The 144179-nt window shown below is 42.9% G+C and overlaps 1 protein-coding gene and 1 non-coding gene across 4 annotated transcripts; both read left to right on the forward strand.

Moving 5' to 3' along the window:
* The first annotated feature begins 28427 nt into the window (after positions 1-28427).
* SMAD4 (SMAD family member 4) lies at positions 28428-80358 on the forward strand. Of its 3 annotated transcripts, XR_003508488.1 has the most exons (13): positions 28428-28514; positions 48111-48489; positions 49368-49542; positions 49973-50002; positions 54782-54994; positions 58222-58341; positions 58438-58554; positions 59987-60040; positions 66262-66445; positions 67639-67807; positions 77171-77309; positions 77852-77964; positions 78820-80358. XR_003508488.1 is itself a non-coding variant. In XM_027526131.1 (12 exons), exons 2-12 carry the CDS (start codon positions 48241-48243, stop codon positions 79029-79031), a joined length of 1662 nt encoding a protein of 553 aa, XP_027381932.1. In that variant the 5' UTR covers positions 28428-28514; positions 48111-48240; the 3' UTR covers positions 79032-80358. The 3 variants fall into 3 exon arrangements, 2 of the variants coding, with proteins under 2 accessions (XP_027381932.1, XP_027381933.1); XM_027526131.1 differs by lacking the exon at positions 77852-77964; XM_027526132.1 differs by lacking the exons at positions 28428-28514; positions 77852-77964 and adding an exon at positions 28639-28815.
* LOC113883048 lies at positions 66488-66651 on the forward strand. Its single transcript, XR_003508538.1, has one exon. It is a non-coding gene; the product is annotated as a U1 spliceosomal RNA (small nuclear RNA).
* Positions 80359-144179: the final 63821 nt, after the last annotated feature.

Below are 144179 nucleotides of genomic sequence, written 5' to 3' on the forward strand. Positions count from 1 at the left end.
CTTTCTGTCTCTATGAAAAAAGAGAAAGTGCAATTGTTAGTTGCTCAGTCATGTCCGAATCTTTGTGATCCCATGGACGATAGCCTGCCAGGCTCCTCTGCCCATGGAGCTCTCCAGGCAAGAACACTGGAGTGGATAGTCATCCCCTTCTCCAGGGAATCTTCCTGACCCAGGGACTGAACCGGGGTCTCCCACATCACAGGTAGATTCTTTACTGTCTGAGCCACCAGGGAATTTGTCTCTTCTGTACTTTTCATACAAATTGAATCATATGGTATGTGGTCCTTTGTGACTGGCTTTTTTCACTTAATGTTCTCAAGATGTTTCCATGGTGTAACTTAGATCACTAGTCCATCCTTTTTATGGCCAAATAATATGTTATTGTATGGACACACCAAAGTTTATTTATCCATCAGTCAATCCATTAATAGATTATAAAAGTATTTGTTTACAATATGCCTATAAAAGAATGCAAAAGGAGACATTACTACAGATCTTTTAACAAGTCAAAAGAAGATAATATAAATAACTTCAATTTTAAATAAAATTACTAAAAACTTCCTTAAAAACACAACTTTCTATGACTGACTGACACAAGAAAAAAGTATAGGACTATTCATATTTTCTATTTATTAAGGAAATTGAATTTGTAATTAAACCCTCCTTACAAAAACAACAAACAAAACTCCAGGCCCAGATGGTTTCAATCGTGAATCAGTCTAAACAATTAAAGAAGAAATATACCTTTCTTTCCACAGACACGGCCAGAAAATAGAAACAGAGGGAACACTTCCCAACTCATTTTATAGGATCAGCATAACCTTGATGCCAAAACTTAAGGACAGGAAAATCACAGGCTAATTTCCCTCACAAAAACCCCAAAGAAAATAGCTAGTTGAATCCAGTGACATAGAAAAAGAATAAAACATTTTGACAAAGGGAGTTTTGTTTAACACTTGAAAATCAATGTTATTCACTATGTTAACAAAATAAATGGGGGAAGGTGGTAAAATAATCTACATAGGTGCAAAATTTTCTTTGGTAAAATTGATTACTCGTGTGTTAATATAATAAGGACACTTAGTATATTAAGAACAGAAGGGGACTTCTCTGGTGGTCCAGAGCTTAAAAATCTACATGCCAATGCAAGTTTGATTCCTGCTCTGGGAAGATTCCATCTGCCTCAGGGCGACTAAGCCAGTGTGCTACATTTACTGAGCCCACGAGCTGCAACTCCTGAGCCAGAGAGCCTCGGGGCCTGTGCTCTGCAACGAGAGAAGCCACCAGAAAGACGCCCGGGCCCTGCCCCTGGAGAGGAGCCTCCTCTCCCCAAAACTAGAGAAAGCCTGAGTGCAGCGGTGCTAGCTCCCATGCAACCAAAAATAAACACATACTTTTAAAAAAAGAAAATCAATTTTATTTCTATGTTTCAGCAATAAACAGATTGACATTTTTTTAACGTAACACCATTTGCAGGAACATTGAAACCATCAAAAAGCTAGGAATAAATCTAATGAGAGGTATATGAAACTCCTCCATTGAAAACTACAAAACATTGATATTTATTAAAGAAGACTCAAATACACAGAATGGCATACTATCTTAATGAATTTGGAAGATTCAGTATTGGAAAGATATCATTTATTCCTAAATTGAACTGTAATAATTCCAGTCAAAAGCTCCACAGCATTTTATGTGGATATATATATATATATATGATGGAATTGATAAGTTATTTCTGAAGTCTATATGGACATGCAGAGGACCAAAAATAGCCAGAAAAATCTTGAAAGAAGAAAGAAAATTTAAGAGTTAACACTAGCAGATATCAAGATTTATTGTAAAATTGCAATCATTAAGACAATGTGATATTGCTTTAAGGAGGACAAATCAACAAAGGAGTATTAATAGTATAAAGCCCAGCAAAAAAAAAAACTCCTCACATATACGGTCATTTTACTCATGACAAATATGGAATTCCTGTGCAATGGGGAGAGGATTATCTTCTCAATAAATGGAGAGTCAATCAGATATCTGTAATGAAAAATAGTTACCTTTGATGCCTACATTAAACCACTCTATACGAAAATCAATTACAGATGGATTTTCTGTATAAATGTGAAGATAGCATAGAATAGCTCCTTGACCTGGGAAAAGCAAAGATTTCTTAAACAGAATACAAGCACTAACAATAAAGGAAAAGATTGTTAAACTGGACCTTAAAATTAGGAACTTGTAATTATAAACAATATTATCAAAAAAGTGAAAAGGCAAGCCACGGAATGATAGAATATATTTACTGATACCAGCCATGAAATTAAAAGACGCTTACTCCTTGGAAGGAAAGTTATGACCAACCTAGATAGCATATTCAAAAGCAGAGACATTACTTTGCCAACAAAGGTTCGTCTAGTCAAGGCTATGGTTTTTCCTGTGGTCATGTATGGATGTGAGAGTTGGACTGTGAAGAAGGCTGAGCGCCGAAGAATTGATGCTTTTGAACTGTGGTGTTGGAGAAGATTCTTGAGAGTCCCTTGGACTGCAAGGAGATCCAACCAGTCCATTCTGAAGGAGATCAGCCCTGGCATTTCTTTGGAAGGAATGATGCTAAAGCTGAAACTCCAATACTTTGGCCACCTCATGCAAAGAGTTGACTCTTTGGAAAAGACTCTGATGCTGGGAGGGATTGGGGGCAAGAGGAGAAGGGGACGACCGAGGATGAGATGGCTGGATGGCATCACCAACTTGATGGACGTGAGTCTGAGTGAACTCCAGGAGTTGGTGATGGACAGGGAGGCCTGGTGTGCTGAGATTCATGGGGTCGCAAAGAGTCGGACACGACTGAGTGACTGATCTGACCTGATCTGATCTGATAGCTGATAAGGACTTCTTGGTGGCTCAGATGGCAAAGCGTCTGTCTACAATGCGGGAGACCCAGGTTCCATCCCTGGGTTGGGAAGATTCCCTGGAGAAGGAAATGGCACCTCACTCCAGTACTCCTGCCTAGAAAATCCCATGGACGGAGGAGCCTGGTGCAAGCTACTGTCCATGGGGTTGCAAAGAGTCAGACAAGACTGAGCGACTTCACTTTCACATTCATAGCTGATAAAGGGTTTGGATCTAGGATTTAATAGAGGTTATATGTTGCTACATAACCAATTACCCCTAAACATTGTTATTTAGTATCTCACAGTTTGGTAGGTCAGGAATCTGAGCACAGCTCAGCTACGTACTCCTGATTCTAGATCTCTCGTGGGGTTGTAGTCAAGCTGCCAGTTAGAGCTGCGGGTTCATCTAAAGACAGCTGACGGGGTCCATAGTTCCTATACAAGGAAGCTTGTCAGCAGACCTTGGTCCCCTGCCTTGTGGGCCTCCCCACAGGCTGCCTCATGACAGAGCAGCTGGTTCCCCACAGGGCAAGCAACCTAAGAGAAAGCAAGCACTCAACACAGAAGCATGGTCTTTTTTACAATTCAGCCTTGAAGATGATATCCTATCACTTCTTCCATATTCTATTCAGTAGAAGTAAATCAGTCAAGTCCACACTCAAGGGAAAGGCATTATGCAGGGCAAAAATACCAGGAGGCAGGGGTCATTGTAGGGGGCCATCTTAGAGGCTGCCTATGACAACAATACATTATGAAACTCTTTAAAGTCTTGTCTTAGACGGAGGTTATATGGATATGTTTCTGGAGTGTCAGACTTTATTTTTCTGGGCTCCAAAATCACTACAGATGGTGACTGCAGCCATGAAATTAAAAGACGCTTACTCCTTGGAAGGAAAGTTATGACCAACCTAGATAGCATATTCAAAAGCAGAGACATTACTTTGCCAACAAAGGTTCGTCTAGTCAAGGCTATGGTTTTTCCTGTGGTCATGTATGGATGTGAGAGTTGGACTGTGATGAAGGCTGAGCACCGAAGAATTGATGCTTTTGAACTGTGGTGTTGGAGAAGACTCTTGAGAGTCCCTTGGACTGCAAGGAGATCCAACCAGTCCATTCTGAAGGAGATCAGCCCTGGCATTTCTTTGGAAGGAATGATGCTAAAGCTGAAACTCCAGTACTTTGGCCACCTCATGCGAAGAGTTGACTCATTGGAAAAGACTCTGATGCTGGGAGGGATTGGGGGCAAGAGGAGAAGGGGACGACCGAGGATGAGATGGCTGGATGGCATCACTGACTCGATGGACATGAGTCTGGGTGAACTCCAGGAGTTGGTGATGGACAGGGAGGCCTGGTGTGCTGTGATTCATGGGGTTGCAAAGAGTTGGACACGACTAAGCGACTGATCTGATCTGATCTGGAGTGAAAATAATCGAGCTATTCAGTTGTGACTTGGGCATTTTTCTGTATGTAGGTTATACATTAATGAACATTTGAATTATAAGAACATTTTTGAATTATATGTCAACTATATCCAACAAAGGTGGTAAAAAAAGAAAACATTTTTGTTGAAAAACTCAGGCAGAATTCTAAAGACTCTTATTCTCTGGCTATGCAGTCTAGCACCGAACTTAGGCTAAAATGGATTTTGCAAATAGAATTAAAGTCCCAAGTAAGTGGATTGTAAAGTACATATAAAAACTTTTTGTTACAGAAAAATATGATACAGTGATCAATAAAAGTATGAGAAAAGGAAAGAATACTATCAATAAAGGGAAGTAGAATGGAAAACAAGTGAGGGAGAAAAGGAAGAGTGGCGCATTTCACAGGGAGGACCAGTACTGGTGTAGTAGACTGGAACACAAACTCTGAAATCAGACTGTCGTGTGGGCTTGGATAAATTATTGCATCTCTCTTTGGCCCTAGTTTCTTCATCCACGAATCTGAAATAGTAATAGGATTACCATGAATAAACTGTTATTAAGATGAAATGATTTACCATAGATAAACAATTAGAACTCAAAGTGTTATATGTAAGTTATCATTGTGAAACCTCCAATCTGAGCCTGGGGTGTTCCCTTATCATTCACTTCAGTCTTAATTTCCAGCCCAGAGGGTGGCAAGGAAGTGCCGACAACCCCCTAGTTTGGGAAGGTTGGGGCCAGGGCACGCTACTTTGGACCTGTTTAGGCCACGAGCCGTATGTGCTAGTGAGTACCTGAGATGTAACTAGTCCATTTTGTCTGAAAATATTCCCTGGATTTCAGACAAAATGAGAAAAAGGATGTAAAATATTTCAATCATTTTGATTATGTGTTGAAATGATATTTTGGACATATTAAGTTAAATATAAATAAAGTACATTATTAAAGTTAATTTCACCTGTCTCTTTCGACTGTTTTATATGTGTAGGGGCTTCCCTCGTAGCTCAGTCAGTAAAGAATCTGCCTGCAAAGCAGGAGACCACCTGCAGCACAGGAGATCTGGGTCAGGAAGTTCCCCTGGAGAAGGAAATGGCAACCCACTCCAGTATTCTTGCCTGGGAAATCCCACAGACAGAGGAGCTTCGTGGGCCAAAGTCCATGGGGTTACAAAGAGTCGGACACAACTTAGCAACTAAGCCACAGCCACAATAAGCAATTTCAAATAACATATGTGGTGCTCATTGAATTTCAACTGGATAGTGCTTCTTCACACAGTCCGCCTCAAGGTCAGCAATCAGAGTGATCCTTTAGAAAGATAATTCAGGTCACATTACTACTCTGCTTAAAAATTCCCATAATACTGCATCTCACTTAAGAGTAAATGTCAAAATCTCAGCCAAGGTCGACTAGGTCCTCAGTGACCAGTTTTACCCATTGCCACCTCCAATCCCTCCAGTCTCGGCTGGGACCCAGGTTGTGCCCAATTTGAAGCTTCCACAGTAGGTGAACAGGAGGGAAAGTCAAGAGGGACTCGGGTCTTCAATAAGGAAAAGAATACAAACTACAAATATAAAACTAAGTACAGAATTGAGAGCTAATTTACAGTGAGAGAATAAATCTCAACAGTAAGTCCCTCTCCTTTGATATTCCTTTAGACGATTTATCAGACACATGTACATGGAAATGCTTCCAGATTGCAGCCTGGCTCACCACCCCACCTAAAACTCCCCGCAACTCCAAAATCCCCCACAGGAGCAGAGGTCCAGGCAAGTGTTATTGGCCTCACGGTAAAGGCCACTCTGCTCCAATCTCATCTCCTCATATCCGCCACACTCTCTGCCTCCTTGCTGTCCCTCACCCCAAGCGTGTGTCCACCTTAGGACTCCTCCACTTGCTGTTTCCTGAGCCTGAAACATTCCATCACCAGCTGCCCTCGGAGCTTGCCCTCTCATATCCGTCAGGTCTCTGCTCAGACGTCATCTCATCCGAGCAGCCTGGCCCCACGCTGCTCTCCTCACTTCCTCTTCTCTTCACCCTGCTTTGTCTCCAAAATATTATCACCAACTGACATAACATGTATTTACATGTTTATTTGTTATCAGTCTCCCTCCTTTAGAAAGGAAAATCCAAGAGAACAGGAACTTGGTTTCTGATGGGTATACCGAGCACCGAGAAGAGTACCTGGTCTTTGATAGACACTCAAAAAACTTTGTTGAATTGAATGAACTTATATAAATCGAGTGACAGGGAAGACCTATCATTTTTCAATATGAAATCATTTCTTCAAGGAAATAATTGACTCTGCACTCCTAACTCATATCCTCAATCATCACTGGTGGTGGTGGTGGTTTAGTCACTAAGTCATGTCTGCTCTTGTGAACCCATGGATTGTACCCTGCCAAGCTCCTCTGTCCATGGGATTTCCCAAGCAAGAATACTGGAGTGGTTTGCCATTTCCTTCTCCAGGGGATCTTCCCGACCCAGGAATGGAACCCAGGTCTCCTGCATTGCAGGCAGATTCTTTATCGTCTGAGCCTCCAGGAAAGCCCCTCAATCATCATTACTTAGGACCTACTAGGTATATGGTAGCTTTTGTTTTTTTGTTTACCTGGCATGCTTCCTACTCACACCATCCTACTCCAAGTGCTACATTCAGCATCTACTTGGTAGCCTACTCCCTAGCATCCAAGGACAAGCACACGTCCTAGGTCTGGCCAATGGGAGTGCTCCAGAATGATTGGTCAGGGATGAGTTTGTGACCTGAGCTCAGCCAATCGGAGTCTTCTTCAAGATTGGTCTTACTGGAGCTGAGGGAGAGGAAGTAAAGAAGCCCAGACTGTTGTGTCTTTTAGTTCTGCTAGAAGGCTGTGAAGTAAGGCCCCTGGATGCTGTATTCTCTCCCCAGGCAGAGAAGAGATGAATTGAAAGGAAGTGAGCTCCGGCAGCATGGAGTCCTGGGTGATCTTCTACTTCCTGCAGCTCTTGCTTTCCTCTGTCTTCAACCCACAAGCTCCCCCAGCATCCTTCCAACACATTTCTTTCTTCTTTAACAAATGCCAGTTGGGCTCTGTCACTCACAATTAAACCTCCTCAATAACACAGTGCATCAGGCGCTGGGCTGCTGGCTGAGGATGCAACCACGATTTGGACACTATACTTGTCCTCGAGAGGCTTATAGCCTCCAGAGAGAGACAAGGAGGGAAAACAACTTGCAAAGAAGTACAAATATCATGGGATTGGAACTCACCAGAATTCAAGGTTTGGACACATCTTTCATGACATTGGTCAGATCCTTAAGTTCTTAGGATGATTTTATGTTCAAAGCAATCTAGGTATCTAAGATAATAAAGCCCATGATCAAATCAATAAATACCACCCGAGCCCCTACCATATGCAAGCTCAGCGTGAAGTGCTGCAATACAGGCTTAGAAAGCACTCTAAGAGGGTTAGGAAGGTGCACTTGCAAAAACAATAAAGCATATATAGTAGAGGAGGTTCAGGAAGAAGGGGATATATGTATACTTATGGCTGATTCATGTTGATGTATGGCAGAAACCAGCACAATATTGTAAAGTAATTATCCTTCAATTAAAAATAAATTAGTTAAAAAAAAGAATATATAGTAAATACGAAGTGAAGTCATAGGATGTTTTATTCCTTCCTATCTGTGTGTTTGTAAAAGACCAGTTTAGCATGGTTGCTAAGAGTATAATCTTTAGAATCTTCGCTCTGTCTCTAGCATGCAACCCTGGGCAAAGACACTGTTTCTCTGAGATTCAGTGTCCTCCTCTGTAAACTGGATAATATAACAGTATCTATCTCATAGGTTGATGGGAAGATTAAATGGGTTAACATGAGTAAAACACTAAGAATAGTACCTGTTACATACTAAGTCCTCAAAAAATGTTCGCAAACAATAATATATGTAAACGATATAAACTCCTGGAAAGCAGAAGCCCTGGCATTCTTTGTGCTCAACTAACATGTAGAGCCCACTCAAGATTCTTCCACTGCTTTGGCTCAGCAACATTAATTTATTAGCAGATGCAGGCATTGTCTTGCTTTCTGGTTTCTCCATCTGCTCGAAGTTTATTACTAAATAAAAACAGTTGTGGGGTGGAGAAGGTTTTAGACATCTTTGGTCCAAATCCATTGGGCTTTTGTTTTGTTCGAAAGCTGTAATCTAGAGAGAATTTAGAAGCATCTGCTGAAGACTGTTTTTAGGCATATTTTGCAGAAATTTGTAGCATCTACTTATATTGTTATGTGCATCCATACTTGGAATCTTCAACCATTTACATGTGGTAATATCCTAACTGATGTTCCAAATTTGATGCTACTCTATGTATGAGCCTGCATATAGTTCCTAACTCTTTATAAGCTATGGATGTTAAATCAAGTTGATTTATGAGAAGCTGTACACTTTTTCACTCTTAGAATAGTCACAATTCTGCAATCCCAGGTTTGAATACAGATGTCCAGGAGTAGGGCCCCGAGATTAAACTTTACATTTGTTTGGTGCATAACAATATCTTATGTCCATATTATACCTTATTTAATGGTTACAGTCAGTCAGTGAGGTAGGCAAGAGGGGAGTATCATTTCATAGATGAAGAAATTCGAACCAAGAGGTGTTAACAGACCTGCCTAAGTTTGTTACTAAGCAATTCACTTTTTCACTCTTAGAAGTACAATAGTCACAATTCTACAATCCCAGGTTTACTAAGTGGTAACAAGTGGCAGAGCCAAGACTGTGCTATTTTCTAACCACCAGCCAGCGCCCTTTTCTACTCTGCTGGCAGAGGGAAAAGTTAAGAACTCTTCCACCAAGTTTTACAGCCAACTGTACAAAGGACCTGGCAGTACTTGCCAAGAGTGGCCTGTGTGTGAGCCTTAGTAAATCCTGGGCTTCCTCTGGTTAGCCCCAGTAGGTCCCAGCCCCTTGACAACAAGGATTTATCTGAGGCAAATGTTGCAGATAACTGTGTTTGTTTGTTTGTTTTGTTTTGAAAGATTTATTTTTTAATGTGGACCATTTTTAAAGTCTTTACTGAATTTGTTACAATAATGCTTCTATTTCACGTTTTGTTTTTTTTAGCCATGAAGCACATGGGATCCTAGCTCCCTGAAAGTGAAAGTGAAACTCGCTCAGTTGTGTCTGACTCTCTGTTACCCCATGGACTATACAGTCCATGGAATTCTCCAGACCAGAATGCTGGAGAGGGTAGCTATTCCCTTCTTCAGGGGATCTTCCCAATCCAGGGATCAAATCCAGGTCTCCACACTGCAGGTGGATTGTTTACCAGCTGAGCCATCAGGGAAGCCCCCTAGCTCCCTGACCAGGGATCAAACCCACACCTCCTGCACTGAAAGCAAAGTCTTAACCATTGGACCACCAGGGAAGTCCCAACAGTATTTAACTGCATCTGCTAGAACTGAGGAACTCTGGAATTGAAAGATCAAAAACAATCATTGAAGAAATAACTTGAATCATGGCGGAGAATCTTCTAGTCAAGTACTCAACCTTTCTGCTCCTCACTTTAAGCTAAAGCAGCCCACAAAACCCCACATAGTGTAGCAGCAGAAGGTATTTTTGGAAACAGAACTTTTGAACAAAAGCAATAATAGTTTTGTAGAGTCTGTTTTCATTAAAAGAGAGAGCCACCACAGTAGAATTTTTTTTGTCACTAAATAGATGGGTCACAATAAACTGTGGAAAATTATGAAAGAGATGGGAATACCAGACCCCCTGACCTGCCTCTTGAGAAACCTGTATGCAGGTCAGGAAGCAACAGTTAGAACTGGACATGGAACAACAGACTGGTTCCAAATAGGAAAAGGAGTACGTCAAGGCTGTATATTATCACCCTGCTTATTTAACTTATATGCAGAGTACATCATGAGAAACGCTGGGCTGGAAGAAGCACAAGCTGGAATCAAGATTGCCGGGAGAAATATCAATAACCTCAGATATGCAGATGACACCACCCTTATGGCAGAAAGTGAAGAGGAACTCAAAAGCCTCTTGATGAAAGTGAAAGTGGAGAGTGAAAAAGTTGGCTTAAAGCTCAACATTCAGAAAACGAAGATCATGGCATCTGGTCCCATCACTTCATGGGAAATAGATGGGGAAACAGTGGAAACAGTGTCAGACTTTATTTTTCTGGGCTCCAAAATCACTACAGATGGTGACTGCAGCCATGAAATTAAAAGATGCTTACTCCTTGGAAGGAAAGTTATGACCAACCTAGACAGCATATTCAAAAGCAGAGACATTACTTTGCCAACAAAGGTCTGTCTAGTCAAGGCTATGGTTTTTCCTGTGGTCATGTATGGATGTGAGAGTTGGACTGTGAAGAAGGCTGAGCGCCGAAGAATTGATGCTTTTGAACTGTGGTGTTGGAGAAGACTCTTGAGAGTCCCTTGGACTGCAAGGAGATCCAACCAGTCCATTCTGAAGGAGATCAGCCCTGGCATTTCTTTGGAAGGAATGATGCTGAAGCTGAAACTCCAGTACTTTGGCCACCTCATGCGAAGAGTTGACTCATTGGAAAAGACTCTGATGCTGGGAGGGATTGGGGGCAGGAGGAGAAGGGGATGACAGAGGATGAGATGGCTGGATGGCATCACTGACTCGATGGAGGTGAGTCTGGGTGAACTCCGGGAGTTGGTGATGGACAGGGAGGCCTGGCGTGCTGCGATTCATGGGGTCGCAAAGAGTCAGACACGACTGAGCAACGGAAATGAACTGAACTGAAATAGATGGGAGGCAGCACGGTTAGAAGTAGAAAGAGGGACTTCCCTGGTGGTCCAGTGGTTAAGAATCTGCCTTGCAATGCAGTGGATGCGGGTTTTATCCCTGGTTGGGGAACTAAGATTCCATATGCCTAGGAGTAACTAAGCCCATGAGTCACAACCAGAGAGTCTGTGCACCGCAACGAAAGATCTCATGATGCAGTGAAGATCAAACTGGCGTAGACCGGTGCAGAGCATTTGAAGTGAGACGTGGAAATGGATGAAGAGAAAGCCAGACAACGTAAAGGATCCATTACATACAATAACCCCCTTTTTAGAGAAAATGTTCCTACTCCAAAATTTCCAGTAATATTCTTCTACATTTCCTTCTCCTGGTGTTATTGCTTTTCAAAGTTAGGACTTTAATCTCCTTGAGGTTTTTTTTTATACCTATGTTGTGAGATTGAACTTGATTTTTCTCCTTAAAGTGAGGCAACTCTCCCAACTGTGCACCGAATAATTCACTGATTTCCCGCTGAGGAGTGATGTCTCAGTCCCCTTTTTTACCAAGGTTTTGCTTCTGACCTCCTTTGGTTCACTGCTCTACTTGCTGTTCTTGCATCAGTACTGTCCTGATGATTCTAGCTTTGCAGTATATCCCTTTATTTGGAAGGGCACATACCCCTTCTGCCCTTCTTTTGAGAAGTGTCTTAACTATCGATAGATGTGCTTTTCCCACATATAGTTTAGAATCAGATTCTCTTCAACTAGGATTTTGATGCAATTACATTTAATTTGTAGATTAATTATTGTGAGAATTACTATTTTTATGATGTTAAGCCCTTCTACCAACGAACATAAAATGCGCTCTCGATTATTCAGGTTTTCTTTTATGCATTTTAATAGGCTTTTACATTTTTAATCCAGATATAGTCATCCTTCAGTATTCATGGGAGACTGATTTCAGAAGCCCCTCAGATAGCAAAACTGCAGCTGCTCAAGTGTCTTATATCAAATGGCATAGTATTTGCATATAACTTATGTGCATCCTCCTGTATACTTTTAATTCTTTCTAAATTACTTACAATACCTAATACCATGTCAAAGTTATGTAAATAGTTGCCAGCATGTGGCAAATTCAAGTTTCGTATTTTGGATCTTTCTGGACTTCTTTCCCCAAGTATTTTTGATCCAGAGTTGGTTGAATCAGAGGATGTGGAACCCATATTTCATGGGCATTCAACATTTTTTTTTTTTAGTTCTACTAGTTTATTGCTACCAACCCATCTCCCTCCACCCTCTTGCATGCAGGGTCAGTCGTGTAACCCCATGGACTGCAGCCCGCCAGGCTCCTCTGTCCATGGACTTTTTCAGGCAAGGATATTGGAGTGGGTTGCCATTTCCTTCTCCAGGTCAAAGTATGTTTAATTTCAACATATGCTATAGTTTCATGGCTATTAAATGTAGCATCTTATTTACTGGGTTTTGAAGGTATATGGGAATACTACTGATTTTTGTATATTACCTTGCTATCTAGCAACCTTCCTAAACTTTGGTGGTGGTTTAGTTACTGAGTTGTGTCTGACTCTTGCGATCCCATGGACTGTAGTTGACCAAGTTCCACTGTCCATAGGATTTTCCAGGCAAGAATACTGGAGTGAGTTCCCATATCCTTCTCCAGGGGATCTTCCTGACCCAGAGATTGAACCAGGGTCTCCTGCACTTCAGGCATATTCTTTACTGATTTGAGCTATGAGTGAAAGTGAACTTTATTTAGACCTAATAATTTGTTAATTCTCTTGGTTTTCCAGATAAATGGAAATGACATTTAAATGTCAAAAACAACTTCTCCCTTTTCCTCCAGTTCTTAGTCTCTCTTTCGCATGGCAATATATTGGTAGTCCTCTATTATAAACCAGAGAAGGCAATGGCACCCCACTCCAGTACTCTTGCCTGGAAAATCCCATGGATGGAGGAGTCTGGTGGGCTGCAGTCCATGAGGTTGCTAGGAGTTGGACATGACTGAGCGACTTCACTTTCACTTTTCACTTTCATGCATTGGAGAAGGAAATGGCAACCCACTCCAGTGTTCTTGCCTGGAGAATCCCAGGGACAGGGGAGCCTGGAGGGCTGCCATCTATGGGGTCGCACAGAGTCGGACACGACTGAAGCGACTTAGCAGCAGCAGCTATGATAAACAGCAGTGGTGGTAGCGGATTCCTCTGTTTTCTTTCTGAATTAAAAGAGATCAATCTAAGGGCTCACTGTGTATAGTCTCTGACTTCTAGATCCTCTTTTAAAGAGCTGCTTGATTAGGTCAGACTCACATAGGATAATCACTCTTGATTTATTTAAAGTCAACTGATTAGGAACTTTAATTATATCTGTCAAATCCTTTCCTATCCTATCCCTTAGCTATAATAAAACCTAGTCACAAGAATTGCATCTCGTCAAGTCACAGGTCCTGCCCACGCTTAAGAGAAAGCAATTATACAAAGGCTTGTCCCAATGGGAATCATCTTAGAATTCTGCCTACCACATACTTTCAGTTCAAATTCGGGACTACCTAACTTCTTCCATCTTCCACCATTATCTCTTTTCTGCATGTCAAAATCTCAGTTCTCAGTAACACCAATACACTTATTTCCTTTATCTTGCAATACACACTAACAGTCTCAGAATGATAATAAAACCAAAACTCCACCACCAATGTGATTCCAAAAAAAATTTTAAGGACTTACTTGGTGGTCCAATGGTTAAAGCTGTGCTTCCAATGAAGGGGGAGTGTGTTCCATCCCTGGTCGAGGAACTAAGATGCCACATGCCCTGTGGTATGGTCAATAAGTTAATAAGATAAAATAAGTAAATTTTCTTGGAAATGTTTGACCTTATGTGTGTATGTGTTTGTGTGTGTGTGTGTGTGTGCGCGCGCACGTGTTACCATTCTTTCATCCTTTGGGTATATCCCACCAGGCATGTAGAGTCCAATTATTTGTTTTAAAGTCACTTGGAATAGCAGCTCCCTGTGAGTAATCAACTTGATGCACAGTTAGGTTTTATTTGTTTCAATTTGTTTTCATTTTTTAGGGATTCCCTTTTAATATAAATTGAATTTTATTATGTTAAATGTTTACATAGTTCTACAATAAAATCTGCAGAACAGATATATTTAGAGAATCCTAGCTTCTCTATTATTGGCTCTTCCTCACAGGCAGCTTTTTTATGATTTAGTCTCCCATTATTTTTAAATATAAGCAAATATGTATATATGTTTGTATCTGATGGAGGGAATCACATTATGATTTCACAATTTTTAATGATTATTTTTCTATTCAAACTTGTTTCTCCTTGTGTCATTAAGTATTTTATGTTTTTCCAGCTTTGAATTCCTTTCATCTAGATTTTCCAATTTATTAGCATGCAGTAGTTCATAATCTTTCTAAAACTATTTTGACTGTAAATTATTTCATTATTTTTTGCATTGTTTACATGTATATCTTTCTACTTTTTCTTGGTCTTACTACAGAATCATCTAGTCTTTTCAACAAATTGTTTTTCATTGTTATTCATATTTATTGCTTTTCTTCCTTCTCGCCCACCATCATCAAATATCATTGATTTTTTCTCTTATCTTTTGCATTGAACACTTAGCTCTTTGGTTTCAATATATCTTGTTTGTCAAATAAATGTGTGTGGTGCTATAAATTCCTTTTAAGTACTATCTTACACACACTTTGACACTTGGTGTTCTCATTGTATTTTGCAGTTTCCTTTATTACAATTTCTCTATTCTAGTATGTAATAGTATTTTTCACATTTTCAGATTTTTAGGAATTTTAAGCTACTCTTTTATTATTGATTTCTAAATTTATTGCATTATGGTCAGAGAGCATGGCCTACATGATGTTAATTCTCTGGAATTTATTGAAGGGCATGGCCAGTACATGACTGATCTTTGTGACTATTCCTTATATTCCTTGGAAAGAATATGTATCCTTTATTGGTTGAGTATAAAGCTCTCTATTAGAGTGAACTGACTAACTGAGTTATTAAAATATATTTTATCTTCACTTTTTAAATATAAACTATTCAGTCTATCAGCTTCTAAGTCCATATACACAGTTCCCGACTTATGATGGTTCAACTTGAGATTACTCAGCTATATGGTGATGGGAAAGTGATACACTTTCAGTAGAAACTGTACCTTGAATTTTGATCTTTGATCTTTTCCTGGGCTATCAGTATTCAGTACAGTATTCTCTCCTGATGCTGGGCCGTGCAGTGAGCCACAGTTCCTAGTCAGTCACAAGATCACCAGGGTGCACAACTGATGCATTTACGACCATGCTGTACCCAAACAACTGCTTTGCTTTTCACTTTCAGTACAGTATTCAAGGTTTCCAAGATGGCGCTAGTGGTAAAGAACCCGGCTGCCAACGCAGGAGACATAAGAGATGTGGGTTCAATCCCTGGGTTGGGAAGATCCCCTGGAGGAGGGCATGGCAACCCACTCCAGTATTCTTGCCTGGAGAACCCCATGGACAGAGGAGCCTGGTGGGCTACAGTCCACAGGGTTGCAAAGAGTCGGACACAACTGAAGCAACTGAAGCAACTTAGCATACAGCACACAGTATTTAATAAATTACGTGAAATAGTCAACACTTTATTATAAAAGAGGCTTTGAGTTAGATAATCTTACCCAACTGTTGGCTAATGTAAGTATTCTGAGCATATTTAAGGTAGGCTAGGCTAAGCCATGATTAGTAGATTAAGTGTATTAAATGTTTTCAGTGTTTTAACGTTTCAATGTTTTCAAGTGTTTGCAAGATAAAACTCCTTCGTAAGTCAAAGAAGATCTCTATATTAAGTGTCCAATTCTGCTTGTTGATTCTTCTATCAGTCGTTGCTTTCTATTTTTTGAGGGGATATTGTTGGGTGCATATAGTTTGTTATCTTTATAGCTTCTCAGTCTTGTACTGCCTATGAAGTCCTCTTTGTCCCTTATGAAGGTTTCTACTTTAATGCCTATTTTGAGTGATATTAAATGGTTTCTTTTGATTCATATTTATCCTGTATCTCTTTTTCCATCTCTTAATATTCGAATAATGATTCACTGGGCACTCTCTTTGGCAGTGTCATACAATAAATATCAGGATGCCCCCGAGTCCAAGTTCAGCTCCTCAAGTTGCAACAGGTCGCCTCAGCTGTCTCTCATCCTGCACTGTACCCTGCTCATTTTCTCATCATTTTTCTCTCCCACAACAGTCTTGTTCATTATTATATTCCTATGTTGTAGCACTGTACCTGACAGTTAGTAGGCACTCAGTAAATATTTGTTCAGTATGAATGCCCTCAAAGAACATACAGCCTTGTTAGGGAAATAAGATCCCTTTAAGAATAATTGATGGAACACTTACTATCCGTGAAATCTTTCCCACACATATCCCCTCTCTGATCTCATCTCCAACCTTCCCCTTCCCTCTGACTCTGTTCTCTCTGCACTGATCCTACTGTTGTTGCGTTTACCAAGCTCATTTCTGCTTCAGGATCTTTATACCTGCTCTCCCCCGACTTTTCATAGCTCACTCCTTTACACTTCAGGTCTGCTTGGATGGCATATCTTCAGACAACCTTCCCTAATCATCCTATTTAAAACACTACCCTCTCTCCCAATCTAGTCATTCTCTGTGGTAATTTTTTTTTTAAGTAACAGTTATTACTGTATAATATTACATTATTTGTTTGGCTACATGCTTATTGTCTCTAGAATGTAAGTTCTGACTTCACTTTATTTTTTCACTTTCATGCATTGGAGAAGGAAATGGCAACCCACTCCAGTGTTCTTGCCTGGAGAATCCCAGGGATGGGGGAGCCTGGTGGGCTGCCGTCTATGGGGTCGCACAGAGTCGGACACGACTGAAGCAACTTAGCAGCAGCAGCAGCAGGGCAGTGCCTGGCAAAGAGTAGACACTCACTAAATTTTTGTTGAGAGAATTTTCAGTCAATTCTCAAGGAAAAAGCTTTAAAGAAGTGTGAGGGTACCTATTTTTTTGGATGAAGTAAATAAAGCTGCTGCTGCTGCTAAGTCGCTTTAGTCGTGTCCGACTCTTTGTGACCCCATGGACTGCAGCCCACCAGACTCCTCCATCCATGGGATTTTCCAGGCAAGAGTACTGGAGTGGGTTGCCATTGCCTTCTCCAAAAATAAAGCTGAGAAGTTTCAGTAACTTGCAGGAACACAGCGATGGAGCCGGATGTGAACGTAGGTCCCTTTGACTCCACAGCCCATCCATAATCCCCACCACCGTGTTACTGTCTCCTAATGAGGGAGATGCAAACACACAAGACTGCAGGGAATCAAGTGCGAGCTGGGGGCTTGTGGTTTTTCCGATGAGATCAGCTGGGATGAAGTCATTGCTCAGCAGAGGGCTGGGCGCTTTGGATGACTGAGAGTTGGAAAGGTAGGGACGGGAGTGAGGGCAAATCCCTGGCTTGGTCCATGATTGCTCACCGTAGCCTTGTCCTTGGCTGAAGAATCGGTTCTGATTTGCTCCCTGGGGGAGCAGGGAGGGTAGAGGGTAGGCTGTAGGGGAGAAGGGCATGAGCCTGCCCTCCAGGGCCTTTGGGTCAAACACTTCAACAAAGAACCCTTACCAAGGAGCCTTGTGGACTGTGGTTAGGAGGGAGGAACAGATGCGAATTCTAACAAGTGCAGCCTCGGGTTAAGTTCAGACCAAGTCTAAACTCCCCTTTGAAGCCGATTATCTGTGTTGGGGAGAGCAGCTGAGGGGCGGGGGGCGGACATCCAGGCTGGAGGGGGCTTCTGAGCCAGAGCTTTTATTTATTCATTTATTATTTTGGGCTGTGCTGGGTCCTTGTTGCTCCATGCGAGCTTTCTCTAGTGGCAGTGAGCGGGGCTACTCTCTGGTTGCGGGGCATGGACTTCTCATTGCAGCAGCTTCTCTTGTGGAGCACAGGCTCCAGCTGTAAGGGCTTCGGCAGCTATGGCGCACCAGCTCAGTAGTTGTGGCCCATGGGCTTAGTTGTCCTGCAGCATATGGAATATTTCCAGCTCAGGGATCCAACCTGTGTCCCCTGCGTTGGCATGCAGATTCTTAACCATGGGGCCACCAGGCAAGTCCCAGGGTGTCTTATTTAGAGAAGATAGGGGTTACTGTTGAACCGGGTAGGAGCTGACCTGATAATCAGCCTCCCCCAGAAAGGATGAGGGTGAGGAAACAGCTTTGACCACAAGTGGCGTCCAGGGCCTTCTCATTTCCAGCGATGGAGGAGGCTCGCTTGGCCTGGGAGAGGGCTGTGGCCCCCGGACGTCTTAGGAGTAGACCGTGGCTCCTGCCAGGCTTCCTCACAGGGGTCACCTTGTGGGCCAGGCTCCAGCCAGTTCTGGATAACCAAGGCAAGGAGAGAGCAGAGGGCAGGAAGTGTGTAGGGACAGTTCAAAGGCAGCAGCTGGGGGCAGCTTATCAGCTGTGCCTGGGAAGTGAAAGTCAGCCAGGCAAAGGAAAAGGGAAGAAGCAAAAGCAGAGAGGCATCAGCCACCACCGGGAAAAAGGGAAAGAAAACTCTCAGTGGGCTCAAAGTGTTCTGGGAGCCTCAGAGAGTGAGGGTCCTGCTGGCCACTTCTTTTTTTTAATTTTAATTGTAATTATCTATTGGCTACCCTGGGTCTTCGTTGCTGGGTGCGGGCTTTTCTCTAGTTGCAGAGCATGAGCCATGCTTCAGTTGCAGTCCGCAGGCTCCTCATTGCGGCGGCTTCTCTTGCTGCACAGCACGGGTTCTGGGGTGCAGCGGGCTTTAGAGCAGTTGTGTGCATGGGCTCAGTTGCCCCACAGCAAGCAGAATCTTCCTGCACCAGGGATCGAACCTGTATCCCCTGCACTGTCAGGCACATTCCCAAACACTGGACCGCCAGGGAGGTCCCTGGCCAAAGGTTTTCCTGGAAGAAGGGGACTGAAAGGCTGAGTCTTGGAACCAGGTATCCTTATCCTTTTCAGGGCTCCTTCCTGAGAGGTAGATGTGAGGTGTATGCTGCTCAAAGGCTCACAGCATCCTTCTTCTTCAAACTGTTGTTTAGTCGCTAAGTTGAGTCCGCCACTTTGTGACCCCATGGACTGTAGCCCGCCAGACTCCTCTGTCCATGGGATTTCCCAGGCAAGAGTACTGGAGTTGCCATTTCCTCCTCCAGAGGATCTTCGCGACCCAGGGATCAAGCCCGCATTATGGCTCCTAAATTGGCAGATGGATTCTTTACCACTGAGCCACTAGGGAAGATCCTTCTTCAAATGCCTCTTCCCTAAAAGATGGCACTTGATTATCCTCAAACCTCTGAAAAGGTAGTAACTGTAATTTTGGTCCTAGGTAAGGTCAATTGTTTCCTTCAAGGTTGTCTCCCAATAAAAATGCTTTAAAAATAATAAAAGATGTTGGTGATGTTAAGGTAAGATATCTTCCCCCTCAGGGCTGAAAGCTAAAAGTCCTTTGTACAAACACTCATTATAAAATTATTATGTCACTAAAATGATGCCACAGCACAAATGCCAACTGTTTTTTAAATGTTTTGTTTCTGCTTTTGACGAAATCATCATTTACAGGGCTCCCTGCCTGCAAAGTTCTCTCTTGTGCCTGTGAGGCGAAGTGAGACTGTTGGATGACAAGTTCACTTGTTGGGCTAAAATCTGTCTAGATTTAAGGCTGATTTGGAGTCTCCTAGGACAAGGAAAGACTGGATAAATTATAACTCTTTCAGTTAATGTTAATCATCATTCAGTTCCTTACTCTAAAGTATGGCACCCCATTAGGCTCACTCTGTGTCTTTATTGAATGACAGAATGTTTGAAAAATGAAAGCTTTTGGTTGAAGAGCATTTAAAGTACATAGAATCACAACCGTGGACCATCTCCTAAACATTCCTTTCTATTCCTCCCCTCCCCCATAAATTTTGCATTTTAGGCCCTAGAGTTCTGGACCTTGCCTTTGGAACTCTGATCCAGGGACCAGCAGTATCTGCCTCTTCTGGAAACTTGTTAGAAACACAGACACTCCATCTCCACCTTGGATCCACTGAAGGAGATTCTGCATTGTAACAAGACCTCCGAGTGATTTGTGTGCATGTTCAAAGTTGGAGAAACACTGCTCCAAGGCACCTGGGCCCCCTCTTTCCTGGGGCATCAGGTCAGGAGGCCCTGTTGGGGCCTGGCTTCAGCAAACAGCTATTAGGGTCACTGGGCAGCTCCACAAAGCAGTGTGTGGAAGGCTGGAGGCTACAGAGGGTTCAAATTCCAGTGGTACTGCTGAAGGAACTTTATCACGTGGGCAAGTGGCTTAAAAAATTTTAATCTTACAGAAAACTTGCAAGAATAGTACAAAGAACTTCCATATGGCCTTTATCCTATTCACTGATCATTAACATTTTGAAGAATCTGCTTGCCAATTTAGGAGATGTGAGCTCAATCCTGGGTTGGGAAGATCCCCTGGAGAAGGCAATGGCAACCCACTCCAGTATTCTTGCCTGGAGAATCCCATGGACAAAGGAGCCTGGTGAGCTATAGTACATGGGGTTGCAAAAGAGTAGGACACAACTTAGCAACGAAACAACGACAGCATAATATACTACTACTCAACAATAAAAAGGAACTAGGTACTGATACATACAACAGTATTTTGGATCTCAAAAACAACATGCTGAGTGAAAGAACCCAGTTACAAAAAACCACATACTATAAGATTTTATTTATGTGAAATTCTAGAAAAACCAAAACCTTAGCAACAGGAGGCATGTCAGTGGTTACCTGTGGTCTGGAGTATGGAGGTGAGGACTGACTGCAGAGGGGTAGAAGGGAACATTCTGGAGTGATGGGAGTGTTCTAAAACTGGGTCATCGTAGTAATTGCACGATGTATACATTTACCTAAATTCACTCTCTACTTAAAAAAAGTTAATGTAGATTATAGTCTAATGCAGATTATACCTCAATAAAACTGTAAACAAAACCCAAATGTATCTGTCTTCCGCTGGAGTTCAACTCATGAGCATGTCTTCCTTCACAGCCTGGCTCCAAACCTATCTTCCCGTCTTAGCTCCCACCTCTCCCCTCCACGCATTCACTCAACAAACATTCAAACATTCCATGAATGGCCCAGTGTTAGACATTCTGCAGAGGGCCAGAAAAGAGAACCTCTGTCCTCAGGGAACTCACAGTCCAGTCTAGGAGCAGAAAGAAAGGGTGCCCAACCCAGAAAAACACCAGGGATCCTAGAGGATCACTGAGTCTTAAAGGAGACAAAGAAGAAGATACATTCTAGTCACTCTGAATTTCAAGTTTCAATTAAATCTTTTGAACAGAGACTATGGATTCACGCTCCATTCACATTCCCTTCCCCACCCCATCCCCATGCTCCACTCTGGGATTCAGTCAGCTTCTGTTCACAGTTGCTCTTGTGGCCCTTGATGGATCTGGCTCTTACAGGCATTTACTAAGGAAAGAAAAAAGAGAGAGAGGGACAGAGGAAGGAAGGGAATGGAGCCTTGGCTCCATCTGTCTACTCTCTTCCTCATTGAGCCTGGCTTTGGCCACCTAGAAAGCTAAGAGGGCTTCCCTGGTGGCTCAGTGTAAAGAATTTGCCTGCAATGCAGGAGACACAGGTTCGATCCCTGGGCTGGGAAGAGACCCCAAAGAAGGAAATGGCAACCCGCTCCAATATTCTTACCTGGAAAATCTCCAAGGACAGAGGAGCCTGGTGGGCTGCAGCCCAGGGGTCACAAAAGAGTCAGACTTGACTTAGTGACTAAACAAAACAAAGCTAAAAGAACAAATCACTTGAAAAGTAAAATGCACGTCAGTCATACTTTAAGTCAAAGGAGATGACAGGGTTTACTATAGTGCTTTTAGGAATGTGGGAATCACTTGTAGTATTCAGGTTAATCAAAGTCAAGTGATTTTGCAAAAGCAACTTGGATAACTGTAAATATAAAACAAAATGCTGGGTTAACTCTAAAATCTCTATGTACTAACTCTTGCCTGGAACTGTGAGCTGTTAACTGCTAGGCCATTTCCAGAGGAATACTGTATTATCCTATTCCTTCCTAGGTGGGCAGTGCAAGAGGTGAGAGCTCTCTGTCTCTACTTCTGGGATGAAAAGGTTAAAGCTCTGGATTCTCCTTACCCTTTCGTTGTTCAGATGTTAAATTGTGTCTGACTCTTTGGTACCGCGTGGACTGCAGTATGCCAGGGTTCCCTGTCCTTCACCATCTCCCGGAGTTTGCTCAAACTCCTGTCCGTTGAGTCAGTGATGCCAACCGACCATCTTGTCCTCTGTCGCCCCCTTCTCCTCCTACCTTCAATCTTTCCCACCATCAGGGTCTTTGGGGAAGTTCCATTTCACAGGAGGTGGAGCCATCAAAAAAGACAAAAGAGGAAGAAAGCTTTCAAGCCTTTGCCTGCCCAGGACAGGATGGATCTGGGAAATGAGACGTTTCATTCAGGGAGGTTTTAGGAAAGGTGGCAGCTTAGCTCCTCTGCGGCTGTGGTCTTCAAAATTTCTTACTTACCTCCTAAAAGAAATTTGACAAATTATGTTTCTTCTTGTATTTTTAAAGGTCATATGTAAAATGTTTCATCTTAAGTTTAAATAATTTCTGGCATATTACAGGTATTGCCATTAAAAATAAGATTGTTACATCATTCTTTAAATGTATCCAAGGGACTCTAAATACCATGATGCATCTAGCGTCCATTTAAAAAAACATGAACAAGCAATTCTTTAAGAGAAATTTAACACAATTCTTTTTCTCCTTATCTTGTATTTCTATTCCACTTGCCCCTGAACGTTTTAATGTGATATTTTAGGCTGCACAGTCTTTTATTGATCAGCCTATTGTGTTTCCTTATAAAAAATTGAAAAAAGCTCTCAGTCCCTAAGTTTAAAACATTTATCTTGATCGTATTACCAATACAATTTTGTTATTTTTGATTCAATTTTGAATATCTAATTTACCTAAATTATATATCATGAATTTTGATCAACTGTTAAAATCACAGCAGAAAGGAACCCAACTTTGTAAAGCAATTATCCTCCAATTAAAAAAAAAAAACAACTGTTAAAGTGTAAAATATTTTTGCTGGAATAAAATAGGGTTCAGAGTCAACTCTATTTCTAGTTCACACTTGTAAGGATAGAAGCATGAAACATTTTGTTCATTCATTCAACAAATTTTTACTGAGCGCCTCCTACATGGCAATAGGAATTCTAGGCACTTGGGATAAACTAGTAAACACTACAGACAAATCTCTGCTCTTGTGGAGCCTACATTCCAGGGGAAATGACAATAAGCAGTACATGGAACACATAAGTAGACAGTACAGTCTGTGAGAAGATAAGAGCTATGGGGGGACAGAGCAGGGGAAGGGGGACGTGGGGTTTAGGATGAGGGTTCAGAATAGATTGTGATTTTAAAAAGGTCAGGGTGGGCCTCAGGGAGAAGATGGCATTTGACTAAAGTAGGTGAGAGAGTTAGCAGTGCAGATATCTGGGGAAGTGGGTGGCAAGAAGAGGGGACAGTTAATGCAGAGGTCCTATCTTAAGAGCTTGGCTGGTGTCTTCTGAGGTCAGGTAGGAGGTCAGTAAGTCCACAGCAGAGTCATCCAGGAGAGGAGGAACAGAAGATGAGATCAGAGAGGTAAGGATCAGAAGCGTGGCCGTGGTACAGGATATAGACTTTTAGGCTGAACAAAATGAGGAGCCACAGAAGGGATTTAAGCAGACGTATATTTTAGGAGGATCACTCTGGCTGTTATGCTGAGAATAGACTCTAAGGGGCAAGCATGAGAGCAGGGAGAACTTTGAGAAGACTAACTGTAGCATCAGGTGATGGTGGAACAGACCAGGGGCCAATGGAGGTGGTAAGGGATACTTTGGCTCTGGACTGGACATGGGATGGATAAGAAAGAGGGACGTCTAGCATGACTCCAGGGCTTTTGGTCTAAGCAACTTCAAGGATGGACGTGTCATCAGCAGAGATAGGGAAGTTGTTGGGCTGAAGAGATCTGAGGGAGAAGACCTGTAGCAGGCTGCTGGTATCATCATCTGGAGTTCAGATGAGGAGTTGGAGATAAAGGTATAAATTTGGGAGTTGTCATCCTATATGATGATACCATATATCTTACAGGGTACTGCAAGTCAGGAGACCCGATTAGATCACCAGTGAAATGTGAGTAGATAAAACAAAAGAAATCCAAAGAATGAGCCCTGGGCCATTATGAGGTCTGGGAGAAGAGACAGAATCAACAAAAAAGAAAGAAGTCAGGGAATGAAGGATCTGATGAAGTGATGAGGAGAAGCAAGAAGGGGCAGGTTTTGTTTTTTTTTTTTTAAAGGTGAATCAAGTGGTTAGGTGTGTCAGCTGTTACAGACAGGTCAATTTAAGATGATAGTTGAGAACAGGTCATTGGACTTAGGCAATGTGAAGTTCACTGTTGACCTCAATAAGAACAGTTTTGATACGGTGATAAGGATGAAAGCATGAATGGAGGGGGTTTAAGAGCGTGTGGGAGACCCTCTTGGCTCAAAACATAAAATACACACATACGTAATCTCATGTGTGTTGATGTGAATCTATTACACATGTGTACAGTCGTAACATACACATTATATTTGGCATGCTTTTGATCTTTATATTAATTGTACCATATGGTATATGTTATATTGCTCTAGAGTGGGAGAAGAACAAGAGAAAGCACAGGAAACTCTTAGGAGTTTTGTTGTAAAGGAAGCAGAAAAATGGGAAGGTTATTGCTAGTGGAAGTGAATCAAATAGAAGATTTTGTAGGACTGGAGAAATAAGAGCTGTTTATAAGCTTATGGGAATCAGCCAGTAGAGAGGGAAACACTGATAAAAGAGGAGGGGGGACAATGGTGGAGTCATGGTGATAATCTTGATCAAACAAGACAAATATTGAGGTCTCCTGCCTTTAGCGAGGGCACTAGCTTTAGTTCGGAGCATGGAAAATTCACCTGTATAATGGAAGGGAGGGTGGAGAAGAGGTTACAGAGGCTAGCATGAGGTTTATGGGTAGATGAGACAGCGAGATTCTGTGGAAGTTTTTGTGTCATTGGTTCAACGTTCTCAGTGGAATAGGAAGCAAGGTCGTGAATCAGTGAGGATGGGAGGGAAGAGGGTACAGGTTGGAGGACAGAGAAGGTCTGACATCTAGAAGAACGGAGGAGGGAAGGAGGATTCCTGGGCAGCAAGCACTAAAGGCCCATGTGCAGTTCACGGTGATGAAATCAAAGTGAAGCCGGTTAGTGACTGTGTTCTTTAGCCACAGTCAGATGCACAGGGCCGACATGAAACAGATGGAGAGCGGGCTTGATTCAGGGCTGTGGTTTTGCCCAGTAAGCACGATGAGGTGGGAAGAGGGGAGAGGGTTGAGAGTGTGTGCAAGAGAGCGACTGTGGGATGACTGGCCAGGATTTAAGTTGGTCAAGGACGGGACTGGCTCAGCTGGTAAAGAGTCTGCCTGCAATGCGGGAGACCTGGGTTCAATCCCTGGGTTGGGAAGACCCCCTGAAGAAGGGAATGGCTACCCACTCCACTATTCTGGCCTGGAGAATTCCATGGACTGTATAGTCCATGGGGTCTCAAAGAGTGAGCGAGTGACTGAGCGACTCACTTTTAAGGATGGGAAAGAGTGGTAAGTGGGTTGCAGAACTGTTGGGGTTAGAGTACTACAGGGAAATATGGAAACGGGAGGTAGTGTTCAGAGAGAGGTGTTTGAAATTGTGATGATGAAGAAAGTTGCCAAGTTTGATGAGGCTCCCGTGATTATGCCAAGGGAACGAGAGGCACAGTGAGGGTAGGACTAGATCCTCGGAGGAGAGGTCAAGGAACTGAGAGGTTAGGGAAGGTGGATGATCGTCGGAGTATACATGCTATAGGATAACTGCCTGGGATTAGGACTGAAATGGTGTTGGAGGGCCTGATGAGAGCAAATGATGAAAAAAATGAGGGGGAATGTGAGCAAGGATGAGGGACACTGGATGACAAGACTTAAAGCTGCAGGTGAATCGGGAAGAGAGAGGATGGTCTCGAAACACGGTGCCAGTGCAAGCAGGATGCTTACCTCACCTCCAAGGCCAGTCTAGGAGGCTCACGGGTGAAAAAACAGGACCTACTATTGAGGGGGGAAGGGGAAATGGTGCCCCAGGGAAGTCAGGTTTTCCTTAAACCAGGACCTGAAAGGAATCCGAAGAAATTATGGGGAGGTTGAGCTTATAGGAACTGTCCCTTGCATGAGTGAACAGACAGACTCTAATGTGGCCCCACAGGATCTGGCCTCCAGGAATACATGCCCGGTGTGGTCTCTTTCCCTTGGATGGGGGTGGGACTGGTGATTTGCTTCCAATAGAGTACGGCAAAGGTGACAAGATGCGTGTGTACAGATAACTACTAGAGATAGGAATGGAAGAAGTTTAGATTTAGCAATATTACTCGTTCTCTAAGTTCTTCCAAGTATACTGCCCAAGAGTCACACGGTGATCTGTTATCAAGTCACGTAAACTTTCCTTCAATGCTGTTGATAGCAAAGAACTGGAAGCCACCTGACTTGTACAACTTATAACCCATTTGTTCTGAGTCACTTTTCAGCAGGACACAAATTTTTCTGAACGTTCCTCTGAATTGTCCTAGAGGTTTTCTACATCTTGCATCTATGCGTCTGAGTAATGGGTGAGTTTTTACTTGGGTTTGTATGGTGGGAGTTGAACAGTTTTGAAAGGGGATGCTGTGTCTTCAGGTGCTTTCTTAAGCTGAACAATTAATAATAAAAAAAAATCTGGTCGCATGCAGGATCTTAGTTCCCTCATCAGGAATTGAACCTGTGTCCTGGAGGCTTAACCACTGGATGGCCAGGAAAGTCCCAAACTGAGCGGTTTTAGACCATAGAACACACGCTAGTGAGGCATCTGGAAATGAACACCTTAAAACTAGTCTTGGAAAGTCTTCATAAAGCCCAGGGAACACCAGTTTGAAGACGACAGTTTTAGAGGCTGTTGGGCAGAAAAGGAAAGAGCACAGGATGGGGTTAGGGGCCTGGGAGTAAAACTTGGTTGGGGGAGAAGACAGATTCTGAGCGACAAGACTTCCCTTCCGATAGTAATCTTGGTGGGACCCTCAACAGAAATATTTCCTGGTTGGTGAGAAAAAAATATATATGTAAATAGTATGTGTTTTCTGAAACTTTAAAAACATCGAGTAAATGCATTCATCTTGTAAACTTTTCAAAAAGCACAAGTATAAGGTCAAAAGTGGAGTTTACATCTTTCCTTTACCCAGCAGGTAACCTACTTAACAGGTGTGCTGTAGGACCCGAAAGTCCCATCCAACTCCGAGGTTTCGCCTATACCTCTTCCAACAGGAACCATTCAGGAATTTCAATACCTGTTCAGGCTCTCAAATCTGTGGTTCCATGATCTGTCCTGCTCAACCGAAGAAGGCATCTCGTGAGTTTAAACACCTCTGGATCCAGGGACCCAGGAATGGCGGAGAGGGAAGGTACGGTCACTCCAGTTTCTTTCCCAAATAACCCGCTACAGCTACGTTCTCCCCAAAGCAAAGCTGTTAAAAAGTCTCATTTTTTTGCGGCCACGCAGGTCCTCAAAAAAAACAAAAACAAAACAAAAAAACGAGGCCCTCCTGATCGTTGTTTATAAACTTACTAGAAACCCACTAACACGCCGAGCTCTCCCGCGCTGTTTGGGTACTTTGTGGCAAAGGGACGCCCAGGGCGCAGCCGCTCCCGCGATCTTTGCGGGCAGCGCACCCCGCCGGGGCCCGGGACCAGGCCGGGATTCGGAGCTCCCCGCCGCCGGCACTGGCCAGCGGGCGCCTGCGCAGAGCGACCCTCCCGACACTCCGGCGGGGGGTGCGGGGCGGGGGCAGCGAAGAGAAAGGAAAGCAGCGCGGGGAGGCGGGGAGCGGGGGGAGAAGAGGGCCAAACCCTGAAATTACCCGGATGTGGTCTCCGCGCGCGCATGCTCAGTGTCCTCCCGACAAGTTGGCAGCAACAACACGGCCCTGGTCGTCGTCGCCGCCGCCACCGCCGCGGTAACGGAGCGGCTCGAGTGGCGGAGCCCGCGTTCGTAGGCGCCCGCTGTCCTCCGGAGGCTCCCTTCCCGCCCTCCCCTCGGCTCCGCGGCCGCCCAAAGGGGCGGGAGCGGGTGAGGGGAGCCGGGCGCCCCGAGAGAGGGGCAATCCCCCTGCCCCGGCCCTGCCGCGGGGCGGCCCGGGAGCTCGGAGGCGGCCCGGCCCGCGCGGGCAGGGGCGCGGCGCCGAGGAGCGGGCGGCCTGGCCCGGACGCCTCGGGGCGCGGGGCGAGGAGCGCGCCGGAGCCCGCCGGGCGGAGGGACGAGCCGCGGCGGGAGAGCGGAAGCCCCTCGCCGTCGCCCGGGCCCAGGTAACGCGCCATGTCCCCCTCCCCTTCTCCCGGGCTGGGCCCGCGCGCCCCCGCCCGCGGCTTCCCCGCCCCGGGGCGGGCTCCCGGCGGCGGCGGGGAGCGCGCGCGGGAAGCCGGCGGGCCCGGCCCGGAGAGCCGGCGCGGCCGCCTGACGGGCCGAGCCGGGCCGCGGCGCCTCGCATCTCTCGGGCTCCGGAGTCGGTCCTGCGGCCCCGAGCTGCCCGCGGGGTCCGCGGCGGAACCGAGTGGAGCCCGCGCTGGGCGTGCTGCCGCGGCCGTCGCCGCTCTTTGTTGTTCTGAGGTAGTTCCCCCGTCCCTCACGGCGGAGCGTGTCGGCCCGGGCGGGAGCGGGCTGCCTTCGGTCTGAATGAAAGTTGTGAATGGTCTCTCTTCATTTCTTTTCTCGAGCAGTTGTTTTTTTTTCTTTGTCCCTTATTTTCTCTTCCTGGTTGTGTCACTCCAGTTCGTGTTTCTGGCTTTGGTTTGTTGACTTTACTTTTTTGAGTACCGTGGGTGATGGCGGCGTGCAGGAAACATTATTAGCACCTAACTGACCAGCCCGCTTCCACCCCCCCGCCCCGCACTCGTAATGAAAAATAAGAGCCAACTTATTTTATTGCTCCGACTGCAAGTACCGAGCGTGAAATCGGTGTAGGCTGTGTAGGGCGGTGGCTCCATCTCAAGCCCCAAACTGCTCTTGTGATTTCTCAAGCTGAGTTTGAGATTTTCGAAGAAGTGGGTGTGTTTCGTTAACTTGAAAGATTTTTTTTCGGGGGGGGGGGGTGTGCAATATAGAGAGGTTTAAAAAAATAAAACTCTACTGAAAATTGATGATTATTAATATTTCCCCCTAGAAAACCGTAGTAAAATTTTTGAAAATAAGTATATGTGCCTGTTTCCAAATAGTTTATTTTGAATTTAGTTTCTTGATGCCTTTAGTTTTTAGGCTGTAGTTTAAAGGTGAAACTGCTAGTTTATTTAGGAATAGTAAATATAATGGGGAGTCATTTTAATTAGTCTGAATTGACTTTCTAAAAGCACGTTGTCTTGGCTGATTTTAACAACCTTTGACTTTTGCAAGACTTAGCATCCTTTCAGTTTCAGAGTGCTTAAAAAGAAGGTTCAGTACTTTTTTTCTGGTAGAAACTATTTAGTCCTAATAGAAAATACAGAAATAAATACCTTTACGAACTTTACTAGATTTAGTCAACTGCATTTCAGTAATTTTTATTGCAGTTTTCACACGTTGTCTTTGCTGTGTTGTGCTTAGACCAAATTTATTTCAGTTGGGGAGTGCTAGTGTGCAGCTTTTCTTTTTCTGCTAAAGGATTTATTTTCTCTTTTGGAAAGTTCGGATTTGAGTAGTATTTGACATTTCAAGTTGTAAATGATTAATACCATTATCATCTTAAAGTATGATTTTTTAAATTAATGTTTCTTCCTTAAATGTTACGGTTTTACTTTGGGTTTGTTACAGTACAAATATAATAAAGGTAGGCCAGGTGTTTAAAATTTGGAGTCTGTTTAGGTCTAAGGGTGGTGATGAATTGTGTAGGTTTAAGTTGTTGGAGTTAAAACTAAAACCCTTTATAGAGAAAATTGATATAACATTTTGTGAATCTGTTAATAGAAGTGGCTTTTTCTTTGCTTTCCAGGTTTGGGGGGAACTTGCTTTAAAGAGATATTGCATCTTAATTTTTTAATTAAATGCCTGTGTAGAAACTTCTTTGTTTAGTTAAGTTCCTTGGTTGTGTATCTTAAGCTTAGAAAAAACTGCAAGGCGGTTTCAGATTTAATGAAAACCTGTGCTGAGAAAGTCACTGTGAAGTTTTTTGAAATAAGTTTTATGTGCATCATTGACCTTTTTCGATGGCTTTGCTGTTCGAAGCAATTCTGCTTATACTGGGAAGCAGCAAGTCTTATTTGCTTATAAAAAACCTGTGCTTCACTTTCTTAAGCTACATTTTAGTTGAGCTGTTTCACTATTTGTGTGTTAATTTATTTTTCTGCATTCCCCTTCAGATCCTCCCCTCCACCCCCCACCCCTTGCCCAAGTGTTAAACTAATTTATGCTGTCCAGTCACACTCCAGCTCTCTGGCTTGGAAGTTGTTTTTTTTCTGATTGAGCTGGTGTTATAGTAACATCATTAGACACTGTTCTAATTGAGCCGTGAATTGCTGAAGCCTCTACTAGGGCAGTTAACCCTACAGGATCTGCCTCATTATATGTAAAACGCATATTTAGTCTCATCTAAAATTTTGTCCATTTTGGTGAGAACATACATTATTTTTCTTATGTGTAAACTTAGTTCTATTGTGTCCCCCTCTAGCTTATGCTTCTTTCTTTTTTTTCCCCCCAGTTTTTTTCATTCAGTGAACATGTTAGTCATTTCAGTGCTCTTTGTACATGTTTGGATTTCCTTTATTTTTGTACCCTACAAGATTGTGTAGTTAGGCAGAAATTTTTGTTTTGCTTTAGTGATGATTAAAAGTGACTATTATGTGTAAAACTAATCTGATGGAAATGGTTTCAATTGATTTCATTGTTTTCTACACCAAAGTTAAAGGAGTTAGATAAACCTAAACCAGAATTTAATACCATTTTGTTAAATTATTAAATTTTGGATTTTTTGCTCCACAGTTGATGAAGATTTAATTGTTTTAAAAAGAGAAATTAAAAAAACATCAAAAAAGAAAAGAGAAATTCAAGCAGTTGACAAATATGTCTAGATACTATTCATTTGAGCAACTTTCAGTACTGTTAGCACAGATAATATGCCAAAACATATGCTTAGTAATGAGTCATATTTAGAGTTTTTGGATTTTTTTCCCCCTCATCCTAAAATGTGTAATTTTGGTGATAGGAAATGTGGCTAAATTCCAGCTTCTCAGGAACAAAGTATTTTAGGTTGTGTCACCTTGACACTATTACATGGTGTACTTGGCATCCAGGAAAATTTGTTTTAACCGTGAGAGTGGATAAAAACTAGGGTAGCACTTACCTATGTAGAACTGAGATGGTAGCTCATTAGAATCTTAAAACTTAAGTTTTGATTATTTACTATTGTGAATTATATCATAGGTCAGATGGCTACTACATACTGTAAAGAGTCTGTTTTTACATCTTAATTTAAAGTTGGTGATAATTCTAAATACCTTTAAATTTAAAGTCTATACTTCATTGTTTACATTTTAAATGAGAATTGTTTGCATTTTGGAAAACTTGTTACTGTGTGGCGTTCATCTTTTTGTTGTTGTTGTTGTTTTTTACTCTTAAGGTTTAAGGCAGTGATTCTCAACCTTGGTTGTGTTTTGATGTCTCTTGGGGAGTTTTGCAAAATACTGATGGCTGGATCGCACTTCCAGAAATTGTGACTCAGTTGGCTTGGGTTGCAGCCAGATCAGAGTTCCAAAATGGTTGAGCTACAGGGTCCTCTGACTTCTTTTTTAAATTTTTTAACTGTTTCACTGTGTCAGCTTTACATTCTTTAATACAGGGATATACACATTCACATGGTTCCTTGAAGGTATTGCCATATTTCTTTTGCTTCCAAGTCTGTCCCTCTGTCTCCTGTTTGAACCTTTCTTCATTTTTCAATTCATTTGATTTGTCTGGTAGCAAGTTTTAGGAAGCTGTATTTCCCCTGCTGAGAAGTTGGTTTATCATTGCTATCCTAAATAGGAAGTTGATATTTTAACATATTCTAAAATGCTTACTTGGGCTCCTTTTAAAGACTAATGACTTGGGTTAGGTGCTGAACTTTGCATCTAAACTCCCAGTGGGAATTTGGTCTTCATAGGGGGTTGATCTGCTTGGAAACCATTGTATTTTGTAGGCAACAATTAACTGGTCACTTCATTGGTTCCTGAGAAGGGAGTTGCATTGATTTAGATTTTACTGTCAGAGGTTAACTTACACACTATGAGACGGTTGTTCAACAAGCCCAACTAGTGAGTTCTTCTTTTAAAAAAATGAATTATTTAGTTTTGGCTGCGCTGGGTCTTTGTTGCGGGGCCCAGGCCTTCTCTGGTTGTAGTGCAAGGGCTTCTCGTGGCCGGGGCTCCTCTTGTGGCTGAGCTCAGGCTCTAGGCCTGGGCTTCAGTAGCAGCGGCACATGGGCTTAGTTGCCCTGCAGCTTGTGGGATCTTCCTGGATCAGGGGTCAAACCAGTGTTCCCTGCATTGCAAGGCGGATTCTTATTTAACTACTGGGCCATCAGGGAAGCCCCATTAGCAGTTTTTTAGAGATCATCCAGGAGAGCATGATCAGTTCTCCATTTACATTACCTGAAGTAGTTCACAAGTGCTGGTTTGCCAGTAGTTGCATCTGGACGAGCTATTTAAAAAAATAAAACAGGATATTCTCTGTTCCTGCTGTACGTCCCATCCCCCAAACACACGGATTCAGGATGAGAATGGAGTGGAGGAGGCATGGGAGTCTATATTGTTTAAAAAAAAATAAAAGAACCTCTTGATTTTAAAGTGTTTGGATATGTTAGTATGCTTATCTTCGTTGCTTCATCTGTTTTGATGCAGTATAAGCTTTATTTTGCAGTCCTTGATGCACTGGAGTAATTTACTTAAAATTCATCAAACCCCAATCTTCTTTATGATGTTAAAAAAAAAAAAAAAAAGGACTTCTGCTGAATATTTGTCTTTGGTATGAGTAAGGTATAATTTTTTTAAATCTTAATGTAGATGAATGTGTGTAATTCAGATCTTTTACATTTTTCAAAATGTATTTCTCAATGTAAAACTGGGTTAAGGTTGTTTATCTATGGTATTCACTAGTGAATTCTGGAGCATCCGATATCAGTAGGTGGCCAGTCATTGTAATAATTGAATCATCTGATGAGAGGACAACTGAAAGTAGTGCTTAATGTGATGAGATAAAGAGAAATTATTGTTTAAAGTAACACTCAGTGCATCTATGTCATACAGGTCTACCAAAACTAGATGAAGGAAGAATTTTATGTGTACAGATGTTGAAATCAAGCAGCTGGCTAATAATAAGAAAAATGGCACAATTTCTATGTAATTAGTCTTTTTACTAGTTTCATATATCCGTGACATTGCAGTTTGTTCCATTGTCTTTCTGGTAATTTGTAAAGTGAAACATGTAGACTAGTACAGACGACATCAGTGCTTTGTGAAATTGATAGCACCTCAGACTCTGGGTGCTTTTAAAGTTAGGGCCCCACTCAGTATAGATTTAGTAGGGCTGGTGTGACCTGCGGGAATTCTGATATAGCCCCTGTTTGAAAGAATAAGCTTGATGACTTGATAGTCTTCAATTATGAGGTTTTATGAAATGTATTTTTCAGTTTCCAGTTATTAAAATCCACCCTACTTTACAATCTTTTAAAACAGTGTTTTCCAAAGTGTGATTGACAGACTCCCGGGGATCTCCATGTCCCTTCTAGGGGCTCATGAAACCAAAATCATTCTTATAATAAAACAGACATTATGTGCACTGTTGCTGTGTTGGCATTTGCACTGATCATGAGGAAGCAGTGGTGGGTAAACTTCTGGCACCTTAGTTTGAATCAAGGCAGTGGTACTAAACACATGTTAAGCATTTGAAAAAAAAATGCCAATTTCACTTAAAAATTTCCTTGGTAAAGCAGTAAAATGTTTTAATTTTTAAAATCTCTACCGTGGAGTGCATGTCTTTTCAGTATGATTAAATAAATGTGTGGAGACTTCCTGGTGGTCCACTGGTTAAAAATCTGCCTTGCACTGCAGGGGACACGGGTTCGATTCCCTGGAGAGGAAACTAAAATCCACCGTGCTGCGTGCTGTGCACAGAGCAAGTAAAACCCACCTGCTGTGGCTGCTGAGCCCACGCACCACAAGTCTGTTCACTGCAGCAGATCCTGCATGATGCAACTAAGACCCAACACAGCCACATAAATGTTAAATAAGTTAATAAATTGAGCTTCCCTGGTGGGTCAGTGATAAAGAATCCGCCTTCCAATGTAGGAGACTATAGAATTCAATCCCTGGATGGGCAAGATCCCCAGAAGGAAATGGCAACCCACTCCAGTATTCTTGTTGGAGAAATCCCACGGACACAGGAGCCTGGTGGGGCTACAGTCCATGGGGTCGCAAACAGTCGGACATAATTTAGCCACTAAACAACAACAATAAATAAATATTTAAAAAATTGAGGTGTGCATAAAGTTTTTCTGCACATCTATGTACAAAGTTCATCTCTAGGAAAACCACTCGCCACTTTTTAAATGGAACACCACTTTTATTTTTACTTAAAAAAATAATAAACTGTCAGTACTTAGACTTGGATATTTGGCAGGCATTTTCCTTGAAAGTGAGTGAAATGAGCCTGCCATTCAAGGATAATAACTGGTTGCTACCAGTGATAAGAATCTAGTCTTTTAAGTGAAAATTAGATTTCTGGAAAATGTGTACCTGTCACCGTGGGCTTGCCAGCTTCCCCATACTTAAAAGATTTTTCTGATGAGATTGGTGGTGATATTTAAGAATGTGATTTTAAAAAAATATATTCTATAAGAAATGTGTCAACCCTGGGAAGGTCTGTATAACTCATTGAACCAGTATTTTCTGGATGACCAATGCATGATGTTACAAATCATGTGTGGGTAGGAGAGCCATTCAAAGGGTAATATGGACCAGTGGATTTTTGTGTAACAGAGCCAAGAAATTCACTGATAGTTTCAGATTCCACATTGCAACTAACTTTTAGGAATTGCCATTTGTTGCATTTTGCGTTGAATAAAAGATGAACAGCCATCATTATATAAAAGGGCCATTAAAATATTCGTGTCTTTTCCAATTACTTACTTATCTGTGTAAGGTGTATTTTCTTCATAAACATTAAACATCACAATAGATTGAATGCAGCAGCACTTATGAGAATCCAGCTGTCTTCTCTTAAGCTAGACATTAAAGAAATTTGCCAAAACAAAAATGATGTCATTCTGAATATTGACTTTTTTGTTTAAGAAAATACTTATTTTTCATAACATTTATATTAATATGTAATGGGTTTATTAAGTTAATTGGATAGAGTAAACATTTTTAATTTGTGATATGGTAAATATTAATAGGTGTAACTCATGTAAACAAAGGTTGTTTGGAATTCTCAATAATTAAGCATGTAAGTAAGTGGACTGGAGACCAGTTTGGCAACTGCTATTTTAAAGTAACTCGTTATCTGTGTTACTGACAAAATTATTGGTTATTATTGTTGATATATGTGGTTTGTATTATATTACTCTTATCTCTGAGAATGTTATTAACTCAGTTTAAAAAAAAATTGAAGCATAGAGTTGATTTACAATATCGTGTTAGTTTCAAGTGGACAGTGCAGTGATTCAGATACATATATTTTTTTTCAGGTCTTTTTTACTTATAAATTATCATAAAATATTGAGTATAGTTTTCTGTGCTGTACAGTAGGTCCTCAAGTCAATTTTTGTTCAGTTAATTTGGGAAATACGTTGCAGTCAAGTGAAAAGGGAATTCATTGATTTGGTCTGAATCAGAGTTGGGCTCAGAGTGCTGGATCTGGGATCACAAGGAGCCAGTGTCATCAGGATTCTGTCTTCTGGTTGTGCTTCCCTTTCGGTTAGTTTAAGTCTCAGGTAGGGTCCCAGGTGGTGCTAGTGGTAAGGAATCCATCAGCCAGTGCAGGAGACATAAGAAAAGTGGGTTTGATCCCTGGATCAAGAAGATCCCCTGGAGTAGGAAATGGAAACCCACTCCAGTATTCTTGCCTGGAGAATCCCAAGGACAGAGGAGCCTGGTGGGTTACAGTCCTTGTGGTTTCAAAGAGTCAGACACGACTGCAGTGACTTAGCAGGCAGGCAGGCTCCAGACTGACTACTCCCAGCTTCAAGTTCAGGTCCAGCAAAGAAAGGCCTTTTTAAATTTTTTCTGTAGTTCCAACAGAAGTCCTAGAGCTGTCGTTAGCCTGACTTGGGTCCTCTCCCATTTTTGAAACAGCTGATATGCCATGGAGGTGACTATGGTTAGGCACAAGTGGGATTATCCTACCTTCCCAGGTAGATTCTCCTTGGGAAATCAGAGTACTGTTACAGAAAGGAAAATATATGCTGGCAGACAAAAAACATGTCAACTAGAGGACTTTATTGATACTTCTTTTAGCAACCTTTAATATATTCATTCAGAAAACTTAATTTTACAATAAGATTATTAATTATTAAATTATTTAGGAAATTGGTATACCAGTATGACATTTAAACCTAAGCCCAGAGGGTGAACAGCAAACATTTTAAAATTTGTCCCTTGTAGTTCATCTTAAAAGTTATCACAAAAATGTTCTTTTTGTTTCTTTGTATTATTCTTATCTTAAATCTTTATAATCATTGAAAAGTGTTAGTCACTCAGTTGTGTCCAACACTTGGTGACCCATGGACTGTAGCCTGCCAGGTTCCTCTGTCCATGGGATTTTCCAGGCAAGAATGGAGTGGGTTGTCATGCCCTTTTCCAGGGGATCTTCCGGATGCAGGGATTGAACCTGGGTCTCCTGCATTGCGGGCAGATTCTTTACCTTCTGAGCCAATTAATACTGTGCATATAAGTCCTTGTACTCTTGGAGGTTTTCCTCCAGCTGCCCTCATTTTGATGAGGCTCAGTCTAGGCTGTAACTTGTGCTTCAGGTAACTTGGGTCTTCAGGTAATTGAATTAAGCTTGCGCCCTCTCCCGCTCCACCCCTGGTGCACGCTTGTTTAGAATTCTTTCTAATGATACTTCACCAGGCTAGGCTGTTTTTTTTTTTTCTTGTTAAACTTAAGCAGTTTCTCAAATATTCCCATACTTGATCCTTGACTAAGATATGTATAACTTCTAGAAAATATGCCTCTGTGTTTGTTTTACAAATGTAATCATCCAAAAGTAAACAGACTTCTGAGAAATTAAAAAATGGCAGCATTCATTAATCACAGTTCATGAATCTCCATGAGAGCCTCTCCAGGCAGCACTCAGCCTGTTTAATTTTACTGAGTATTTTAATTATTGTGGGTTTATACTTCATGGAGTTGCTTCTAGATCTATGGTCAACTTCAGGTGGCACCTTATGTTTAATAGCAAGGCTACGGACAAAACAGAAAATAGGTAGATGTAAGAACATACCTCTGTCCCATTTGCTGACGTCCTGCTTCCCATTAATCACCCCTTTGCAATGGGATTGTCGTTCTGTTACAGTGACTCTATCTAATATCTGTGTGTTAGAGACTTTCACATAGGCTTAACATCTTTAATGGGCTGTTAATACAGCATATTTAAAGCTGATTTTGTTACTTAACCACTTTCAAATCTTTTATTCATCTTTCAGTAAACCTATCTAGGAAATGGGCCATCTTTTGACTGTTTTCTTTTCACTCCTTGTATGCAGTTGACTAAAAAAATTCTCGTTTGTTCTGCCTAGAAGTGTCCTGTTGGTTTTCATTGCCCATGCCCCTAGTCTAGGCCCACTCATCACTGTCTCCTAACTGGTTTTCTTTTCCTCTTTGCAAAGCTATCTTCTTGCTGCCACGAAGGTTTTCTTTAATGCAGATCCAATGCTGTTTCTCCTCCCCCTACCCTTCCTACTGTAAACCTGCTCAAGGTGAAACATCTACACTCCTGTCCCTCTGCTTTTTCCTATGGTTTTCCTTCAGCTTGGCAAATTCTTACTCACATGTGGTAGTACTATTTCATCAATATTCTCATGGCTCTTCTGGTGCCTGGTAATATTGTATTTCTCTTTATCTCCCTCCCCGACCTTGAAATTAGCCTTGGTCCTGGGTTTGTCAGCCTGGGTTTGTCAGCCCTATTGACATTTTGGGCTTGGTAAATTTTTCTTACGGGGTGCTGTACTGTGCATTGCACGATGTTTAGCAGTAGCCCTGGTCTCGACCCACTAGATACCCAGTAGTACTCTGCCCTCCACCACCGCCACTGCCCCCATCTCCCCCATTCCAGTTGTGGCAGTCAAAAATGTCTCTAGACATTTCCAAATGTTCCTAGAAGGACAGAGTTGCTCTGGTTGAGAAGCACTGGCACGGCCATATGACTGCCCATCAAGTGTGAGCAGAAGCAATAGTCAGCCTTTAAAAGCCAGAGTATAAAAAAATAAATAAATAAAAGCCAGAGTATGAGTTATACTATCTTTCCTCCTGCTTATTTAACTTATATGAAGAGTACATCATGAGAAACGCTGGGCTGGATGAAGTGCAAGCTGGAATCAAGATTGCCGGGAGAAATATCAGTAACCTCAGGTATGCAGGTGACACACCACCCTTATGGCAGAAAGTGAAGAAGAACTAAAGAGCCTCTTGATGAAAGTGAAAGAGGAGAGTGAAAAAGTTGGCTTAAAGCTCAACATTCAGAAAACAAAGATCATGGCATCTGGTCCCATCACTTCATGGGAAATAGATGGGGAAACAGTGACTGACTTTATTCTTTTGGGCTCCAAAAATCACTGCAGATGGTGACTGCAGCCTTGAAATTAAAAGACGCTTACTCCTTGGAGGAAAAGTTATGAACAACCTAGACAGCATATTAAAAAGCAGAGACATTACTTTGCCAACAAAGGTCCATCTAGTCAAGGCTGTGGTCTTTCCAGTAGTCATGTATGGATGTGAGAGTTGGACTATAAAGAAAGCTGAGCGCCGAAGAATTGATGCTTTTGAACTGTGTTGTTGGAGAAGACTCTTGAGAGTCCCTTGGACTGCAAGGATATCCAGTCAGTCAGTCCATCCTAAAGGAAATCAGTCTTGAATGTTCATTGGAAGGACTGATGCTGAAGCTGAAACTCCAATACTTTGGCCACCTGACGTGAAGAACCGACTCATTAAAAAAGACCCTGATGCTGGGAAAGATTGAAGTTGGGAGGAGAGGGGGACAACAGAGGATGAGATGGTTGGATGGCATCACCGACTCAATGGACATGAGTTTGGGTAAACTCCGGGAGTTGATGATGGACAGGGAGGCCTGGCGTGCTGCACTCCATGGGGTTGCAAAGAGTTGGACACAACTGAGCGACCGAACTGAACTGAACTGATCTTTCCCCCTGTCATTTAAGGACATGTAGAAATGGAGCTTTCTTAGCCTAATCTGTGAGAGATGAACATTGCTATTCTGGGCATATATTTGTGATTGACGTTTAGTTTATGCAGAAAACAAAGCTTTGTTTTAGGCTGCTGATTTTGGGGAGTCTGTGTCACTGTGACATAGACTAGCCTCGCTTGACTGATACATCATGCTAAGACTTAGCTAACTTGTGGATTTTCCATGCTTTCCTATTTCCGGATCACTTTAATTTCTACCTCTTTTAGGCATCTGTTACTTAGTATAATGATATGTTTGGATTGTCTCAGTCAGTGGTTCTCAGTGGAATAAATGCTGAAACTCCAACACTTTGGCCACCTGATGCAAAGAGCTGACTCATTTTAAAAGACCCTGATGTTGAGAAAGATTGAGGGCAGGAGGAGAAGGGGGTGACAAAAGATGACATCATTGGATGGCATCACTGACTCCATGGACATGAGTTTGAGCAAACTCTGGGAGATGGTGAAGGACAGGGAAGCCTGGTGTGCTGCAGTCCATGGGGTCACAAAGAGTTGGACATGACTGAAGGACTGAACAACAACAACTGTTGTTTAAGAGATGTTGTGGAAGTTAGTGGGAGGAACTTTGGTGCATGGGGAATGAGCATGACATCCTGCATGGGAGAGACTGTAAAGAATCCTTTGCTTTCCACAGTGCTTTCAAATGCCCAGAATATTCATGCAGAAGGAAAACAAATAGTCTGGACCCTAGCTCCATCTTAATATATATTCAGTTTTGGGGAATTAAGTTTCTATGTTTTTGTTTACTTTTTATTGGAGTATTGTTGGTTTACAATGTCATGTTTCTGCTATAGAGCAAAGTGAATCAGTTATACATATGTACACTCTATTTTAGATTCTTTTCCCATATAGATCATTACAGAGTGTTGTATAGAGTTCCCTGTGCTGAACAGTCAGTTCTTACTAGTTATCTATTTTATATAAAGTAGTGTATACATGTCAGTCCTGTTAATTCAGTTTCTTAACTGAAGTTGTTGGAACTTTATCAGCAGTTAACATTTTGGAAAATCCATGTCACTGACTACAATGCCATTGTGTCAAAACAACATACCTGTCTTGGAAGGTCTAAATTCATAGCTGTCATATTTATGGTGATTTACCATATATGTCCTAGCATCTAACCTCTTGATTATACTTTCTAATTTTGTTGATATGCTTGAGCATTTTTACTGAAATATATACTGCGTTATATATTAATCTTTTCCCCCCTTTATATTAGGGTATTGTTTATTTTAAAAATCCTAAGTAGGTTAGAAATTTGTTTCAGGATAGCTAATGAGGTGATATAAATTGTTACAAAAATGGGGTGTTCTCCTAGAGCACCATTTTCTGACTACCTGTTACTTGTTTCTGAATCTCAGTGCTTTGTTCAGAGGGGATACAGTGTTTGTTGAATTGGCCAATTTATGGTCCCCAGGTTGCTTTGATGTATACACTGTTGCATTTGATTACCATAGCCAGTCTGTAAACTTGGCAAGGCAGATACTGTTTCCATTTTATAGACTAGAGAATTTAGAGAGATGTTAACTTACAGTCATGCTACTAGAACTTTGGTTAAAATCTGTGCATTTGTTTATACCACTTAAATGCTCTTGTCTACTGTCATTCCATATCACTCTTTAAAAAATTGTAATCTAGAACTGTTTAATTTAGGAAAACACCTGTATGCCCCTATTATGTTTCAGACACTTGTGGTCATAGGAATATTTCTACTACTTTTCAGAGAAATGTGCAATTAAAACGTTTTCTGAGATACTGTTAGGGCCAAAAATAGCTTAAATTTTAGAGGTGGTTACATCTGATAGTGAGATTGTGATGAAATAGTTGCACTCAGGTGCTTGGTTGTTGTTTTTCAGTGTATCTGACGCTGCTGCCCCATTGACTGCATCACACCAGGTTGATCACTTCCGTGTTGTTCACTATATCCCTGAATTTGCTCAAATTCATGTCCATTGAGTCAGTCATGCCATCCAACCATGTCATTCTCTGTTCCTTCTCCTCCTGCCCTCAATCTTCCCAGCATCAGGGTCTTTTCCAGTGAGTCCGCTCTTCACATCAGGTGGCCAGATTATTAGTGCTTCAGTTTTAGCATCTGTCCTTGCAGTGACTACTCGGGGTTGATTTCCTTTAGGGTTGACTGGTTTGGTCTCCTTGCAGTCCAAGGGACTCTCAAGTGTTTTCTCCAGCACCACAGTTCAAAAACATCAATTCTTGGCGCTCAGCCTTCTTTATGGTCCAGCTCTCACATCTGTACATGACTGCTGGAAAAACCGTAGCTTTGACTATACAGACCTTTCTTGGCAAAGTGATGTCTCTGCTTTTTAATCCACTGTCTAGGTTTATCATAGCTAACACCACCCCCCGCCCCACCCCCCCACTAAGAAACATGCATCTTTTAATTTCATGGCTGCAGTCACTGTCCACAGTGATTTTGGAGCCTGAGAAAATAAAATCTGTCACTGTTTTCACTTTCCCCCATCTATTTGCTGTTGGAGAAGACTCTTGAGAGTCCCTTGGACTGCAAGGAAATCCAACCAGTCCATTCTAAAGGAGATTAGCCCTGGGTGTTCTTTGGAAGGAATGATGCTAAAGCTGAAACTCCAGTACTTAGGCCACCTCATGGGAAGAGTTGACTCATTGGAAAAGACTGATGCTGGCAGGGATTGGGAGCAGGAGGAGAAGGGGATGACAGAGGATGAGATGGCTGGATGGCATCACTGACTCGATGGACGTGAATCTCAGTGAACTCCGGGAGTTGGTGATGGACAGGGAGGCCTGGCGTGCTGCGATTCATGGGGTCGCAGAGAGTCGGACACGACTGAGCGACTGAACTGAACTGATGGGACCAGATGCTATGATCTTAGTTTTTGAGTGTTGAATTTTAAGCCAGCTTTTTACTCCTCTTTCACTCTCATCAAGGGACTCTTTAGTTCCCCTTCACTTCCTACCGTTAGAGTGGTATCATCTGCATATCTGAGGTTATTGATATTTCTCCCGGCAGTCTTGATTCCAGCTTGTGCTTCATCCACCTCGGCATTTTGCATGATGTATTCTGCATATAAGTTAAATAAGCAGGGTGACATTGTATATCCTTGATGTACTCCTTTCCCAATTTTGAACTGGTCTGTTGTTCCATGTCCAGTTCTAATTGTTGCTTCTTGACCTCAATTCAGGTTTCTCTGGAGACAGATAAAGTGGTGTGATATTCTCACCTCTTTAAGAATTTTTCCACAGTTTGTTGTGATCCACATAGTCAAAGACTTCAGCATAGTCAATGAAGCAGTAGTAGATATTTTTCTGGAATTCCCTTCCTCTTTCTATGATCCGACAGATGTTAGCAATTTGATCTCTGGTTCCTCTGTCTTTTCTAAATCCAGCTTGTGCGTCTGTAAGTTCTCAGTTCATGTGATGCTGAAGCCTAGCTTAAAGGATTTGGAGAATTACCTTCATAGCATGTGAAATGAGTGCAATTGTATGATAGTTAGAATGTTCTTTAGGATTGGAATGAACACGGACCTTTTCCAGTCCTGTGGCCAAGGCTGAGTTTTCCAAATTTGCTGACATATTGAGTGTAGCATTTTAACAGCATCATCTTTTAGAATTTGAAATAGCTCAGCTGCCATTTCATCACCTGCACTAACTTTATTTGTAGTAATACTTCTTAGAAGGGCCCACTTGACTTCACACTCCAGAATGTTTGACTCTAGGTGATTGACCACACTATTGTGGTTATCTGGGTCATTAAGATCTTTTTGTATAGTTTTTCTGTGTATTCTTGCTACCTCTTCTTAATCTCTTCTGCTTTTGTTAGGTCTTTGCTGTTTCTGTCCTTTATTGTGCCCATCTTTGCATGAAATGTTCCCTTGCTATCTCCAGTTTTCTTGAGATCTCTTGTCTTTCCCATTCTATTGTTTCCCTCTATTTCTTTGCATTGTTCACTTAAGACTTTCTGATCTTTCCTTGCTGTTCTCTGAAACTCTGCAATCAGTTGGGTATATCTTTCCCTTTGTCCTCTACCTTTCACCTCTGTTCTTTTCTCAACTGTTTGTAAAGCCTTGTCAGACAACCACTTTGCCTTCTTTCATTTCTTTTTCTTTGGGGTGGTTTTGGTCATCACCTCCTGTACAGTGTTACAAACCTCCACCCATAGTTCTTTAGGCACTCTGTCTACCGGATCTAATCCCTTGAATCTGTTGGTCAACCTCCACTGTAATTATCAGGGATTTGATTTACATCATACCTGAATGGCCTAGTGGTTTTCTCCACTTTCTTCAGTTTAGGTCTGAATTTTGCAATAAGGAGCTCATGATCTGAGCCGTAGTCAACTCCAGGTCTTGTTTTTTCCTTACTGTGTAGAGCTTCTCCATCTTTGGCTGAAAAGAATATAATCAGTCTGGTTTTGATATTGACCATCTGGTGATGTCCATGTGTAGAGCTTTCTCTTGTGTTGTTGAAAGAGGGTGTTTGCTATGACCAGTGTGTTCTCTTGGCAAAGCTCTGTTATCCTTTGCCCTGCTTCACTCTGTACTCCAAGGCCAAACTTGCCTGCTACTCCAGGTGTCTCTTGACTTCCTACTTTTGCACTCCAGTGTGATGAAAAGAACAACTTTTTTTTTGGTGTTGGTTGCGAAATGTCTTGTAGGTCTTCATAGAATCTTTCAACTTCAGATTCTTTGGCATAAGTGATTGAGGCATAGACTTGGATTACTGTGATGTTGAATGGTTTGCCTTGGAAATGAATCGAGATCATTCTGTCGTTTTTGAGATCGCACACAAGATGCACACACTGCATTTTGGACTTTTGTTGACTGAGGGCTATTCCATTTCTTCTAAGGGATTCTTGCCCACAGGAGTAGATATGATGGTCATCTGAATTTAATTTATCCTTAATTACATTATAAGGTGGAACAAGTCTTTTGGATGTAATGTCAGAATGAATTCAGCGACATAAGTGTTTGCATTCTTCCAAATTTGTTGCAAGGTAATGATACTGAATTAAAAAACTATAGTCAGCTTGTAAGCATTTACCTAGTATATGAAAGGAACAGGGCATTGTACTGGGAATTTCTAAGATGAGAAAGTACTGCCATTTTCTAAACTTTGGCAACACGGTGTGAAGCAAATACATAATCATATAACTACAATATAATGTGTTGAGTTGTAATTGGGGTGTGGTTTTGAGAGTGGTGTGAAGTGATATAATAGGGCACACAGTAAACATACCAGGGAAGTAGTTCTCCTTCAGGATTGCGGTGAGAGGAGACAGTGTGTTAGGGGAAACTCTTGGAGGCATTGAGACATTTACACTGCACTTTGAAAGGTGGCTAGGAATTTACCGAGTAGATAAAGTGGAACTGGATATGGGACTGTTAGGCAAAAGAAATAGCCTGGACATGACTGCATTCGTTTAATAAGAAGAAGCACTTATATGTCCTGTGGGCACATAATGATTAGTAAGACAAGTATTACTCCCTGTCCCTGAGAGCTTTCAGTCTAGAAATTAAAATTGTTATGAGGTTGGTTTTCTGAGTTTTCAAACTGATGGTTCTCTTGGGACAGATTTGAGTTGAAGGTGTGTTTGGTTTGGCATCCACAGTAGTTTCTCTTTCTCATTCCTTCCTCCCCTTTCCCTGCAAGTAAGTTGCCAGTACTTATTTTTGACATACAGATGGGCTTTGAAAATGTGGCAGCTCAAATGCTACTTCTGCTGGGAGTATCGGCTGCTCACTTTAGATGGACGCGCACTTGCTTGCCTAGTACTTTTCTTTACACCTGCCACATTTTATTCATTTATATAATTTGCCTGACTCCTGTATGCCTTTGGGTTATGAGTCCTGGATGGGTGGTTTACTGCTGTTCCTGCCCTACTAAATTTTCTTGGACAAATTTTAATAAGAGAAAATGCAGAAAAATGCGTAATGTAGGAAAATCTCTTTAAAACAATTAAACATTTTGGTATTCAGAAAGTTCTCCTTTTTACTCAGCGTTACGTGCTAGACACCTTTATATAGATTTTTCCACTTTGAGCTCTGTATATTCTCCTTTTAATCCAGGTTCGGAGAGAGAGTTGAAGTAACTTAATCTGTCCCACTATTTAGTGTAAGACTTGGGATTCTAATCCATATCTCTCAACTTCAGAACCCACCAGGCAGGTAATCTCTGGTTATCTGAAAAGTACACCTTCAGCATGTATTTATTGAATGTGGGCAAGTAGCTCAGTAATCAAAGATACATGAAAAATGTGTTTCTGTTTGCCTGGGTTAGGTGTTTATATAAAATAGATAACAAAAAGAGGGAGTATGTATTAAATATCAAGTAATATAAATTTAAAGGAAGCCCAGAACTACATCAGTGTCTGATAGAATAGGAATTGGTGGAAACGACCAAGGTAAAGAATCATGTAACTTTATGAGAGAATGTAGTGGAGGTCAGAGACAGATAGGTCAGAGATGATTTACCAGGCTTTCCAGAGCTGGGTAATTGAGTGGTGGTCAAGCTGTACATGGAGAAGGAAATGGCAACCCACTCCCGTATTCTTGCCTGGAAAATTGCACGGACAGAGGAACCTGGCAGGCTACAGTCCAGGGGATCGCAGAGTCGGCCACGACTGAGCACATCAGCAAGCTGTGCAAGTAAAGGTTGTCAGAAGAGGAATCGATTTTGGCAGACTGATGAGTTAGTTTTATTAATTTGGTAGTGGAGAATGAGTTTTTAAAATTCAAGTAAACAGCCAAAGAAAATAAAAGTAAAACAAGCATGGGACACAGCAACATTAGCAAACGCGTGCAGAACAACCCGGCATGAGAACAGCCTCTGCTCCTGCTTCGTTGCCTTTGTTCTTAGGCTGATGGCCTTTTCTTTATTTCACGTGAGATTTTGAGGTTAGATAACTTAGTTTGTGTTATAGATGTTGAACGGATTTTTAATGAATATTAATTTCCTATATTTTAATTTCTTTTGAAAGGAATTTACCTTGTTGCTTTTATGGGTAAAATCTTCTGAGGAGTTTAGTGGTGTCTCTTTTAATAATAACTTTGTTGATGTGTTAATTCACATACTATAAAAGTCTCCCTTTTAAGGTGTATGATTTGATGGTTTTCCCTGTAGTGACAGAGTTATGCAGCCACCACAAGTATCAATTTTAGAACATTTTCATTACTCCTAAAAGACTAGTGGCTCAGTGGTAAAGAATCTGCCTGCAGTGTAGGAGACACCGGAGATGTGGGTTCGATCCCTGGGTTCGGAAGATCTGGAGAAGGGCATGGTTACTCACTCCAGTATTCTTGCTGGAGAATTCCATGGACAGAGGAGCCTGGCATGCTATATAGTTCATGGAGTCGAAAAGAGTCAGGGCTGAGCGACTGACACAAAGGAAGCTCCATACATATTAGCAATCACTCCTCACTCTTCCCCCCTATCCACTTTTTTTTTTTTTTTTGGTGCTTTGCCTGTTCTGGATGTTTCATGTAAATGGGGTTATATAGCAAGTGGCCTTCTGTGACTTTCGCTTAGCATGTTTTCCAGGTTCATCCATGTTGAAGCATGTACCAGTACTTCATTCTTTTTTATGACTAGATAATATTACATTGTATGTATTTATACATTCATCAGTTGATGGGCATTTGAGTTGTTTTGGCTATTAGAAATGATACTGCTATGAACATTTATGTACATATTTTTGTGTGGACATAGGTTTTTGGTAATTTTGGATGGAATTGCTGAGGGTATGATTGCTGGATTATATGGTAACTTTGTGTTTAACATTTTGAGGAATGGTCAGAGTCCTTTTCCAAGGTGGCTGTACCATTTTGCAATCCCACGGGCAGTGTATGAGGGTTCCATTTTCTCATGAATGCTTTTTGTCTATTCTTTAGAGTTATCCAGCCTAATGAATGTTAAGTGGTATCTCTTCGTAGTTTTGATTTGCAGTTCAGTAATGATGAATGATATTGAGTATCTTTCACGTGCTTATTGGCCATTCTTCTTTGGAGAAATGAGTATTAGAATCCTTTGCCCATTTAAAAATTATTCATCTCTTTGTTGTTGTCGGTGGGCTCATAACAAAGATGGCTGTTGCTGATGGATAAACAGCGTTTGGTGCCAGGTGATGGCGAATTTTTCATCTGTATTAGTGGTTGACTTTTAGCTTTAGCTAGTTGTTAATCAAGAATGTTTTAAAGTGCTGCTCTTCAGAAGTAATCCATTTTGAAAGTTCTGTTAAGATTTTACTTTAGGGTGACTAGTACAGTCAACAAGACTTGATTGAACATGCCTCTATAATAATAAGGTCTAACTTTAATATTTTGGGAATGTCAAAAATGGCAACATTTTAATTAAGTCATTTAAAACTCTAAGCACCACGTTTAATTATGTGCATTGAGTCTTTGACTCAACTGAAGCAATTCCATCTTTTCCAAGGTAATTGAATCTGCTTTATGAAATGTGTTCTGATATCTGTCTCTCTCTCTTTTTTTTTTTTAGATTATCCTGAATACTACATGTCTAACAATTTTCCTTGCAACGTTAACTGTTGTTTTTCGCTGCCTCCGAAAGATCAAAATTGCTCCGGAAATTGGAGACATATTTGATTTAAAAGAAATAACTTTAACAAATGGACAATATGTCTATTACAAATACACCAACAAGTAATGATGCCTGTCTGAGCATTGTACATAGTTTGATGTGCCATAGACAAGGTGGAGAGAGTGAAACATTCGCCAAAAGAGCAATTGAAAGTTTAGTTAAAAAGCTGAAGGAGAAAAAAGATGAATTGGATTCTTTAATAACAGCTATAACTACAAATGGAGCTCACCCTAGCAAGTGTGTTACCATACAGAGAACATTGGATGGAAGGCTTCAGGTTAGTCTTGTTCCAGGGTCTCTTCTGTACTCTGTAGTGGCAGGTTTCTACAGATTCTTGTTTCCTCTCAAGTTACTACGGAAGTTTTATGCTTGCTCCGTCTCTTTAGATACTGTAGTACATCCTATAGCACAGATATTATCAATACAGGATCCTGTACTGATACACTATGTGGAAATAAATGGAAGAATGTATCTTCTTTACAATAGAGGTATAGCTTAAAAATTTTTTTAAATGTTTTGACTAAAAAAAATGTTCAGTATAGAAAATTTGGAAAATAAAAATCAGAAGAAAACCTACATCTTTAGCCCTTTGGTATTCCTCCTTGTAGCCTTTTTTTTCTTTTTTGGTATTATATGTACCACTCAACTTTTTTTTTTTCTTTTTTTTTTTTTGTAATTTAGAAATCTGATATTGTATGTCTGGTACTTTTATGTGAAAAACAATCCAGAAGAATTCAACAATATTTTGAAAACTTATGGAGTTAACTTAAATTTACAAGTCTTTACCTTTTGTTTTCAGGGATCAGATTTTTCATGTAGAATTACATAATTTCATGTGTTTGATATTTTTAAAGAAACACATAGAAAACATATTGTTATGTTTAAAATTTTTTATTGCTAGATTTTGGGTATTGTTTCTTCATTAAATGCATACTTTTTTGTTTATTTTTAAAACCTGAGCCTAAGCCTTGAAATCATGCTTAAGTTTACTACTTTGTGACCTTGTCCAATTAAGTTATTTTGAACTTTAGTTTTCTCGTTTAAGAAATAGGAATTATAGTACTGACTTTGTAGTATTGCAAGGATTAAATGAGAATGTATCAAGTGACTTGCATAATGTGTGATGCTCATTAAATGGTCGTTTACTTTTCTTAGGTGGCTGGTCGCAAGGGATTTCCTCATGTGATCTATGCCCGTCTCTGGAGGTGGCCTGACCTTCACAAAAATGAACTAAAACATGTTAAATATTGTCAGTATGCATTTGACTTAAAATGTGATAGTGTCTGTGTGAATCCATATCACTATGAACGAGTTGTGTCACCTGGAATTGGTAAGTAAACTTGACTTTTATGCTTAGAAGCATAAAATAAAGGGAAAAGATATCAATAGTGTTTTAATTTTTCTAAGTTAAATTGTAAATTTGGAGATAGCCCAGGATTTCAACTAATGTTAAAAGTCGGACATTTTTAATGAAATATGTTTATTTAAATTTGAATTCTGAGCAAGCTTATATTTTGACTACTAAAACTAAGTATACATACTTGGTATTTTGCCTGCTTAGAACACTGTTCTTGAAAAATAAGATGGAAAGCACTTTTGCATTGTTAGATAGCATTTATATTACTATGCTTGAATTGAAATGGTTCATGGAAGTTTTGAATCCCTGGCTTAAATTTATATTCTGTAATTTTAAATATGATGGAAATTATTTTCATGATAATGATTAATATTTTATTTTTTTCCCCCTTTAAAAATTTAAGATCTCTCAGGATTAACACTGCAGAGTAATGGTAGGTAATCCCTTTCTTTTAACTTTCTCTCTTCTTTTATTCCATCCCCTTTAATTTTTATTGACCTAGAACTAGTCTGTATGGGTGAGTGCTGGTAACATTTACAAGAAAAGTACTTACTGCTTTGAAAATGTACATTTTGCAGGGGTGGGGGGCATGCATCAGGATTTAAAACTGGATTTAGTAGGCTGTTGACTCTTTGAATTTGAACTGCTATTTATGACTGCAAGTAGTCTAAAAAATGTGATGGGGAACATAAAACATACACAGAAAGAGTAAGTTTTGAATTGGTAAAAACTGGCTATTTTAGAAGTAAGTCTCACAGAACCAGTTTCAGTGGGTATAAATAATGTGTTTGATAATTTAGAATCATGTGTAACATAGTTTAAAAACACCCAAATTCTCATTTTTCTTCATTTCAGCCGAACTTATTTTTATGATTGATAATTTTGTGAGTGACTTAAAACTGTATACTGTATTAAATTTTTTTCAGTCTTGTTATATTTTGAGTAAATAAAACAAGGCTACTTTAAAGTATATGGCAATCACAGATGTTCTAAGCCTATTTTTAAAAGGAGAAAGTTTTGAGATAGGAAAATGAAACAAATAAGAGGGTGTTTTTTATTTTTTGTGTAGTATTTGAGAACAGAGATCTGTTAAAACTTTAGCTCTGTTTCTTGGAACATGTTAAGGAGCTAAAATTTCTGTAAGAACTATTTACATTGAACAGCAACTGATAAAAAGCCACCATCACCTTAGAAGGCTTCCCTGGTGACTCAAATGGTAAAGAATCTGTCTGGAATATGGGAGACCTGGGTTTGAACCCCCTGGGTCAGGAAGATCCCCTGGAGGAGGAAATGGCAAACCACTCCAGTGTTCTTGCCTGGAAAATCCCATGGACAGAGGAGCCTGGTGGGCTACAGTCTGGGGTCGCAAAGAGTCAGACAAGACTGAGCAACTAAACCAGTACTATCACCGTAGAAAGGTGTGCTGTTGTTCTGAAGTGGAATTAGTGATTCAGCAGTACTTTTGCTACAGAATCCTAGAAATGTGTCAGAAGTATCCCTGACCTTAAAATTTGGGAAGAGCATGAAAGCCTACTTGTTTTTATTCTCCACTTCTCTTCCATGTCAATAATAATAAAGGAAGACTAGTGCCTTTTGGTATTTGTTAAGGGTTAGTTGGTTTCTGAGAACAGTGGGTTAATAATGGAAGCTGTTGTGGTCTGAAAGGGTAGCTTTAAGATTAATTGGGTAAAGCCCAGCTTATTCATCACCCAGACATTGATATCATGTCACCTCTTTTTGAAAGTAAACACCCTTTAGATATTCACTATTCTCTGTCTGCATTTTTGGAGAATGAAAGCTTTTAACTCAGTGGGTGTTAGCGGTGATAACTGTATTAGAATCCCCCTAGGGAGCGGTTGTGATGCGATCTAATTCTGAAGACTCATTACACTGCTTCCTGTCCTAAACTATTGCTGTTATGAGTCCTTGTCATTGATGGACTTGTGTGGGTCGATAGCCCCTTTTCAGGTGCTCTAGCCCTGTAATCAGCCTTATGGATCCCCCTAGTGGTGGCTGTCTATAAAAAAAGGCTGGCCTCAGTGACTTTCCTCAGAAAACGACAGGTGTTTCTCACAAGGTCCTTTTAGATTTGGACAAAGTTTATAAGGCCATGTAGCTAAAAGTTAAGCAAATGGGATAATTCCTTCACTTTTGAGTTGGGATCTTGGTGGTAATTATTTCCAGCCTGTCTCATCTCTTATATGAAACTTTCCATGACCACATCCACTCGTGTATTGATTTTAACAAATATTTAATGAGCATGTATTGCCTGGTACTGTGTTAGGTTCCAGGGACGATAGGATAAATAGGTATGTTTTTTCCACTCGAGGAAGCACATAGTCTAATGGAGGAAAGAAAAGGTAAATAAGACAGTGGCAGTTCCATCAGACGGGCTGTGCCCTGCTTGCTAGTGGTGTTAAAGAGCAGAGGCCTAGGATGAGCTCAGTGTCTTCAGCTCTTCTGTCCGCTGTGAGTTCTTTACTCCTCACAGAGCATTTTACAATCTATATACGTGTATGACTGCTCTAAAAATACGGTTAAATCATAATAGCTAACACTTGCTAGGTACTTATTCTGTGTCAAAATGATCTACAGATATTGTGTCATCATTGTCATAATACTCCTACATGGTAGGTGGCATTATCCACATTTATCAGATACGAAGAAACTGGTTCCTGGAGAGGTCAGGGAACTTGCCCAAGATTAAGGCAGCTGGGAGGGGCTCACTATTGTTTAAATACCTAAGTGTCATAAAAGACTGTAAGCCCTGCTAAGGCAGTGAGCTTTTTTTGTTTATTAATGTATCCCAAGTATTAGAACAGTACCTGGAACATAGGTGCTCAGTAAATATTTTTTTCAATGAATTAATTTGTTGACTGCTAGTCCATAAAGAGAAATACTTAATAGTTTGATATCTGTTTCCTGGACTTTAAAAATATATACTATATGTTTTTTTAATTTTTTTTTGAATAGGCAATACATGGTCCATAAAATCAAAATACTATAAAAAGGTATACAGTGAAAAGAAGTGCTCCCACCCCTGTCCCCATTCCCCCCTACCTCAGGTAATCACTTTTATTAGTTTCTGGTGTTTCCTTCCAGGGTTTCTTTGCGCAAAAATACATGTTTTATTTCCCTCCTTTCTTACACAAAAACATATTGTGCACTTTTCTGGACCTTGCTTTTTTACTTAGAGTATATGATTTTTTGAAACGTAAGTATGATTATAGTGTACAGTAGTGTTTTTTAACCAACTTTTTTGCTCTTTGAAGAAATGTCTTACAGACATCGCTCCTTGTTGATACCCCAGTTTTACCTAAGAAACTTGTTTTAAATTACTTGATTAAAGAGTCTTGTAGACTGGTAGAAGTTCCAAACTTACACTTGGAAAGGTTTAGTCAATGTGTTAGGCAAGAAGAAGTTATGAGACGTAACTTTTTAAAAGCAGAATTCAATTATTTTCATATCTTTTTTTTTTTGGCTGCGCTGTGTGGCTTGCAGGCTCTTAGTTCCCCAACCAGGAATTGAACCTGGGCTATGGCAGTGAGAGCACCTAGTCCCAACCAGTGGACCATCAGGGAATTCCGTAATTCAAGTGTTAAAATTACACAGTAAGCCAAAGTGTCAGTTGGAAAGCAGAAGCGATGAATATCAAGTTAACCAGCTGTATCTTCAAATTAGTAACTTTCTCCTTAGGTACTAGCAATAACAATATCTTGATAAAAAGATTCCAGTCACTATAAACAACAAAAGCCCTAAAATTTCCAAAAATTAAATAGAGATATTAGGATCTTATGGAGAAAATTATAGGACTTTGTTGACAAGTGTAATTTTTAAAAAATTGAATAAATACAGTCATATCCACATGGTTTTTTCTTTGCATTTTTATAATTTAGCCAACATTAGTGATGAATGGTTAGATCCACTCTTTTTTTTTTTAACTGACATACAATGATATGTTAAGGTCCTTTTGGTTGTCTTTTTGTTTCCATAGAATTTTCTAAACAGAAACCCTTTGGAGTGGAATTTATGGGTCTTAAAAATATCAGTGTCTTCATTATGATGCATGACAAAGTCCTTTAAGAGATTATATGTCAACATTTGAACAATAGATTATTCTTACCTCTTTGAAATGTTCTAATTTAATAAAAATAGCCACGTTGTAATGAATTAGTATTTATGTGTAATAGATTTTATCAAAGATTGACATAGAGAAAGATAAGGAGCATTACATGCTGATTCTTAATGGAAAAGTGAATGGCTATTTGTGGACTGTTGACTGCTCTAGGAACAGAACCTAGTGTTAAGAGTTCAGTAGATTGTAAAATTCTAGGGTAGTGTTCAGGTGCAGTAAAGGGTTGCTTGCTAAAGATAAAAAGCAAACCCCAAAACTATTACCTAAAAAGAAGTGGGAAGTTCTGGGCAGAGCCACTGATACTATAAATGCAATTTCAGTTTTCTTTTTTTCCTCACAGTAAAGCCGACTAACTATTCCTGGTTTGTTCAAGAAAAAGATGTTGTATCAAGTAGGGTCAGTTTACAGGGTTACATTAAGGTGTAACTATGTAGGAGAGAGATGTTGTTTGTTGAGTTTCCACACTACATATTTATAAAGCATCATAATTTGGGTTGGGTTTCTAGAAGGAAATTTCAGTTTGACTTAACCATTTGAGATTTTTCTGCTCCTTCTAATTTTTTAGGGGACATTTAGTATACTTCACTTTCAAAGAATACATTACTTAATAATGCTGGATCCTGGCATTGGATAGCTGTCAGATCCCACTCATATTTTTACACTGTGAAATTAGCAAAAAGATGAAAAAAATTAATTACTCGATCTCAAATTTGGTCTTCTTAATGAGGTAAACACTTTCTCCAGCCACTTGATTTTTGCCTATGTTATATATTTAAGGTGATAATTACGTTTAGATTATTAATTGGGAAGCTCAGAAATACCTTTTCAGGACCATAGCTGGAGGTTGTTGGAATTTAGTAGCCTTCAAATTTCAAGGCATTAATCAGATTGATCTGATGCCACTATCTCTAAATAAATAGCTTTCGCTGATAAAGTAGAATGCTTTTAAAGTTGTATGAGAAAATTCTGAGTTACACTCTAGTTGATTTTAGGTGTTGTTAATGTTACTTACAAAATTTTTTTTTCCTGGGAATAAAAGCTTGTAAGATTTTAAAATATGTTTGTTTTTCTGTGTAGCTCCACCAAGTATGTTGGTGAAGGATGAATATGTTCATGACTTTGAGGGACAGCCATCATTATCCACTGAAGGGCATTCAATTCAAACCATCCAGCATCCACCAAGTAATCGTGCATCGACGGAGACATACAGCACCCCAGCTCTCTTAGCTCCATCTGAGTCTAATGCTACCAGCACCACCAATTTTCCCAACATTCCTGTGGCTTCCACAAGTGAGTTGTAGAGTCAGATGTAGTCAGCAACATGAATTTTCCTAACCATTGAATATTTATAGGTAGTCACTTGGAGGGGACCTCCGAGTAAGTGAATATTAAAAGTACTGTGGTTATCTTTCATGGGTTAACAAGCATCAGATAGGTTTTTGAGTTGTCCTGGAAAAAAAAAGATATTTGTAATTAAAAAAAATTTAAATTTATATTAATGTAACAGGACATAAACCGTCTTATGTTGATGTATAGTCCCTTGGAATTTAAGTAATGCTTTAAATTAGTGGTCTAATTTGTACTTTATTACATGCAGAAGAAGTCTTTTGAGCTTTCACATAAATTTTAGAGAAATGTTTAAGTAGAGAACAAATAGTTTTGAACCAAGATGTTTATAGAAATCTGTATTAATGGAATTGCAAACTTTCCTCTAATCAGTGTTTTATTTTGCTTTATCTGGCAGATTACTTTATAATTGTCATCTCAGTCTCCAGTTGTACAAGCTTATTAGAAAAAAGGATCTTGACAAATTTGTTTGTAACATAGGACCCTCAAGATAGATGTTAAGTGTTCTGGTCAATTTTGGAATAAAGCTAAATTATATGTATCTTTTTTTTTCCTAACAAGAAGTGTATTTTAAAAAGATTGTTTCCAGTTTAGAGGTACTGCCTTCTCTGCCGTGTCATGGAAGCAGAGGGCTATTAGGTTCAGCTTTTCTTGGGGCCTGGTCAAGGCAATAATGACCTTATGTTGGACAGTTTTCAGCTTGGCAAGTGGAGTGGCCTTTTTAAAAAAAAAAAAAATGGGGGTATAGTTGCTTTACGCCGCTGCGTCAGTTTCTGCTGTGTAGCAGAGTGAGTCAGCCGTATGTATGTCTGTCTCCTCTTCCTTGGATTTGCTTCCCATTGAAGTCACCGCAGAGCACTGAGCGGAGGTCCCTGTGCTGCACAGTAGGTTCTCACTGGTTCTCAGTTTTATACATTGTAGTGCATGTGTGTTAGTCCCAGTCTCCCAATTTGTCCCCACCCCGCATCGTTCCTTTTTTTAATTAATCACAGAACAGGGTATTGGCATTTGTATTACTGTGTTATTTGTACGTCGGTGCTAAGGAGATTGTATCTCAGCCCACAACAGCAGTGAATTGTTGATGCATCTGGACTGATACTTTGTACATTGATATCAAAGAAAGCACATTCTGTTTATTTTAGTATCAGATCAAGTTCAACATAGAAATTCGATCTTTGGAACAAATGGAGGATTTATTTCTACAGTTGAATTTCAGATAGAGTATACCAAATTTCCCCTGGTTTAATTTATTTTACCTTTTCAAATAATATCCTTTGTATTTCCTACACAAGATGACAGTCTTCATACAGACAGTATATTCCAAATAGATTGGACCATATAGGTTAAACACATACTTTAGAGCCTGAACCTTTAATCACTTGGTGCTTCTGTTATTTCTGTATTAACCAGTTTGGGAATATAGTTGATAAACGAGTGGGTAAGGAAAGAAAATAAAAGAAGGTACATTATAGCCACTTGAGCATAGATGAGTGCCACTTACCTCTGTTGATCCTATCTGAGGATTGAATTGGCATGCCTTTATTGATGATTGCTCATGCAACTTCATTTTAACCATTAATGTTCCCTGGGACCAAGTCCTAGTCAAGATCAGAAAAAGTGGTATGAATGAAATATGGGTAATTTTGTCTTGGTGTTTTTTGGATGTATTTTCACAATGAGTAGTAATTAACTGTAAGTTTTAGAATTTGTTGCAGAATGTTTCCTTAGATCTTAAAAAGTATACTGATAAAATTAGAAAAAGGAAAAGAAATGACTAAAATAGAGGAATTGAAAGACTTCATGAGTTGTTTAATTTCATTTTCTATACTTGGAATTGTGTAATGAACGTATTCAGTATAGATAACTGTAGTGGGCGTTAGGTTCAGTTGGAACCTGAATATCTTCAGGGATTCTTTCTAAATTAAAACAGTTCAATTTCTCCTGTGTAGTGACAATTTTTATAAGATAGCTAAGAGTATATAACATGTACAGTTGTTAAAAATAAGAGCAAATATGTAATTAACCTTTAAAGATAACCTGTAAAAATTTGAGGGGGATGAGTAGGAAGGGAGGTTGCTGAAAACATCATCTTTAAAAAATTAATAGTTTAGGGAGTATTGAAATAGTCTCTTTAGCTTTTAATTTTATAACCTTAGCCTTACAGAAATCTGATTTGTAGCAGGAAGAAAAATTTTCTTTTTCTTCATACTTTGAGCTGTTTGTTGCATATTTGGGCAATGGTGTCATTTACTCTCTTCTATCTGATTATACTCCCATATGGATGAGAAAAGATTGAGGTAATGCCAGTAACAATAATTATGGAATTTTAGTGCTTTCCAAGTGAGGTGCACAGTTGACTTAATACTTGCTTGAAGAAATTTAGCTTTTTCCACACGAAAGATAAAGCCTTAAAAATGTAAGCAATTTCATAGAATGGTTTTGAATAGAATAGTTTTCCTGTTTCATTACATATAAGAGGGCAACTAATTTCCTGTAAATCCAGGAATATGATAGTGTTCTGAGAGGCAATTCTTGATTTTTAAAAGTACATGAGAAAATTTCAAAATAGACTGAATTTTTTTTTTTTTTTTGGTTTGTTTTATTTATTAAAACTCGCAAATGCTGCGTTGACTGGACAGTGGAGCTTACCTTTTTTCCTTTTAACTTTCTCACCTTACCCATTACATTCCATTTAAAATACTTGCCTGCTCTCCTTTTTTATTGAACTTTAGCATTCTGCCATTACTAGTACCATTGCTGATACTAATGAACTTTCCAATTTTCAACATTTCCTTGAGCCTGGACTTTTGGAATCCTAACAGAAAGATGCAAAAGCTAGATGGAGTGGCTGTGGGTGAGCTAATGTACTTCTGAAGAAGTTATTAAGATAGGCTGGACCTGTACTGGGGTTTTGCTGGCATTTGGAGAATATTTGTGAAGAGTGGGCCACTAAAATCAGCTAGATATTAGAATAATTTTGAACTTCTTCAAGTGAAGATTTGCCTTTATGGATGACTGTAGGGTTTTTATTTGATAGGCCATGGGCGAGTTCCACTCTTTGCTCATCTTTATAGTTGTGACTTTCAGGTGTAATTAATCCTTCATTTACTGTATAAGCCATAGGATTGCATCTATAAATGTACCATATTAATGTCTTCTTGTTCCTCTAGGTCAGCCCGCCAGTATACTGGCAGGCAGCCATAGTGAAGGATTGTTGCAGATAGCTTCAGGGCCTCAGCCAGGACAGCAGCAGAATGGATTTACTGGTCAGCCAGCTACTTATCATCATAGTATGTACATGCTTTTTAAAATCTTTTAAGTAGTTGAGAAAAAATAGGCAGACTTTATATAAAAGCAAATTAATCCATGTGGGCCTTAATTTTTAGACAGCACTACCACCTGGACGGGAAGTAGGACTGCACCATACACACCTAATTTGCCTCACCACCAAAACGGCCATCTCCAGCACCACCCGCCTATGCCGCCCCATCCCGGACATTACTGTAAGCTCTTGTTTTTGTTGTAAGGGCCTTTTCTTTTTTGAAGTTTGTTTTCTTTCTGTTTTTAAAAAAATGTTTTTACATCTTTTATTCATCTTACAATTTAGTTTCATTAAATGATTAGTGCTTTTCAGTTTTTCATAGTTATGTTATCATACCTTTGTTTTAGAGGATTGATATTTACAAAACACTTTTATTTCTTCCTTGCTGATGTTTCATTAACACCACATTGATTGCCATTCATTTGTTTGTTTTGTATATGTTCTTAGATCTCATGTGTATTTGTATATCCATCCTAAGTGGACTGAAACTCCTTGAGAGTCACGGTCTCAAGGTTTCTCTCACTGTGGAGCTCAGCATACCGTAGACACACGGATGTTAAATCTGTCATTATTCTGTGCAGGCTTGATTGGGGTACCCTACTGATAACCAACCGTAGCTTGTAGTTTCAGGCAGAATAGGAACATTGTTCATTTGGCTTAATAAAATCAAGAGTATAAATCTTTCATATATATTAAACCCTTTTCCTCAGTTATAAGAGCAGTAGTACCAAAGGAAACTTGGAAAATAACACAGAGGAGTGAATAAGAAAATAAAAATTACCCAGAATTCTACTACCCAGAGATATCTACTCCTAATATTTTGTCACATTTTTCTTTCCAGTCATATAATTGGTATATGTGTTAATTTGGGGGGAGGAGGCTATCAGACTGTGAATATGTTACTGTACCTTGCTTTTTTACAGTTATGTTACTGTGTTTCCCTGTCTTATGAGAGTGTAACTTTTACTGGCTGCGTGGCCAGCATAGTTGTTAAGGGTGCTGAGTGTGGATGCTTAACTACCTGTGTGACCATTGGCAAGTTATTTAACCTCCCTAAGCCTTAAGGGTATTAACAGTAGTATATGTCTCAAGGGACGCTGTAAGAAGTAAATGTATTAATTCATGTGATTCATTTAACACAATGTCTTAACACATAATGATCTCACAGTTATTGCCAGTTTGTAAATATTCTTAATTTAATAAATCATAAACACTTATTTTAAAATGGATCTAACGGTTTGGATTATAATTATATCTTACAGTATGAAATATACTGTATTACATGTTACATGAATAATTTACTTAATAATTTGCATTGAAGTTTGCATATATTTAAACTGCATGTATAGGTATTATAAATTAATAGTTGGCATATGGCATTAAAATGTTGGCTATTAAATGTCTACAAAAGCAATTCAAGAAAAAAGTGATTCAAGAGTATTTGCATACTATAATTTTAAAATCAAGTTTTTAAGTTCTTAGACATTGTATAAACTTGATCTAAACAATTCCTAAGGTATAATAGTTATATTTAAAGGTTTATTAAAAGTTTTGGCACTGGAAAACTTTTAATAAATAAAAATGGGATTTTTTTTTTACTGTCTTTTCTTTAGGGCCACCAGTTCACAATGAGCTTGCATTCCAGCCTCCTATTTCTAATCATCCTGGTAAGTGTATTTCAGAATAAATTACCTACATTTAGTTTTTCTTAATGACAATGAGACATATATGCACACAGATTTTAATATAACTGCAGAATAACTTTTCAGATAAGTATGATATTCATTATGGCATTAGTTAACTAACAGTTTATGAGTAACAGATATAATCACACATAAACTGTTCATATTTGATTTTTTTTAACTGTCTGAAAGAAATGACAAGATTCCTGTTTTTGGCTAAAATATAAAGTACCAAAATTCTGCTTTTAAGACAAACATTTGATACATAAATGTGCAGTGGAAGAAACCAGGTTTCAAAATAGAACATCTGTAACACTGTAGCTTAAAAAGCCAGGAAGACTCTTAAGTAGATGCTGAACAGAAAAATAATTCACTGTATCTGTCTTAGGTAGGTTCAGGAATCTCTTCTTAATTGGAATTTAGAAACTATTTGCATTAAATTATGTTCAAAATAGTAGATTAAATAGCTCAGTAGATTTCAACTATAAACATAATAAAACAGAAAGTTTGGAAATAAAATACTGAAGGCTTCTTAACATAAACATAGGATTTTGATTTGTTTTTCTTCCCTCCATCCTATTGTATCTGTTTTTCTTTGCTTAGAAAGATGCAGATACATAATTTCATCACCTTAGTTTTTCCCCAGTTTGTTTAATTATGAAGAATTTCAACATATACCAAATACCAGTATAGAAAATTCTCATTCCTCAGTTTCAGCTGTTATTAACTACTGGCCAGTCTTGTTTCTTTCATACCCTCACCTACTTTTCATACCCTTACCTGTTATTAGGGTAGAAATCCTATATAATCATTTGATACATAAATATTTCCATATTTATTTTCAGTGAAGGTTTTTTAAAAATATAACTACAGTAACCATAAGATCAAATTAAAGGATAACTCATAGTTCCTCAAATAAATCTACATTATTTTCTTAAATAGTGTTCAGTTATCTATTTTTTTGTTGGTTCTGACTTCTAGCTGTTAAAAAAAAGCATTGAGGGTAGGCTCTTTATTCTTTAATTAGTCTCATATTTCAGTTTAGGAGATTTAAAGAATTTCTATCTCAAAAGGTCACGTTGCTTTAGTGATCACATCAGAGTATGAGAACCATTTTACGATGCTCACCAATAGTAGATGTGATACTTTCATTAACTTTTACTGATTTGAGAGGCAAATGTTTGTTTTGATAAGGAGAAGAACGCTGCTGGCGGGACAGAAGTATTTTTTAAACATACGTATTTACTAGTTGAGCAAACTCCAGGAGATGGTGGAGGACAGGGGAGCTTGGCGTGCTGTAGTCCATGGGGTCGCAAACAGTCAGTCACAAATAGTGACTGAACAACAGCAATGATTTAGTAGTTACATGTATACATTTTTAAACCATATATATTTACTGAATTATCCTTTTTAGTGGATTTCTAATCTTATTTTCACATTTTTGTGAGTCAAGGGGTCTTGCCTTTCTATAAACATTTAATTAAGAAATGTAATAAACAGAAGCACGTAAAACCAGTATACATACAGTCTAGTGAATAGTGTGGAAGCCAGCACCTGTGTCACCAGCACCCAGACTGAAAATTAACACACTGCAGCACTACCAGAAGCCTCCCTCCCCTACCGTTGCCTCAGCCAAAGGCTTCTTCTCCCCTCCTCTGGAGGTAACTGCTGTCTTGCTTTTTATGGACTTGTATTTCATTTACGATGAATGCATGCCTAGACAATCCAGTTTAGTAGTTTGATTTTTACCACTTTTTGAAATTACATAAATGGAATCATTGTATCAGAATCTTACTTCATGTTAATAAATATATTGTGAGAAGCCAGGAAAATCTAGAGGCTTAAGAATGAGAATGTTGCTGGTTTCAGGCAGCATCACTGAGAGTCAGTCGTGGCCCCAGCAGCTTGGGGGGTCTCAGTGTTCTCAGGGCTTGGTGACCGGCGGTCTACAGGGGGAAGGGTAACGAGGGCCCTGAACAGAGCCTACCCTGGAGGAGCAGTGGCAGGGAGCTGGGAATGGTGGCATGGAGCTAGTTATTTGGGTTCAATTTTGGATTCATCAGTTGCTTTGGCCTCTTGATGGATTTACTTCATTTTTCTCATTGTAGAACTGATGTTGAGACTTAACACCTCCTGATGATTAGGGAATAACATTCATTAGTTACTAGGATACGCATCTGTAGTGCCATGCACTGGCATTAAAGCTTCTATTTTATGAGTAGAATGGGAAATGACCAATTAGTATTGGTCTTTACCTTGGTGTAAAGGGTTTCAAACAGGACATCTGCTTGGTGAGTTATGTGCTTTGACTTGGATGGCTAAGTTGAAGAATACTTTTGGAAAAAGCTGATCTTTCATTTCTAATTTCTTTTGACTGATGCTCTTTTCCTTTTTTATGAAACTGAGATAATACTCATTAAATATTGATTGCAAATTAAAGTGAAGAGTTTTCTTCAGTGTCTTGAAGTGGTCTTAGTCATTGATACATGGATACAGAATTCACAGATTTGCAAATCCAGATTGTATTCTAGTACTCTGGAACTACCATTTAAGAGAGTGATTTTATGTGTTCATAAAAGATTCTCACAGGACATCTCATTCAGATCTAAATAACAAAAAGAGTAATTCATAATGAGCCACGTAGGTTCTTTAACCAAATGATTAACTTTCTCTTTATTCAAGAGAATAAAGAGAAATAAGAGAATTCTTAAACTTTTGTTTAAGAAATTAAAGATAATGCCTTGGAGACTTATATTTTCTATTATAATTGAACAACATTTTTTTGATAAAGCTGTGCTTTGTAATACATTTCCCCATTACAAAAAAATACTTAGCTGAGTTTTTAATATAGTGTTAAAGAAATTCATGTTGTTAAGTCAGTCTTTCAAAACCTTTCCCCTGGTCAGTGATGAGCAGCCCGTAGACTTCACGAGACCAGTTCAGCCTCACTAATTTAAGGAACAAGAAACTAAAAATAGCTATGTCAGCAGATACTAACAGTCTCTCTCCTTTTTAGGTGAGTTGGGACATTAAGAATGCTCTCTTGGAGTTGATTAAATTCTGTCTTGCAATTGCTGTTAGCTTTGAGAGGCTGCAGGCTTATCACCTATATGGCATTTGGTTCTTGGAGCAAAAGAGCACAGAGAGATCCAGAAAGGCTGAATGCGTGTTTCCTATTACCTTCTCCTGTTTTAAAAATAAGAATGTTCCCTCCTAGTTGTATAGTAGGTTTAAGTGGACTAGAAAATGTTTTCACATGGTATTTTATATCCCCACACCACCAAATTCTCTGGATTGCCTTTTAGGTTACCTCTAGCACCCTCCCTCCTCACAGATAACCCCTTTGCTCTTGCTTTCCTGGGCCTTAATAATCCTGTTAATTAGATGGTTGTTTTTATCCCTGGTCTATGGTACAACTCTGATGTCAGTTTCGTTTGATCCTCACAACCACCAAAATGCAGCTTTATTGTATGGTGTCATTGTTGTGTTGAGCTCGGTCGCTTCAGTTTTGTCCATCTATTTGCGACCCCGCGGACCATAGCCCACCAGGCTCATGGGATTCTACAGGCAAGAATACTGGAGTGGGTTGCCATGCCCTTCTCCAGGGGATCTTCCCAACCCAGGGATCAAACCCATGTCTCCTGCGTTGGCAGGCAGGTTCTTTACTGCTGAGCCACTGGGAAATGTGTGTTGTGAAATATTAAGCAAACAAAAATCCCTTTGGTGACTTGGAAATAGTAAAGTAAGGTTTAAGTGTAGTTGCAAATGTTGTAATTTATGATGATGAAAGTATGTTTTTCTTATTTAAACATGAAGATAATACAACTCTCTTTTTCCCCCCCAGTTGGCTCTCATGGAAAAAAGACTGCTTGCTATGGCACTTTCCTTGAAATAGTGTTCTTTAGTATGAACTAGGAAATGCATGTTCTTGGATCTCATTTTTTTAAGTACCATTGAAAACATTCTTGACTTCAGGATATTATTTGTAACAAAATTTACTCTTTGAGCTGATTATTTAAAGATCTTTTTTAAGTGCTATTACCATTTTTTGCTGCCAAAACATTGGGTAATTTTTATGTTGTCTTAGACTACCTCTTTAGTTTTAGCTTCAACCAATATATCACCTGTTATGTTTGATGAAGCTTCTTTGTCTAGAGCATAATATAATGCTTTTAATCGTTTTTTTTTTTAATTTAATTTTATTTTTTAACTTTACAATATTGTATTGGTTTTGCCATATATCAAAATGAATCCGCCACCGGTATACGTGTGTTCCTCATCCTGAACCCTCCTCCCTCCTCCCTCCCCATACCATCCCTCTGGGTCGTCCCAGTGCACCAACTCCAAGCATCCAGTATCGTGCATCGAACCTGGACTGGCGACTCGTTTCATATATGATATTATACATGTTTCAATGCCATTCTCCCAAATCATCCCACCCTCTCCCTCTCCCACTGAGTCCAAAAGACTGTTCTATACATCAGTAAATATTTACTATATAAATATTTATAAAGTTTTACTATATAAATATTTATAAAGTTTCAACTTTATAAATATTTCAAAGCTAGCTTTTTAAGAAGACACTTTAATATATTGCTAGTTTTCATGTTATTATAATAAAAAATAATTAAAGGAGTGTTTGTGACTAGTTGGTTCTTCTGTATGGCAGAACATTTGCATTATTCAGATTTTGAATCACCCAGTTTTCATATGGTCTTTTTTATTAATACTTCATTGGGAAGTCCTTTTTTCCTTGACAACATTTTGAAAAGCAATTAGATACTTATAGACTTGATAAGAACTTTGTTTTTAATACATTTTAAGCATTTATCATATTTCATTTTTAGATCTTTTGGGAGGTTTTAAAATGGTTTTTTTTTTTTTTGGTCATACTGAGTATCTTTTCATCTTGTTGAAAGTTTTATTCATATTCTAGTTCAGCCAAAGTTCATAAATGGCACAGTAATATGCAGATAAATAATTGGTTCATCATAGAAAACGTTAATCGTCATAGAAAACGTTAATCCTCTCGTTGGTGGCACTGGCCTTTTCCCGCCTGTGTCAGACTCCTTTCTACTCTCTAGACTTTGGCTTTCCTCCTGAGAGTTACATTTGCAGTCTCCACATACGCGCATGGCCTTCCAGGTCTGACTTCTTCAGATAGGGTGCAGCCCTGCCGTCTAGTTTGAAGGACCTTCGCACTCTTCTGTCCCATACCCTTTTAAATTTCCTTCATAGTGTTTGTCATTACCTGAGTTATCTTGCTAATTTATTCACTTATTTGTCTGCTGCACCTCCATGAAAATAAGGACAGTAGCTAACAGTAGCTGCCTTGTTCACTGCTGTATATGTAGTGCCTACAACAATTCCCATGTACCCCATAAATACTTGTTATTTCAAAAAGGAAAATCAAATAATTTCCATATATGTGGGCTCTATGTAATAATTGTATTCTAACAAAAATTAGAAATACTTGGTTAGCTATATTTACATACCAAACTAGATAGTGGCTTTCTTTCCCCCCAATCATTTAAAATTATTTAAAATCATTTATTGTTGTTAAATGAATACACTACACACATTCTCAAAGGTAAAATTGTAGTAGTTATAAATGGACTTCACCAAAAATACAGATGGGACAAATGACCTTTCATCCCAGAGACAGTTGAAAATTCGTGCTCACAGAAGCTATGTAGTTGGAGTGTAATTAACTTTGACTCTGTAGCGTTGAATGTCTAACTTGGTTATGTACTTTCTCTCATTTAGGGATCTATAAATATATACCATAGACTGATGTTACTCAAGAACACTTCTTTGAAATACGTATTAGAATCTGTGTGTTGTTTGTTTTTTTTAAAGTTCAGACTACATAGAAAATATTATGTGCAGTCAGATGAAACATCATGGGAAAAATTTTATGATTCTAATTGTTTCCATTCTTTAAATTCCCTGTTGATTGAGTACTTTGAAGTAAGAACAAAATTAAGGATTTTAAAAATGATATATTTTTTTAACTTTAAGAATGCTAAGTAATAAGCTGAAAAATAGAAGACCTGGCCGTGCTTACTTTGTAATGCATTGTCAGTTCTCCTGGATGCTCTCCCCTTCCTTTAGCCTTTAAGAAAAGCTTTGTCATATGGAGTGAAAGTGAGAGCCTTGTACCTTTCTCACATGAGTGACTGTCTTCTCCCATTTGTCTCCTGTAGCTCCTGAGTATTGGTGTTCCATTGCTTACTTCGAGATGGATGTTCAAGTAGGAGAGACATTTAAGGTTCCTTCAAGCTGTCCTATTGTTACTGTTGATGGATATGTAGACCCTTCTGGAGGAGATCGCTTTTGCTTGGGTCAACTCTCCAATGTCCACAGGACAGAAGCCATTGAGAGAGCAAGGTATTGCAGTATAGTTAGTTCATTTTAAATACTGAACTTCTAATACTTAACTGGCAGGGGAGATACCATGATCACAAAGGTGGTTTTCCCAGGGTGAGGCTTATCCGTTGCACTCCAGATGTGCTGACCCCTGCAATTTCCCCAGATGTGGGAAACCCGACTGCATAATTTGTGGTGGTAGGGGACTACGTTTGCGCTTTCCCCTATTTAAAAAAAAGAAAAAAAAAATTAAAAACTGAACTTCTATTTGAAGCTATATTTTTCAGTGTAAATTATGTTTTTGAATATAAAGGAATAAAGATAATTTTAAACATTTAGAACTTGTAAGCATTTCATTTTAAGCGTAGATGTTTGTTATTTGATAAAATGCAGTCTCTTTTTAAAAGTTCATGAGGTTTCTATGTTTTGAATAGTAACTGGACCCTATGGAACCCAGTTTGAAAACTAGTTTTTATTTCCTCTGATTGTATAGTATTTCTACAAATTTACGGAGAGGAAATAACATAAAATGAAGACATGTTTCTGCAAGTGTTATTTATAATGAAAGTGATAAAAAAAGAAAAATGCTTAAGTAAATGTTAATAAACCTTTGTTTTTATGCAGTCATTAAAATATTAAAAATTTATATAATCAAATACTTATGAAATATTACAGGAAAACTTACACAATTTTAAGTATTGTGTGATCTCAACTCTTTAAGGAAATACGTGTGTGTGTAAGCAGACAGTCTTGACTCTGTCACTATTTGTGTGCCTTTGGCAAATTATCTACTCTCCAAGCCAGTGCTGTCGAGTAGAGTTTTCTGTGACAAAGGAAGTGGTTTACCTGTATTGTCCAGTATAGTAACTACTGGCCACACATAGCTATTGAGCATTTGGTTCATATGATGAACTGGATTGTAAAATTAATTTTAATTGAATGTGAAGGTTAAATGAGAATTTATATTAAATGTTTCTGACACATAGTAAGCATTATGTGAATGCTCATCATTATTACATGTGACTAGGATACTAAAAAAAGAAACAGAAAAATGTTAACAGTGGCTATCTATCTTTTGGCTATGGTTTATAACCAAAATAAAATGTCCTTTATTCTTTAAAAATTTTCAGTATTGGGTATGCTGTATAGTCTGAACTAAAATTTATTTTTAAATACCTATCAAAATGAAATGTGACTCACTTTTTCTTCCTAAGGTTGCACATAGGCAAAGGTGTGCAGTTGGAATGTAAAGGTGAAGGTGATGTTTGGGTCAGGTGCCTTAGTGACCACGCAGTCTTTGTACAGAGCTACTACTTAGACAGAGAAGCTGGGCGTGCACCTGGAGATGCTGTTCATAAGATCTACCCAAGTGCATATATAAAGGTTAGTTGTAATTTTACCCAAACATTTTAGATTTGGAAAGCTCTGTTTGTTATTTAAGGAATTGAGATGGATGTGGGAGAGATGTAAAAATGTCTTATGTATTAAAGAAATTATGTTTGTATTAGAAAATTTGTTAAATGTTTTAGAGAAATACACAAGTTCTTGGAAATACTGAGTGAAACCTCCAAATTTGTGTTCCTTTGATGTTTAAAATATGTAAAAATCAGCCTCTGAAATTTCATCTTAGCCAATCTTCAGGATTTTATGGAAGAAAATTCTAAAAGTAAAAGCTTTTTGACTTAAGAACTGAGAAATGAAAAATTCTTCAAAACTGTGTTTTTTTAAAGGTTAGTTATTTTGTTCTTTGAATGAGTTTTATTTGCTATATCATTTTGCAAATTAAACCTGAGGTAGTTTTCATTACTTGTTTCATGTTCAACCCATTTCGGTTTGAATTTATAACATACACTGTTTTTGAAAGAGAAAGATAGTTGTAATTAGATAGCCTAAATATATTTCTTTAAAGAAAACAAAAACATTTTCTTTTCTTTTCAATAAAAAACTTCATGTATGTATTTGACCGTGCTGGGTCTTTGTTGCTGCGAGCTGGCTTTCTCGTTGTGGGGAGTGGGGGCTGCTCTCCAGTCGCAGTGTGCAGGCTTCTCATTGTGGCGGCTTCTCTCGTTGCGGAGCGCGGACTCTAGACGGGCGGGCTTCGGTTGTTATAGCACATAGGCTGAGGGGGTCCGGCCCCCCGGGCTCTGAGCACAGGTTCAGTAGCTGTGGCACACAGGCTTTGTTGTCCCATGGCATGTGGGAACTTCCTGGACCAGGGATCCAACCAGTGTTCTCTCATTACATGGTGGATTCTTAACCCCTGGGCCACTAGGGAAGTCCTGTATTTCTAATTTAGACTTTTCACATTTTTTTAAAGTCCTAAAGTGTCTTTAAGGTTAGTTAAAAAGCAGTTGTAAGTTAGTAGATTTAACTCTTACTACTTAGTCCTTAGGAAATTGCTTAGCACACAAATAAAATTATCTTTATTTGCATTTTCTAATTTTTCCACAAGGAATTTTAGTTATTTGTGCTTTGTTATTATTTTTAAGTGGTGCTGGATTTCCTCATATACTTTGTAATCTATTTAGTATTTGTTGGCAAGTTTGTCTCAAGAGGTTTTGTTTTTTCCTCCTTGTCATTGTTTCTCCCTGTAGGGCAGTTCTGCCTTAGTCTGGCACGCATTGAGATACACATCTCAGAACCAATTCTTATATTTACAAGGTAGAGGGATTTTGTCCCTTGAGAAAATTGAGTTAAAATCCCCAGGTATGCTCAGGGCTAAATCCTGTTGCTTAGATTTCTCTGATGCTTACCCGTGCCATGGACAAGAATTTTATTCCTGGATGCATTTCTGAATTAACTGTCAGACTGTTTCACCAGCACTTGATTCATGGTCAGGTATCCAGTGCAGCCCTCATAGAGCCTGCCTGTTTTCTCTTTCCATGTCACTTCCTGTCCTGTACACCTTCTGTTTGGTGCTGGTACCTTAAGTAGCTTCTGTCTTTAGACCCTGCTGTCCCCTGGGGATTGTGTTTGTCCATCATCAGTTAAGGGATCCACGGGTTGTTGCTCTACTTTTTTTGGCTATTATGAATAATGCAGCTGTGAATATTCATAAGTTTTTAGGTAGATGTATGTTTCTATCTTCGGGAATGTATACCTAGGAGTGGAATTCCTGAATCAAAAGATGACTCTACGTCTGTCTACTTGAGGGACTGCCGGACTTGTTTTGTAAAGGCAGTGCCGTTTTACCTTACCACCAGCAATGTACACGGAGGGCTTCAGTTTCTCTATATACTCGTCAACACTTGTTCTCATGTCTTTTTTATTTTAGCCATCCTATTGGATGTGAAGTGGTATCTACCTCATTGTGGTTTTGATTTGCATTTCCCCAGTGGCTAATAACATTGCACTTCTTTTTTGGCCATTTGTGTGTCTTCTTTGGAGAAGGTCTGTTCCCATCTTTTCCCATTTTTTAATTGGATTTTTTTGTCTTTTTATTATTGTTGTGAGAGTTCTTTGTATATTCTGGGTATCAGTCCTATATCAGATACTGCAGCACAAAAGTTCTAAATTTTGTTGTAGTCTATTCTTTGGTTGCTTGTGTTTTTTGTGTCATGTCTAAGAAACTGTTGCCTAATCCAAGGTTATGAAGATTTACACCTGTGTTTTCTTCTAAGCATTTTATTTTATTATTATTTTTTTTCTTCTAAGCATTGTATAGTTTTAGGTTTTGCATTTAGGTCTGTGATCCATTTTGAGTGCATTTTTGTGTGTGCTATGAGGAAAGGATCCCACTCTGTTTTTTGTCATGAGAACCAGTTGTTTGAGTAACCATTTATCTAAAAGACTGTTTTTTTCCCCTTACTGAATTATTTTGACACCCTTGTTGAAAATTCAGTTGACCTTAAATGGTAAAGATTTATTTCTGGGTCATCAGTTTATTTCATTGATCTATATATCTGTCCTTGGGATAGCACTACCCTGTCTTGATTGCTGTAGCTTTGTAGGGAGTTTTGAAATTGGTGAGTGTTAGCCCTCCAGCTTTGTTACTTTTCAGGATTCTTTTGGCTATTGCCATCCCCTTGGATTTCCATGTGAATTTTATGATTGGTTTGGAAGATACTTATTTTTAATAGTTTTTTTTAGCCTTTTAACGTGTTTGTACCTGTGTATCCATCTTGACTAGAAGTCTCTAGATTATTTGTACAATTAGAAGTCGATGGACAGAGGGCTACAGTGTTGAATATATACTTTGTGCCAGACAGTAATTATGAACTTATCAGATATGAGGTAGTATTTAAAACATTTAAGCTTTAAAAATGTGGTATCTTGTATAATTTAATTTTTAGGATTGTCAAATAATGTAATATCTCTATTCTGGTACAAATGGTGCTTGAAAAGTCCCCCAAATACGAGACTTGTCATCACTTGATAAACCACTATATCGTGGATAGATTTTAATAGAAAACTCAGACTTTTGCCTTGAACAATAAATTATCTTCTGGAATATTTTCGTGGCGTAAAAGAAATCCCAATTTTGTTTTCTTAACTAAGATTTTGAAATAATTATTTTTAATTTACTGTTTATTAAGTATATTATTCTTTAGAAGAGTCTTATTAGCCAGAAGGAGATTCAAGTATATCCTAAATCTGGCCCTTGGCATTTTCTTCAGTTACTAATTTAGGGGGCACCAGTAACCTAAAGCGGAGAAGGCAATGGCACCCCACTCCAGTACTCTTGCCTGGAAAATCCCTTGGACGGAGGAGCCTGGTGGGCTGCCATCCATGGGGTCGCACAGAGTCGGACACGACTGAAGCGACTTAGCAGCAGCAGCAGTAGCAGTAACCTAAAGGATGTGTATTTTAGTGTTTTAGATTGTCACATAGACTTTTACCAGAGGTGATGTTACTGGGGTGAGTGCATATATATGAACCTGTGGAAAGAGTGCCTTTACATGGGGGAATCCAGCCCAGGCCCAATCACACACATATACACAAACATATTTTTTATCTTTTCAGTTAAAATGAGGAAAACATAGATTTGGAGAGCCATTCTTTCATTTTATAAACTTAAGAAGCTAGGACTAAATTGCATTTTTTTTTCTTCTATGATACTGATTTTTTCCCCTACTTCTCTCATGACATAGCAGTCACCTTATATTTATGAAAATTTGATGTAATAAAATAGCATTTTACAAGCTTTAAATGGAGCAGATGTTTGAATTCTTTTCAAGTGTCATTGCTCTTTTGCTTTCAAAAGTAAGGTCTGTTCCTTTGTGTTGCTTAAGCACTGGACACTCAGGTTAAGAGCTTTATTGAGATACAGAAATAATTCACATACCATATAATTCTCCCGTTAGACGTGTACAGTACAGTGATTTTTAGTATATTCACAGAGCTACAGCCATCACCACAGTCAGTTTTAGAACATTTTCATTACCCTAGAAAGAAATCTTGCACCCGTTATGTGCTACCTCCCAACCCCCTGTACCCTCCAGCCCTAGCCAGCTACTAATCTACTTTTTCTCTTTATGGATTTGCCTACTCAGAACAGTTTTTGTAAATGGAATCATCCAATTTGGTCTTCTGTGACTTCTTTCACTAAGCCTCATGTTTTCAGGCTTCATTCATGTAGCATATATCTGTACTTCATTCTTTTTAGGGCTGAATAACATTCCAAGCATTGCATTTTGTTTATTCGTTCATCAGTTGATGGACATCTGAGTTTTGGCTGTATTACGAATAATACCACTGTGAACATTCATGTTCAGATTTTTGTGTGAATGTACATCTTCATTTCTCTTACAAATACCAAGGAGTGGAATTTCTGGATCATAATGTAACTATGTGTAACTTTTTAAGAGACCGCCAAACTGTTTTCCAAAGTGGCTGTACCATTTGATATTTCCAGCAGCAGTGTATGAAATTTCTGATTTCTTTACAGTCTCATGAATATTTATTATTATCTGTCTTTTCCATGTTAGCCTTCCTAAGGGCATGTGACGTGGTATCTCATTTATGGTGGGTTTTGATTTGTATTCTCTGATGCCGTGTCAGGTTTGTTGTTGCACACATATATGTAAGGGACGGGGCAGGCAGTGCTTCTAAATCACAGCAGTAGTTTGGCCATCTCATGCGAAGAGTTGACTCATTGGAAGAGACTCTGATGCTGGGAGGGGTTGGGGACAGGAGGAGAAGGGGATGACAGAGGATGAGATGGCTAGATGGCATCACTGACTTGATGGACGTGAGTCTGAGTGAACTCCGGGAGTTGGTGATGGACAGGGAGGCCCGGCGTGCTGTGATTCATGGGGTCGCAAAGAGTCGGACACGACTGAGCGACTGATGTGATCTGATGATCCACTTAAATTTATTCCCAGTCACTAGATATTATGTGTCTTACATCCCCAGGTCAGATAACTTAGCAGGTCTTTAGTGCAGTCTTCTGTTCAAATGTCCAATATACCATCAACACAGTGACCTGTTTCTCTTCCTGGATTACTGTTTCTTGGTGTTGATATAAACAGTGTACTATAATTGAGCCTTATGAAAAAAGAATGCCAAAATTTGACTACTGGGTGAAAGAGAATATCCTGAAGGTGTTGACAGTGATCTTTATAAGACACCTTTGTTAAGTAATGGGTTTGTAATAAACTTAGAAGAGAGTAAGGAAATATGTTTAAACAGATGAAATCAGAGGTAAATTGTTGATTAACCCAGGGATGGAGATCAGGAGTATCATTTGGATCTGAGACAAAAAGAATATTTAAAACCTTTGGTTACTTTGAATTGTCTTTATCAACAGCTCAGATTCTGAAAGGAAGATGTTTCCTTTTCAGTGGAAGCCTTAATTTTATCATCCAGTATAACAGATGAAACCTGTTATGGTGTAGACAGTGCACAGTGAGGAGGCAGCTCGGGTTTCAGTTTAGCAGTATAGTCAACAGTTAAGTCTTTTGGTGTGAGTGCTGTAATTACATAAATAATCCATGTGGAAAGGAGATTTGCTGAGGTGTTTAATGAATCGTGTTTACTACGTCTGTAGATAAGAGTCGCAGTGTTTTAAAGTTTCATCTTTGTGGTTATCTGTGATATGTGCTCCTGGTGTTAGCATAGATCTAAAGACCATCATAATTACGATTGTTTATAACATATTGTAAAGAACCCTTGGTTAATTTTTAATTACTCTTGGTGGAGTTGGGGGTATGTTGAGAACATATTTGAACCCAGGAAATTATAAGTTGTATTCCCTCCTCCCAGAAGATATAAGATTATATATGGGCCATACTAGGTTAATGATGGAGAAGGCAATGGCACCCCACTCCAGTACTCTTGCGTGGAAAATCCCATGGACGGAGGAGCCTGGTAGGCTGTAGTCCATGGGGTCAGACAGAGTCGGACACGACTGAGCAACTTCACTTTCACTTTTCACTTTCATGCATTGGAGAAGGAAATGGCAGCCCATTCCAGTGTTCTTGCCTGGAGAATCCCAGGGACGAGGAAGCCTGGTGGGCTGCTTTCTATGGGGTCACACAGAGTTGGACACGACTAAAGTGACTTAACAGCAACAGCAACAGGTTAATGATGGTTAAAAAAAATTTTTTTTAAGTGGTTGTTAAATGTAAATGTAAAATGTAAATGTAAAATGTAAAACTCCTAGAGGATAATATAGGAGAAATGTACATGACCTGGGGTATGGCAATGACTTTTTAGACATAACATCAAAGGCAGAATCCATGAAAGAAACAGTTGATAGACTAGACTTCATTAAGATTTAGTCTGCTCCATGAAAGATGGTGTCAAGAGAATGAGAAGATTAGCCACAGACTGGGAGAATATATTTGCAAAAGACACATCTGATAAAGGACTGTTATCAAAAGTATAGAAAATACTTAAATTTAGCAATAAGAAAACAAACAAACCTAATTTAAAAAGGGGCAAAAGACCCAAATCGGTGCTTCAGGAAAGAGGATATAATGATAGCAAGTAAGCATATGAATAGACTTTCAGCTTCATATGCCATTATGGAATTGTGAATTAAAACAGCACTGGGACACCACTGCATACTTGAAGAATGGCCCAAATCCAGAAAACTGACACCACCAGGTGCTGGCCAGGGTGGGGAGCATCAGACACTGATTCGTTACTGGTGGGACACTTTGGAAGACAGTTTGGTAGTTTCTTATATTCCCAAACATTTTCTAACCATATGATCCATCCGTCAACACTCCTTAACATTTACCCAAATGATCTGAAAGTTTATGTCCACAGAAAAACCTGCACCTGGATGTTTATAGCAGCTTTATTCACAGCTGCCAAAAACTTAGAAGCAACCAACACATCACAGAGTGGAATGTTACTCAGCACTGAAAAGAAATGAACTATTAAGTCATGAAAAGACACCGAGCAACCTTAAATGCATATTACTAAGTGGAAGAAGCCAATCTGAAAAGGCTACATATATTCTATATGATTCTAACTGACATTCTGAAAGAGGTAAAACTATGGACACAGAAGATGAGTTGTTTACAGGCATAGAGAGGAGGGAGAAAACGGATGGATAGGTAGTTTTCAGAGGATTTTTAGGGCAGCGAAAATACTATATCACTATGGTGGGTGGGTGGGTGGGTGTGGGTGTGTGTGGGTGTGGGTGTGTGTGTGCCACTCAGTCGTGTCTACTTTACAGCCCCATGGCTGTAGCCCACCAGGTTCATCTGTCCATGGAATTCTCCAGGCAAGAATACGGGAGCAGGTTGCCATTCTCTTCTCCAAGGGATCTTCCTGACGCAAGGTTCAAACCTGACTCTCCTGCATTGCAAGCAGCTTCTTTACCATCTGAGCCACCAGAGAAGCCCACATATCACTATACATTTGTCTAAACCCATAGAATCATAAAACCAAGAGTGAGACCTAATGTAAACTGTGACTTTTGGTGATAATGTTGTGTCAGTGTAGGCTCATTGATAACAGGTGTGCCTCTGTGGTGTGGAATGTGGCAGTGGGAGAGGCTGTATCTGGGTAGAAATAGAGAACTCTTTACTTTTTTGCTTAATTTTATCATGAACCTAAAACTCCTCTAAAAGATAAAGTTTGTCAGTTTCCTTCTTTAAAAAAAAAAGTCATTGTGGAGCTAATTGGCTTTTCAGATGTTTGCATCCCTATTTTGTGCTGTGCTGGGTAAGGCATTCTGAGAGGTCAGAGCACAGTGGAAAAATTCAGAATCTAATGGACTCTTGAAAAAACAGCGGTTTTTGTTCTGGGTGTTGTGGGATTTCTGATTTCCAGACCTTCATCATGCTTCCTGTCCCTTTTAGGACCAGTAGCTTGGTTAGGTAATAAGTACATCCATATTTGACAAACTGTGATCCAGAGACTGAGGTAGTCTAAGTTTTGTCCATTGTTGGTGCTAGAGGATAGGCACTGAGTAGAAAAATAATAAATAGGAATTTGGTTTGCCATTTGGAGAGGATTCTTTTGTTTATTATTGTTGTATGCTCTTATGGTTCATGTAAAGACTGTGACTAAAGACAATCAGAATTTTTTCAGGAATCTGAAAATTACTGGCATGGGTTTCAAACCTGTTCTTTATCTGATAAAGTTCTGTGTTACGCATTCTTCTATTTCTTTTATTGTTAACGATAATTATCCTCACTCATATTTGGGTTTTGTGCATACTTGGATTGTTTTAAATTGTACTTTACTTTTGTTGAAGGAGTATAGTCACATGGTTCAGAAATTAAAATGCTGTTTAAAATGTGCGTTGAGCAGTCTTGAGCTTCTACTCTGTCCTTGTCTTCCTTTCCTACAACTAACTTCTCAAGGTGACCACTCTGCTTGTGTAACCTTCCAATGCTTTAAAAAATGCCAGCCCTTGGCATGGTTGGTAAAGAGCATTGAAATTACTTATAAGCTCCTTAACTCATCTTGCAAGGTTGGTGGCTACCTGGGAGACCAAAACAAAATAAAAAAGAATAAATGACGTTTATTGAGAGCTTCCTATATACTATGCCAAGTTTACAACAATATGAAAAAGCATTGCATGCTTAGCATTCCCGTTTTATAGATACGAAAGTTGAGGCTTCAGAAAGGTTAAGAAATTTAACCCATGTAAGTAGCAGATATCAATGATAGGATTCAAAGCTAAGCAATTTTTTAAAAGTCATGAACATTTCTTAAATTGATGAGAAACTAGTTAATGGAATCCCATGTATCCATCACTGAGATTCAGTAGTTAAGATTTTACATTTACGTGATCAGTTCTTTTTCCTTTGTTTCTATTTAAACAAGACCTAAATATCCTGTTAGATGCTTCTGTGCAGCTCTGAGATATGCCCTTGTTTCGTCACATAGTGACAATGCCTTTTATTCATTCCTCCAAGTAGTTAGAATGATAAAGAAAAGAAGCTGACCGTATGACCTAGGCCGTCAATTCAACCTACAGAAAACTCTTCATTTAGTTATGAAAGGGTGGGATGATTTCTTAACTTCGTTTCACACAGTGGTGTGGTTTTTCACAAAGGCACTAATGGCTGACCCACACTGAACTCAGATGAAGGATACAGAGGCCAGTGGCAACCAAAACTGTCCTAATAGTGAGCTGTGCCTCTTTGGTGAGCTTCATTCAAGCCAGCTTTCCTAAGAACTTACCATCTACATAAAAAAATTAAACAATTGAATTAATTCTTTAATCCTGAGAGCTAAGTCAGGCTGTGAGTTTTAAGTAGATTGTGCATTGGTTTTTGACATACGGAATATTTCTGCTGGACTCACGGCATGAAACTTACACTTAATTTTTTCTTTAAGGTCTTTGATTTGCGTCAGTGTCACCGTCAGATGCAGCAGCAGGCAGCCACGGCACAAGCTGCAGCAGCTGCCCAGGCAGCGGCCGTGGCAGGAAACATCCCCGGCCCAGGGTCAGTAGGTGGAATAGCCCCAGCCATCAGTAAGTATGCTTTTGATTTTTTTTGTTTTTTCAAGTGTAGTAGTTGGTGCTTTATCTTGATTGACTCAGTTAATTAGTTACTTTAACCAGTAATAGAAAGTGAAGTTCTTTTTACTGGGATAATAACATTTTTGAATTTGTACAAAAAAAAATAAAAAAGCCTGTTCATCTATAATAGTTGCCCTTTGTTTATGGCCCTGTGTTCATTCTTTTTGTATCAAAAAAGGGACTGTGGGATAAAGAAGAAAGGGGGTTGTTATTATTATATTGATCAGTCTTCCCTATTTTTGTTGATGCTTTTAATTCTTGCTTCACCAGCTAGGGTGGGTTGTAATCACCAGTGTGCTTTGCTTCATTCTAGAAGGAAAGCATATTTCAATTTCAGAATTAGACGTCTCTCCAACTTTTTTTTAAGTGTACTGAGCATGGAGAGAAAACCAAGCGAGGGTGGCGTTTGGATAGCGTGTAGACTTGTGTTTAATTTTGGGGTAAAATTGAACTGTGTGCCAGGTTTCACACTGATGGGGAATTTTTTACTGCAGAGTTAAACTCCTGACTATAGACTTTTATGATGGAAACACGTGGCACCCATCTTCCACGTCTGAAGGCATAACTAGTGATTCATTCAACCCCTGTTCTTAACCTCTTCAGTGTGGTAAGCAAATCACACTGGCTAAGAAAACTGCAGTGGCCCTGCAGGTTTCTCTACAGTACATGCAAATTCCTCCCATTAGTTTCATTGTAATATTGATGAATGCAGATTGACTATATGACTGTATGTTCTGACTGGAGAATTAGATGCAGAGTCTCCGTTGTGACTTATGCTCAGGAGTTTACAATTTCGAGGTAGATAAGGCATACTCATTTATAGAATTTGATTTTTTTTTTTAAATTTGGGCATCTAAACCATTAATTTGCTAGTTTTGATGTTACAAATATGCTTTTACTGAAGAATCCAGAGCTGTTACTAAATTTCTCCTCGTCTACTGCCCATCCCCACCCCATCGAGTAATTACATACTATCTCTGTTACATTGTGAAACTGAGAGACAGACATCGTCTAGGTCATCCAAGAAGTCTTAGTGGAACCAGGACTATTTTCTGTCTCATTGTTAGTCATGTTTTACCTTGAACTAGATAGTTTAGACAGAGAGTAAAGTTCTTAGAACCAACAAAATGTAGACATGCACTGCCTCTTAAAAACAAGTTATTTCTTATCCCTTCACCTCCACTTCTAAAGAGAAAAAACAGATGGGGTGTTGGTGGATTGTGGTAATTTATAATTGATGGTAGCTAGAAGACCCATGTGGAATATACATTGTCTTAACCAAAAGTTTTCAGTCCCTGTTGACAAAGTATAGATCTATGCTTACTTTTTGGCACTTTGGCAGAGAAGTCTTGTGCTGGGGAGAATGCAGTAAAGAAAGCTGGTCACCTTGTTAATGTAAGATTTAGGGGGGATAGAAGGGGTCAGCCTGTCCCGCTGACGTCTTCCAAATCTTTTCTGATAGGTTTGTCGGCTGCCGCCGGGATCGGTGTGGATGACCTCCGTCGTTTATGCATACTCAGGATGAGTTTTGTGAAAGGCTGGGGACCTGATTACCCAAGACAGAGCATCAAGGAAACACCTTGTTGGATTGAGATTCACTTACACCGGGCCCTCCAGCTCCTCGATGAAGTCCTTCACACCATGCCTATTGCCGACCCACAGCCTTTAGACTGAGGTCTTTTAACTTAACGTTGGGGCCCTTACCATTATCAGGATGGTGGACTATAAGATGCAATCCTGTTTATAATCTGAAGATATATTTCACTTTTGTTCTGCTTTATCTTTTCATAAAGGGTTGGAAAATGTGTTTGCTGCCTTGCTCCTAGCAGACAGAAACTGGATTAAAATAATTTTCTTTTTCCTACTTAGAACTTTTCAGGCATGGCTCAGAGCTTGAAGATTGGGACAAATACATTCTTATTAAATCTTCACCAGTTTTGTTTGAAGGAATCATTCCAATGCTGGAAAATTTAGCCCTTTGAAATGTTTTAGAGCCTTTTATATGCAGAACATCAATATGTGTGTTACTCTACAGAATAAATTTAATATTGCTGATTTTAAAGGCAGAGAAGTTCTCAAAGTTAATTCACCTATGTTATCTTGTGTGTGAGTTGTTACTGTTGAACATACTTTACTCCGAAATATTGTGCCATGTGGGTGAGTTAATTTTACCAAGAGCAACTTTACTCTGTGTTTAAAAAAGATAGTAATGTATTATAACCTTTTATCCAAAATATTTTTTTTTCAAGTTAAACTAGTGAAGATGATTTTAACTCAGATTGTCTTGCGACCCAATTTTTCTTTTGCCAAGGCAAAACACTAATCTGTGTATATTGAGAATTCCTTAAAATTACCAGACAAAGGAGTATCGTTTAAAATTACATTTGTTATTTTTGTTGGATAACTATTTATCAATAAATATACTTTTGCCCTGTTAAACAGTAGATGTATTCTGTATTTCTAGGCACAGGGTTGGTTACTAAGGAGCCTAGAAGAGGAATTTCTTTCCTTCCTTAACATAGGGAAAGATTTTATATTTTTAAAAACACTAAAAGCAGTGTCACTCCATCTAATATCTTACCGTTCTGCACAGGTGGCAATGCTAAGCTAAATAATGAGTATTTTGGAAACTGCTAAATTCTGTGTTAAGTACTGTGCAGAATAATAGAAACATTACCATTCATTGATAGGTAGTTTGGATATTTTTGTACTTGATTTGATGTGTGACTTTTTTTTTTTCGTATACTGTTTAAATCATGTATGTTATGCCAATGTTTAAAATTCAGTTTTTGTATCTTGGGGCAAGACTGCAAACTTTTTTATACCTTTTGGTTATTCTAAGCCCTTTGCCATCAATGATCATATCAATTGGCAGTGACTTTGTATAGAGAATTTAAGTAGAAAAGTTGCAAATGTATTGACTGTACCACAGACACAATATGTATGCTTTTTACTTAGCTAGTAGCATAAATAAAACTGAATCTCAACATGCAAAGTTGAATTCTAGGTTTGATTTTTAATTTTTTTTTCTTTTGCACTTTTGAGTCCAGCCTTAGTGGTGAGACACCTTCTACTAAATGACAGGCAACAGCTGGTGCTCTCGGGCAGCTCTGGCTTTCTTCTCCACTCTACTAGGACTCCCCACGGACGTTACGTATCAAGTGTAGGGTTGGTTATTTTTTTCACTTTTATTTTACTGTAGCAAAGCTAGCCCTGATTGTCTATAAGATAAATAGGTTATCTGCAGGATAAATAGTGTGAAATCAAAGATGATCTTTCAGGTGTTTTTGCTTTTTTCGTGGAGGGCCTTTCTTAGTGTAATAAGATTATTTCAGGTGTGTTATAAGTTTGAGACTTGAGAAATACTTACGCATGATAGTCATCCTTATATCAGCTTAAATCAACAAATCTTCTACTTCCTTGCTTAGGTCTTCTTAATAAGACCATCCTAGAAACCACTGAGTTTGCTTATTTCTGTGATTTAAACATATCTTGATCCAAGCTACATGTCTTTTGCTTTTTTAAAATAACGTTTCTACCAACTCATTTATATTCTTGAGTTCTTACAAACACTTCTGTTAAAGACCTAGTTCTAAGCTGTAAAAATGTGGTGATTTTATGCTTTATTGGCAGATTGTCTAGAAAGGTATCTTCATTCTCTGGGAATTTTTGACTTTAGGTCTGTTTTACTGTGAATGAAGAGTAGGAGCGAGAGGAGAGAGTTTTAGAGTAACAGATTTTAAAAACAGTTTATTTGATTAGAACTATAAGCATGCTATGATATAATACATTGCCTCCTTTTCTACTTTAAAGAGAGTTTGCGTGTTTAATCATCTGGGGGAAGTATTGTGGAAAATATTTGCTAAGTAGTCTGTCTTTGCAGAGAAGGCAATGGCACCCCACTCCAGTACTCTTGCCTGGAAAATCCCATGGACGGAGGGCCTGGTGGGCTGCAGTCCATGGGGTCGCTAAGAGTCAGACATGACTGAGTGACTTCACTTTCACTTTTCACTTTCATGCATTGGAGAAGGAAATGGCAACCCACTCCAGTGTTCTTGCCTGGAGAATCCCGGGGACGGGGGAGCCTGGTGGGCTGCCGTCCATGGGGTCGCACAGAGTCAGACATGACTGAAGCGACTTAGCAGCAGCAGCAGCAGTCTGTCTTTGAGGCCAGGCCACCCACCTTGATTGCTTTTTACAAAGAGCCATAAAAATCCTACAAGTACATAGAAGTACTTCTAGTTATTAATTGCTTTATATTTGTGCCTAGGTTCAGTCACATGCTTTTAAGAAAACATTTAGTATATTATAATCAGTTATTTCTGAGGTCTTAGTTGTTGAACAGTATTTACATTTCTTAGAGGTAGTCATCTTTGATGAGTAAGACTAAAAGAACCACTAGGTTTAAGATTTTATGGCTGTTTTAAGAGTAGAATAGTTTCCACATTTCTTGGAATCTGATTGTTATGAGGATAGGGTTCTGGGTGGGTTTTCTCTAGCTAGTTTATATCTCAAAAATGCTCAGAATGTTGAGTTTCGGTGAGAACTGAGTGAGAGTTGAACCAAGTATGTACCTTTATAATCCAGTACGAGGCCCCTTCCACTTTGTCTAGTGCCTTTCAGTGCATTATCAAAAGGAAATCCTTAAATCCAAAATGGTGTTGTTGCCTTTATTTTCCAGGGGGTAGGTTCTTTTGTGGGATATAGTCTTATCTCATTTTTTATAGTATACTACCCCTGTTATACAAAGATAATGATAGTAAATCACTGCCATATAACCTTGTTTTTCTAGAAGCATGGCTCATTTGTATTGACCTAACAACTAAATAGGTTGCCTATCCCATTCCTCTTGTAAACATTGTAGGTTTACAGTTTAGGTGACCTGGCTTAAGGAGAACCATACTCAAAATATCCAGATAAACTGAACACGTATTAGTTGTGTTGCATTTCAAAGTCAAAAATCCGCTTTCATGAGGAAGGGTGTGGTGTAAAGAACGGGTATTTGTGATAGAACATTTGACGGCAGAATAAAATGTCCTGTCTTCCAGATGATAAATAGCTTATTTTAAAAGCTTAATTGCAGTTGTCTTCTTGACCATGCCCACCTAAAGAAGGGAAATTTTGCATTTTTCCCATGGTGCTCCTTAAGTATCTGTGAAGGTTAAAGAATATATGGTGAAGTATTTCTATTCTTGATTTGGTATTAACTAGTTAATAGTTACTAGCGATTATACAAAATCAGATTAGTTTTGAACCTTTTTGAGAGCCTTTTGGAAGAAACAGTGGTATTCTGAGTAAGGCAGAATCCTTTTTGTTGATAGTTTCTAAAGGTTGTTCTCACCATCACTGAGTCATTTTACTGGCTTTATGTTTAATGACAGCAGATTGGGAAAATGGAGTGTTTAAGTTACTGGGGTAGATGAGTATATGAAAGTAATTACCTGTAAAGTCAGTTAACAACTCCTGTGGATGGGCTTGGCTAAGACTTGCAGATGGAAGAAATGCTTTTTTTCCTTCCTAAAGGCAGGACCCCTCTTGTTGCAGATAGCTATCTGTAAAATAATTGCCTGAACCCTCCTTTGCAATATGATAGAAAATGGGATATGAGAACCTTGTGTGCAACCTTTCCATTTTTTCCTTTGGACAACTAGGTAATTTCTTTTCTCCTAAGATACATTAGGAAGGACATAAAAAGCTAGTGACCTTATTCATAGCATCCTCAAGCCCAGCCTTGTCCCTAAGCACTTGCCCCAGTGTTGCCAGAGTGTTTATCTTACTCTTCTGCTATCACCACAGAATGGAAATTTTTGCATAATCCAAATTTACCTTGTTTAAGCAGTAAAACTTTTTTTACTGTGCTCATTTTCTGGGGTGGAGTTATTTGATATGTGTGTCAGAGAACATATTGGATACGGTGTTTCTCTTGTGCCTCCTGGCTTGTAGACTTGAGGGGCTGCTGAGACATGTGGGACAGTTTTACCTTCACTAAATGGTCACAGGCTGCTGTGGTTTGGAGTGTTTGGTTTTGTTATACACAGACCCCTTCCTCCCGCCAGTTAATGACAGCAGCCACTTCCTGTGTGTTGTCAGTATACCTCCCCTTTCTTCCTTCTCCCCTTTCTGATTGATTTTCCGGACTGCTTAGGCAAGAAAACCCGATAACCATACTTATTAGAACTTTCTTTAAAACACGGGCAACTGGGACAGGACCCAAGAAACTTTCCTGTAAAGTGCTGAAAGGACTTCAGGGCTTCGGCATTTGATATCAGTTTGACACTGAGTGTGCTTCCTGATCCTTGCTGAGTTTCAGGTAGTTGAGAATAGAGAGAAGTGAGTCATATTCATATATTTTTTCCCCTTTGACAGGTTTTGTTGCTTCCACTTGAGTGCTGCTCAAAACAAAAACTGGGGTTACAAGTGTTGGTTGGTTATGAAATGAGCATCAATAGTCAAAGGCAGCATCACTGCCTAGAGGACACCAGCAAAAAAAGAAAAAAAACAGCAAAAAACGAAAGCTTGGAAAATGAGAGGGTTATTTTTGTTTTGTTTTGCTGTCCCTTTTTGAGTCCTATCTTCTGGCCTTCCTCCTCACAGATATTTTTGACCTTTAGGTGCCTTTATGAGAATTGAGGGTCTGATAACCTGCCCCAAGGAGTAGCTAAAGTGATTGCTGATGTTTTCAGGGATTTTAACATCAGCCTTGAATGAGTGAATGAACCTTTTTTCTTCCCCTTTCATCATTTTTTTTTTTTAATGTAGGAAGAACTAAGGAGAAAACTGGTGAAGACAATCATTTCTCTCTACTGATGTGGATAATTTTCAGTTTATCTCAGATGCTTTCTCAAATAGGTCTCAGAACCAGTGTTCTTGCTCAGCCTGAAACTGGTGGCTCTGGGCTGGGGCCAGAAGCTGCACCCTCTAGTTTGCGCTCTGCCACTGAAACTTGATGTATATGACCTTGGGCAAGTCATTTCCCTTCCTTGGGCCTCAGTTGCCTCATCTGTAAAATGAGGGAGTTGGACTAGATGAGTTCTTCCAGCTCTGAAGTTTAAGTGACCTTGCCTACCTTGCAGCAGTTTGGGAGTTCTTCCTTACTTTGGTCTGCTGTTTGAGGGGGCTTTTTACTTATTTCCATGTTATTCAAATGAGACTAGGCTTGATATTTTATTACTGTTCTGTGGACAAGAAGTTACATAATATGTCCTTAAGACTTAAATTCAACCAAAGGCCTAGCACCACCTTGGGGGCTGCAATAAATACTTAAAAAAGAGGGAGAAAAGCCTTCATTTTATTTTCCCATCATCTGTTTTCATGGTGTATTAAGGCTTCTTTTGAGTCATGATATTTTTACCTTTTGGGTATGTTTGTGACACCATCATCTTAGTGCTGTGTGCTGGTAAAAATTTTTTAAACTAAAATGAGTTGAAAACTTACTGTAAATGCCTAGTGATATTAGAGGTCATTGCTTTGGGTCTTTGGTTTCTTAACTCCTCTCAAAATAGGGAAATTCCCTTAAACTGTATCAATTAAAATGGTTTATATGACTCAAGAAAACAATACCAGTGGATGATTATTCACTTTATTTTTGGCTCTTGTTAGGTCCATTTTGATCAGAAAACTTGGCTGGAGCATTCCTTTCAGAGTTCTCTTCCAGCCCATCCTTGGATTAGTATAATTAATGGACTTGGCTTTTTCAAGGATCAAGCCTTCTTTGGGGGTGGGTCAAGGGTAGGGGGGTTGGGGAGTCCTGGTAGAGGCCAGCTCAGTGGTAGCTGGAAAGGAAGGGATGAAACCAGCTGCTGTTGCTATGGCTGCTTGTCATTGATAGAAGGACTCAGGGCTTGGATCGGTTAAAAGGCTAAACACGGATTCAACAAACTTCTTCCAAGTATTGGGTTCTGGCCACTGCCTTGGACGTGTGATTTAAGGGAAAAGTGTGAAAGCTTGTAGATGATGAAAACCTGGTGGGCTGCAGAACCATTTGGAAGAGGCGACTAGGGGTTGGGGACAGATTTGGCGGTAGTATCTGCCAATTCTGTCTCCTCTCCTGAAGTCAGAGGAGCCATGCCGTAACTCAAGAGACGAGCCACACTTAGCTTCTGCTTTGGGGAAAACTGATCAGCTAAGGGCTCTGGTAGGTCCTTTGTGGCTTTCTGTATGCTTTTGCCTGGTTGAAGTCTGTGGCTAAAAAACAGTTGAACCTTTCCTGAGAACTCTGTAACAAAGTATGTTTTTGATTAAAAGAGAAAGCCAATTAAATCATTATGTGCTCATTCTTTTTCTTAAGTTTGTGGGTGTTTTAGATCTAAAAATAATTCCTAATCACTGAGTGAATTCTTAGACTTGAGGACAACATTTTGCTTTATTGCTTTGTGACCATTGAAATGGAAACTGAAGCATTTCAAATAAGACCATGGGAGAGGAAACCCCATTCTTATTTCTAAAAGGAGAGAGTGAAGTGGTGGTGCTTGAAGAGGTGGCTGCTAGGGAATTAGAACCAAGATACTTAAAGTGAAAGTCGCTCAGCTGTGTGTGACTCTTTGTGACCCCATGGGCTATAGTCCATGGAATTCTCCAGGCCAGAATACTGGAGTGGGTAGCCTTTCCCTTCTCCAGGGGATCTTCCCAACGGTCTCCTGCATCGCAGATGGATTCTTTTCCAGCTGAGCCACAAGGGAAACCCAAGATGCTTAAAGGAGAGATGGAAATTGGGAACCCTATCATTGCCTATCTAAAGGCAAGGAAAGCTATTCCCCTCTAGCTGCCTCCTCTATGAAATGAAGGGTCCGTGTGGGGCAGGGGGTGGTCAGGTAAGGTGATCCTTTGGCAGTGACTTGTAAAAAAAAAAAAAGTATGACCAAATTAGGATTTTCTTTCTGATCTTGCTGATGTAAGTTCTAGAGGTGTTTATCAGGGCAAGAGACTTGTCCTCACCTGACCTAAAGTTCATAGTCTTTTAAGCCAGAACTTGAAGAGGGTTGTCAGTTGGCATTCTCTTGAGGGCAAGAAAAGCCTTTCTCTGTGGAATACTTCAGGAGAAAGGGCAGTTTTATGTATTTGTCTCTTTCTGCCCCGTGCTTTTGACCCTTGACTCTTTGTGCTTTATTCCTTACCACGGCTCCCCAAAAATGACAACCTGAAAAGTCCCAGCTCCTCTCAAACCCTTCTCACTCCATCTTCTGTGATGAATTGTAGTGCTCTTTACCCCTCAGCCCTTTCTGTTCAAAATGAGCAATTCTTTTTGTTCTGGCCCTGCTGTGGGGATGGGATTTTGATGTGGTCCTTTTGGGCCATTGCTCAGGCTCAGACAGATGCACAGAATGGGTTCAGGGAATTTTCATCAGCAGATCTACCCTAAAAGAATGGCAAAAGAGTTTCTTTAAACAGGAAATTATAAAAGAAGAAATTTAAAATATGGTAAGCAAAAAATACAGTAAGGAAAAATGTGTAAATCTTGAGTTTGATAGTTGAAGCAAAATTGTAACACTACCTAAGGTGATTCTAAATGTATACAGAGTAAATATTTAAAACTGCTGAAAAAATGAAACAGATGAACTCAGAGTACTAATAGATAAATCAAGATGGAACTCTAAAGTATGTTCAGGTAACTCACAATGAGGCAGGTGAAGGGGGTGGTCAGGTGGAATAAAACAAGCAAAAACAGAACAAAGAAATACTTTTTAAAAAATCAGACAAGCTCTAACATATTAATAAATGGTCTAAATACACCAATTAAAAGGCAGATATTAGTAGCATGTATTGAGAAACATGACCAAACTATGTATCTACAAGAAACTTCAAATATAATAATATCTGAAACAAAATCTGAAAGAAAGTTTATAGGAAAATACATATTAGGTAAACAAAAGCAGGAATGGCTATATTAATATCAGATAAAGGAGATATCAGAGCAAAGAAAAATACCAGAGATAGGGACATTATATAATGATAAAAAGAGTTTGATTCATCAAGACAGTTAATCCTAAGTGTGAGGAAGATATGAGAAGCAAATTTTAAAGAATTGAATGGAGAAATACAGCCACTACCATAGTTGGGGACTTCAACACAGCTTTTTAAACAATTGATAGAACAGCCAAACATAAAATCATCGAGGGTATAGAAGAAGTGAACACCACCATCAACCAATATGATTTATAGAACAAGTCATCCAACAACATAGTACCCAAATATACTATTTTGCTTTTTTAATGCAAACAGAACATATACAAACCATATCCTGGATAGACTCAAAGCCCAGCAAAAATTAAATCATGAATGTTCTCCAACCACAAGGGAATCAAACTGGAAATCAATAGTAGATAACAGGAAAATCTCCAAGCCCTTATAAACTAAACAAAATATTTCTAAACCATGGGATTAAGAGCAAGTCCTGAGGGAAATTAAAACGCACTGAACTGAACAAAACAGTGGTTGTCTGAGGTGGCCTTACAAATAGCTGAGAAAAGAGAAGCGAAAGGCAAAGGAGAAAGGGAAAAATATACCCAACTGAGTGCAGAGTTCCAGAGAATAGCAAGGAGAAATAGGAAAGCCTTCTTAAGTGAACAATGCAAAGAAATAGAGGGAAACAATAAAATGGGAAAGACTATAGATCGCTTCAAGAAAATTGGAGATACCAAGGAAACATTTCATGCAAAGATGAGCGCAATAAAGGACTGCTGCTGCTGCTAAGTCGCTTCAGTCATGTCCGACTCCGTGCGACCCCATAGACGGCAGCGCACCAGGCTCCCCTGTCCCTGGGATTCTCCAGGCAAGAACACTGGAGCGGGTTGCCATTTTCTCTCCAGTGCATGAAAGTGAAAAGCCGAAGTCGATCAGTTGTGTCCGACTCTTAGCGACCCCATGGACTGCAGCCTACCAGGCTCCTCTGTCCATGGGATTTTTCAGGCAAGAGTACTGGAGTGGGGTGCCATTGCCTTCTCCACAATAAAGGACAGAAACAGCAAAGACCTAACAGAAGCAGAAGAGATTACGAAGAGGTGGCAGGGTACACAGAACTGTACGAAAAAGATCTTAATGACCCAGATAACCACGATAGTGTGGTCACTCACCTAGAGCCAGACATGCTAGAGTGTGAAGTCAAGAGGGTCTTGCTGCTGCTGCTGCTGCTGCTAAGTTACTTCAGTCGTGTCCAACTCTGTGCAACCCCATAGACGGTAGCCCACCAGGCTCTGCCGTCCCTGGGATTCTCCAGGCAAGAACACTAGAGTGGGTTGCCATTTCCTTCTCCAATGCAGGAAAGTGAAAAGTGAAAGTGAAGTCACTCAGTCATGTCCAACTCTTCTCGACCCCATGGACTGCAGCCCACCAGGCTCCTCCGTCCATGGGATTTTCCAGGCAAGAGTACTGGAGTAGGATGCCATTGCCTTCTCCGCAAGAGGGCCTTAGGCAGCATTATTACGAACAGAGTTAGTGGAGGTGATGAAATTCCAGCTGAGATCTTGCAAATCCAAAAGATGATACTATTAACGTGCTGCTCTCAATATGCCAGCAAATTTGGAAAACACAGCAGTGGTCACAGGACTGGAAAAGATCAGTTTTCATGCCAATCCCAAAGAAAGGCAATGCCAAAGTATGCTCAAACTACCGTACACTTGTGCTCATTTTACATGTTAACAAGGTAATGCTCAATATGCTTTAAGCTAGGCTTGAGAAATTCCAGAAGTCCAAGCTGGATTTAGAAAAGGCAGAGAATCCAGAGATCAAATCGCCAACATCCACTGGATCATAAAGCAAGGGAATTCCAAAAAACCATCTACTTCTACTTTGTTGGCTATGTGGAAGTCTTTGACTGTGTGGATCACAACAAATTGTGGAAAATTCTATAAGAGATGGGAATACCAGACCACCTTGTCTCCTGAGAAACCTGTATGCAGGTCAAGAAGCAACAGAACCAAACATGAAATAACAGACTAGTTCAAAATTGGGAAAGGAGTACATAAAAGCTGTATTGTCACCTTGCTTACTTAACTTCTATGCAGAGGATATTATGCAAAATGCCAGGCTGGATGAATCAAAAGCTGGAATCAGGATTGCTGGAAGAAATACCAACCTCAGATATGCAGGTGATACCACTCTAATGGCAGAAAGCAAAGAGGAACTAAAGAACATCTTGATGAGGGTGAAAGAGGAGAGGGGGAAAAAACTGGCTTAAAACTCAACATTCAAAAAACTAAGATCGTGGTATACGGTCCCATCACTTCATGCAAATAGAAGGGGAAAAAGTAGAAGCAGTGACAGATTTTATTTTCTTCGGCTCCAAAATCACTGTGGATGGTGACTGCAGCCATGAAGTTAAAAGATGATTGCTCTTTGGAAGAAAAGCTATTACAAACCCAGACAACCTATTAAGAGACATCACTTTGCCAACAAAGGTCTATGTAGTCAAAGCTGTGGTTTTTCCAGTAGTCATGTATGGATGTGAGAGTTGGACTATAAAGAAAGCTGAGCACTGAAGAATTGATACTTTGAACTGTGGTGTTGGAGAAGACTCTTGAGAGTCCTGTGGACAGCAAGGAGATGAAACCAGGCAATCCTAAAGGAAATCAGTCCTGGGTGTTCATTGGAATGACTGATGCTGAAACTCCAATACTTTGGCCATCTCATGTGAAGAACCAACTCATTGGAAAAGACCCTGATGCTGGGAAAGATTGAAGGCAGGAGGAGAAGGGGACAACAGAGGATGAAATGGTTGGACGGCATCACTGACTCAATGGACATGAGTTTGAGCAAACTCCAGGAGATAGTGAAGGACAGGGAAGCCTGGTGTGCTGTAATTCATAGGGTTGCAAAGAGTTGGACATGACTTAGTGACTCACCAACAACACTGAACTGAATGAGAAATGAAACTAGAATGTTTATGTCTGTAGGATTCAGCTAAAGCAATACTGAAGGGGAAATTTATAGCACTAAATGCAAACATTAGAGAAGAAGAGGAAAAAAATCTCAATACTCTAAAGCTTCCACATCAAATACCTAGAAAAACTCAAAGCAAGCAGAGGAAGAAAATAAAGTTAGAGCAGGAATCAATAAAGTTGAAACAAAACCAACAGAGAAAAATCAATGAAACAAAAGCTGATTCTTTGGAAAAGTCAGTAAAATCAACAAACCTCTAGCAAGACTGACAGAAAAAGACAAGACACAAATTACCAATATAGGGAATTGTTCACTCACTCAGTCGTGTCCGACTCTTTTCAACCCCATGGACTGCAGCATGCCAAGCTTCCCTGTCCTTCACCATTTCCCGGGGTTTGCTCAAACTCATGTCCATTGTGTTGGTGATGCCATCCAACCATCTCGTCCTCTGTCTTCCCCTTCTCCTGCCTTCAGTCTTTCCCAGCATCAGGGTCTTTTCCAGTGAGTTGGCTCTTCGCGTCAGGTGGCCAAAGCATTAGAGCCTCAGCATCAGTCCCTCCAATAAATATTCAGGTTGATTTCCTTTAGGACTGACTGGTTTGATCTCCTTGCTGTCCAAGGGAGTCTCAAGAGTCTTCTCCAACACCACAGTTCGAAAGCTCTTTTTTAGGGAATAAAATGGGATATTACTGCAGCCACTATAGACATCAAAAGGATAACAAGTGAATACTGCAAACAACTTTACACTTATAAGTTCGACAACTTAGATGAAACTGACCAATTTGCTGAAGTCACAAATTATTAGAACTCACCCAATATGAGATAGGTTATTTGACAGCTATTAAGGAAATAAGATTAATTTTAAAATCCCTGAAAAGAAATCTCCAATCCCCAGAGTTTCACTGAAGATTCTACTACAGAAGAATTAATACCAATTACACAGTCTTATCCAGAAAATAGAAGAGAACGCTTTCTAATTCATCTTATGAAGCAAGTATTACCCTGATACAAAACCAAAGACAATACCAAAAGAAAAAGAAAATAATAGACCAATAACCTTCATGAATAGATATACAATAATCCTTAACAAAATATTAGCAAATAGAATTCAGAAATATACAAAAAATTATACACAACCAAGTAGAGTTTTTTCTAGGAATTCCAGACTGGTTCAGTATTTGAAAGTCAATTAGTCTAACTGCCACATTATCAGACTAAAGGAAAAAAAGTCTCATTGTTCTAGCAATTGATGCAGACAAAGCATGTGACAAAATTCTACACCCATTCACAGTAAACTCAGAAAATAAGCATAGAGGGGAAATTCCTCAATGCAATAAAGCACATCTATAGAAAACCTACAACTAACAATATTTAATGGTGAAAAAATGAATGTTGTCCATCTTAGATCAGGAACAAGTCAAGGATGTCTACTCTCACTACTTATTCAATAGAGTGCTGAAAGTTTTTGCCAGTGTAATAAAGCAAGAAAAGGAAATAAAAGGCATACAGATTGGAAAAGTGAAAGTGAAAGTCATTCAGTCGTGTCCGACTCTTTGTGACCCCATGGACTATACATTCCGTGAAATGTGGAGTGGGTAGCCTTTCCCTTCTCCAGGGGATCTTCCCAACCCAGGGATTGAACCAGGTCTCCTGCATTGCAGGCAGTTTCTTTACCACCTGAGCCACAAGAGAAGCTCAAGTATACTGGAGTGGGTAGCCTATCCCTTTTCCCGCAGATCTTCCTGACCCAGAAACCGAACAGGGGTCTCCGGCATTGCAGGCGGATTCTGTACCAACTGAGCTATCAGGGAAGCCCTACAGACTGGAAAGGAGGGAGTAAAACAGTCCTTATATGTAAATGACATGATTGTCTATGTAGAGATTCCCAAGGGATGTATTTAAAAATTCTCGCAACTAATAAGTGAGTCCAGTGAGGTCACTGAATATAAGACTTACATACAAAAGTCAACTGTAGTTTTATCATAAACAATGAACATGTTGACACTGAATTTAAAATACAATACTATTTACAATCACTTGAAAAAGAAACACAGATATAATCTAACAAAACATGTAAAGGACTTGTATGGTGAAAACTACAAATGCTGATGAAATAAATCGAAGAACATCTAAATATTAATAAATGGAAAAACATGCTGTGTGTTCATGGATTGGAACGCTGTACATAGTAAACATGTCAATTCTCCCTAGACTGGTAGAGATTTAATACACATCCTGTCAAAATCCAAGCAAGATTGTTTTTTGTATATATAGACAAGATTATTCTAAAATGTACATGGGAAGGCAAACAGAAGGTAAGACAGTTTTGACAAAGAAGTAGGAAGAGTTAGTTTACTCAAATCAAGATAATATAAACATAGCATATATATGTGTGTGTGTGTACTGAATGTGTGTGTGTGTATATATAGAGAGAGGGCTTCCCTGGTGTGTGTGTGTGTGTGTGTGTGTGTGTGTGTGTGTATAGAGAGAGACACAGAGAGAGAGGGCTTCCCTGCTGGCTCAGGTGGTAAAGAATCTACCTGCAATACAGGAGCCCTCGGTTCCATCTCTGGGCCGGGAAGATCCCCTGTAGAAGGAAATGGCCACCCACTCTAGTACTGTTGCCTGAAGAATTCCATGGACAGAGGAGCCTGACGGGCTACAGTCTATGGGGTCACAAAGAGTCGGACATGATTACTGTAATCGAGACTGTGGTATTGGAGGACAGACACACAAATCAATATGATGGATGGGGATTTCCAGGTAGCACTAGCGGTAAAGAACCTGCCTGTCAATGCAGGTAGATGTAAGAGACATGAGTTCGGTCCCTAGGTCGGAAAGATCCCTGGAGGCGGGCATGGCAACCGGCTGCAGGCAAGTGTTCTTGCCTGGAGAATCCCGTGGACGGAGGAGCCTGGTGGGCTGCAGTCCATAGGGTCGCACAGAGTTGGACATGACTGAAGTAACATAGTACACATGCAAAGAACCCCGAGATAGACCCATAGAAATATGCGCAACTGACTTTTGATGAAGGTGCAAAAGCCATTCAATGGAGAAATGATAGTTTTTTTTTACCACGTGGTGATGGAGAAGTTTGATACACACAAAGAAAGAAACTTTGACCTAAGTTTTACCCTTTACACATAAATTAAGATGAATCATAGACTTACATGTGGAACCTTAAGTTATAAAACTTTTAGGAAAGAAAATTTAGGATTTAAGATCAAGCAAGTTCTTAAATCCTAAAGTTTTTTTTTCCCCTAAAAGAAGTTCTTAGACTTGGCACCAAAATCAAGATCCATAAGCGGAAAATTTGATACATTTGATTCTGTCAAAATTAAAAATATTTGCTCTTTGAAAGACCCTGTTAAGAGAATGAAATGACAATATCTAGAATAGATAAAGAAGTCTCAAAAGAGTAAAAAAAAAAAAACAAAAAAAACCCACAAATAATCCCATTAGAAAATGGGCATAAGACATGAAGAGACATTTCACTAAAGAATGCCATTAAAGGTGGCATTTAAGTATTAATACATGAAAACATATTCAATATCACTAGATCTAAATTAAAACCACAATGAGATCTCATTATATACCTGTAATGGTAAAATAAAAACAGTGACATCACATGCTAAGGGAATGCAGAGAACGGCCACGCATACATTGCTGGTGGGGATGTAAAATGTTACGGCTGGCTCTGAAAAACACTTGGGCAGTTTCTTAAACAAACAAAAAATATGAACTGATCACAGCTCACCAACTGCACTCCTGGGGATTTATCTCAGAGAACTGAAAACTTATGTTCACACACAAAACCTGTCGTACCTGAACGTTTATAGCAGCTTTATTTGTAATAGATGAAAACTGGAAACAACCCAGATGTCCTTCAACAGACGAACAGGTTAAGCAAACGGATGTAGCTACATCATGGAATACTGTGCGTGCGTGCTAAGTCGCTTCAGTTGTGTCCAACTCTGTGTGACCCTATGGACTGCAGCCTGCTAGGCTCCTCTGTCCATGGGATTTTCTAGGCATGAATTCTGGAGTGTATTGCTGTGTCCTCCTCCAGGGGGTCTTTCTGCCCCAGGGATGGAACCCATATCTCTTATGTCTCCTGCAGTGGCAGGCGGGTTCTTTACCGCTAGCGCCACCTGGGAAACCCCAACTCAGCCATTAAAGGGAGCAAACAGTTGATACATGCACATCTGGGGGAAACTCCAGAGCATGCTGCTGAGTGAAAAAAGACAATTCCCCCAAATTACAAATTATTCCAATTGTAGAACATTCCTGAAATGACAAAATTACAGAAATGGAGAGCAGAGGAGTGGTTTCCAGAGGCCAAGGTGGGAGGTTAAGGGGTAGAAAGTCGAAGGTAACAGAGGGATCCTTGTAGTGATGGAAATGCGTACGCTGACTGTACAGTGGACCTTGAACAACCCGGGGGTGAGGGGTTACGACCCTTGAGCAGTGGAAGATTTGTGTATCACATTATTGTTCCCCTGGGTTCCACATCTGTGGTTTCAATCAACTGCATATAAGTGGACCAGCACAGGTCAACCTGTGTTGCTCAACGGTCAGCTGTATTAATGTGGACAACTTGGTGTGGAATTGCTGTATCATTTAGCAAGATGTTACTGTTGGGGAATCTCTCCAGGAGTCAAGAGCACACTGTCCAGTGCCTTTGACTCGCGTGTGTCCCAAGATACCTTAGAACTTTGCAGACATCCCATTTGCTCTAGTGCGTGTGTGCTAAGTTGCTTCAGTCATGTCCGACTCTTTGCAACCCGATGGACTGTCCCACACTCCTCTGTCCATGGGACTTGGCAGGCAAGAATACTGGAGTGGGTTGCCACTTCCTTCTCCCGGGGATTGAAGCCACATCTCCTGCATTAGCAGGTGGATCCTTTACCACCAGGGCTGCGTGGGAAGCTCTATTTGCTATAGTGTTTGCCTGTAAAACTTTTAACCAAATTAAACCCAATGAAAATAAATGACCATAATACACAGGATGTATGGATTATAATGAGAAAATGAACACCCACAAACTCACTTCCCCCCTTCAGGACCAGCACACTTGTGGCAGGAACAACCTTTTACACGTCTCACGTGGGTTTGAACGCCCAGAGCTGCTGGGACCTTGGGGGAAACCTTTCTTCATTGAGACAACCCCGCAGAACGGCTGTGGCACACAGCTGCCACCCTAGACAGCGTGGGTCACAGAAACGCAGGGTGAGGGGGGCCAGGACACCTGTGAGCACCGCTGTCCCCTCTGGGGTTCCCGTAGGATACAGCTCAGGGGAGCCCACGTAGGCTGGGAGGGGCCCTTCAGCCCTCCCGTCTGCTAGAGGAGACTGTCGTCCTGCGAGCCGGCAGTCTCTCCAGGTCCTCACAGCTTATGCTGGGTTCCGCACACGAAATCTCTTGTTTTAGATGCTCAATCCGATGTGCCGATGGGAGGACTGGAAACCAGCCACGTCCCCGTCTGCTCTGTGCCGCTTACAGTGGAGGCTGATCTCTAGGAGCTAGGACTTGCTCCCATTGGGCTGTTCTCCCCAGATGATGTCGTCAGCGGGTTCTCCAGGACACCCTAGGACTACTCGGGAGTGAGCCCAGAGAAACGCTCTTGAAGTCAACCCCAGCTCATCACTGTGCTGCCCAGGGGTCTGGCTCTAAGAGAAAGGGGTGCTCTGATCCATCCCTCCAGACTGGAAACAATCCTGGGGAACAGAGCATTCCGGAACCCGCAGGTCTCACAGCCCTGAGGCCCTGGGGCAGGGCACCCCTCACTTCCCACATTATGGTGGCTCTTCTATGCCGTCATCCATGCCCTTCCCAATCCCTGAGCAATCGCCCTGGCTCTGAGCTTCTAGCTTATTCTACTCAGTTTAACACTTGTGTAATACTGTCTTTGTTTCACTGTCTTTGTTCCCTCTTGTTTCAGGAAGACGGTGTAAACGTCTTGTCTAGAGCGTGAAATTCTTAAGGACCTGGTTTATCTAGCAAGCAAATAAACCAACTCTGGCTGAGTAGAAAATGAATGTATTAAAAAGATGTGGCTTAGTAAGTAGAATCCTAGCTAGAGAAGGCTTCCCTGGTGGCTCAGATCCATAAAGAATCTGCCTGCAATGCGGGAGACCTGGATGCCTGGGTTGGGAAGATCCCCTGGAGCAGGGAATGGCAACCCTCTTTAGTATTATTGCCAGGGAAGTCCCATGGGCAGAGGAACCTGGTGAGCTACAGTCCATGGGGTCGTAAGGAGTCGGACACGACAGAAATGACTTAGCACTAGAGCAGGAGATGCGAGCTTGGAGCCCACGGAGCCAGGCACTGCCCGTGTCACATGGCAGATCTGGTCGCTGGGTCCTGAAAGGGCAGCGAGCTTTGCCTGTACTGCACACGCTGGCCTCTAACGTCGCTGGCCCTGGATCCTGGAGCAATCTGCCCCTGCCACAGCCCCCCTCGCCGGCATGGATCCTGCACCTTTCCCACGTCTACTGTGGGTGGCCCACCAAGTCTGCATCGAGATCACATGGTTGGAGAGCCTAGATCACTGTGTCCATGTCTTGGCTGCAGGAGAAGCTGGGAGAGCAAGTATTTGTCAGGTTCTGACTCGATAGTGGGAGGTGGGCTCTGCCTGGCAGGTGGGAGTTCCCCAAGACTAGATAGAGCATTTAGAGGCTAAGACAGGGACCCTACCTCGAACTGCTTTGTGCCTAGAATGGTACCTGTCATATGTAGTCAGTAGGTTGTTCCCAACTTGTGATCAGGGCAGGACTCAACTAAACCCTTGCCCAGGAATGAGTCCTAAAGTAATAGAGGGAGCAGGGCATTTGTCACTATTCGTGGTTTTTGACTTAATTGAACCAGCCCACCGGGAGGAATTTAAGAATGTTAGAAGCCTAATATTTTGGCATAGTATCAAGATTGTCTTAGTTTTTCACTATTACGCATCAGCTGCTACGACCATTGATGTACAAGTTTTTGAATGGATATCTGCTTTTATTTCTCTCAAGTGAACACCTCAGAGTGAAATTGATTGCTTGTATATACATAATTTTTTGTTGCCTTTTTGTACTATAAAAAGAAAAACAAACAAACCAAAAAAAAAAAAACACCAGAAAACCCTGATGGGAAGAGCCAACTCATTGGAAAAAACACTGATGCTGGGAAAGATCGAAGGCAAAAGGAGAAGAGGGCAGCAGAGGATGAGATGGTTGTATGGCATCACCAACTCAGTGGAAATGAATCTGAGCAAACTCCGGGAGATGGTGGAGAACAGGGAAGCCTGGCGTGCTGCAGTCCATGGAGATGCAAAGAGTTGGACACGACTTAGCAACTGAACCACCACAACAACCATATACATAGTTTTAGAAAGTACCAAACTCTTTTTCAAAGTGATTGCATCATTTTACTTTCCTACCAGAAAAGTATGAAAATTCCAGTTGCTTCACATCCTCATCAACATTTGGTATTGTGAGTCTTTTTCATTTTACCCATGCTAGTGAGTATGGGGTGGTATCTCATTGTGGTTTTAGTTTGCATTTGCTTGATGACTAATGATGTTGAACATCTTTTCATGCGCTTATTGGCCATTTATATATATGTATTTTTTCTTTTTTTGATGAGTCTGTTTAAATCTTCAGATTATTTGCCTTCAGACTGAACTATAATATTTTAAAATACATTCTATAGAAAGATCTAGATCAGATATACATATGGTGACGATTTTCTCTCAACCTGTGACTTGCCTTTTCGTGTTCTTTTTTTCCCAAAGGGAATGTATTTTTTAAAATGATTTGATCTATTTATTTATTTTTGGCTGTTTGTCTTTGTTGCTGTATCGGGCTTTTTCTCTAGTTGCGGCAAGCAGGGCTTACTCTCTAGTTGCCATGTTCGGGCTTCTCGTGATGGCTTTCTTGTTGCAGAGCATGGGTTGTAGGGCACATGGGCTTCAGTAGTTTTGGCTCAGGATCTAGAGCACAGGCTCAACAGTTGTGGCACACGGGATTTGTTGATCCATGGCATGTGGGATCTTCTGGGATCAGGGACTGAGCTGGTGTCTCTTGCATTGGCAGGTGGATCCTTTACCACTGAGTCACCAGGGAAGCCCACCATGTCCTTACTAGTATCTTTCAAAGAGCATTTTAAAATTCTGATTAAGTCAAATGTATCAAGTTTTTCATTTATTATTTATGCTCTTTGTGTCCTAAGAATTCTTTGCCTACCTTGTCATGAAGATTTTCTCCTGTGTTTTCTTACAGAAGTGTCATAGTTGCAGTTTTTACATTAAGGTGTAGGATCCATTTCAAATTGATTTTTATGTGTGCTGTGAGGTAAGGGTCAAAGTTTTTTCTTATAAGAATATCCACTTGTCCAAGCACCATTTATTGAAAAGTCTTTCTGTTTCACCCATTAAATTATTTTGACATCTTTGTAAAAAATTAATTGACTTTTACAATAGAGAAACTCGACAAAATTTACCTCAGCCATATGATCAAAGTTCACATAAATATTGATAAAATCATGTGCCCTTGATGTAACGTGATGAAAATGGGACTTTACACCTTTGATCTTCCTAGTCTTGTTAAGAGAAAAACATCAAAAATCTCAGTTGAGGGACATTCTACAAAATACCAGTACTCTGCAAAACTGCGAAGGTCACCAAAACCAAGAAAAGTCTGTAAAAAGTCACAGCCAAGAGGAGCCTAAGGATACATCACAAGTAAATAGAATGTGGGATCCTGGGTGGGAGCCTGGGTGTGCTCCTGGGACAGAAAAGGGACATTGGATAAAAACCAAGGAGATTTGAATAGGACTGCCCTGATGGCTCAGCTGGTGAAGAATCCGCCTGCAATGCGGGAGACCTGGGTTTGATCCCTGGGTTGGGAAGATCCCCTGGAGAAGGGAAGGGCTACCCACTCCAGTATTCTGGTCTGGAGGATTCCAGGGACTGTATAGTCCATGGGGTCACAAAGAGTTGGACACGACTGAGCAATTTCACTTTCCCTGGTAGCCCAGTGGTTGGCAGTCTGCCTTGCGATGCAGGGGACTCTGGTTCAATCCCTGGTCCCGGAAGATCCCACATGCCTTGGAGCAACTGAGCCCGTGGGCCACAACTACTGAAGCCAGCGTGCCCTGGAGTCCATGCCCCGCAACAAGAAAAGCCACTGCAGCAAGAAGCCTGTGCACGGCAACCACAGAGCAGCCCCTGCTTAGCAAGCCCACGTGAGCAGCGAAGACCCAGCATAGCCGAAATAAATACCTTTAAAAAAGGAAATCTGAATCAAGTATGGGCTTTAGTTAATAATAACACATCAGTATCATTAATTGCAACAAATGTACCATTCTAATATAAGATGCTAATAATAAAGGAGAGGGGGACGACGGAGGGTGGGATGGTTGGATGGCATCACCGACGCGACGGACGTGAATTTGAGCAAGCTCCAGGAGTTGGTGATGGACAGGGAGCCCTGGTGTGCTGCAGTCCATGGGGTTGCAAAGAGTCAGACACGACTGAGTGACTGAATAATAAAGCAAACTGGGGTGGAGTACATGGGAGCTCTTTGAACTAACTTCACAAACCTTTTGTAAGTCTAAACAAAAATTTTACCACATGCTTTCTTTTCATTTTATAATTTTTCTTTTACATTTATTGGAAGAATCTTAGACTTATTTACACAAAGGTGTTTTTTTTTTGGTATTGTATTTCATGTTAATACCTGAAATACATATTTTACCTGAAATACATATTTTAAATATAAATAAGTCGGTTCAGGTGTCTGCTAAAATTTCTGAATGTTCAGAATCTGACTCTTTGGAATCTCTTCTGACCTGAATGGCCCATGACTATCAATACATATACTGTGTCCTCTTCACACCATCAAGAGTCTTCTTGATTTCTTCAAGAAATGCAGCATTTCTTAAAAGACCACCTCACTACTGTCTCAGGGAGTTTCTTCTAAGTTGTTGACACCCATTCTGCAGTTTTTGAAGCTGTCATTCTTTTAATCTTATGAGATGTTTAACAAAGTTTTCAGACAACAGACACGATTTTTGTTTCTTCCCCCAACGGCCCTTTAATGATGTGACTGAAACTCTGAGAGCTCGCGTGTACTCAGGCGCATAGGCGCTGGGTCAGTAACACTGCACATGCCGTGGATCGTGAGGCGACTTCTCATTTTCAGAGATGTTGAAACGTGATAAAATGTGGGCCTCAGAAACAATAGAAAATATATGTCAGTATTCTGAAAGTCCCTGTTTTCATCTACTGATATATACACATCTTTTTATGTTAGTCTGCATAGACCTGCCTTATTTTAACATAATAACTGCAGGATTCCACCATGTGGATGTCCCACAATTTATCCAACCACTGTTCTATTATTGGATATTTGACTTTTCTGGATATTATGAAAATACTACAATAAATAAAAATGCCTTTTAAAATATTTCTCTAGGATAGACATTTGGAGTAGAATTGTTGGATTAAAGAATTTGCCCATTTAAATTTGTAAATTGTCCCCTAGACGGCCTTATCATTTTGTAGTCCCAACAAATGAGCATTAGCGTATCTGTATTCCCTCACCCTTGCCCACTTTGGATATTATCAACTTAGAAATCGTGCCAGTCTCACTGAGTCAAGAGTGATGTCTCACTGTTATTTAAGTTTGGCTTTTCCTGATAACTAGTAAGTTTAGAAGCTTTTCATATGTTTATGACTTATTTACTTCCTTGGTGAATTGCAATTTTTTAAATTTATCAGTGTAAGCTTTTATATATTCTGGACCTAGATATTTATCCTTTGTTGCATGCGTGGTCAGTCACTCAGTTGTGTCCAATTCTTTGCGACCTCATGGACAGTAGCCCACCAAGCTCCTCTGTCCGTGTGACTGTCCAGGCAAGAGTACTGCAGTGGGTCGCCATTTCCTCTTCCAAGAAATCTTCCCAACGCAGGGATCAAACCTCTGTCTCCTGCATCTCCTGCACTGGCAGGCAGATTCTTTACCACAGAGCCAGCTGGGAAGCCCTACTTTGTTACGTACGTAGAAACAATTTCTTTCAGCCTGATTCTTGCTTTTAGTTGCATTACTGGTCCCAGAGTCTACATGAGGGTTTGAATTGATGTAGTTAAATTTTTCAGATATTTCCTTTACAGCTTCTGTGTTTTATGTTTTGCATAGGAAAGCCTTCCTTACTCAAAGATTATAAAAATATTCTTCTACAGTTTTGTAACACTGTAGTATTTTACAGGTTGTATGGTTGTTAAATTCTTTATTTTAGTCATTTAATCCAGTTTTAAATTATGTCATCTGTGGTTGAAGGATCTAACTTAATTTTTCCAAATGGATACCTTAGTGGTCCAACACCATTAATTAAACATTATTTATTCACTAACTTGGTTCAGTGGATACATCAGTGATCCAACACCATTAATTAAATATTATTTATTCGCTAATTTAGTTCAGTGGATACATCAGTGGTCCAACAGCATTAATTAAATATTATTTATTCGCTAATTTAGTTCAATGGATATATCAGTGGTCCAACAGCATTAATTAAACATTATTTATCCACTAATTTAGTTCTTGATATGCCTCTTTTATCAAGAACAAAAGATTTCATATTTAGTTCTGGGTCCATTGTATTGCACGATTGGATTAATCTACCCCTATCCCCGAGCCCAGCGCCAGGCAATTTTGATTCTTCTGGCTTTAAAATATACTTTAAATACCTCATAGGGCAAAATTTCTCCTGATTGCTTTTCTTTTTTTAGGTTGTGAGGAGAAAGTGCCTCCAGCCACTAGCGCTCCCTACCTGCAGCGGAGTCGAGAAGCTCTGCCCTGGGAGGGGCCCAGGGGTCGGATCAGTTTTCCACTGCCGTGCGACAGATGACCTCACCAGAACAGAGGACACTTTCATTGGCTCACAGTTCCCACGGGTCCAGCACGTTTTAGCTGGCCCTCTGCTTGGGGTCTCTGAGGCTGAGACCAGGGCCTCACCAGCTGCATCCACATCTGCAGGCTCCACGCGGGAACGAGCGGCTTCCCAGCTTCCAAAGAACTAACTCCCTCGTGGCTGTAGGACTGAGGCTCCCCCCGTCTTGCTAGCGGTTGGTGTGGACGGCTCTCGGCCCCCAGAGGCTGCTCTCAGCTCCCTGCCACGGGGCCCCTCTGGTCTCAAGTCAAATCACTCTCACACTTTGAGAGCTCTCAGACTTCTTGTGTGACCAGCTGAGGAAGACTCTGTGTTTAAAGGACTCATGTGATGAGGGCTGCCTCCACCCAGATAACTTCCCTATTTTAAGGTCAACTGTGCCATAGAACACAGCCTCATCACAGGAGTGGAAGCGGCATGTCACAGCCCTGTGGATATTCAGTGCAGGAATTTCCTGGGGTGCAGGAAATCTTGGGGGCCATCTTAGAACTCTGCTTACCACACCACCTAAAGTGAAAGTCGTTCAATCACGTCCAGCTCTTTGCAACCCCATGGACTATACAGTCCATGGAATTCTCCAGACCGGAATACTGGAGTGGGTAGCCTTTCCCCCCTCCAGGGGATCTTCCCAACCCAGGGATCAAACCCATGTCTCCCACATTGCAGGCAGGTTCTTTACCAGCTGAGCCACAAGGGAAGCCCAAAAAAGGGGGACACAAAAGAGAGACCTTTTATATTGGGTAGGAGGTTATATTTGAGCACTGGTCTGTGCTGGACACAGGTGTGTGTGTGTGTGTGTGTGTGTGTGTGTGTGTGTGTGTGTGTAAAGGACCTCTGAAGAAGTCCAGGTATAGGTTCTACAAGGATCTCATGGTCTGATAGAATCTTAGCAGCTGAAAGAAACTTGGGGCACATGATCCAGGGAAGTCTACTCTTTTCCAAGGAAAACAACAACTTCAGTTTACTCCTTGTATGAAATGGTCTCTAGACGCCTCTCCATGACTGCTTAGTAGAAGTAGGGGGAGTGAAGGAAAGACATAAATTTGCTTCAAAGCAGTGCCTTAACTGAAGGCCAACTGAGGAGGAGCTGGAAGGTCAAGAAAGCTTCCTGGAGGAGGTCGCCTTTGAACTTGGCCTTTAAGGCCAGGGGGAAGGGGACTTCCCTGATGGTCCACTGGCTAAGACTTTGTTTTCCAATGCAGGGTGCCCTGGTTCAATCCCTGGTCAGGGAACTAGCTCCCACCTGCCACAACTGAAAAAAGATTCTGCATGCTGCAATTAAGACCTGGTGCAGCCAAATAAATAAATAAGAATAAATATTAAATAAAAGAGAGACCAGGGGAATGTCAACATAAAAGCTGGATATGGGAAGGGGATTCTGGGAAGGACAGCAAAGCCATGGATGTGGAAGCCCGAGAGGCATTTCTGGGAAGGGCGAGCAGCCATGTGCAGGGAGCTCCATCAAAGGGGAGCTGGGGCTGGACTGCACAGAGCCTTAAGGACCAGCAGAGGCCTCTGGACTTCAGTGAGTGCCTGAGGTCAGCCTGACCTATTTGGACATCAGAATGCTTCTTGCCACGGCTGGGGAGGGAGAGGCTATATTCTAAATTAGTATTCCATTGTAACACCTAACGTGAAGGTGAAACAGGCATTTAAGCCTGGAGTAAACACAGTCACTGTGCCGTGTGTTTAGTCGCTCAGTCGTGTCTGACTCTTTTGTGACCCCATGGACTGTGGCCCGCCAGGCTCCTCTGTCCATGGGATTCTCCAGGCAAGAATACTGGAGTGGGTTGCCATGCCCTCCTGCAGGGGATCTTCCCAACCCAGGGATCGAACCGAGGTCTCCCACATTGCAGGTGGGTTCTTTACCGTCTGAGCCACCAGGGAAGCCCCACCACAGTCACACTTGACCACAAAAGCATCGCAGACGGACTAATACAAAAGGGAAAGGAATCACTCGTGAAACAAGTGCCTCTCGGCAGTGTGCAAGGCAGCAGCCGCTCACGGACACTGGTGGCCTCTTACTGGCTGTGGCAAGCCAAACCCCAAGAGCTCTAGTTTTCCTGGAAAATCAGACCACAAGAAAATTGCCCTTCACAGTTGTTTGGGGTTGCAGCATATTCAAAACCAGAGACATTACTTTGCCAACAAAGGTCCGTCTAGTCAAGGCTATGGTTTTTCCAGTGGTCATGTATGGATGTGAGAGTTGGACTGTGAAGAAAGCTGAGCACCGAAGAATTGATGCTTTTTAACTGTGGTGTTGGAGAAGACTCTTGAGAGTCCCTTGGACTGCAAGGAGATTCAACCAGTCCATTCTGAAGGAGATCAGCCCTGGGATTTCTTTGGAAGGAATGATGCTAAAGCTGAAACTCCAGTACTTTGGCCACCTCACGCAAAGAGTTGACTCATTGGAAAAGACTCTGATGCTGGGAGGGATTGGGGGCAGGAGGAGAAGGGGCCGACAGAGGATGAGATGGCTGGATGGCATCACTGACTCGATGGACGTGAGTCTGGGTGAACTCCGGGAGTTGGTGATGGACAGGGAGGCCTGGCGTGCTGTGATTCATGGGGTCGCAAAGAGTCGGACACGACTGAGCAACTGAACGGAACTGAACTGAACTGTGTCTTCCATAAGGATATGCTGAAGTTCTAATCCCCTTACCTGTAGACGTGACCTAATTTGGAAATAGGGCATTTAAGGTGAGGTAGGGGGTGGTGATCTGCAGAGACCAGCCAAGGGTCACCCCGACTGCCCCTCCACCACCAGAAGCTGGAAGAGGTGGGGAAGGACCCTCTTCCTTGGGAGGTGGGAGCATGGCTGTGCCCACACCTGGATTTTAAACTTCCAGCCCCCAGAGCCGCGAGAGAAGTTTCTGCTGTTTTAAGCCACTTGGTTTGTGGCACGTCATTAGAGCAGGTCCAGGAAATCAAGGCAACATTCATTTCTAGGTTCTTGAAACAGGTAACAAGTATCCACTCACGGACCCGTGCTGGGGGGCCTCAGGGCTCTCGGATGGGTGAGATGGGGCAGCGCAGGACGAGTGGATTCTCCAGGGAGGAGTCACCTGAGGCCAGTCCAGGACAGGTAGCGGTGTCCCTAGGGGGGCCCTCTGAGAACCGGAGACTCAGTCTGGAGGACAAAGGCTGAGAGGCAAACTCTGAACGAGAGCACATCTGCGCATCTCCCAGTTCAGGGTTAGGGCTGGGGGCGGGCGGGCTGCTGATCGCCGCCTGGGGTCCTGGAGGCGCCTTTCCTTGGTACGAGGAGGACCCTCAAAGAGGAGCACTCAGACAGGAGTGGAGGACGTGCCAATCTCCCGCCGAGGGTGAGAATACTCCGGCAGCGGTACCCGGTACTCGGTGCACTCGTGGCTGGCGGACACCCGCAGGCCGGGAGGTGGTGCTTCGAGGGTCTTTGGCGTCATCAGGCCCGCGGTTACTCACCATCGCACCGTTGGCAACTTCTCTAACTTAAGCGTCAGTCTCTTTATCGGTAAAACACTGACAAGCATAGTGAGGGTCTTACTTAGGTTTGATGTGAGGATACATTGAGAAAACTCATGTGAAGTACTTAACAGAGCGCCCGCTGCCAGGAAGGGGTTGCTGGAGCTTAGCCATCACCATCACCATCATCAGAGCCTTGACGCAAAACCTGTGTCTGGGGGCTGCCCCTCACCATTGAAATGCGCGGCTCTATCAACGTGCCGCGGGAGGTGGGCTGTTGGGGGTCGTCATTCGGCCCTGGGGGGCTCCCGTCCTCCCCCGCGCATGCCCTGCCATTTCGAGGGGTGTCCCGGGAGTGACCCTGCTCCGGCCTCAGCGGGGTTCACAGTCTGGGGAGGCAGAATTTCGGGTCCGCAGAAGCCAGGCGACGACGTGGGGCCGAGGACACTTTGGTCCCCCTGGGAGGCTCTCCATCAGTCCCGCGCCGCGTGCCCAGAACGGCCACCAGAAGCCGCGCGCACCAGGAGGCCGGCAGGTGGCCGGGGACAGGCGTCCCGGGGGAGGACTGGCGTCCCGGTGCGGTGAGTCCTGGCCCGCGGGCCGTCCGGACCGGGCCCGGGAGGGGCGCGCATTCTCGGGGAAGGCGGGGCCGAGGCGGGCCGGAGCCGCGGGGACCCGGGGACCGGGGCCCGGGGCCGGGAGGCCGCCTCCCTCGGACACCGCCAGGGGCCGCCATCGCCCCGCGCAGCGCCCCGGCTCCTCCCGGCTCCTCCCGGGCGGAACGCGGGGAGGACGCGCCCGTCCCAGTCCCGAGCCGCTCGCCCGATACCCGAGCCCGACGACGGAGCCGGGAACCGGACGAACCCCGGCGCGCCCGCCCCTAGGTTTCGGGTATTAGGAATCTTTAATTCGATGGCGCAGGGACTCCGGGAGCCAGCGTGGGAGCCAGCGTGGGATGGCTCTCGTTTTCCTCCGCCGGAGCCTTGGTCTTGCTGGGCTTGCTTGGACCAGGCCCTGGTTCGCTGGGAAGCTGCGGTCTGAGCGCGCAGGGCACGGGCCACCTTGGAGGGCTGAGCCCCTTCCCTTCCCCGGTCCCTTCCCGAATGGAGCCCACCCCCCACCATCCCCCATGCTGATGGCTTGCTGGACTCTTGGACATCGGAAGGAAAGTTGGTACTCGCCACCCCCCAAAACGTTCCCGTTACTGAAAGGTTAGGGACCGCCACAACCACCACCCCCTCCCCCCACCTCCGCCACCCTGCCCCCAGCCCAGGGAGCCAAAGAGGAAATTCTAGGGCCAGGCCCCAGAGGCATGAACATAACAGCAACAGTAATAATAGTAATAGCTAATGACACTGAGTCAGCACTTACTACATGCCAGGCAAAGTTCTGAGCTCCTTACCTGCAGTTACTCATTTCATCCTGACAAGCATTTTCCAAGGGAGTATCATCACTGGTTTACAGATGGGGAAAGTGAGGCCCTGAATCTTCAATCTCTCTGGGTCTCAGTTTCCTGAAACTTCAACACTTATGAAACAAAGTGGCCCACCAGGTTAGTCATCAATTATTTTTACTGAAATAGCAGCCAATCCATGGTAAGTGGCAAAGTGTAGGGGTGAGACCAGGAGAATGTGTTTTCTGAACCCGCTGCTGGGGGACAATGGGGCTAGAAAAATTGCTGAAGGACCCAGAGGAGAAACGGCTTGGAAATGAGCCGCCCCTGAATTTCTCTCTTAAGGCAACCACCTGGTGAAAAAGGCGGGCAAGGCCACCACCTTGACAAGGTTCCTTGGAGGTCGGCCCTTGAGGGGATGTTGATGGAAGTAACCAGTTTTGCCCGAGTGTGAGAGCCTCCCGGTGTGGGCAAAGGGCAGGCTGACGTGAAGCTGGAGGGGACGGTCACTGAGTCACCATGCTGACTGATGGCCCATTGAGAGGGAGCAGCTACAGACAACCAGCTCGGGGCTGAACGGAGGACTGGGCCCCTTATTTGAGGCGTGTGAACCATGTGGCAGAGGCCATGTCCCTGCAGAGCTGGACCTGGAAGGGGTGGTAAGCAGCGGCTTGAAGCTCCACAGCCGTCCCAGAGCTGCTAATGCTGTCAGAAGCTCCAGCCCTGGAGGTGGCACAAGGCTGGGTCCCAATTTTGCCCCCCTTTGAACCTAGAAAATTCTTCCCGGTGCTGAGACAAGGCTTGCCTCCCAGAAACTGCCTCGCAGGCCCAGAGCCCTGCTTCCCCAGAGAGGGCATCTAATGCCCCAGGAGGGATGAGCTCATTGGATACCTTCTAGGGTGCGGCTGGGGGGACCCCTGGGACAGCCGGAGAGGGGTGCTGACCTGTTTCAGAGCTGCCTCTGTAGTGAGAGCTCAAACCCTCCCCAGCTCCTGCCTTGGGTGTGGCCGTGGGAGCATTGTTTCAGGAGTCCTCACACCCCTGTCAAAGAGCTGTTGGGTCCACTTACCGGGAAAGATTGAGGGCGGAAGGAGAAGAGGGCATCAGAGGGTGAGATGACTGGACGGCATCACAAATGCAATGGACATGAACTTGGGCAAACTTCGGGAGATGGTGAGGGACAGGGAGGGCTGGCATGCTGCAGTCCATGGGGTCACAAAGAGTTGGACACAACCGGACGACTAAACAACAAGCACTTGCCCTCGAGACTGACGTATCCCCGTGGTAGGATGAAGGGACGTTCAAGGCTGTTGTTACAGAAGAGCAGGCCCCCTAGTATGATTGCCAGCTCCGGGGCACAGGGGTCCCGTCTCATGCTGCTGCCCTAATGGTTGGGGAATCTCTATTCAGACCACCTGGTATGGTTCTCACCCACCACATGTTGACTTCAGCTTGTGCCCAAAGAAGCTGCCTTGTTTGGGGCCAGTTCCCACCCTCGAAGCTAGTCATCAGCCGTGCAGTGTCCAGCACTGGGTGGTATTTGAAAATGTCTATTTGTAACCTAGTCGAAAGAGCGTGAGCTTTGAAGTCAGATGTGATTGTAAATCTTACTGTTTATCAGCTAGAATATCAGAGCAAGTTTCCTCATCTATAAATAGTGGCAGTGGTGATGGGGGGCAATGAAAACTGTCTAACGGAACGTTGAGAAGATGAAATGAACACCCATGGTGGGATTTTGCAAACAGGAGATGGGGGCAATCCAAGTGTCCGAGTCTTCAGGGATGGTGTCTCCCGCAGGATTTCGGATTCTGCCCCCTAACAGCCCCCTCCCCTGCAGGGCTTTTGGTCTTGGAAACACTCTGTGATACCCCATTGCCGCAGGCCTCCGCCTGACCTGGTTCCAGAACAAAGGCCCTCAGCTGTATGGGATTTACACAGGGGGCCGCGTGGGAGGCAATTTAGAGGGAAAAGAAGATTTTAAAGTAATGACAGCTCACATAGTTGATGGAAATCTAAAAAAAGTCAGACAGTTAAGACTGGGGAGGAAAAGACTAGGAAGAACTGAAGAAAGAGACTGAGAGATCAAGTCAGACACAGGAGAATTTCCTGTGAATCGAAGCATCAGAGGAGGGGGTCAAGGCGCTCGGCAGTGGTCATCAGCAAGAGCTCTGCAGCCAGACTGCTTGGATCTCATCCCAGCTCTTTTTTTTTTTTTTAATATGTATTTTGATGTGGACCATTTTTTTAAGGTGAAGTCTTTTAACCACTGGACCACCAGTGCGTGCGTGCTAAGTCACTTCAGTCCTGTCTGACTCTGTGACCCTATGGACTGTAGCCCTCACCAAGCTACAGTCAAGAATACTAGAGTGGGTTGCCGTGCCCGCCTCCAGGGGATTTTCCCCATACGGGGATAGAACCTGCATCTCTTAGGTCTCCAGCATTGGCAGGTGGGTTCTTTACCACTAGTGCCACCTGGAAGCCCTGGACAACCAGGGAAGTCCCTAAATTTTATGTATATTTTGCCACTATTTTACTTTTTTTTAAGCTCCTCTGTCCATGGGATTTCCCAGGCAAGAATACTGGAGTGGGTTGCCAATTCCTCCTCCAGGACATCTTCCAGGTATCGAACCCGAGTCTCCTGAGTCTCTTGCATTGAGGGCAGATTCTTTACCTCTTGAGCCATCAGGAAACCCAGGTCTCATCCCAGCTCTTGCACTTACAAGCTTGGCCTTCAAGCATCTGTGCCTCAGTTTCTTCATCTGGGGATGGTCATACCCCTTGGAGAGCTGTTACAAGGATGAAATGAGTTCATGTGTGTGAATCGCCGAGCAGTGCCTGACTTGTGCTGAGGGCTCTGTGAGCACTATCTAGTGTTATCTTTCCTTTGGAATGAAAACTTAGAGAATTAGGGAACATGAACAGAGTGGCCACAGAGACTCCGAGCCTAACCATCTCTTCTACAGGTGAGCAATCTGAGCCCAGAGAGCTGCTCTCCCCATGGCCCCTGTGTGGATGCTCCAGCCTCACGCCCACCACCAGCTCCTTCTTTGCTGAACCGCTAGGTTCGCCTCCACAGCACTCTGGGGGACTGGGTCTTGCTGAAACGCAGCACCTGGGCAGGGTCACCGTGGCCTGCTGTGAATCAGTCACGTTGCTTATGATGGACACCCTGTCCATGGGATTCTCCAGGCAAGAATACTGGAGTGGGTTGCCATTTCCCCCTCTAGGGGGTCTTCCTGATCCAGTTTTCAAATCAAGAGTCTCTTAGATCTCCTGCATTGGCAGGCAGGTTCTTTACCACTAGAGCCAGCTGGGAAGACTTGGGATGGACAATCCAACTCAAAATAGGTTAAGGAAAAAAAAAGAAATGATTGCTCCTGTACCAAGGAGTCTGAGGTACCTTTCAGGCACAGGGGGATCCAGGTGTGAAGAGATCCCATCGGCCGCTGTCTGTCCTTTGTGTTTCTGTAGGGGGGCTCTCTCCTCAGGGGGGCTTCCTCCTCAGGGGGCTCTCCATGTGGGAGGTATGGGGGACCACCTGCAACTCTAATCTCACATTGTCCTTGCGTTTAAAAGGTAGGCTTTGTTTTTTTCTTTCTGACTTACTTCACTCTGTATGACAGACTCTGGGTCCATTCATGTCTATTAACACATATATGTGGAATCTAGAAGAATGGAACAGATGAAGGTATTTGCAGGAACAGAGATGCAGCTTTAGACAACAGACCCATGGACGTGGGGGAGGGTGGGACGGATTGGGATATTAGGACTGAACATATACACTCCTGTGTATAAAATAGCTAGCTAGTGGGAACCTGCCATAAAGCCCAGGAAGCTCAGCTCGATGCTCTGCGGTGACCTAGAGGGCTGGAGAGGGCGGTATGCGTGGGAGGGAAGGGGTGTATGTATACACAGAGCTGATTCACTTCAATGTACAGCAGAAGCTAACACAACATTGTAGAGCAGATATACGCCAATAAGAAAAATAAAGGATTTTTATTTAGGATTTAATAGGATTTATGTAGGATTTATTATTGGATATGGGGAGGCAACAGATCCCGCCACAATCACCGTTGAAAAGATACGCTGTTTCTCACAGCTCCCGAGAGGAGCTTCCTGCGCCATATAGGACCACCTGGGAAGAATCACGGTGGGTCAGGAAGACACCTGTGCAGCGTCTACCCTGTTTGTAGCCGGAAAACAAACGTGAGAACAAGAGCCTGTATTCCGGTGTCGGTGGGAACGAATGGGTAACTGGGGTGAGCAGGCTAAGCAAGCACTGGCTAGTTTGAATAACTTCAGAGGGGCTGCCCCTGGTGTCTGACGCCTCTCCTTGGGATGATTAAAAGAGGGACCACAAGGCCCCGGAGTGTAAGAGCCAGTGAAGGAGGTGGGGGTGGGGTGGGCTCTGGTTAATTTGCATATGAAAGGCACACCGGTTTACCATCTCTTGGAACTGGCTAGCCCTGGGAGAGGCAGTCATGTCAGGGTCAGCAAGGCCCCGGATGTCAAAGCATCAGAAATATGAAAAGTTAAGGAAAAAAAACTAATGAGTACAGCTGACAGCTAGCCGCCCCACAAAGGACTTGCCTCTCTCAACATCATTGACTGGCATCTGGGAGGGTTTCTGATTGGCCCACTCTTGTGATGCGCTTAGACCCACAGCATGGGAAGGACATGGAAAACCTGGGTTTCTCATTCTTTCTTGATGGGAATACAAAATAGTACAGAAGCTCTGAAAATGGTTTGGCAATTTCTCAAAACACTAAGCACTTAAGCTTCCCAGGTTGGTTCAATGGTAAAGAATCTGCCTGCCAATGCAGGAGATGTAAGAACCGTGGGTTCAAACCCTGGTTTGGGAAGATCCCCTGGAGAAGTAAATGGCAACCCATTCTAAAATTCTTGCCTGGAGAATCCCATGGACAGAAGAGCCTGGCAGGCTCCATGGGGTCACAAAGAGTTGGACATGACTGAGCACGCATATAAGTAAGCACTTAGCCTATGACCCAGCAAAGGGACATTTATCCTAGAGAAATGAAGGTGTATGCCCACACACAAACCTGTACATGAATATTCACAACAGTTTATTTGGAATAGTCCCCAAAAGCCAGTCTCAAATACAGACTGTTCAATTTATACAACATTCTTGGATGAGAAAATTAGGGAGATAGAGAAGAGATTGCTGGTTGCCTGGGGTTAGGGATGAAGGTGGGTGGGAGTGGTACCACGAGGGAAACCTCGGTGATGCTGGAGTCATTATCTTGATGGGGTGGTGGTTATGGGAACCAGTCCACATGGTGAACGGAATCGCACTACACACATGTTGTCTCAATGTCAGTTTCCTGGCGTTGATGTATTTGATCTTCTGTAGCTATGCATTTGGTCTGCTATAGCTATAGCACAGACTTTATTTTCTTGGGCTCCGAAATCACTGCAGATGGTGACTGCAGCCATGAAATTTAAAGATGTTTGTTCATTGGAAGAAAAGCTATAACCAACCTAGACAACATATTAAAAAGCAGAGACATTACCTTTGCTGACAAATGTCCACCTAGTCAAAGCTATGACTTTTCCTGTAGACATGTATGGACATGAGAGTTGGACTATAAAGAAAGCTGAGCACCGAAGAATTGATGCTTTTGAACTGTGGTGTTGGAGAAGACTGTTGAGAGTCCTTTGGACTGCAAGGAGATCCAACCAGTCCATCCTAAAGGAAATCAGTCCTGAATATTCATTGGAAAGACTGATGTGGAAGCTGAAACTCCAATACTTTGGCCACCTGATATGAAGAACTGACTCCTTGGAAAAGACCCTGATGTTGGGAAAGATTGAAGGCAGGAGGAGAAGGGGACAACAGAGGATGAGATGGTTGGATGGCATCACCGACTCGATGGACATGAGTTTAAGCAAGCTCTGGGAGTTGGTGATGGACAGGGAAGCCTGGCGTGCTGCAGTCCATGGGGTCGAAAAGAGTCAGACACGACTGAGCGACTGAACTGAAGTGAACTGACTGATAGCTATGTATGGATATGTATAGGGCTTCCCAGGTGGCGCTCATGGTAAAGAACCCGCCTGCCAATGCAGGAGACATAAGAGATGCAGGTTCAATGCCTGGGTTGGGAAGATCCACTGGAGAAGGAAATGGCAACCCACTCCAGTATTCTTGCCTGGAGAATCCCATGGACAGTGAAGCCTGGTGGGCTATGGTCCATTGGGTAGCAAAGAGTCAGAAAGGACTGAAGCGACTTAGCACGTAGTTACGTAAGACATCACCATTGGGGGGAACTGGGTGAAGTGTACCTGGGACCTCTCTGTCTTATTTTTCCAGCTTCCTGTGAGTCTGTAATTATTTCAAAATAAAGAGTAAGCAGATCTTAAAGAGCTCTTTGCTTTGAGAGGACAAAAGCAGTCTTTGTGGGGCCTCCGGTGTTAAGTCAGTGAACAGTCATCGTTGCCTTGAGGGGGAGGCATGGGTCCTGGCTGTGTTTTCCTGCCTGTGTCCTGGGAGAAGGAAGTGTCTGTTTTGCTCTCCCATCAACATTATATGCTGTCGCTTTAGTTGTTTCTGACTCTTTGCTCCCATGTGGACTATAGCCCGCCAGACCCCTCTGTCCATGGGATTCTCCAGGCAAGAATATTGGAGAGGGTTGACATGCCCTCCTCCAAGGGACCCTCCTGACTCAAGGATCGAACCTACGTCTTTTATGTCTCCTGCATTGGAAGACGGGTTCTTCACCACTAGCTCCATTACTTGCAGCCATAATTGTGCCGGGTGATGAACTTCAGCCAATCAACCTGGCGAGCTGTAGAAATAGAGAAATAGACACCGTGGGTCTTTAGAAGCAAGAATGGTGATGGAATTTTCTTTTTTTTTAATAAAAATAATTTTTTTTGCCACACCACTAGGTGTGTGGGCTCTTAGTTCCCCAACCAGGGATCGAACCCAAGCCCCTTCCAGTGGAAGCCTGAGTCTTAACCTCTGAACTGCCAGGGAAGTCCCAAGGTGATGGAATTTCCCGTGTCCAACCCAAATGAATCCTACCCGGCAACCTGGAAAACACTGATGATGGACAATGAGATAATTAGGAGACAAATTTCTGGGTCTTGTGGTTGTGTCTTTTACGTAAAACGTAAAAGCATGTGGATAACAGCAGGAAGGAGACAGGCACAAATGAACGCATGCGTCTGTGCTTTGATGGCAGTGAATTAAGGGCACGCGTCCTTCATCTGCTTTTTAAACTCTGAAGTTGTTTGTGGTGGTATTCATTTTAAATTTCATTTTATTTTCTAAACATACGATTTGAGATATATTCCTTGCACCTCCCCCCCAGTAGCCACTTTTGTCTGCTTCTAGTGTCTCCTTGCATGTTTTCCTGGGGTCAGTCCAAGCAAGCCTGAGGAAGAGTCTTATTTTTCTACCCTCTGCTGTAGAAATGGAGCTAAATCAATTGTTTCTGTTTTTTTTTTTCCACTTAGCAATCTTTCTGAATCCCTGCATGTTACCTTTTTTTCAAAACAAACAAACGAACAAAGGGGAAAACCCAAACAAGCATACAAGTGTCACTGCTGTGACTGCTAACACAGCAAGCAGACTTGGATCAGGCCCTTAGGGGCCGCCTTGGTTGGCAGAGTCCAGGCCACCTCCCTCCACTCCCCATCTTTCTCCCCCTCCTTTCCTAGGGAAACGAAGGACTCCCATTCTCTCCCATTTACCTGGAGGTTTGGGCCCCAGTCCACAGAGCTGGGCAGGTACTGTGGCCATGTTGGTTTGTGAGGTTTGGGGACAGACGTGAATGGGTTTCTGCCAGCTGCCGGGGCATCTCTCTGCTGTGGCCTTGTCATTACTGTCTTGCCCCCATCCCCCCAAATTTTGAACCACAAAAGCGGCCTTAATTACAGCTAGTACCCCCTTCTCTCCCGCTTCTCCTCTCCTACCAAGGCAGCCTGCCCCCTCCTGCCTGTGCCCATGGTAAGGAAATGATCCCCATCCATCAGTCTCCTGGGACACGTAAGGGCTTCCAAGCCCTCTGGTGGGGAAGCTGAGAGGCACCCCTGGCCGCCCCGTTCCGGTCAGGGTGCCAACCCCCCCAGCGCAAGCCTTGTCTGGATCTAGGTTCTGAACGCTGGGGGAGTCTGGGCGTGGCTGGTCCCACACCCTGGGACAGGTGTGGGCTCCACGATACCTACGGCAGGATGCCATCAGGAATGGAGGGAGGCGGCCTGATACCAGGAATGGTGTTAGTCGCTCAATCGTGTCCGACTCTTTGCGACCCCGCGGATTGTAGCCCTCCAGGCTCCTCTGTCTATGGGGATTCTCCGGGCAAGAATACTGCTGCCCAAAAGCAGCAGAAATGCCAGCAGGGACAGCCTCTCTGTTGTTTCCCGACCTCAGCTCCGCTGTGTCTTTCTCTTTCCTGTGCCGGGATCTGGCTCTGGGGAGGAGCCCTGGGGAGGCTGACTATACAGAATTTGCCCCTAGAGGTACATTATATGTTCTCAGGACAGGAGGCACCTGCGGCCCGGGGCTGTAGACCCGGATAACTTGGCCTCGGAATGCTGGCGAGCTGGAAAGAAGCCCCTCAGGGGCTGGGCTCTGCAGCCAGCTCCTCGTATTCAGTGGATGGTTCCTCTGTTTCCTCCTGGAAAGTGGGTGAAACAGTCGCCTTCCCTTTTGTCCTGGGGCGCAGCAGAAGTAGATCAGATCAGACGGCAAACTCATGTGTTCCCGCTGAGGAGGGAGGTGATGCAAATTGGGCAACAGCCCGTAAAAAAAGATATTTTCCCCTCTGAAACATGACGCCGTCTTGAACTGGCTTTTATTTCTTCCTCTGTGGCTCAGATGGTAAAGAATCCACCTGCAAAGTAGGAGACCTGGGTTTGATCCCTGGGTTGGGGGAGATTTCCTGGAGGAAGGCATGGCAACCCACTCCAGTATTCTTGTCTGGAGAATCCCATGGACAGAGGAGCCTGGAGGTCTATAGTCCATGGGGTCACAAAGAGTCGGACGTGACTGAGTGACTAAGCACAGCACAGCACTTTCGTCTTGTGTGCGGGTGTGCTAAGTCATTTCAGTCATGTGAGGCTCCGTGTGACTCCATGGACGGGAGCCCATCAGGCTCCTCTGTTCATGGGATTCTCCAGGCAAGAATACTGGCATGGGTTGCCACTCCCTTCTCCAGGGAATCTTCCCAACCCAGGGATCGAACCCGCAGTTCTTAGGTCTCCTGGATTGGCAGGCGAGTCCTTTACTGGGGAGCCCCACTTGCCTCTTACCTCTGCCCTCAGGAAAGTAGAGGTCACAGTGATTACAGCTGGGCCTCCGGGGGGCATGAAGACTATGGGGAACGGAGCGTATGACCCCACACCCGAAGGGTTAGGCGGCTGCTAAGCAGGACCACGAGCCCACTGTCGCCAGATCTAAGTTTTTAGGTGACGTTGGAACCCACATTTCTGTTAATGTTTCCTAAAGTTGGAACGTTGGCAAATGATTTAAAAAATTGTCAAAAATTGCAGGCCAATCAAAACAGGTCAGAGGGCCAGATTTAGGCCTCAGGCCGCCAGTTCATCGACCTCAGACCCAGACCTCTTCAGGCTCTGCGTGTCTGTGGGCAGGAACCCAGCCTTCTCCCCCCAGCAGTGGGCAAAGGTCCGCGGCCTAGTGCTCCCCACTCTGAGCTATGAGACACTGAAATATTGCATTTTATTTATTTATTACTATTAAAAAAATTTATTTACTTTTGTTGAAGTCTAGCTGCTGTACAGTATTATATAAGCTACAGGTGTACAATACAGTGAGGTCTTCACAGTGATTCGTACTTTTTAAAGGCTATGCTCCATTTATAGTTATTATAAAGTATTGGCAATATTCTCTGTGGCTTATGTTACACCTGACAGTTTGTACTGCTCAATCCCCGACCACTGCATTGCCCCTCCCCACTTCCGTCTCCCTGCAGGTAACCATTAATTCTCCGTATCTGTGAGTCTGCCTCTTTTTTTTGGTTATATTTGTTATATTCCCAAATTGTTGTATTTTTAGATTCCACATATAAATACTATCACCCAGGGTTTGTGCTTCTCAGTCTGACTTATGAAACACTCCATTCTGAGGCGTGTGCGCTAAGTGACTTCAGCTGTGTCCAACTCTTTGCGACCCTGTAGACTATAGCCTGCTGGGCTCCTCTGTCCATGGGATTTTTCAGGCAAGGATTCTGGAGTGGGCTGCCATGCTCTCCTCCAGGGGATCTTCCCAACCCAGGGATCGAGCCCGAGTCTCCTGTGTCCCCTGCATGGGAGGCAGACTCTTCCCTGCTGAGTCATTGGGGAAAGCCCTTTGAGGCACACATGTTTAAAGGATTTTCTGGAAGGCTGGTGCCTGTCTTTCCCACGGTTTCACAGGAGCCGCTTGAAATGGCAGATGTGCTCTGCAGTGACACTTGGTGACCTCAAGCTAGGCCTGTCTTTCCCTCTAGGCCCCAGTCTCACCATCTGCAGAATGAAGGACAGACCCTCCCCTAGAGACTTATCCAGATCAAACCTCTCTGTGCACTTTAGGACCAATTTTTTTGGTGCGGCGGGGGAGGAGTAGGAGTTTTAGTAACAAAATTAAAATGCAACAAATCTCACTCACGGTTTTAGCTGAGTCCTTGAGGCTGCTACGTCTAACAGAAATATAAGGTGAACCATGGATATAATTTAACATTTTCTAATAGCATCACTGACTCAATGGACTTGAATTTGAGTAAACTCCTGGAGTTGGTGATGGATAGGGAAGCCTGGCGGGCTGTAGCCCATGGGGTCACAAAGAGTCAGACATGACTGAGCGACTGAACTGAACTGAATAACCACATTAAAAAATAAAAAGAAAGAGTTGAAATCAATTTTAATAATACATTTTACTTAATGCAATATAAAAATATTGTCAGTTCAACATGTAATTAATATAGAAAATAAGATATTTTTTGTCATTTTACATTGTTAATGAGATATTTTGCATTCTTTTTCATACTGAGTCGTGGAGAGCCAGTACGTGTTTCATGCTTAGGGCACGTCTCATGTGCCTGGTAGCCACACGTGACCAGTGGCTGCCATACTGGACAGTGAGGCTTTGAGGCAAGACATGCCAAGTATTCATCCCCATTCCCAAGTGAGATGCCAGGTCACCTAAGGGAGGGGGAAGACAGTGCATACCCTCCCCTCCTCTGACAAGATTTTTCCTTCCCAATGAAAAACAGTCTCCACAGTGCCGGGCAGACACACTATGTTCAGTCTACCCAGCATGCAGTTCTCTGCAACCCAGGCAGGGGTCTGTTTCCACCATCTGTCCATCAGCTCTGGGACTAGTTCTGGGAAGGCAAGCCCTGCAGAGGAGAGTGTCCACTTCAGGGTGTTTAGCCTTCCACCGCCTCTAGCCTTGAGAGCCACTGGGAACCTCTCCCCCAGCCCTTACCCCACCAATGTGAACCCTGAAGGAGCCAGAGGCAGCTCCGAGTGGGAGGAGAAGAAACTTGAGATGGGGAACAGAGGAGACCCCCACCACACCTCCTTCCCAAAACCAGTCTCCCAGCCAGCAGCAACCCTGGATGGGAGTCCAGTTCAGTTCAATTCAATCGCTCAGTTGTGTCTGACTCTTTGCGACCCCACGGACTGCAGCACACCAGGCCTCCCTGTCCATCACCAACTCCCAGAGCTTGCTCAAACTCATGTCCATCAAGTCGGTGATGCCATCCAACCATCTTATCCTCTGTCATCCCCTTCTCCTCCTGCCTTCAATCTTTCCCAGCATCAGGGTCTTTTCCAAGGAGTCAGTTCTTCGCATCAGGTGGCCAAAGTACTGGAGTTTCAGCTTCAGCATCAGTCTTTCCAATGAATATTCAGGACTGATATTCCCTTAGGATTGACTGGATAGGAGAGTGAGCTTGAAATTGAAATGGAGTTTTGAAGTCCTTGATTGTTCCACTGCACGGGGTACTCTTTCTTGAATTAAGGCTACTTGTGTTTCTGAAAGTAATCAGAGGATTTGCTTTAAATATTTCAGCAAAGACAAAGTGTGTGCGTTGGCAGTGGGAGGGGAGCGGTAGGGAAATGGGGATTGATAAAGCAAGTAGGACTGTTGATAATTGTTGAAGCAGGGTAATTGGGTATATGGGGATTCGTAAGACCATTTTCCTTAGTTTGGGAGGTGTGTGAAAATTTCCAAAATACAATTTTTTAAAAAGTATTTATTTATTTGGTTGTATCGGGTCTTAGTTGCGCTAATGAGGGATCCTTTCATTGTGACTCACAGACTCTGGACTTGCCACACTTGGGCGTCATTGCCCTGAAGCATGTGGGATCTTAGTTCCCTGAGCCGCGATCGAACCCGAGTCCCCTGCCTTGCAAGGCAGATTCTCAATCACTGGGCCACCAGGGGAGTCCCTCCATAATATAAATTTTTAGAGGTGATCAGAGGACTTTTTGAAATTGGGAATGAACAGGATAGGCACAGAATCTACTGGAGACTCACTTAATGGGGTCGGATCAGAGCAGGTTTCAATGGGTGAAAAACATTAGCCAGAATTGTAAAATAATAAAATTGTTTTCTGGGCACATCTCATGAGATCCACTTGTCCAGTGGGCTGGTGGAATTTATAGGTCCTCGCCCTCCAACCATCCCCACTCCTGAGGTTGTGCCTTCTGGCTGACTCCCTGAGTGCTCACCCCAGCTGGCCTGGGCTCCCCAATATTTTGGATGGTTTTGTGACACAGTAGTTCCTGTGGCAGACACTCAGATGGATGTTCCTGAAGTGCAGAGGCCCTTGGGTCACGGAAGGACAACCCCTGTGAAGATATTGAGCACAGCAGGGACCATTAGTCACCAGGGAGCATTTGACATTTTGAAATGAACTCAACGCTCTCCCATAAATAAGCTCAAACACCGAATCACGCCTGGAGCAGGGAGGTGGTGGCTAGAGGTCAGCTGAAGTGCTCTGGAGCACTTGAGAAAATGTCTAAATTCGTGTAAAGTGAGCAGCCTGGTACACAAAGCTCCCTCCGTTTGGAGCCCCTGTCCCTGAAACCCAAAGCCTGGGCCTCTGTGGACTTCTCCGCCTCTCTGAGAAGGAAGCCATTTACTTAGCGTTTGACTTTTGTTCCTGAATGTTATAGCTAATACTTTATGAAGACATCCTGAGTGTTAGGCCTTGTCCAATGCTTTGTGTGAATTATTTCATCTGCAGAGGAACACTGTGAGGAGGGGATTATCATTTCCCTGCTTCCCAGGCGGCACTAGTGGTAAAGAACCCACCTGCCAATGCAGGAGATGTGAAAACCTCGGGTTTGATCCCCGGGTCGGGAAGATCCCCTGGAGAAGGGCATGGCAACCCACTCCAGGATCCTTGCCTGGAGAATCCCATGGATAGAGGAGCCGGGCTGGCTACAGTCCCTGGGGTCAGAAAGAGTCAGACACGACTGAAGTGACTTTGCATGCACGCACGCTGCATAGATGACCAATAGGAGCGTCCAGAGGTTTCTGGTGAGTGACTTGTCCCAGGACAAAAAGGGAGTGAGTTGTGACCACACAGCCCAGCAACCACTGTGGAAGCCCGCCTTCCAGGGAGCGTCAGGAAACCAGGCTCATTACACAGACAAACCAAAAAGTGCCGGATGCGTGGGAAGACTCTGGGGTGAGGCTCCCAGCTGAGGTTGTGGAAGAGTTTAGTCGCAGGGCGTTTCTTACAGGACATTCCAATACATGTCCGGTGACGTGTGACCCCTGCCAATCAGGGATTCTTGGGTGACCTGAGAGAAGAATTGATTAAGGATTAATTAATTGCTTTTTAAAATTGGTTCTTTATTTCTGGCTGTGCCAGCTCTTCGTTGCTGCATGTGCCCTTCTCTATAGTAGGAGTGTAGCAGTGGCTTCTTTTGCTGTGGAGCCTGGACCCCAGGGAGCTCCAGCTCAGCAATTGTTGCGTGTGGGCTTAGTTGCCCCGTAGCATGTGGGATTTTTGGCAGGTGGATTTTTTAACCACTGGACCTCCAGGGAAGCCCTAAGTAAGAACGACTTGTGATGAGGTCATATCTTTCAAAGTGGGAGAGGATGTTTTTCTGTGTAACCCGTCTCTCCTCCCGGCCCATGAGGCCACACCCTTCGTTGGCTTAGCAAACCTTTCCTTCGGTGGCCCTGCAGAGTCCATCAGAGACATGAGCTTTGTTGTTGTTCAGTCACTGAGTCCCATCTGACTCTTTGTGACCCCATGGACTGCAGCACGCCAGGCTTCCCTGTCGTTGACTATCTCCCGGAGTTTGCTCAAACTCATGTCCACTGAGTCGGTGATGCCATCCAGCCATCTCATCCTCTGTCGTCCCCTTCTCCTTTCACCTTCAATTTTCCCAGCATGAGGGTCTTTTCCAGTGAATCGCTCTTCGCATCAGGTGGCCAAAGTACTGGAGCTTCAACTTCAGCCTCAGTCCTTCCAGTAAATATTCAAGGTTGATTTCCTTTCGGATTGACTGGTTTGATCTACTTGCTGTTCAATAAATTCTCAAGCATCTTCTCCAGCATACTACAGTTCAAAAGCATCAATTCTTTAGCAATCAGCTTTCTTTATGGACCAACTCTCACAGCCGTACGTAACTACTGGAAAAACCGTAGCTTTGACTATGGGGACCTTTGTTGGCAAAGTGATGCTGTCTAGGTTTGTCATAGCTTTTCTTCCAAGGGGCACTTGGCTTTTAATTTCATGGCTTCAGTCACCGTTCAGTGATTTTGGAGGCCAATAACGTAAAGTCTGATATGTGAACTAAGAATGTCTAACAGTTTTTGAGTTTACAAAATGCTTTCTAACACTGTCTTGCCTCTCTCTCCATGATACAGCCTTTCAGACCCTCTAGAGAGATTAGGAAGCAGAAGCCTGTGGTGGCCAGAGTTCCTGCCTGGCAGCATAGCCAGGACTCAAACCACAAATTCAAAATCAGACTTTCCAGTTTAAAAAAGAAGAAAAAGGAATGGGAAAGGAGATGCCAGACTGAAGGGATTGTGTACAACCGCCCTGTGTGTCTTCAGGGTTTCTGGTCAAGCATACACCTTCCCTCTCCTCCCAGGCCTTCTTGCCGATGAGTACACAAAACTCTTTATTGTCACTCACTTTGGAGAATGAAGCCAGCGTGAGAGCTGGATTCATCGGACTGTGCAAGCATCCATCTGGATGAGCAGGCTTCCAGGTCCAGATTTCAATAAAGGCAGACAATGCCCGGCTGGATGATAATTTAGAGCTAATTAAATTGGAATTTTCTTGGAATACTTAGATCCATCACAGGAACACAGAATTCATTGCGGCCTCCTTCTTTAGAGGCTGAGGAAGATCAAAGTGGGGAAGTAGGTGGAGTGGGGAGTTGGGTGGAGTGGGGAGGGCTTGTGACTTGCCAGCCACAAGATTATCTTGGCTCCCAGTGGGAGCCCGGGGCAAAGAGACGCCCCCTTTCAAGAGGCAGGAAGCCCTATCTGCTGCTTTCTTGTTTCTTGGAGCTTTTGGTTCTTTGGCCTTTCTTCTCCTCCTCTGCTGGGTCCCCATGGCCTCTGGCCTTCCCCTGCCCGCTGCCAGCTTCTTGGAAACTTGGCAGTCCTCTCTCAGGGGCCTGCTTTCCTGTTCACCTGGACCTTCAATGCAAACCTCCAAGTCTTGCTTTGCCAACCTGCTGATGATGCAGAAGAGAGGAATGCACTTCTCCGAGGTCCCACAGAGCAGGATGTGAACCTGAATTGTCTGAGTCCAGAGTCTTTCCACTCCAGTCACCCATCCTCTCTAATTCTACTGCCACTAGTGTCTGTTTAAGATTCACCTGTCACTGAGGAATTGTTAGATCGTTATTCACAAACATAATCCCCAGCTGAACTCAGAGCCCTTTGAATCAGCTCAACATATTATAAAACAAACAAACTAATAGAACATGGCGAGCAGGCAGAGCCCCCCAAACCAGAAAGTATATCTTGTCCCTGGGCAGGACCTTTCCTTAAATCTCCTAATTCCTGCTACTCCCTTGCACCCACTCCTCCCCTAACAGTTAGGGAGGGGTCTAGGCTAAGGTTTCCGTTTCCAAAAACTCCTTCTCACTGGTGCCTCATGTGGACTTGCTCATTAAGAGCTCCCCACATATTGGGGTTGCTCATTTGTGTATATAAATTAGTGCTCAGTTCAGTTCAGTCACTCAGTTGTGTCTGACTCTTTGCAACCCCATGAATCGCAGCACGCCAGGCCTCCCTGTCCATCACCAACTCCCGGAGTTCACCCAGACTCACGTCCATTGAGTCAGAGATGCCATCCAGCCATCTCATCCTCTGTCGGCCCCTTCTCCTCCTGCCCCCAATCCCTCCCAGCATCAGAGTCTTTTCCAATGAGTCAACTCTTCGCATGAGGTGGCCAAAGTACTGGAGTTTCAGCTTCAGCATCATTCCCTCCAAAGAAATCCCAGGGCTGATCTCCTTCAGAATGGACTGGTTGGATCTCCTTGCAGTCCAAGGGACTCTCAAGAGTCTTCTCCAACACCACAGTTCAAAAGCATCAATTCTTGGGCGCTTAGCCTTCTTCACAGTCCAACTCTCACATCCATACATGACCACAGGAAAAACCAGACCCTTGACTAGACGGACCTTTGTTGGCAAAGTAATGTCTCTGCTTTTGAATATGCTGTCTAGGTTGGTCATAACTTTCCTTCCAAGGAGTAAGCGTCTTTTAATCTCATGGCTGCAGTCACCATCTGCAGTGATTTTGGAGCCCCCCAAAATAAAGTCTGACACTGTTTCCACTGTTTCTCCATCTATTTCCCATGAAATGATGGGACCGGATGCCATGATCTTCGTTTTCTGAATGCTGAACTTTAAGCCAACTTTTTCACTCTCCACTTTCACTTTCATCAAGAAGCTTTTAGTTCTTCTTCACTTACTGCCATAAGGGTGGTGTCATCTGCGTATCTGAGGTTATTGATATTTCTCCTGGCAATCTAGATTCCAGCTTGTGCTTCTTCCAGTCCAGTGTTTCTCATGATGTACTCTGCATAGAAGTTAAATAAGCAGGGTGACAATATACAGCCTTGACGTACTCCTTTCTTGATTTGGAACCAGTCTGTTGTTCCATGTCCAGTTCTAACTGTTGCTTCCTGACCTGCATACAGATTTCTCAAGAGGCAGGTCAGGTGGTCTGGTATTCCCATCTCTTTCAGAATTTTCCACAGTTTATTGTGATCCACACAAAGGCTTTGGCATAGTCAATAAAGCAGAAATAGATGTTTTTCTGGAACTCTCTTACTTTTTCCATGATCCAGCAGATGTTGGCAATTTGGTCTCTGGTTCCTCTGCCTTTTCTAAAACCAGCTTGAACTTCTGGAAGTTCACGGTTCACATATTGCTGAAGCCTGGCTTGGAGAATTTTGAGCATTACTTTACTAGCATGTGAGATGAGTGCAATTGTGTGGTAGTTTGAGCATTCTTTGGCATTGCCTTTCCTTGGGATTGGAATGAAAACTGACCTTTTCCAGTCCTGTGGCCACTGCTGAGTTTTCCAAATTTGCTGGCATATTGAGTGCAGCACTTTCACAGCATCATCTTTCAACTGGAATTCCATCACCTCTACTAGCTTTGTTCGTAGTGATGCTTCCTAAGGCCCACTTGACTTCACATTCCAGGATGTCTGGCTCTAGGTCAGTGATCACACCATCATGATTATCTGGGTCGTGAAGATCTTTTTTGTATAATTCTTCTGTGTATTCTTGCCACCTCTTCTTAATATCTTCTGCTTCTGTTAGGTCCATACCATTTCTGTCCTTTATCGAGCCCATCTTTGCATGAAATGTTCCCTTGGTATCTCTAATTTTCTTGAAGAGATCTCTAGTCTTTCCCATTCTGTTGTTTTCCTCTATTTCTTTGCATTGATCACTGAGGAAGGCTTTCTTATTTCTTCTTGCTATTCTTTGGAACTCTGCATTCAGATGCTTATATCTTTCCTTTTCTCCTTTGCTTTTCGCTTCTCTTCTTTTCACAGCTATTTGTAAGGCCTCCCCAGACAGCCATTTTGCTTTTTTGCATTTCTAACAAAAGAGTCCGAAATGCAGTACTTGGATGCAATCTCAAAAACAACAGAATGATCTCTGTTCGTTTCCAAGGCAAACCATTCAATATCACAGTAATCCAAGTCTATGCCCCAACCAGTAACGCTGAAGAAGCTGAAGTTGAATGGTTCTATGAAGACCTACAAGACCTTTTAGAATGAACACCCAACAAAGATGTCCTTTTCATTATAGGGGACTGGAATGCAAAAGTAGGAAATCAAGAAACACCTGGAGTAACAGGCAAATTTGGCCTTGGAATACGGAATGAAGCGGGGCACAGACTAATAGAGTTTTGCCAAGAGAATGCACTGGTCATAGCAAACACCCTCTTCCAACAACACAAGAGAAGACTCTACACATGGACATCACCAGATGGTCAACACCGAAATCAGATTGATTACATTCTTTGCAGCCAAAGATGGAGAAGCTCTATACAGTCAACAAAAACAAGACCGGGAGCTGACTGTGGCTCAGATCATGAACTCCTGATTACCAAATTCAGACTTAAATAGAAGAAAGTAGGGAAAACCACTAGACCATTTAGGTATAAATCAGATTAGTGCTATTCAGAGAATAAAATCTAGTTGATGTGTTTCATCCATTAATTATCCTGAATGCTCACATTGTCCTATATTTGGCCATTTGGAATTCTACTAAGCTCCTGAGTCTTTGCAGCTTCTTTTCCATCCCATATGACAAGATAGCATCATTGGCCTGACTCAATAGACATGAATTTGAGCAAACTCTGGGAGACAGTGGAGGACAGAGGAGCCTGGTGTGTTACCATCTAGGGGGTAGCAAACAGTTGGACACAACTTAGCAACTGAACAACAACGACAAATAGTTAATACATATTATACTCCTTTTATTTTCTCCTTTCTACTTTTAAAGTCCAATATTTTACTAGAATATGTCTTGGTATTGGTTATTTGGGGTCACTTAAGTGGTTATCCTTTTAATTCCTTTCAGACTTCTCCAAAATTTTTGGGAGAAATATGTTACCATCTCCTAACTGTAGTTACAATTTTGGATTTGCCTTTTTTTTTTTAACTTGTCAAATTTTCTTTCTACATTTTGAGGCTATTTTATCATATACATACAAATTTAGATTTGTTACTGATAGATCTTTCTGGTGAGCCAGCATTTTTATTATTATGAAACACTGGGTCACTTGATTTTAAATCTGTTTTTTCTGATATTGATATGGGTACTCTGACTTTCTTTAGGTTTTTTGATTGCTCTATCTCTTATAGTACTTTAACTTTTAACCTTTCTGTATTTTTTATTTTAGGTGTGCTTCTTATTAGCAGCTTTTAACTGGGTTTTGTTTTTATCAAGTCAGACTACCTTTTAATTGGAGCATTTAGTCCATTTCCATTTAATATAATTACTAATTCACTTGGGCTTAAATGTTATTATTTGCTCTTGCTTTGTCCCAGTTAGTCTCTGTTTCCTTTGACTTTCTTGACTTCTTTAGTTTTTTATAAATTATTATTTTTTTGTTCGTTTCTTAGTTTGGTATAGTTCTTTAAAATAATACATGGTTTTTAGTGGTCAAACTTAGAGATTACAATACCTTTTTTGCGTTATCAAATTCTAAAAGAAATTAGTACTTTTACCTTTTTTAGACAATATAAATACCTTAGAAAAACCTTAATTCCAGTTATTCCGTTTCTGAGACTCACTATTTTTATGGATCCCTGCTCTTCAGTTTGTTCTGTGCTGTTCAAGTCGCTCCAGTCCTGTCCCACTCTGTGTGACCCCATGGACTGTAGCCCACCACATTCCTCTGTCCATGGGATTCTCCAGGCAAGAATCCTGGAGTGGGTTGCCATGCCCTCTTCCAGGGGATCCCCCGGCACAGGGATTGAGCCTGGGTCTCCTGCACTACAGGCAGTTTCTTTACTGTCTGAGCCACCAGGGTGGCCCGCCCAACAGCCTATACGTTTTGAAAAGCTTTGTTCAGTCTCTCATCTGCTCTCTGTGGATCAGCAGATGCACCCAGGCTCTGGACGCTTCTCACCCAGGGAGTTTCTGGTCTCCGTGAGCTCTTGGCCCAGTAATTTTTCACTCTCATGTTAGCTCTCTGATGCCTTCATTGATTTTTATATCTAATCCTGCTTTTCTAGTTGTCCTTGATGAAACAACTGGTCTGATTTACATGTTTTGTCCTTAACGGCCATGGAGGTGGTGCTGTTAAGTATACTGTACTCAAGGAAGACCCACTGGGCAAGTATGAGGGCATCTGTTGCCTATAGAGAGGAGGGCACGGCAGTCCACCCCAGGATTCTTGCCTGGGTGAATCCCATGGTCAGAGGAGGCTGGCGGGGCTAAAGTCCATGGGGTCACAAGAGTCGGACATGACTGATTGACTAAGCGCACAGCACACTGGCTGCAGAGCAGCTTTAGACACCTGTGGTGTCTGGAAAAGGTGACTCACAGGCCCAGCAGGGGACGCTGTTCCGGGGCGGGGGTGTGTGTCTGCCGGTCCTGGGAGCTGCACGTAATGCTTATCTCCCTGAATAAACACAATCCAAAAGGGCACCCGAGGTGGCCAGCGCGCTCCTGAGCAGATTTGGGCTCAGAGCCCAGGGCCCGGTGCCACGGGGGCCTCCCTGGCCTCTACAGGTCACTACGAAAATAGACTCTTTGTTCCACTTTCACAAAGATGGAAACAGCGAGCGCTCAGCACATGTTAAAAGACCTGGGCCGAGGGTGAGAGTCAGGCCGTCCTTGCCGGGGCTGAGGCAAGGTGAGGGACTGGCCATTCCTGGAGCTCTGGCATCATCTTCTCGGGACTGAATGAATCTGGGCGCTCTGCAGGATTCTTGCTGGCAAGGGCACAGCTCGGGTCTGACTCCACACCTCACACAAAGCCATTTCCTGGTGGTGTGAACTGAATCTGTCCATGCTAAGTCACTTGAATCGTGTCCAAAGCTTTGCGACCCTATGGACTGAAGCCCGCCAGGCTCCACTGTCCGTGGGATTTCCCAGGCAAGAATACTGGAGCGGGTTGCCATGCCCTCCTCCAGGGCATCTTCCCAACCCAGGGATCGAAGCTGTGTCTCTTATATCTCCTGCCTTGTCAGGAGGGTTCTTTACTACTAGCACCATCTGGGAAGCCCACGAACTGAATGGTGTCCCCCCAAAGTTTGCATGTTGAAGTCTGAACTCCAATACCCGAGAATGCGATTATATTTGGAGATAAGGTGTAATTAAGTGAACGGGGTCGGATGGGTGGTCCCTCATCCAGTAGGACTGGGGTCCATATGAGAAGGTGGAGAGACAGCAGAGATGCAGATGCACAGAGGAAAGGCAAGCTGACAGCCACCTGCAAGCCAAGGGGAGGGGCCTCAGACCCAAACCTGCCCACGCCTCGATCTTGGACTTCCAGCCCCCAGGACTGGGAACAAATTCCTAACAAGCCCCCAGGCTGTGGGTCTTTGATATGGCGGCCTTAGCCAACAAATATTCTTGGGGTCACAGCCTCTCTTGGTTGATGGGAAGGTGATGCTGAGAACCTCTGTCCTCCTGGGAAACACCCCCACCCCTACCTGGTCCTGCGGTCCTGGGCTTCCTTCCCTCTACTTATTTCATCTTCCTTTACCAATCACCCGCTTCCCAGTGAGGAGATTCTATCAAGTTCTTGTCTCAGGGGCCAAGAGCCCCGATCGCTGGAGTTTCCGACCCCCAGGGGACCTGGGATCTGAGATCCTGGCTGTGCGGGGAGCACCAGCAGGGCCGCTGGTTGGACGCCCTTGGGGTTGCCACACCGCAGTGGGGGTGACACGCTGCCTCGTGGGCTCCTTCGTGAGCACCCCCTGCACAGCTGCATTTCTCGTTTTGCTCTTGTGAACCCCGGGACCCTTGGGAAGTCTGAGAATGAACCGAACCAAGCTGTGGCCCTGGCTCTCCTGGCCCTGACAACCAGACCTGACCTGGTAACCCTCGACCCAGCAGCGGAGAAGGCGGAGGGAGCCCTTGAGGTTTCAGTTCCCAGGGCGGAGGCAAGGCGCTGGCTTCACCCCTGGGTGGTGACCTCACCTGCCTGCAACTGCTCTCCAGAGATTTGTGAGTGTTCAAATCGCATTGCACATGCTTCATTTGGCAACAACACACACACAAAATTCACTCTTTACTCATTAACCACAAAGCGCTAGAAACTAAGATTTCAGGCCTGAGTAATGATGATGGCAATAAACAGCTCCTGCTTAAACCCAGGAAACGCACAGGTGATCACATACCTCCTGCAGGCTCATTTTCTTGGTCGGTCCTAAACCCTAAGAGACTGTTCCGGAATTCTCCCAGCATAAACCCTTGCTTTAGGTAATTCTGGATATCTGATTCGAACGCCAAAGTGGTGATTTTAAATTCTGAGTCAGGTACAAACTTCTTTCAAACAAATGAAACCAAAAGTCTTACGCTCCCCCAGGGCTGATTTAAATGATTTTGCTTATAATATTACTTAAATAAGTGTGGACACAGAATTATTTAAACTCTGTATGCTTAAGAGCTCTTACATGACTCTCAAACCCAAGCCAGCATGCAAATGAAATACAGAAAGTCCCTATGAGGCTGCCGCTGAAATTCCTCTTAGCTCACTTTTTTTTTTGAAGTCTTTATTGAATTTGTAACAGTATTACTTCTGTTTTAAGTGTTGGTTTTTGGGCCTTGGGATCTTAGCTTCCCGACCAGGGATCGAACCTGTTACCCCCTGCATTGGAAGGTGAAGTCTTCACCACACACCTTTCCCTTGGGTAGGATGCCATGATGTTCATGAGGAAAAGCCTCTCTGTTCTTTTTAGAAATAGTAATTGGTCCTGAAGTCTCCAGAAATATTTAGCCATGAAATCATCTTTCATGTGACATGGAACATGTTGACATTAATTTTTAAGATTTTCATCCAGATGAAAGTCAAAATTCTCATAGTGGGGGTCATGGAAACCCCTGAATGGGGCGGGTGCTTCTCGGGTCGTTTGCAGACCCCAGTTTGAAAACTCCTGGATTTGAGGATCTGGACGTCATGTGAGAAGCTCTCTTGTCACTGTCCCCAGCTTCTCTCGAGTCCTGTGGGACCCGGCTTCCCCCTAAGGTGCAGGCCCGGCTTGTTTTTGTTTTGCCTTCCCTGGCTGGAGCCAGACGGCTTGCACATCTGAAATTCAACCAAAACGCAAATGGCTCTTAACCACCCCGGTCGGACTGGCTCCCGCTCCGCTCTGCTGGGCCCCCAGCACTCCCTGGAGGGTCCTCAGGTCTCTGGGAGAGGCTTTTTCCACACAACTGACCCTGCCAGGGGGTGGGTGGTTGAAGGTGGGGGGCTGGCTGCTCACTGTGCCTCCCCCAGGGGGAAAAAGTAGCACTTCGGTCCCTGAAAAAAAACAAAACCAAAAACGAGCGACTCACACAGACCAGAATAGCAACTGGAGAAGGATTTAAAAACAGAAACACCTGCCTCCGAGTTGTGACAGGAAATGAGATTTCAGAAATGCCACGGCGGGCCGTGGTGGGTGGGGGCAGCGGCCCCTCCTTTGTGTCTCCCCTGCTTTGGGCGGTAGTCCCTCTGGGGAAAGTGGTGCCCAACCAGGCTGGCCAGCAACCGGTCTAGCCAGGCTGGTCCCGGGGAGACTCCCGGCTCCGGGAAGGTAACAGGGTGCTGGAGGGAAGGGGGTGTGTGGCCCTGAGACCACCCGACCGACCTGCCCTTGGGGGCCTGGGCAGCTCCTGGCAGGCTCTCTTGACAGACGATGCCTCGTTAGGGGCATCCACAGTCTTTGGGGGGAAGTGGAGACTGGTATATTCAGTCTGGGGTCTCCAAAGTGGGGTACATGCACTCCAGAGGGCGTGGAAAATGATTTATGGGGTGGAGGAAAGAAAAGAACGGTCCCTCTTATTTGGACTGATGGTTTACGTCAAAAGCGAAAGAGAAAGTTTGGCAACAGTAGGAAGGCTGAGTGCTGATGAACTGTGGCCTCCTGGGTTGTCATTGGGGGCAGGGAGGAGGTCCTGGAGGAGGGAGGAGGGGGCCCTGTGTGGGAAGGGGGTAACTCAGCACATTGTAACTTACATGTGTCCACCAAGGGGTACTGAGAGATCCTGTTATTTCTTTTGGAGTAAACAAACTCTCATGAAAATAACATGTGGCCTCTTTCCGGGCAGCTCAGCTGATGAAGAACCCGCCTGTAATGCAGGAGACCCCAGTTTGATTCCTGGGTCGGAAAGTTCCCCTGGAGAAGGGATAGGCTACCCACTCCAGTATTCTGGGGCTTCCCTGGTGGCTTAGACGGTAAAGAATCTGCCTGCAATGCCAGAGACCCGGGTTCGATCCCTGGGTTGGGAAGATCCCCTGGAGGAGGGCATGGCGACCCACTCCAGTATTCTGGCCTGGAGAATCCCCATGGACAGAGGAGCTATAGTCCATGGGGTCGCAAAGAGTCAGACACGACTGAGTGGCTAAGCCCTTTTAAACATTGTTGAAAGGAACCTTGGACTGGAGCTGACACTAACATGGAAATCACAGGGAACAGCTCCGGGGGGCAGAGTTGAGCTGACCCATCCCCAAGCCCTGGAGGAGTTCATGGTCAGCCACGTGCTCTAAGCAGATCTGACCAACAGCTGGACAAAATTGAAATTATCCAGAAGACTAAAAGACTTTACATCCGTAACGGTTCATGGAGAATGTTGCCTGCAGTGTATATTGCATCATGAGATTCTGTTAATTTCAGCTGTAATTTCAACTGAGCACACATAGTCTTTTTTGGATGCTTAACTTTGTACTATGTAATATGTAACATGTAATATGATAGAACAGTACCTCACCATCATTGATAAAATAAGGCAATCAGAACTTGTAAACAGCTTTTTGCCCCCAGGGAAGAGTGGGTCACACAGGAGTTTGAGGACAGCTGACCTCAGACTTCACGAGCCTCAGAGTCACGGGGTGGCTTGAAAAGACACAGACCCCAGAAGGTCTGGTTGGGGAGGTCTGGGGTGGGATGTGAGAATTTACAGGTTCCCACATGATGCCCCTGGCCTGGGGCCCTCTGTTCTGTAGAAATGACCACCGCCTGACGGGACACATTCTGAAGGCCCACCGAAGACCAGTGACACCCCCGTTCCCCCTGCCACACCCCTGACTGCCCAGACGTCCCCCTCAGAGGAGAATCCCCTCACCTGAGGTTTTGGAGCTGCCTCTAGAAAGGGCTTCCCAGGGGGTGCCGCGGTAAATAATTCTGCCAATGCAGGAGATGTGGGTTCAATTCCTGGGTCAGGGAGTTCTCCTGGAGAAAGGACATGGCAACCCACTCCAGTATTCTTGCCTGGAGAATCCCCATGGACAGAGGAGCCTGGCGGGCTACAGTCCATGGGGTCGCAGAGAGTTGGACACAATTGAGCAACTGAGCACACCCTAGGAGGGGAGGACCTGGGCAAGAACAGTGGGGGAGGACCGCCTGGCTGCCTGGGGCCCTGGGGGAGCAGGGCCCTGTAGCCCACCTACTGGCCTCATCCTGAGGACCCGGCCTGGGGGCTTTGCTGTCAGAGAGACGTGATGGGTTCTGTGAGGCCTCGCACTAGCTTTTGACCTCAGATCTTCACAGGACCCAAACATCCTACCTACCTCCTTCTGCGGCTGCCTTCTCAGAACAGTGGGTCTCGCTGGCTGAAGGCTCGATGGGCCGAGCTGACCTGTGAGGAGGGGGCTGGTGAGTCCCGAGGGGCTGAGCTGACCCATGAGGAGGGGGCCGGGGCAGGGGCCGGGGCGGAGGCGGCAGGGAGTGGGGGACGGGAGGAGGGAGCGCCCGACAGTGTGGGGGAGCGGGGAGAAGGGGGCCTGGGGGCCGGGGGCCGGGGGCCGGGGGGCGGGCCACTCGCTGCTCCGTGTCCCCTGCACACCCTTAGTTAGCACTAGGATCAGGGACAGGAGGCTGGTCCTGCACCCGCGGCCATGGCCGGCCCAAGGTGGAGCCCTCCCAGCCCTCTGCCCAGCACCTGCCCCCTCCCGCTCATACTCACATCCAGCTTTCTTTTCTTTTTTCTCCCCCACATTTTTTCCCCCACACCATTTCTCTATGCTTGGAAGTCGGAAGCAGTCACACACCCAGGGCAGGATTTCTAGCACAGGCTGGGCAGTTAGGAGTCAGGGTCTTTGACACTGGATCCCAGTCATGCCATTTGCTTGTGAGGGAAGCTCACTGTGCTGTCACTTTTCTGCACCCATCTACATGGGCTGCCAGTGAGAAGTGTTAACATCCCAGCCTCAGGTACCCAGGCTGTAAGGAAGGGAACAGGCTGCCCTGGGCTCCTGCCCAGCCCCGGCACACCTGTGCAGGTGCTGCCCTGCTTGGGTGAGGGGGTAGGGGGGCTGAGAGGGATGGGGTCATGGGGACCCCGGGATCCTCCCTTCCCCAGCCCTCTTCCTCTTGGGGCCTGAACTTCAGGGTGGATTATGGAGCCTCCTTGACCTACACGCTTGGTGCCCAGAATCACCAGTGTGGAGACAGACAGTGAGACCAGGGTCTAGACCCTCGGGCCCCACGCTGAGCCTCAGTTCCTTGATCTGTGAAGTGGGGTGATGAGGGTGCATAGTGCGGATGGCCATGGGGATGAAGCGAATGTGTGTGAAGTGCCGGGTCTTTCGACCGCTCCCTTGAATACTTATTATGTGCTGATCCAGAATAAGTAAATTAAAGAAAATTCCTGTGGATCATTCCACTGAGAGCTAATCATGGAGAATCTTATCCTGGTGTTCCTGGGGTATCTGAAGGTAAGAGGTATTAACTCATTCACTCCTCCATGCACAAATCAATATTGAGCGCTGGTTGCATGTCAGGCAATAAAATAGTAAACATATAAGAAGAAAATGCAGTGAAAGGGATCTATGGCAGACAGGTCTTGGGGCTCTCGTGGGCCTCCCTGGAGACTGTGGTGCTGGGTGGGGTGGGGTGGGGTCGAGGCAGGCAGCGGGCCCTCTAGGTGGATGGAAGCACCCAGGCCACAGAAGAACCACAGAGGGGCCCAAGTGAGAGGCAGGCCGAGGCTGGAGGCTGTACTCAAGGAGGCTGGAATGGCACCTCCTTGCTCTGGGTCAGGTTGAGGCTGCCGGTCTGCACGCATCCCTCCTCAAGTCATCCTGGAAACTGGGTCAGGGCTTTGGACTCAGACCTGGATGCAAACCATGCGCCCCTGCTCTGCCTGGGGAACGTCAGTTTAGAGCTCTGGGCCTCAGCGTTTCCATCTGTAAAATGGTGGTAATTACATCTCGTTGTTCGTTCCACTTAGGAGAACCAGATGGGATTGTAAGAGGAAGCGCTTGCAGGACGATGGCATCTCATAGTTAATGTCTACCAGGTGGCATGACAGAGTGTCAGCCCACAGCAGTGATCTCCGATGGACTTCTGTATTATTATTATTTTTTAATCAGTAACAAAAGCCCTCAAATGTAACAGTACCATGAAGCAATCTGACCTTTCAGCCTCCTCCTGGTGGGGCACGGATCCTACAGGTGGATGTGGGGAGAGGAAAAAAAAAAAAACCCAAATATCTGTGCAGCTGTGCGCCAGAGACAGGAACAGCCAGCTCCCCCTCGGTGGCCAGCCAACCCCAGCATCAAAACCACCACTCTCGTCAGCTCCCCGCAGCTTCAGCGGTGATCAAGATGCAGGGCTTGCTCAGCCAGCCTGGTGGGCAGCCGCCTCCTTCTAGATGGGCCCAGGGGGCTGCACCAGGACTGCAGACGGCGGCGGCCTGTCCACACCTCCCCCTTCCTTGCCTGAGGCACTCGGGGGTCTCCTGCTCACTACCCGCCCCCCTAGCCCTCAGTCCTTTCTGCAGAACCTTGACCCACAAAGCACAGCCCTGACTGGGGGACACCTTAGAGCAAAGGTCTGGCTCTATTTTTTGCATGCTTGTGAGCTAAGAATGGTTTTCACATTTTTAAACAGTGTAAAATGCTTCTCAAAAGAAGAATAGCGTTCTCTGACATGTGATAATCCTATGAAATTCAAACATTAGTGTCCATAAATAGTAATTTGTTCATTTGTTCTGTAGTCTGCAGCCGCTTTCCGTGCTGCTGTGGCAGAGTGGAAAAGTTGTGACCAAGACTGTGTGGCTTGCAAAACCTCAAATATTTATACTCTGGCCCTTTCACAGAAAGTGTTTGATGATACCTGAGACCCCTTCCTTCCGGGAGCATTTGCACTTTAATTCACACTCATGCCTTAAGCAAAAGAAATGAAGCGCTAATGATGCAATTTAGGCATCTCTCTGACAGGTGGCTTCCTGTGGCTGGACTTTCCAGGGGAGGGTGTGTCAGGGGGATTAGAGCCAGGTGCAGAGAGTCAGACACGACTGGGAGACTAACACTTCCACACAACACAAAGGCAGAGGCAGCAGGGTGTCAGACAGCAGACTGGAACTTCTAATTCCAGCTCCAGCTAACTCCTAATTATGTGATTTTGAGCAAAAAGGCTTTTCACGTTCTGGTGCTTTTCTCATCCATCCAAGATCTGCCCTCTCCACCTCACGCAGGAAGGTAATAGCTGTGAAATGTTTCGAGGGCGTCACTCAAATACGAAGATTGGCCAATTCCGGTGCATCCTGAGAAGGTACATTGCTTCCCTCCAAGGCAAGGGGAGCGAAGGTGTGTGCAGGTGTTGTTGTTAAGTTGCTAAGTCACGTCCGATTCTTTTGCAGCCCTTTGAGTTATAGCCCACCAAGCTCCTCCATCCAAGATATTTCCCAGACAAAAATACTGAAGCGGGTTGCCGTTTCCTCCTCCAGGGGCATCTTCCTGACCCAGGGATTGCACCCGCACCTCCTGCGTTGCAGGCAGATTGTGTGCAGATGTAGCCACACTATTCTCATCCCAGACTGAGACCCTTGGTTTGATGACAAGACTGTTGTAGATCCTTGGCATTTGTACAGCTGGCCTTGTAGCCATTCCTGGAAGGTCCTCAACTGGTCCTCAACTGGTGTATTTGCCATTTTGCAGGGGCACAGATCTGAGTTACTCACTTGCTATGGAGTGAATCTAGTGGACGGTCCGGCGACCTAGTCCAGGATGGCTCACTATTCTCTTGTTATAACAGAGAGAGTAACTAATAAAGTGATTAAAAACTGTTCTTTGTAAATAAGTGTTCTGTATTCATGACACTGGCCCTCTCAAAAGTCTCAGGAGAGATTATTCATGAGGAACATGTGTCTCCAGTACACTGTTTGCAACCAGGAGACTGGCCTGTGACAGCCATCTCTAGAAGCTGCCCAACACGCCTTGAAGAACAGCCCCAGGAAGAGGCTTCCTTTTATGGCTGTCATAGTTTCCGGTTCCCAGAAACAGCTGATTCCAATGGTACCCGATGACCACACGTCACCCGAGGGGACCTGAGGCCAGGAGTGGGTGACAGCCACATTTTCCTTGGACACCAAAGGGGGTTGCAGTCTGACTTGCAACCGCACGCTGCGATGACCCCAGAGCCTGTAGCAGCATTTGCACTGGTTTCTTTCCATTCTACCCGGTGAACATGTGCGCTCTTAAAAATGCAGGCCTCACCTGAGTCTGTGCCAGAGACAGCTGCAACAAATTGTATCACCTGGATTTTTTGGTTTGGAATAGTTAGCCCATGTTGGCAGGGCCCGTTGGCGAGTTGTGTGCTATTTTGAAGCCTTCCTACTCCTTTTCCCGTTGTGCCAAGAGGGGGCACCAAGCTGCCCGGAAGGAAGGAATTCAATCAGCATCAGAAGAATGCACTGAAGTCCTGTTTCCTGAATTCTAGGGGAGACCTGAGCGGGAGGGGAAGACCCAGCTAGTAGGACACGGTTTGTTTTCTGTGACTTTCCCCCAGGCCAAAGGCCAGGCCCAGCTGACACACATTAGTGGGAGGGCCGTGGGCACGGGGAGTGGGTGGAGGCATTCTTCCTGAGGACTCATCCTGCCCAGAGTTTTCAGCTGCCACCTGCACAGCCCTGTCCGTCTGCCTGGCCTTGTCCAGTGGGCCCTGAGAGCATGGCTGCAGGTGGGACCTGTCATCCCCTCCCCTAACCAGAACCCCCCAGCCCGGGTCAACCTGATCGAACTGAGCTGCTCTCTTTATCTGACCCTCCATCAAGATCCCTGGTGGCTCAGATGGTAAAGAATCTGCCTGCAATAGAGGAGACCCAGGTTCGATCCCTGGGTAGGGAAGATCCCCTGGAGAAGGAAATGGCAACCCACTCCAGTATTCTTGCCCAGAGAATCCCATGGACGGAGGAGCCTGGCGGGCTACGGGCCATAGTGTTGCAAAGAGTCAGACAGGACTGAAGTGACTAACACTTGCACTTTCTTTTTTAAAAAAATTAATTTATTAGTTTGAAGGTGAAGGTGAAGTTGCTCAGTCATGTCCGACTCTTTGCGACCCCATGGACTGCAGTATACCAGGCTCCTCTGTCCATGGGATTTTCCAGGCAAGAATACTGGAGTGGGTTGCCATTTCCTTCTCCAGGAGATCTTCCCGACCCGGGGATTGAACCCAGGTCTCCTGCATTGTAGGCAGATGCTTTACCATCTGAGCCACCAGGGAAGTCTAATTTATTAGTTTAATTGGAGGCTAATTACTTTACAATATTGTAGTGGTTTTTGCCCATTGACATGAATCCGCCACGGGTGTACATGTGTCTCCATCCTGAACCCCCCTCCCACCTCCCTCCCTTCCCATCCCTCAGGGTTGTCCCAGTGCACCGGCTTTGAGCGCTTGGTTTCATGCATCGAACTTGGACTGGTGATCTATTTCACATATGGTAATATACATGTTTCAATGCTATTCTTGCAAATCATCCCACTCTTGCCTTCTCCCACAGAGTCCAAAAGTCTGTTCTTTACATCTGTGTCTCTTTTGCTGTGTCACATATAGGTCATCGTTACCATCTTTCTAAATTCCATACATATGTGTTAATATACTGTATTGGTGTTTTTCTTTCTGACTTACTTCACTCTGTATAATAGGCTCCAGTTTCATCCACCTCATTAGAACTGATTCAAATGCATTTTTTTAATGGCTGAGTAATACTCCATTGTGTATATGTACCACAGCTTTCTTATCCATTCGTCTTTCATATCCATTCATCCATTCATCAACCTAGATGTCCATCATGCTGATGGACATCTAGGTTGCTTCCATGTCCTGGCTATTGTAAACAGTGCTGTGATGAACACTGGGGTACATGTAACAGTTGCACTTTCTTTCCATCAAGTAACTGGACTGTGGCGCTGAAGGTCGGCTTTTTTCTGACGGCTTTTTCTCTGACGTCTCTGCCTGGGGAGTCTCAGAATGGATACATTTTTCCTCTCCTCATGGCCTCCCCCTTTTGTGAAATGGTGTGTGAGTCCCGCTCTGCACTCACACAGGGCTTGGGCTGGCCAAGCTCCCTGTGTGCTGACAGCTCCACGTGCCCAGCCCCCTGCACCACTTCATTTTGGGGGCAGAGGACCCTGCCCAGCCTGCCTCCCAGCTCTGAACAGTACTGCATCTAGGCAGGACAGGGGGGTCCCCACCAGGCCCTCCAGGATGTCAAAAAGCACAGGGTCTCTCGTGGGGCTGGTGGGAAGGCTGTGGTGTAGAATGGAGTCTGCCCTGAGCCTCCATTTCCTTCTCCAGGGGCTCTTCCCCACCCAGGGATCAAACCTGGGTCTCCTCTAGTGCTTGAACCTGCCCAGGGGGCCAGCCCAACCCAGCAGGTGACAGACCGTCCTGTCCTGTGTGACACGCCCCGTCCCTGCAGGGCCCAGTGACACGGAGTGACGATGTCTGGATGTCCGGATGTCCAGGAGAGTCTATTGCTATGAACACTGCAGAACAGACAGGTATTTTTTTTTAATGAAGAAAACATTTCCCACCCAGGGGCTCTGTTTTACCATAATTAATATAAGCTGTGAATCCAGAGAGTGTTTGGACACTGCAAATGTCCGGAGGAGAGGGAGGCTCTGGGTTGGCATCATGCGAGATTGTTCCAATCAAATGTACAGCCTGGTCTTGGCTTCCCCAAGCTTTGCTTCTGGCCTCGGAGCCTCCAGCTCTCCAGTTCTGGAAGCTTCGCTGAGTCTCATTTCCTTCTCTGCAGAACCGGGTCTCCACCCTGCCTCTGGGACCGGCAGAAGGGTCAGAGATAATATATAAGGAACTCGTTCTGGAATGAATGGAAAGTGAGGCATTGAATGAGGTGCTAGAAGCTCCGCGTGTGTGGACTATGGAGCAGGAAGCCTCTCTCCCTGGCTTGGGGCTCAGTGTCCCTTGCTGTACGGTCAGGGTTTTCCCCATCTGTGTCATCTTTCTTGGTCAAAATATGTTTTTTGTCACCCAAGCAGAACTTCTTGTTCCTCTTTTACCTGTGCAGCCTCAGAAGCCCTCAAGAATCAAGAACCTGGCCCTGGGGAAGTCCAGGCACTGGTTCAAATGAGGAAAGGGGTTCCCAGAGGCCCAAGGAAGGGGGCCAACAGTCATTCACTTATCTCATGATGCAACTTCTCACATGGTAAGAGCGTGAAGGGATCGTAAAGACCTGGATCCCACCTGCCTCAGAGGAAGGTATGTGATACGCGATAAAACAGCTTCCAGGCTCATCGATTTTACTCTTGGAAGTGTATGCAAGAAGTTTAGTAATTTAAGATATTTTAATATCAAATATCTGGAGAAGGAAATGGCAACCCACTTCTGTATTCTTGCGTGGAAAATCCCGTGGTCAGAGGAGCCTGGTGGGGCTACAGTCCATGGGGTCGCAAAGAGTCGGACATAACTGAGCAACTAAGCCTCAGTTATCAAATAAAGATGTTTGTAAAATGCAGATTGTTCACAGATCAAGAGTAAAGCTTGATCTGTGAACAAAGCTTCAGGGAGGTTTCGGACTTGCGGTTTAACAAGGCTGGCATGGGAGAGTATGTGGAACACCCCCACCCCTGGGGAACACCCCGACTCCGTCGACTCCATGCAGCCTCACCTGGCCCACCCCATAGCCACTGAATCGGGACTTTAAGGGGGAGGTGTGTCTAAAAGGGCTCTCAGGTGGCTTTAAGGTTCAGATAGAATTAGCAATGCCAGCTCAAGGGTGTTTGTTCTTCGATGGAAAGGTCTGGAAGGTACTCCCTCAGTGGTAGTTTCTGGTCTCTTTGCAGACGAGCTAGTGATTTCTTCAAGATCTCACTGATACACTGACAAGTCTACTGGGAAGCTTTGCCGGATCAAAGCGGTGTGAACATCACACCCTTGAGGGTGAGGATGTCCTGCGGGGTCAGCTCCAGATGGCCTCGAAGCTGCACAGCATGCCCAAGACGCTGGGTACAGGTCTGCCGAAGAGGACCCAGGGCTCACGCCTGGGTGGCTTTTTCCATCTTTCGATAATGGGGAGCGAGTGATCTAAGGATACCTCTCAAAACCCTGGTAAAGAAAGGTAAGACAGCATCTCCCAAAGTCCCCCCCTACGTCCCCCACTGAGGCCTGGAGGTGATGCTTCCTTCACGGGACCAGGGATAGATGGAAAAACCACAGAAAAATGAGATTTCCCAGAGAGGTGCAGGTCCTAAGTTTTCAAAAAAAATTCTTGGCACCCAGAACATGGATTCTTAGGTAGGCAGCTTAGCTCTTCATTGTTTGTTCCACAAAGAATATAGTGTCTTTCATCAGATTTCTGAGGCAGTTTTCTGACAAAGCTGCCAGGTTGATGGTCAGCGTGTGCTCGGTGGTGAGGGCGGTCCAGGGCCGACCTGGTTAGCTCTCAAGCCAGCCCTTAGGGAATAGTCGTCTGGGGCCTGGCTGCAGAGAGGCCTCCAGAGGACTGGGAAAGGGGGAGACAGCCCTGTAAGAAGGGGGCCTGAGGCTCAGGAAGGCTGGCCAACTGTGGCGTCTCAATTAGAATGTCAGCAAGGGCGCAGAACAGAGAGGGGTGAAGACCGCGGGCGTCAGAGTCCCACCAACCTGGGCCAAATGCCAGTTCTGGCCCTCGCCGTGTGATCTTGGCAAGTACATCCATCTGAGGTGGTCTTCTCTGTAAGGGGGAGGGTGTTTCTTCCCGGACAGAGTATAAGGATTAAATGTGACTGTATACAAAATGGGGCTTCCCTGGTGGCTCAGACAGTAATGAATCCGCCTGCAGTGCAGGAGATCTGGGTTCAATCCCTGGGTTGGGAAAGTCCCCTGGAGGAGGGCATGGCTACCCACTCTAGTATTCTGGCCTGGGACATTTGGTAGCACGCTTACCCTATGGAACTCAGTGGGTATTTTAGCCATTTAAAAATGTTTTTTTGTCACTTGCCCATAGAATGTCATGCTCAAGTTGACTGGCTAAATGAGGGCTTGGTTGAATGTTTAATAAACTCAAATATTTTCCTAAAGTAGTGGTTCTCACTTTGCTGTACGCCTGAAACTAACTCAGTGTTGTAAATCAACTATACTCCAATAGAACAAATTATCAACAACAACAACAAAAAGCAGTGGTTCTCAATCAGGGGCAATTTTGCACCCCAGAGTACCACTGGCAATGTGTGACTGCATTTTGGATTGTCACAACTGTGTGTGTGTGTGTGTGTGTGTGTGTGTGTGTACAACTGACATCTGACTGGCGGGGGGCAGGGCTGCTACTCAACAACACACAGGACAGCACCCCCACCCCCACCCCCTGGTCCCAGTTACCCAGCCCCAAATATCAACAGTGCTGAGGTTGAAAGCCCCTGATGTAAAGGGTGAAGCTGAGGCTAGCCCACTCAGACGAGTGGAGTGGGGGAAGCAAATGGGACCCCCAAGTCTCGGATTTGGCAGCAGATGAAATCTCTTGAACACATCCCTGAAAATGGAACCCTCTTCTCAATTAGGACACTTTTAGTGGTTAACACTCACAGGGTTAAGTCAGAGAAACTGGATTCAGAATTAAAACTCAGTGGACTGATTCAAATAGCTTTTTGGGAAGCTGAAAATTGTGAAAAAGCAGTAAAAATTAGAGGGTCAGAAAGGGAAAGCAACTGGGCATTGAAATGTGGTCCAGGAAAAAAAAAAAGGCATCACACAGTAGTCAAATAGATGAGACCTCTCTCCCATTTTTAAAAATTTTCTTTCTAGGACAAAACAAATTACATACTAAGAGACTGTAAGTAAAGGAAAGTTTCCATGATTCTGGAAAGACTAATTCCTCAGAAGGTCAACAGTTGTCTGATTGGGCCAGTATCTGCTCATGGCTATGGTCTTAAAGAAGAAATTAAAAACCTAAAGTGTAAATCCTGGTTTGACTACTGCTGCTGCTGCTAAGTCACTTCAGTCGTGTCCGACTCTGTGTGACCCCACAGACGGCAGCCCACCAGGCTCCCCCATCCCTGGGTTTGACTACAGTTTCAGCCAATTTTGACATTCCACGTGCTTGTCAGAGCACTTTAGTGCCCAGCCTGAGTCCACAGATCAGTTTTGAAAGAAGACACGGTGGGCTTCCCTGGTGGCTCAGTGGTGACGAATCCCCAGCGTAGGAGACACAGGTTCGATCCCTGGTCCGGGAAGGTCCCACATGCTGCGGAGCAACTAAGCCTGTGTTCTAGAGCCCAGGAACTACTGAACCCACGTGCCACGATGACTGAAGCCCATGCAGCCCGGAGCCCATGTTCTAAAGCGAAGCCACTGCCACGAGCAGCCCTCACCCCACATCTAGAAAGTAGACCCTGCTTGCTGGTGAGAGGAAAGTCCAGGTACCAACAAAGACCCAGCACAGCCAAAAAATCCATAAATAAAATTAAAAAAAGAAAATGTGGAGCCTTAATCCAGTCCAAGTCCTTCATGCTCATGATAGTTTGAGAATATTTACAAATGAACGCAATTATATTAAGAAGTGCTGCTGAAATTTCTTGATTGGCATGCCCAGGAATTAGAGGACCATTGTGTTCTGTGAAGAATGCTCATGCTGCAGTTGTAAGAAACTCATGAGACATTTCCCACGAAATCTTCCTGAAAATGCTTTTAGATTTGGGGTTTTTTATCTTTATCTTAAGTCAGTTACTTAGATTCCTAAGCTTCAGCTTTTTTTTCCTTCTGCAAAATGGAGATAATAGTTCCTACCCCTAGGGCTGTGGTCAAGATTAACTAAGATTACGCACCTGAGTTCACTCTGTATTAACTGGGTCACTCAATTAAAGGTTGAGCTTTCAAATCCGAAGGTTCTTTACTTTTACTTCACGTTGCTCTCAGCAGCACCTCAACATCTTCTTTCAGGGTCATGCTGGGTGTTACAAAGAGCCGAAAGAACAAGAAGGATGCTGCCAAGGAGGGAACATGATTTCGCAGTGTCTCCAGGTCTTAGTTTCTTACTTGAATTTCATACAGGTAAATCATTTCCATTTTACGGAAACAAGGAAAATGAGATTCAAAGTACATAATCTGTCAAGCATAGCAGTAGATGGCCTTTATCGAAGCCAGAAAATAAGAGAACTGGAATTGAAATAGAGTCCAAAGCTGGAAAATAGGCTGTGTAGGCCCAGTCCAGGAGCAATTCCCCACGGACCAGGAAAACATGGGAAATGACTGAAAATCAGCCATGATCAGTCAAAAATCACCCCTAAAAGGGGGCACACCCAATTCCCTTCTGTCCTTTAACTTGGATTTAAAGGCCTCTGAGAGAAACTCGCAGTTCAATTGATTCCATGTTTTAGCCGGAAGGGTTTACCTGTGTGTGTGTGTGTGTGTGTGCGCGCGCGCTCAGTCATATCCAACTCTTGTGACTCCATGGTCTATAGCCCACCAGGCTCCTCTGTTCATGGGACTTTTTTTCCAGGCAAGAATACTGGAGCGGGTTGCCATTTCCTCCTCCACAGGATCTTCCCGACCCTGGGATTGAAAGCGAATTTCCCAGGTCTCCGGGACTGGCAGGCGGACTCTTCACTACTGAGCCACCTGGGCAGGGTTTGCCTACAGGTGCCCAGATGGCAGGTGCAGTGGAAAGGATCGCAGAAGGATGCCGTTTCCTGGGGGAAGGTTAAAAAAGGGAGGTGCGAGGGCTGACAGGAGGTGACTGAAAAGGTTGAGGAAAATGGAATAGAACCTTTAGAAAGACTTGTCTACTAGTAAAGAGAGTAAAAGTAAAGGAAACATTTCTGTCATCCTTGA

Source organism: Bos indicus x Bos taurus, chromosome 24 (genome assembly GCF_003369695.1).
Source record: "Bos indicus x Bos taurus breed Angus x Brahman F1 hybrid chromosome 24, Bos_hybrid_MaternalHap_v2.0, whole genome shotgun sequence".
NCBI lineage: Eukaryota > Metazoa > Chordata > Mammalia > Artiodactyla > Bovidae > Bos > Bos indicus x Bos taurus.

Coding starts and splice junctions, on each gene's coding strand:
- SMAD4 (XM_027526131.1), top strand. CDS start 48,241: ATGGACAATATGTCTATTACAAATACACCAACAAGTAATGATGCCTGT. Junction 48,490..49,367: donor CATTGGATGGAAGGCTTCAG/GTTAGTCTTGTT, acceptor TACTTTTCTTAG/GTGGCTGGTCGCAAGGGATT. Junction 54,995..58,221: donor CATTCCTGTGGCTTCCACAA/GTGAGTTGTAGA, acceptor TTGTTCCTCTAG/GTCAGCCCGCCAGTATACTG.